The sequence below is a fragment of the Aythya ferina genome (genome assembly GCF_964211825.1).
Source record: "Aythya ferina genome assembly, chromosome: 1".
NCBI lineage: Eukaryota > Metazoa > Chordata > Aves > Anseriformes > Anatidae > Aythya > Aythya ferina.
Genome location: NC_140296.1, coordinates 79,557,600 through 79,696,419, shown reverse-complemented (window position 1 = coordinate 79,696,419; position 138,820 = coordinate 79,557,600). Strand labels below are relative to the sequence as shown.

At 39.6% G+C, this 138,820-nt stretch overlaps 3 protein-coding genes and 1 long non-coding RNA gene across 4 annotated transcripts; all 4 read left to right on the top strand.

The window, feature by feature from the left end:
- Positions 1–41,935: 41,935 nt before the first annotated feature.
- Positions 41,936–45,923, top strand: LOC311430295. The gene is made up of 3 exons (XR_014688676.1): positions 41,936–42,054; positions 43,756–43,995; positions 45,778–45,923. It is a non-coding gene; the product is annotated as an uncharacterized lncRNA (long non-coding RNA).
- Positions 45,924–59,086: 13,163 nt separating this feature from the next.
- VEGFD (vascular endothelial growth factor D) lies at positions 59,087–89,650 on the top strand. The gene is made up of 7 exons (XM_084510597.1): positions 59,087–59,757; positions 77,219–77,429; positions 81,103–81,293; positions 83,544–83,692; positions 84,471–84,568; positions 87,340–87,535; positions 88,990–89,650. Exons 1-7 carry the CDS (start codon positions 59,668–59,670, stop codon positions 89,114–89,116), a joined length of 1,062 nt encoding a protein of 353 aa, XP_084366723.1. The 5' UTR covers positions 59,087–59,667; the 3' UTR covers positions 89,117–89,650.
- An 11,302-nt stretch (positions 89,651–100,952) lies between these two features.
- PIGA (phosphatidylinositol glycan anchor biosynthesis class A) lies at positions 100,953–109,920 on the top strand. Its single transcript, XM_084521172.1, has 5 exons — positions 100,953–101,786; positions 102,370–102,502; positions 103,649–103,781; positions 105,301–105,507; positions 107,149–109,920. Exons 1-5 carry the CDS (start codon positions 101,078–101,080, stop codon positions 107,410–107,412), a joined length of 1,446 nt encoding a protein of 481 aa, XP_084377298.1. The 5' UTR covers positions 100,953–101,077; the 3' UTR covers positions 107,413–109,920.
- Positions 109,921–113,816: 3,896 nt separating this feature from the next.
- ASB11 (ankyrin repeat and SOCS box containing 11) lies at positions 113,817–127,904 on the top strand. Its single transcript, XM_084499308.1, has 7 exons — positions 113,817–114,028; positions 117,255–117,334; positions 120,644–120,751; positions 123,195–123,345; positions 123,565–123,699; positions 124,653–124,844; positions 125,882–127,904. Exons 1-7 carry the CDS (start codon positions 113,851–113,853, stop codon positions 126,004–126,006), a joined length of 969 nt encoding a protein of 322 aa, XP_084355434.1. The 5' UTR covers positions 113,817–113,850; the 3' UTR covers positions 126,007–127,904.
- Positions 127,905–138,820: the final 10,916 nt, after the last annotated feature.

The window sequence follows — 138,820 nt, the reverse complement described above, 5'->3', positions numbered from 1 at the left end:
GCATGTTAGCACTACTGGTAGGTCAGTTTAATGACAATCTTGCCATGATGTGTGACATCGGAAGGAGATATGAGCTGGGGTAGATAAAGGAGGAGTTGGGGCTGAAATCTTTCTATTGAAAAGATCTGATAGAAATGTCTGCTCTGATGCAGGGGGGAGGGAGAGCATCCACCCCAGTTTAGGGATTTTGTCAGTGTTAAAGTGTAGGCACTTATCCTGACTGAATGACTAAATAGTTCAAAGTTAGAAATTAGTTCAACATAGCTTAGACAAGCTCTTTGCAATGAAAATATTAGGTTTGACTTAAAAATCTTGTAATTCCTATTGTGGAGTAGTAATAACTCCTGCTTTTTGTAACGCTATGTTGGTCATCTTTCCTTATGCTGGGAAACGTTGGTCGTGTTTCCTTATGCTGGGAAATATCTGATATTCAAGTCTGACCCACAGAAGTTCATGGAAGTCACAGGGAGCCACAGGATATTGGAGGCCACAAAACAGTGAAATGCAATTTCAGCTACTTTCTTTTAAAGCTCTATTTGCAGATTATTTTTTCTGGAATTGCTGTTGTGTGGTCTTTACAACATTTTTTAGGTAACTGCTGCTTGAATTAATCTGAACAATTTCCTGAACGATGAGGACTGATAACATTGCTTATGTAAGGCAAGTCCAACCCAGGTTGGCTCTAACACTATGACCACTGAAAGCCCCAAGATTATCACCTGAAACTATACAGGGTAACTGTAGCCACATGGAGTGACTTGCTGTGGCTTAGAAAAAAACCCTAAGTACCTATATTACTATGAAACACAAAACTACCTCTGTTTTTGAAAAAGCTGTCCCATATCTGCACACCAAGAAATGAAAAGAAGCAAAAGGATTTCTCATATGTAATTTGGTTTAAATATTATAAGTTTATGTTCAGTAAACTGTACCTTGCTATACTTATTTGTAAGCAGTGTTAAAAATAATGTATTAAATATATAAAATATAATAAATAAATAGTAAACAGAGATTGATTAAACAAAAATATTTACAATAGTTATATTTTTTGTTTTCTTGATATGGGAAAAAGCACCCTTATTTCTGTAGTAATTACCTGAAAATAACAACCTGTTAAATGTAAGAATTCAGTAGCTCTGTATATGTCCCCGTAGTCAATGGATCACCTAGTAATCCAATACCATGAATTCCACTTTGCTGTCTGTGGACCTGTAGCAAGTCCATGACATAGTTCTAAGAATGCAATTAAAGTTTAAAGGTATATGTTGAACAAAACACTTGTAAGACCTGAAAAAGCCTATAAAGTTATTATATCCCTTGGTTTGTCTAAACAATAACAGTGTGTATTCAGCCTTACATTGCAGTATATGGAAGGCATTTCCTTATTGGAGTGCATTGGCTCTTTTTAAATAATAATAATAATAATAACAACAATAATAATATATATATATATTTCCAGATTCTGATTTCTCATTATAATTTGAAATAGAAAACAATTTCAAGCTCTAAACAGAAAGTCTTGGCAGCTATACAACTTCTTGCCCAGATTCACTGCACAATGCTCTTCTTTATGTTCACCAAAGACAAATTGCAATAGCTAAAATTATGCCAAATTAAACATTCAATATTTTTTTTTTTTAAACAAGAGTATGGCTGGAGAAATAAAATTTGTTTATGTTGTGCTGCCTTTTCCCTTTCCAGGCTGCCCCTCCTCTGTGAACAGACTCTTTTGTGCTGAGTTAGAACTCGCTTGCACTAACCACCCTGTCATGCTGAAGGAGGATGCTTCAGTGCAGAAAGTGCCCAGAGGGGTCAGTGCTGTGTACAAACGTCTGCTTACCTGGAGAGCTGCAAGGTGTGGCATCCTCCTGCTTTGGTGGATGGAGCTCATATCCTCCAACTGTGAAATCTGATTTCACTGTGGAAGAAGATAAAAAAGCTGTATGGAATTAGATGTAAAGTTTTGTTCTCTGTGGTTTGAAGAGATGGATTTGGGGATCCTTGTGTGTGTGTGTGTGTGTTTTTGTTGTTTTTTTTTTTTTTTTTCATGATGAAATTTGTGGTTTAAGTTCAAGATAGTTGCATTTGCACATGAGGGCACTTGCCTTTTCTGTGCTTTACATGGTGACAAACATAACAGGTTTGTTTCACCAACGTATTTTTAATCTTAGAAGCAACACTCTCTCAGAAAGAAGACTGCTGTCCTGAGACATTATAAGATGTTATAAGAACTGGACTCAGCAACGATCAAGCAAAAGGGGCCAGGATATACTGGAGTGATGTTCTCTAGCATTTTTTTTTTCTGTTTCCTTTCCTGGTGAAGTGTTTTGGAAGTGGTGGTCACTGACAAGCATTTTCTAATGGTAGGCTTTAATGCAGTATGCAAGCCACAGAGTACTCAGGCTCATCCATTGCTGCTGCTTTTTCTTGGTATTCTTTAACTTCAGAAGAGACGAGTGAACAGCTGGAAAACTAAGAGGCAAAGGAATAGCAATTGTGACAGGACAAGTTTGAAGAAAAAAATGGCTAAGCTACGTTGGCTGGGGAAACAGGCATGTTGGAAGTGTGGTTCCTGGCTCAGAAATGATGGCAAAGTGGAGTTCCTGACTCCCAGCCAAGTAGAAATGTGTCCTTTTCCCTGGATGAAGTAAGCAGACTTACTTGAAAGCTTAATAGTCAAGTAATTCTGTGTTTTTCCCAGGTTCTGGTTTCCAATCTTCTCTGACAGAATAGGACAGAAAACTGGCACAGGCTGCCCAGAGACACTGTGGGGGTCTCCTCATGGGAGATCTCCAAAAGCCTCCTGGACATGCAGCCTGCTCTGGGTGTCCCTGCTTGGGCAGGGCTTGGAGCAGGTGATCCCAGAGGGCCTTGCCAGCCTCAGCCTTGCTGTGAGTCTGTGATTCTGTGAACACGAACAGCCACTGCACGGAGTGCTGGGTCACTAAGGAACCTGGTGTCTGCACATGATGAGCTCTTCTTGTGCAGCCACTCCTCATCCCCACCACGGGGCAGCAGGCTTTGCAGGTTTACTACACAAAAAGTGGAAAAGCATGACTCCACTTCATAGAAATACTGGACCTTTTGCAGGTGTTCCATCCTGCAGGTTCAGAGGGAGTCCTTTCCTTCATTTCAAGTTAACTACTTCAGCTCAGTAAGCTGTTCATTCAAAGTGAGCAAGTAAACAACCAAGGGCTTGGAATAATACAAAATTTATTCCCTTCTTCCAAATAAAGTAGACGTAAAGGACTAAAACTACTAATTCTAAAACTTTAAAGAGTTGGGAAGACATACAAAAACAATCATCTCTAGTTAGTTATGAATTGTGTCAGCTTTGCTAGGGAAACATCAAGTTCTTATATTTGCATATTTCGATAAACTGAACTTTTTCTAATCCACCACACTTGAAATACATTCTAGTTAATTAAACTGGTTGAAAAACACTACCTTGGTGTTGACAACTTATGATTAAGGTGAGTTTAACACAAACAGTGAATAAAAAGCTGTCTATAGTGAGACAAGCAATTTAGTTTTATTAAGATAAGAATGTAAACATAAAAACAGAACAGAATTCAATTAACACATGATGCTATTTAAATATAGATATTTAAGATGCATCCTCTAGGCACTCATTTTAGTAAGTCATATTTAGGGTAAGGGATGGAGCTGTTTCCTTATCCTGGTGTAATGAAAACTGGTGAAGGAGACAACTGAAGTGCATATGGAAAATAGCCCCGAGTCTTAAGCTTTCTTGTCTTTTAATTTTAAAATTTAATTTAATATGGTAGTTTTATTATCCTTCATGTATCATTCACTTTTCAGTGAAAGTGAACTGTTTGGTCTTGTGTATTTTTCCTCACGTTACAGGACATGTAAAATATTTCCAATATTATATTTACTTTTTGTATGTTATGCAGCAGTCTAATTTCACTACATATAGCAAACATATCTGCCCTAACCAGGAGACCTCTTGTTCCCTGAATACTTTTGCTGCGTAGTTGAAAATTACTGAGGATCAGAACAATTTGTATGCAGGATATACAAACAAAGCTACTTTTGGGGAGGTATGTCACAATTGTCCATTATTAAAAGGGATATTAGTCAAGACTCAAGTCCCTTATAATATTATCACAGATGTATATTTAAACATACGCATTTCATTTATTTAGTATTAGTTATCTGTTTATAACCTAACAGGTGACTTGTATTAAATATAATATATTCACAGATTCACAGCGTGGCTGAGGCTGGCAGGGCCCTCTGGGCTCACCTGCTCCAAGCCCTGCCCAAGCAGGGACACCCAGCGCAGGCTGCCCAGGCCCATCTCCAGGTGGCTTTTGGAGATCTCCCATGAGGAGACCCCACAGCTCTCTGGGCAGCCTGTGCCAGGGCTCCTCACCTGCACAGCACAGAAGTGCTGCCTGGTGCTTAGAGGGAACCTTCTGTGGGCCTGTTTGTGCCCACTGTCTCTTGTCCTGGCACTGGGCAGCACTGAAAGGAGCCTGTGTTGTGGTTTCACCTGGCAGGCAGCTAAGCACCACACAGCCATTTGCTCCATCCCTCTCACCACCAGTGGGATGAGGGAGAAAATCAGGAAAAAAAAAAAGAAAGGTATAACTCATGGGCTGAGAAAAAGACAGCTTAGTAGGACATAAAAGGAATGGAAAATAATGGTAATAATTATGATAAAGGAATATACAAAACAAGTGATGCACAATGCAACTGCTCAGCACCCACTGACTGATGCACAGCCAGACCCTCGGGAGCTGCTGCCCCCCCTGGCCAACTTCCCCCCAGTTTTATTGTTCAGCATGATATTTGGGCCAGCTGTCCTGGCTGTGTCCTCCCCAGCTCCTGGGGCAGCCTCAGCCTCCTCACTGGCAGGGCAGTGTGAGGAGCTGAAAAGTCCTTGGCTCTGTATAAGTGCTTCTCTGAAACAAATAAAATGTCAGTGTGTTATCAGCATTATTCTCATCCTAAATCCAAAACACAGCACCATACCAGTTACTAGGAAGAAAATTAACTCTATCCCAGCTGAAACCAGGACAGCCTGCCTTCATCCTGCACCCTCTCTTCAGGTGTCTATAGACATAGATGAGATCCCCCCTGAGAATCCTCTTCTCCAGGTTGAACAGTCCCAGCTCTCTCCTCCTCTTTTCATAGGAAAGCTGCTACAGAGCCTTCATCATTTTCACAGCCCTTTGCTGGACTCTCCAGTATGTCCATGTCTCTCTTGCACTGGATCCAGTACTGCAGAGTACTCAAGGCAATGTTTTTTGGCCTGTAGTTCCCTGGGTCCTTCTTCCTGTCCCTCTTGAAGATAGGAGTGACATTTGCTTTCCTTCAGTTGTTGGGCACTTCTCCCAGTCACCATCACTGATCAATTTTTTGAGAGTAGCCTCTCAAATGACATCAGCTAGCTCCCTCAGCACTCATGGGTGCAGCCCATCAGGACCCATGGACTCTTGTGTGACCAGTTTGCTTCAGTAATTCCTGATCATCAAGGGTACATCTTCTTTACCTAATATTGTTCCATAGGATGACAAATAGTGTTTTTAATTGTTCATATGATGATGCAGATGTCATACTTGAACTATACTTTGAGTAGGACCCCCTGAAGGTCCCTTTCAAACTGGAGTATTCTGTGTCTGGTTTTGATTGTTGCTAATATTATGCAAACAGTACATCTCGCAGGAATAGGTGCAGAGTTCTCATAAACCTTGTGCACTGGTCACACACACCAGTGTGTGCACTGGTGCTTTGCAGATTTCAGAGCACGATTGGCATAAAGCTGTAGCTGAGGGCAAGACGTGGTTTACAGAACCTTTACTAGCATTGTGTCCCTTAAAGAAAGTCCTCTAGTAGATTAGTATGAATGCTACTTTATTGTTTAGGTGAGCTTGCTCTGTAAGTACGCATGCAGTTAGTATATGTAAAGAGGATAGTTTGTTAGCCCAGCAACATGTTTGTAGATAGCTGAGGCTTAGCAGTGATCACTTACCTAGACAAATAACACTAAAAATGTAAATTTTATACATTTGTAATATACGTATCAAGTATAAAATAATACAGATTATAGTTTATTTTTGCCAAGCAATCAAAAAGTGTCAGTCAGGTTCCAAATGACTGTGAGATTTAAAAAAAGGTATTTTGTAAGTCTTTTTTAGGCAATGGTGGTGGTTCACCTCTTCCTCACTTTTTTTTTTTTTTACCACAAGCTTGAAAGCTAGTTTTATCTTCAGTCAGAAGTGATTATTTTCACATGTATGCTTTATTTCAGTAGCTGAAGACTTAAGCAAATAGCTTGGCATTGTTTGTTCTACATAGTTCTTAAATAAGGTGTTTATGATAGGCCCATATACATGTGTAGCCACCAGCACTGGTTCTGCACCAAAATCAAAGAATGAAACTGTGCACTACCAAGAATAATATCAAGTCAAGTAGGGACTATTTGTACAAATAAGAGACACATTTTTTAAGTCTGTCGGATTTCTGGGATGAGGGTGCTAAGAGAACCTGCTCTGTCATTGCAAAGCTACTCTATCAGCTTTGAGAGGTCACAGAGATCAGAGGAAGGTCCCAGACAACAGGAAAAAGACAAGTATTATCTGTGTCTATAAAAAGAAAGAACCAGGAAGCTGTAGACCAGTCAGCAGACACTGTAAAAAAATGTCACATGTCCTCACAGAAACTATTTGCCTACATGTGAATAACTAACCTTACTGCCTCCTGTGGTAGAGTTTTAATGGAAGCAAGGGGCTGTTTGTGGTGGGGGGGCCCTTTGGGTGGAGGCAGGGAGACCTTTGGGTGCCAAAACTTGATGCATAGCAAGGTGTTTGACATAGTGCTTCCCAACAGCCTTGCTGATGATCTGGTAAGATATGGACAGGGCAGATGGACAACAAATTTGGTAGGAAGAGGGTTCAATAGAGTGCAAAGGGCTCAAAGTTGAACTTATAGAGCTGGTCACATGTAGAATTCCACTAGGGCTAATACAGAGTCTGATAGTATATTTTTTATATTAAGGTAACAGTCCAGGTGAAAAGATTGAATGTACCCTCAGCAAAGTGGTGTATGAAGCCAAACAAGAGGAAAGTAAATAAGTAAGAAGGAAGAATCACCACACAGTGAGATGTCAGCATACCTCAGGGCCAACAAGAATTGCATTATGTTCAACACAGACAGACATGAAGTGCTATGTGTGGGATAGAACAAGCCCAGGCAGCAGAACAGCCTGGGGGTGGACTGGCTGGGAAGCAGCTCCATGACCAGGGCCCTGGAGGTCCTGGTGGGCAGTGATGAACATGAACCAGCAGCAGACCCTGGCAGTGAGAGACATTGAGAACTGGAAGAGGACCACCAGGATGGTTAGAGTGTGGAAGAACTCGATGTACAAAGACTGAGGCGCTGGGTTTGTGGAGCCTAGGGAAGAAAAGGCTTGGTGGGAACTAGTCACATTCTTCAAATACTTACAAGGTATTTCTAGAGCAGATGGAGGCACACTTCACAGGCACGCACAATAAGAGGGCAAAAGGCAGCAGACAAATCACCCTGGGGAGTTCTGTCTGAATAGAAGGGAAAAATGCTTCACTGAGAAAACAGTTAAATATTGAAATAATGGAATCTGTTTTGCTGGAAATAATTGATACTCGATCTGACATACTTAGGGCTTTGGGTTACCTAATCTGAGGCCATCCTTTCCCTCAGGACAGTGAATGGAATAATCTCTGGATGTCCTTTTCAACTTCTGAAGAAGCCTGTGTTTTGAGCTCTCATCAGTCTGTCTTTGTCCGGATAGCCAGTAGATGGCATGGTTCAACAGTGGAAAAAAAAAGAAAAAAATGCAGTAAAATGTGTTTCTTCCTGGGATAAATTCACGACGATTTAGGAAAAAGGGTTTAATAAGAACCACTGCTACTTCAGGCAGAGGTCTTCAACATAGTAAGTAATAATAATAACAAAGTTTATTTTGTGTTTGCTTTTGTATTAAAGGTGTAGTTTCCAAACCAGGTAACACTAACCTGCTCCAATATGTTTTCCTGGAGTAAAGTAATTCTCATAGATTAATGATGGTCTCCCCTGGCTGTCCCTTTCTGTCTGAAAAAAAACATTGGCCTGCAAAGGAGCATTTTATAGGTGCTTTGCAGGTAGGCAGTCTCATGACCTCAAGTTCATATACAAACTTATTGGATGAATGGCAGACGTGGACCTTCCAACACAGCTAAGATATTAGAGTTCAGCCCCCAGAAGATGCATCGCCAGTCAGCAGCAAGGCCATGTTTAGCTGTTTACCATTTTAGCCTGTATACCATTCCTGGTGAGCATCTGAGTCCTTGGGGAACACAGTGTCAGGAGCAGGCTGCACTGTGCTTGTGACCACTTTTGTGTGAACAGAAGTGGTTGTTAGCTGTGATTAGGCTCTGTCTCATTCCACTGTTGATTTATTTTGCTGTTGGTGATACTGTACTCTGACACAAGCCTTGAATATATCAAAAGAGATATAAAATAAACTATTTCTGTTGTTGCAAAAGGCTTCTGGTTAGGTAATATTTGCATTGGTAAACATATACGGATGAGAAAGTGAGTAATTGTAATGTATTATGCTCAGGTATATCTGGCACAAGTGAATGTGCAGCTGAAAGGTTTTCCTCGTACGTGTGCATTACCTTAATCTTAGAGAGGAGCACAAGGAAATGAGAGGCTATGCAATATAAACAGTTTTTATAAGCTGATGGCTACCTGTACCTGACAGCTTTGTGATTACTGTCAGTTTAGAAATTTTAACTGAGTCCTTGAAGTAAAAGCTTACTTATCTTTTTAGTATTGGACTTAGCATTGAAATGCCATTTCTCTCCTAATTACACAACAAACATGTAGATCCAAACTGAATAGTTTGAAGATGCTTAATATGGTGTATTAGAAATACATTTTTATAAATGTTTGCAGGGACAAACTGAACTGACAGAATGGGGCATTTAACTGCTTGGTGATAGTGGGTGAATTTGATAAAACTTGTTTAAAATAGACTCAGAAGCAATATTCGCAGGACTTAGATCTAGTCCCAGAAGCCTTCCCTTACAGCAGAGAGGTGAGTGTCCATTATGAAGTGGAGAAGGAGAAAAAAACACCTTTCCTCAAGCAGTATTTTTTGCCAGATTTGGGAGAGGAATTTGAACCATAGCCCTTTGTTTCCAAGGGAATTTGTTTTGCTGTGGGCTGCAGGGGATTCAGGGTGGTTTGCTCTAGTCTTTGAAACTCTGAAATATTTACTGGATTAAGAGATGAAACCAAAACTTCCCCAAAGAACTCCTTAATCACCATCACAGTGTCAATCTCTTTCTCTGCAGTCAGTAGTTATCTACATATTTTTGGGTATTGGAACGAGTAGAAAAGGACAGATGTAGTGGGTCTCCACCCTTGCTTAGAGCAGGACACAAAACCTTTAGATCAAACTTTGGCTTACAGTGAAGCAGAGAAGAAAAAAAGAAAAGAAGAAAGAAAAAAAAAAAAAAAAAAAAAAAGGAAAAAAAAAAAAGAAGAAGAAAAAACTTGCATTCTCTGCAAGTGTGCTAAGATTGTGCTGTGGAAGACAGAAGAGGGATTTTGGGGCTGTTTCTCTGCATTTACAAGTTTAGTCTTGAATGTTATAAAAATGCCCACAATGGATGCTTAAACAGATTGTTTTCTTTTGAATGTTATTTTTTTCATCTTTGGATTAGAACAAATGAGTTTTTATTTCAATTTAGCCACAAAACCAGGGATCTTGAGTCTTGGAAACCAATATTTGTAGGGTGCTTATCGGCAAGATTAAATAGTTCATGTAGCAGTGCTGGTGTAATTAAGTTGCTGCTTGTTCTGTATCTCATTTGTTGCAGGGTAGTTTGGGGATCTTTGTGCCATAATCCACTGCACAGTGTTAAGTTGCCCTCAGTCATCTTAATCTCTTCCTTAGGTGTCACTCATGCTTTCACTTTGAAAAAAAAAAAACAAAACAAAACAACAAAACACACTACTCCCTTTCCTCTCAGTGTTGAGCACTTTCTGAAGTAGGCAGACAAGGTAGGGTTTCAAAATGTGGTCTGTCAAATGTATTGGTGGAAATCTACAGCCGTGGAGGTGGTGCAGCAGCCAGAAAAGAAGGCCAGAAAGAGACAGACAGAACATTTCAGCAGAGCTTCATCAGGCAATTGGGGTCTGTCAGGTCACTCGCAAGCATATGCTGAGCTATGGAGCTCTTTGCCCCAGGAGTGTTGGAATTTCAGGATGTATGTTTGTCCTCAGTCTGATAACGTGAGCACTCTGACACCAGCACCCAGTTGTGCAGAATAACATACAGTTATTTTCAGACTAATTCCCTTTCATATAAAAATGGTGCCATCAAATAACTCCCAGCATGAGGACATAAAAATAGGAGGGGAAATAGCATACATACTCAGAAATGTGATGCAATACACAGAAAACACACTCACTGTAGATACACAAACTTTTCCTGTGGTATAAGTGTCTATCCTTTCACCCTTGTGTAAAGATGTAAATGCATGTGCAAAGCAGTCACACTTTCTAGAAGAACTAAAATTGTCGTTTGTCCTTTCACTTACCTATGTTTTTAGATCTTTAAAATGTGTAAAATAACAAATTAGTTGACAAGCCTGGATGTTCTCCCTGTTTACTGAACAGGATCTTTGCATTTGAACTTAGAGAGGTTGGGATATTGGTATTATCTGTATAATAACCGCAATTATTATCTGTATAATAATTTGCAATAAATGATGGAACATTGACTTTTTCTAAGTAAAAATGTCCAAGGAACTCAGAGTTGTGTTGGAAGTCCTTAAATGCTAAACATTGTATAATGACAGAGGCAGGCTAACAGCTCTTTCTCCTAAAACTACAGTCAGTTTTATACAATTTAAGGAACTCTGTTATTGCTCTATAAAATGTACTGTCTTGTTACTTGGGTGATTCTGCTCTACTCCTTTATGAAACACCATTTCAAGAGTTTAAAAGCTTAGATTTCATTTCACTGTATTCATGTTTTTCCAGACTTTCTGTGCATGTTAGCAATCAAATTTTATCATTCTTGTTTACTTCTCTGGACTATGTCAATGTCCTTTCTCTATCATGGTGCCAAATATTTAGCAGAGGTTTATAAGTGTTTTAAAAGAACAAGATTTACTTCTGTCTTCTTGTTTATTTGTAGACATTTGTTGGTGTTGATGGTTTCATGAGTCTGCCTCACACCCAGATCCTCACTATGTGTTTGTATATTATATGGGGTTCAATTTTTGTGGCCTGTGCAGCTGATGTAGGAAGCAATTCTGCCACTAGGCTCAAACTCCAAATGAGGCTTGTTAGTTACAAACCCATATAAATCTGAGACCAAAAAAATGTGCTGAATCTCATGCAAATTAAAATTACAGGGTGCTGCGCATTGTTGTTGATGAGGTTTAAAAGAAAGTGCAACATCCCTCTAGCTGAACTTGAATTGTGTTTGTGAACTGAGACTGTGTTACATAATGGCTTTGTCTAACCAAAATTTTGTTTGCATTTGTAAAATCATCCTCTGAAAGGACTCCTGGAATATTCCGTGCTGCAGATGTTCCAATCAAAATGCTTCAATGCACAGAGTTAGTGCTTAAGATAATCAGGACCTTTATGGCATATTGTGTGCTGTAAATCTGAACCTGGAGGACACAGAACAGTGAAACTGTGAGTAGATATACTGAGCGAGGGGCCAACCATGAATGTTTCAGGCCTTGCATTCTTTGTACATGAGAGAGCTTTTGTTATCCAATAGGTCTACTTTATGAGAAGGGCTGCAGTGAGGTTAAATGTTAAATGTCAAGATTCAGAGATAAGAGCAAGAAAAATTCTGGAAAGGGTTGCTTGGGTTTATTTTTAACTAGCAGAAACTGTATTGGACTTTTGTGGTTTCTTCACAAGACCAGCTTATTAGTAAGTTTTCAAATTGCATTTCTTACAGAACAAAAATTGTAGCTCCTTGATACCTTTGTATCTGAAACGTAGAGATTTCACTTAAAAGGATTTTTTTTCCACTTTGGAGTTGAAATCAAGAGTCTTTGGAGACAGAAGCCTTCATTCTAGGTGTATCTAAATAATTTCTGATGCCAATGCCTCGTGGGAACACTGAAGGGAGGCAATAGCCTTGTTTGTAGCTACCAAGGACTTTGATAATAATTCCCAGAATCTGAAAGGTTTTATATTTTTCAGGAAATGGTTGTTTCAAATGGGGATTTTCTCAATGTATCAGGCTTTTAATTCAAGCAAGGGAACCCCAAGAAGGTGCAGAATGCAAGGCCAGAAACTGGATACCTCTCCTATACCTATCCCATCACCGAAGATCTGAATGCTAGTTTAGATCTTTGTAAAAGATCTTAGTTCTGTAGGCAACACGTCTGTTTACATGGCAGCTTAAAAGCAAAAATTATTTACATTCAAAATCTAGGTCAAGGTCTTGAATATGAACTACTGAAGGATGCCAAACTGGTTGTCAGCTTCCTACCTCCTGAAACAATGATGTGCCCAAACCTTTTATGTGTTTTCACAGCAGAGGCATAGCTCTGTCTTGGAAGAACTGAAGCCAGCTGTGCTGAGGCTGAAATGTGTCCAGAGCACATGGCTATGCAATACTAGCTAGAGCCCTGAATACTGGTGTAGCTTACTACTAGTTAAGAACAGTGTATGCACAGCTAGAAAGAGACTGATAAACACATTTTTGTGTTTATTTATCCTCCAATTACCACATAACTAGCTCCTGGTTAACTACAGGACAACTCAAACTCTCAGAAAACAGAAACAAGTCTGGCCAAAACAACTGGATGAAGTTCATGATTGTTGTGGAGATAAACACCATTTCCTTCTTCTGCATGCCTTTCTGCATACCTTTTTCTGCATGTCTCTCTTTTACAGGAAGAAAGCTGAGGTAAAGGAGTAAATTATCAAGGTCACTCAATGCTTTCTTCTTGGATGAGGCAGTTGGTTAGTGGTTTATCTACCAAAACAGCTTAAACTTCAAAATATGATTTAGGACCTCCCTCCCTCCCTCCCTCCCTCCCTCCCTCCCTCCCTCCCTCCCTCCCTCCCTCCCTCCCTCCCTCCCTCCCTCCCTCCCTCCCTCCCTCCCTCCCTCCCTCCCTCCCTCCCTCCCTCCCTCCCTCCCTTCCTTCCTTCCTTCCTTCCTTCCTTCCTTCCTTCCTTCCTTCCTTCCTTCCTTCCTTCCTTCCTTCCACAGTTTGTTTGTTCCATCTGGACATGGATAAAGCCAATGGCTTCTCTCTGAATTTTGTAATCTTTGGCTATATTGTGGGCATTTGTGTTAATGTATAGAGAAAAAAACTTCTGATTTTAGTTGCATTCATATTATACAGGCATTGGGAAGTTGATTTTGTAGGAAACATGGACAAACTGAGGGGGTTGGTCTGTTCTCCCACGTGCCTGGTGACAGTATGAGGGGGAATGGGCTAAAGTTGTGCCAGGGGAGCTTTAGGTTGGATGTTAGGAAGAACTTCTTTACCGAAAGGGTTGTTAGACATTGGAACGGGCTGCCCAGGGAAGTGGTGGAGTCACCATCCCTGGAGGTCTTTAAAAGACGTTTAGATGTAGAGCTTAGGGATATGGTTTAGTGGAGGACTGTTAGTGTTAGGTCAGAGGTTGGACTCGATGATCTTGAGGTCTCTTCCAACCTAGAAATTCTGTGATTCTGTGAAACCAACCCTGTGTCCTACTTTGTCAAATGCATATGGGAATGCTCTGTTGCAGGTGTTGAGCCTTACACTCATGAGGAAGATCAGGAAGTCATGAAATCAAGGCATTAGCAAATTACTAATTTCATGCAACTATTTTCCTTCTAGATGTGTTGAGTCATCGGGGTTCACATTAGCATATTTATCTTTCAAATAAAAAGTGCCTTTTTTTTGTTGTTGTTGTCATTTTAATATAATTAATATTATCTTGATTCCAGAGCAGAATGGCTACCAGAAAACAGCTAATATTGTGAAATTCTCATTAATGTGGCAAAAGCAACAGATACTGAGAGGGAGCAGATGTGCTGGGCCAAGGCCTGGGGAGTAGTTCTGGATAGCCAGAAGCCTGGCTGAAGCCAGCTGAGCTCTTGGGAGGCTGTTCCACAGCTTGTTTTCTTTGGAGACAAGAAGTTCTTGCCCTTTCCGTTCTCCTGGCTGCTCTTTCCTATTCCTGCAACCCTCTCAGTTGTGCTAGCATAATTGTTTGTGGTATGTGCTATAAACTCATTGATATGTGCTAAAAAGAATGAGCATTTTCATTATGCATACAGGGAATTGGGACGCATGGTCAGGGATAAGGAACTGAGAAAGGAGGAGATGGAAATGAGATGGGATCTTCAAGTGCCAGGACTGCCACAAAAGAAAACAAATAATGCAACTACACCCACTAAAGATTTAAAGATAGAAAGATTTTGGAGGGAACTGAAACAGACCTTTGTAGATAGTTGCTGCCTGCCTGTCTTTCTTTCTCCTTTAGGAAACATAGGGATTAAAGGGGTGGGCAAACTGGGAACTGAGGCACTGGACTGATAGAAAGCCAATTCTTCCAGGTGCTGGCCAACTTCATTGCTCGGGTTCAACTGCTGATTTAACTTACTCTTTTCAGTGAAAGTTTTGATTATTTTGAATTATCAACTTTGTTAAACTATTAGTTTGAAAGCATTTATGCTAGTAAGTCATTTTTAGCTGAGCTGCACGTTCACCTCTTCTGTCTTCAAGCGGTAGAGACATCCTGCTTCCAAACTTTGCTTGCTGACTTTAGTTCATCAGAGCAGTCTCTCTAATCCTGTCAGTTCCTTCTCTTTGCCTCCACCTTTCAAGGAAAATAATTTCAAAGGAGCATGAGTGTTAGACACATTTACTGGATTCCCCTATGTAAAAATAAATATAACAAAGTAGTCTCATTTCATTAGTAGCCTGAGCCCTGTGCTGTTTCTGTGTAGCAGTATGTGTGTCTGTAGGAGGGTGGGCCTGGGGGCAGTGACCTTTAGCTAGAAATGTCCCAGTGTGCCTTCATCCTTATCCTCAGGACAACAGCTTTTTTTTTTCTTTCCATTCCCCTGAGGAGAATCTGGTTTCAAATTATATTAAAAGACTTAAGGCTTTTTTTTTTTTTTTTTTTTTTTTTTTTTTCCCTAACATTGCCCCAAACAAATATGTTCCATTGGCAAAAACGCTCTTCATTCTTCGGTTACTGTTAAAGTGTTTTTTGTTCCCTCTTCTCCCCCTTTTTCAGTCTGGCAGAATCTCCTAGACTGAAAATGATGACCCAGTTAAATCTACAAATATTGATGTGGGCAGACCGCTCAGTATCCAAGTTGCTGGAGAGACTGTTATCTTATTTGTGTCAGATTTGGGTATTATGAAACAAATTTTGTATGTAAAACTTTCTTCAGCTATTTCTTGAGTGGTAAGCTCTCTTTTGAGGTAAAACTTTCATTCACTGCAGTTAATGGTAAAATTAAGAGCAAGTACTTTTTCTGGATGAAGAATTGACTCTATGTGATGAACTTTACATGGCACTTGTCTTAAAGATGGAAGATGCTTCACACATACTTCATTAACACGATTAAGTGATGATTAATACATCTGTAAATTGTTCTACTTGTACATTGCATTTTAAATTACCTGAGCACAGCCAGTAGCAATGCTGCTGTGGATAATAAGTTAGAGATAGTGCTTGCTTCTAACTGTTGGTTGACTTCACCTGTGCTTTATCTCAGCAGCATTTCATTTCAGCAAGAGATCCAGAGTCACCTAGATATAGTTGGCACGATACTTTCCTCTTTTCTGTACTTTGGTGGTTTTCATAATTAGATGAGAGGTCTCTCTGTCAATGGCAGCTCTTTGAAACTCACCTTAGCCAGATGAGGTAACCAGAAGGGTAACTGTATTACCTCTTCCCATAGCTCAAATATCTGGTGGTTGCTTTCTCTTGAATTTATACACATTATCTGTAGATTGATAGTTAGGTTTAGCAAAATCCAAGCTAGATATTTTAGAGGAATGTATAGAGGTGTATAGAGGCTGTATAGAGGTGGTGTAACACAGTCTAAGGCAGTTTTTACTGTTTTGGACCTTTTCAGAAGAAAACAGAATTAAAGGGTGAAATGTAATCTGTACAAAAGCACTCAGCATGTATTTATCCATACAACTTTTATTTTGTAGATCTCAGGTCTTGATACAACATAGTTTTGTAGCAATGTAACACTGCTGACTTTTTCTCCTTCTGAAGTTTAAGAGGCATAAAACTAAGTATGGCAGTATTTGTTTAAACTTCCTTTTTAAAAGAATAGTTCTTATTGTACTTTAAAAGAAATAATGAAGTGTAGATTTTAGTTAACTACTGATGATTAAGCCATCCAATGTCAAAGGAAGAATATATTAAATTATAGTGCCACAAATTTTAAGAGAAACAAGTTTTTTACAGAGAGGAGCAGACAAGGCACCCGAAGTTTACTGAATGAAGAAGTGGAAAATCAGTGGGGAAATGCTGCATTTGGATTACTAGGGTGGCATGGAATAAAGATGCAACACTGTGGATTATAATTCCTATCAGAAGTCATTAGTATTGAAAGTTTTAACTGGAAAATTATAATCACAGATTTTTGTTTTGAAATATTGTTAGGTCTTACTATGTAACTCCAGAAGTTTAAGGTGAATAACCGGGTTGTACCGAAAACAGTGGAAGGATTAAAAGAAAATCACCAGATTCTACGTAAAATAACAAATACCCTACAGAGATTTCATTTCACTTGATGCATAGTGCAGTGCAAACATCATAAACCACAAAAAAATCTAACTATAAAAAGCTAAAAATATTAGCAAAGCCCCTGTAATTGAGTTATACATTGAAGTAACTTCTTATATATCTAGAATAAATGTTAGAAATAACTCAGTTTGAAGCTCTTTGATGAAAAGGGGAGCTGGTTTTACTTTAACTTCATACATGAGTTGAGTTAGAATATTAATGCAGGTATAATTCTGGAGATGGATTAGCTGTCCTTAAAATTTGATTTTCAGCAATCTTTTTATGCAAACGGTGAAATAAAGTCATAACTTTATAAGATTCTGCCTCACTGTAGCATGTAAGGAGATCCATGGCTGCAAATCAATATAGATATTTTTGTTGAGGTGCTGATATTTTGTGCAGACATTCTGGATTTTTTTTTTTAATATTTCGAAATAGCTCCATAAATTCATGTAGCTCTGAATTTATTCTTGCGATACTGAGGTGAGCCCCTAACTTCCACAGCTGCAGTTTCCCATCACTTTCAGTGGAGTCAAAAGGGAGCAAAATTACTTCCATCTTAATTACTCGTTTAAAGACAAGTGCAACCTGTTTTCTTAAATAAATAAATAAATAAAATCTGTTATGTGTAGATATAATGGGCCTGGATGGGGGGAGATAGGGGTAATGTGGGTGCATAGACAACGAAGAGGCCCAAGAGATAGGTAATACAGAAGAACAACCCTTTACCGAAAGGGTTGTACTTTACCAAAAGGGTTGTACTTTACCGAAAGGGTTGTTAGGCATTGGAACAGGCTGCCCAGGGAAGTGGTGGAGTCACCATCCCTGGAAGTCTTTAAAAGACGTTTAGACGTAGAGCTTAGGGATATGGTTTAGTGGGGACTGTTAGCGTTAGTTCAGAGGTTGGACTCGATGATCTTGAGGTCTCTTCCAACCTAGAAATTCTGTGATTCTGTGATTCTGTGAAGAAACTAGGTGTGACAGGAAGGGGTGGCTAAAACACCTATCTGCCTGGTGCAGTGGACTTTGATGCAACAGATCAAGCCTCCTTCATGCAGAGGGAAGGAGGCTGCTGTTTGCTGCCTCCCTTTCATGGTAACTGTTGAAGTTGAATCTTTCATAATAACTGTTAAAGTTGAATACTTTTGTCACATCCTGATTTTAGGAAGCTTCCTTGGGGGGGAGGGGGGGCCAGGAACAGAAAATATAACAACACAGATATAGTTGGCAATCTTCAAAAACTGCTATATATTTATAAAGCAGCATGATTTCTGGAATGCTGACTACTAATTTATAACTGCTTAGGCTGTACTGAGGCTTCAGCTTGGAGTAGGGGGCAGAGGCTTTTTGGCAATAACTGTCTGTGAGTCCCTGTGTGGGACATCATATTTGATTGACTTTTTTAAAAAAATATTTTTTATTTTAGATGCCCACATACAGTGCTTTATATTTGACTTCTAGCCCTCTCTCTAGCCAGGTAGTTCAGCAGCTGGTTCACCCAGGCTTAATTTGCAGTTCTTTGAAAGACTCAAAGCAAGTATTATGGGCTGGTAGAAGTGGCCAAACCTGCACAAGATATCTGCAGATGTCTTGGCAGTGCTTTCCTCCATATGTTGTTGCAGGAAAAATTGACCGTGGCTTGTGCTGCTGTATTTCCACCTGGTTTCCTCATTGATGGCCATGTTAGTGAAATGTGTTTATTTGTGCTACCATCGTAGCAAAACCTGTGGTGTGCAGGTTCAAGATCTTAGCTTATTTCTTCTGCTCTTCTTTCTATCCTAGAAACAAAAGAAAACAAAAATGGAGAAGGCAGAAATGGTGGAAAGGTTCAGTAAAAATAAAAGTGAGGAAAGGAGAGGAATGAAGAAAACAACAAAAATATGTAGTTTTCACATCAGGTATAAAAACCACACAGCTCTTTTCTGTAGTGGAATGAAGTATTTTTCTTATTCAACTGCCTATTTTATTAAAGTGTGTATTTTTACTTTTAGTGTAAAGTTTTGGGGTTTGTGTTTATTTTAAATGTAGCTATCACTCATTGAATTAGTCTGTATCCCTTATTCTTCAAGGTAACTTATCTAGTAGATAGAGATTTTATGTTTTATGAAGATTCCTGTAGATACAAAAGTAAATTGAAGCCAAGCCATTTACAGCTAAGACAATCTTCACAGAAAGGAGTACTGGTATTTTAAGAGCTCCTTCTGCCTTCTTATATGTAGTGAGGAAGACTCTCCAGCACAGAATTACTACTTCTTTATTACTGCATCTCTTGGTTATTTTGCAACCAGCTGTTGAAGTCAGCCAAAATACTGTACTCTGTTTTCACAAAAGTAACATGTTCACATTCCAGATGAATTCTCAACATGCCATGCTTTACTGAGAATCTTCAGATTGGAGCTGCTTGAATCTCCACCAACAGCAAATGGTCATGCTTTCTTGATCTGCTAAAGCTGATTAACATTTTAGTGGCATTTTTCCATGCAACACTTCAACACAGGAAAATCAAAAGATAAATAGATATGAAATGTATTTTTTTTTCCTAACTTATCTTCAAATCAGATGAAAGCTTCAGCCATATCAGTTCATCCCATAAAATATAATTCTATTATTTATTTTTCTCTAACATGGTCTCTCCCGTTGAAGGAGCACAGAGTATTAATGATGCCCTTCATGCTGTATGTTTTCCATTTGTGTCATCCTTTACTTTGTCTTCTAGTCTTTTGCTTTGGGTCTTTCTTACTCTGGGAAATGTTTTGCTCTGCCTCTGTGGTCCTGGGTTCTAAAATTCAGTGTCTGACTTCTGATTTTTTTCATGTCATCTGTCAGCTTTTTCTTTTACTTTAGTGGACAAGATAGACAGGTCTTCATGAAGAGATGTCTTACTCAGAGAAACCAGAGCATGGCCTGCAAATCTGAATCAATGTGAGAAGTTCAGAGAAAATGGTGAGGACTCATCGCCATGAAATAAAAACAAAGCAATGCTTTGCAAACCCTGAAAGAATGGTGCAATCCCATACATCATTTCAGGAGAGATGCTGGGGGCAAAGGTAAATTCTTCAGAACACTAGGACAGTTGGTAAGTGTATGAAGTGAATTGTGTGCTGTGGAGCTTTATTTATCATACATCTGTAGACAAGTTCAAACATAGCTCTTTTCTCATCTTCCTTATACTTTAAGAGTCAAGATTCTCTGGATTTTAGAAATAAATTTTGAGGGTTGCAGATACACAGTAAATGTTCCATTTTGTCATTTCTAATTAGCAAGATATATTTCTTATAATGCCTCATTTTATTGCAATCATTCCTTCATAGGATACACAATAAATCATGTTTGTGGCACAGCTCTCCACTCAGAAGGAAAAAAGTATTATGTATATGTGCTGTTAGGGGAAGAAAATCATCAATGTTTCATTGTACAGGGCTTGTCTGTACAATTCTGACTTGCAAGAATATTTGAAATCCACTGTAGGTGTCTATCTGAGGACTAGCTGTCAGATTACAAATCCTTGAAAGTAATATTTTAAAACGGTTATCAGTGTTTCTTTGAAACAGCAACCCGTCCTGCTGGGGGCGGGTGCCCAATCTTGTTGGCAAAGGGTCCTTTGATATAGCTTTTTCAGGATGGGCTTCATAGTTTGTGGAAAGAATAGTAGGAACTACCAAGACAGGTGGGGTGAAAAAGGCTTTGTGCTGCCCTTGTTCCTAGAAAACTCATTCTTTCCACTCTGTAGCACTGATCCTGGAATGTTTGTGCTGTAGGAACTGAGTGCCAGAACAGCAAAGCTGGGCATTTGCCCATCCTGGGCCCTGGAGTGGCTGTGTTCCTCTGGCACTTAAAACCAAGCAAGAGGGAGAGAATGACAGCCTTTCGGTCTTGCTCCATGTGTGAGAGCTTATGGCACAAACCATTAGGAAGCCCAGAGGGAGGTGACCTCTTGTTGGTGCTGTAACAACAAAGGTTCTGGCCTGCTTGCATAGCTGTATGAAGAGAAGCATTGCGATCGATCTACTTTAAGACATGTTGCACTTTACACCTTCAACTTGACACGTGCATTTTTTGCCTTTGGTAAGCAAGCTGTTCTGAGGCTTGTAAAGATAGAATTGATCACCACAGTTTTTACACTAATGAATATCCAGATGTGTGTGACTTTATTTTTGATATTTTAGCATAAATAGCAGGGTAGCACACTGCTGCTTACAGAGTCAGAGAACAGTTCAGGTTGGAAGGCCCCACTGGAGACTGTTGAGACCAACCTGATGCTCAAAACATGGTCATGTACAGCAAACTGCTAGGGTTGTGTCCTGTGGGAGCGTTGAATAGCTCTGATGATGGAGACTCCAAAACATCCCAACAAAACCTGCTCCAGTGTTCTATCACCCTGACAGTAAAACATTTTTTGTTATGTTTAAACAGCGTTTCTTGCATTTCAGTTTGTGCCCATTGCTTCTTGTCCTGACACTGTATACCACTGAAAAGATGTTGGCTTGTCTTTACATGCTCTTGTCAGGTATTTGTACACATTGGTGTGATTCTGAACTTTAACTTCTCCAGGCTAAATGATTCTAGCTCTCTCAGCCTCTTCTATGTCAGATGCTCCAATCTCTTAATGACCTTTGTCACCTTTTTCTGGTCTCTCTCCAGTATGTGTCTCTGTCTTTTGTACCAGGGAGCCCAGAAGTAGACCCAGCACTCAGACATATCTCACCAGTGTTGAGTAGAGGGGACTGCGGGCAGTATTTTTTTTTAAATGCACAGCATTGTATGGGCTGCTGCAGGGAAAGTTAACATTCCAGCCAGACCCAGTACAAGTCCAAAGATACTGGGAGATGTCTGCCACAAGGGCACATTCAGCCTGGTGCCCACCAGGATCCCCACATCTTTCCATGCAAAGCTGCTTTCCCTCTGGGCAGTCCCCAGCATGTGCTGGTGCCTGGGGTTGTTTCTCCCCAGGTGCAGGACTTTCCCTTGTTGAACTTCATGAGGTTGCTGCCAGCCCATTTTTCCAGCCTGTCCAGGTCCTTCTGGACAGCAGCACCACCCTCTGGTGTCAAATACTCCTCTCATGCTTCTTTAGAAAGCATAAAGTTGTTCTATAGACAGTGTTAAGATATTAGTGGGGAAAAAAAGCATAAAACACATTTATTTCCAAAAGTCTGATCAAATAAGAACTTGTTTTGGAACATTTTTTATGGAGTGTAATATGAAATGGTAAAATTCAAATGTAAAAAATATTTTAAAAACAGTCATTTAAGTTCTCCCACATGTAATTTTCTATCCTAGCAATTGCATTTAATTTTATTTATTTACTTATTTTATTTATTTTGTAGCAAAGTGTGACTTGCTTTGTAAGGATGAAAGTTCAATGAAACTGTTTTGTTTTATGTTTTGCCTTCTTTACCTTCTCTTTCAGAACAATATAGAGATAATTCAATCTTTCTTGTCTTTGTGGCAAATAAGAGGTTTTGAACATGTATGAGATAAGCTGCTTATTTTAACTCTTAATTTTGGTATTACAATGTAAATTTTTATTAGGATTTGATTGCAAACAGATCTAGAAGTAAGTGGAAAAATGAGAGGGTTTCTCAGATACAAGGTTTGGATAAGAGCACCTTTGTCATCTACAGGAATGTGGCTTGTCAAATAAGACTGAGCTTTTGTCTGTGCTGTGAACCAGCAGGATGTTTTCATCACAGGAGGTTAGAAGGGGCAAACAAGCAGCACAGCATGCAAAGCAGGTTCCTGGTGCCCACACAGGGATCTGAGGAATCCATGTAGGTATCTGGGGAGCACACCCGCCTGCTCTCAGCTTAAGCCCCACCTCAGCCTTGGCATCCATCTCCTTCTTTCAACATGCCAGACAGCTCTGTAGCAAATCAAGAGCATGCAAACACCTCTGTCAGAAATGCATGCCGATTTGGTTGTCCCCAGCTCAATGGGAGTTCATCCCCTGTGCCCAGTCAAGGAATGGCTTTAGAGGAGAGAGCCTGCAGGGTTAGAAAGATCTGGGCAAAACAGACAATTGTGCATAATGAATATTCCCTCTAGTAAATCTCTTTGCTTTCCTCCTTTTGCACTGCAGCAAGTTGAAACTTCCTACGATAACTTTTGGTGCCCTAAACTACTGCCTAGATCTTACTGTTGTACTTCTGGTTCAGTGAGGATGAGTAAGAGGCACTAGACAGATAAACCATGTCTCCAGGATGCATCATTTTTGGTCAGAAAGCTTGTACTTTTGTACGTGTATTTTCCTACTTTTCCTGTAAAGCCTGTAGGGTTTTCTAGAAATTAGGTGAACTTCTCGGTATTGAGGGCAATTGATGGAAAAGGAAGCATTTCCCTCTCCTTTATGCATGTTTTTCAGAGAAGGTAAACTAACTGTCCAGGTGTTCTATTTTTCTTCACTGCATTTACAGAAAGTTAGGCAGCAAAACTTTTACACAAAGAGTATGCCAGATGTGTAGTTTTTAGGACACTCAAGGCAAGCTAACTGGATCTCACTGGAAACAATACTGTGCTGAAGGAAGAAAATTGTGGACATATAAGTAACAGGGTAACCTAACCATGTCTTCTAGCAAGTCTCTGCTTACAAGTGATTGATATAGAGGGCCAGGTCTACACAGTGGTTGCAGGATGTAGGTTTTTGTCCACAGGAGTTAAACCAGGTCAGGAACAGGGTAGCCTCCCTGTGCAGCACGATGCTATGCTTAGGTTCAGGTAAGCTATTTTTCACTGGGCTTATTTACCAGTATCCTTTTCTCTGTCTGTAAGGCATCTGGTCCCTTACTGGCTTACAATTGACTCACTTGCAGTAGGGACAGCATTCATTCATTGCTGACTGCATGAATGCACCCAGAGCTACGGAGCAACAGTACAGCATGTACAGAGGAACCATTTCCTAACTGCGGAAGTAGGGGATAATAGGTTCCATCTGGAGCTGAGGACAGACAAATGAAGAGAAGAAAAAGCATCAACAGTTTCAGGAATGTTTCGCTTTTTTTGGCTGTTCTAATTTTTCTGATAGGCAGATATGAACTAGTATGCTGGGGACTGTGGATCAAAAGGGATTCAATTTTTCTGCTACAAACTATAGTTTGGCACAGGAAATCTCTTCCTCTCCAAGCAGTCTGTGAGGTATAGTAAGAATGTGAACAACGCAAAAAAAAAAAAAAAAAAAAAAACAACCAAACAAAAAAACAGTAAAACAAACATCATCAACAAAAAACAGGCTTTTTCCATTGGACATGAAGAGTATTATGGGTGATGGAAGAGATTTTTGGAACAACTTTAAAGAAAGTGCTAGGAATCCCATCGGGAACATTCATCTTATGAATGAGGTGTCTCCCAGTCTGTGTTTTACAAGGTATTACTGTGTTGTTGTTGTTTTTGTTGTCGTTGTTTTGTTTTGCTTTGTTGTTTTTTTTTTTTTCCATTTATTCTTTCTGTAGACCTCTTTCTATCTGCTACTAGATGCTGTCTCAACAAGACAACTTTATTCTGAAGTCCAGTTGTTTCATACCAACTCAACAACATATCAGTGCAATCATTAAAAACAAACTTAAAATTACAGAACATTGCTTCAGAGCACAGAGCTTGTGCTATCCAATGATCTCCACCTGTAGTGAGGCTGGCCTTACCTAAGAAAAGACCTAAGAGCATCAATCTACAACTATAAAACAATGCAGCTAGAAGTCTCTTCATGTGCAGAAGAATTGCTAGATACAGAAGTACTTAAATTTTGTCTGAGAATTATATCCTGATTTTTTTTTCCTCAGTCCCAAATAGATTATTTACTTGACTGCAGCATATTGAGAAATATTAAGGATAATGAAAATAGACTTATCTCTGCTGCAAATGTGGAGGCATTTGTATCTGGTGCTGCAACAAGTATGAATTTGTAGTAAGGTCAAGCCATCAAAACAGCTGAAGCCAGAACAGATGTTTGAGAGATGCTGGAGTGGATGTTGGATTACTTCTAATTGAAAGAATTTGAAAGTTTCTCTTAAAACGTAATAAAAGATAGGCTTGGATTCATTCCAGGCTGTACTCATCATTGCCTTTTTCAGTGAAGAAAAATAGGCACTTCCAAGGCGTAGTGCAACCTTGATCACACTGAGAAGTATTTCTTTTTTGCCTAGATTTAAAGTTCTCTGGTTGAAGTTAGAAGGATTCTCATTTTAAAACCTCAGCTGGATACGTAACAAGTCTGTGACCTGCACATATGCAGGTCACATGAAATGCTGTGATTGATTTATTTTTTGATTTTTTTATTTTTTTGCAAAAATGATGCCTTTAGATATAATCAAGCTAGCTAGAGGAAGTATTTGATGTCTTCTGTTCTATGAGTAGGTAATTAGTGTGGATACTTTTAACTACATAAGACTTGACCAGAGAGAAACTAAAACATTTAGGAAGGACCAGGATTTTAGGAATGGACTAAGAACTGCTGCTCTAAGAACTGCTGCCAGTCCATACCTATACTTTTTCTGCAAGACAAGTTTTGCTGTTGCTGGCTTTGTGCTTACAAAAACACATTTGATGACACTCTTTCTGAAGCAACAATTTCACCAGAAGATGTATTGAATAGACTGGACAATATACTTGCTGCAGGGAGATGGTTATAACCACAACAATTGTTTGCCACATTTTTAACTGACACAAACTGTGAAAGTGTTTTTAAGTTCTAAAGATAGGTAAGAAAAACTAAAGAGAGAATTGTAATTGCCACAAAAGAGGATCTAAAGATTTTGATACCTTCATATGCATTAGGAAAGAAAGGTAGAGCTGAATAAGGAAAGGAAATTTGTAAAAAAATGTAAGAATGCTTTGGGAGACCTTGGAGCCTTGACTGTTTTACCTGTGTAATCATGGTACCAATCAACAAGTCCAGCAGTCTGGTGTTGCCAGAAGGCTGTGAATCAGAGCGCTCATAGTATCAGTAGCACCAGGAATCAATTTCAGTTTTCAATGATATAACCAAATATTTTTTTTCCCCCTAATGACATCTCCTCTCCTTAAAGGGGCAAAACCAACTAGCCAGACTTAAAATTCTAAGCAGTTAAATGTCTTCTAGAAAAGATGTAGGGAATACGTAAAGATCACCTCATTAGTGGAGGCAAGAGACAAATGGTAGCTAAAAAGGCGAGTTACAGGATTTGGATCTATAGCTACATTCAGAACACTGGGGAGATAGATGAGTGATTGCTTGCCAAAACCTATTTTTTTTGACAAAAGGGAAGTTCTAACTACTGGGAGTGTCCCTGAGTGAGGGCAGAAGCCTGGGAACTGACAAGCCACTGTGTTTAAATTACAATCTAATTTATGATGAATTTTAGCCTTTTGTTGTTGTTCTTTTTGTTTAAAGAGGATTGTTTAGGTACACCTTTTGGTTGTTGTTTAGTACCGTTAGCATCTCCCAAATGTCACACTAAATTGTAGATGACATTGGATTAGAAAAATATATTACAAAAGTGGGATTGCTATTAAACTGAATCCTGCATTTGAGACAGTCTCTATTATAAAACAGAAAGACACATCTTCTGTCTGATGTAGGATTTCCTGCTTTTTCTCTGAAGTACATAAAGCTTGTTGCTGCTTGAAAAAAATGATGTTGTCTAATTGGATAGACACTGGACCGACTGATTTAATAATTCTTTTTCCCTATGTCTCTATGCATTGTATAATTCCCACATACATCTATTTAAAATGATATCCAAAACAGTTCAAGGCAGAAGGTCTAAGTCCTTCTTTTGTGGGAATTTATACATGAGTATGTAATGCCTAGCATGTGGTGTTCCTGTTAGCAAACTCTTCTTTGCCAGACCACTGACACAGGAAAACAAAAAGCAGAGCTCATCTCAAATACAAAGCATACAGCAGTGCAAAACCCAGATGTCTGTCTTTCTTAAGCCTCTTTTTTTTCTTTTTTTTTTTTTTTCTGTATCCACTTCCACCATATTCCTTAGAGATAATTGATTGTATGTATCCAGTTATCTTGTAGATCCCCAACTGTTATTTGCAGCAGTTTCTCAGTAATGAAAATAGTGATGAGAACAATTTGACCAAGAGCATAAAGGGCCTTAAAAATTGATTTGATTTCTAAGACTGGAGATCTCTGACTGAAGACTCAGGTGCAAGCTTGTTCTTCAAATAGTTCTCAACATTTTCATGTCTTTTAAATCCTATGAATAACAGTGCCCAAGTTCATGTATTTGAAGCAGGCTTCACTTCTGTGGACTCTAATAATAAGATATTTGTACCTCTACATCAGCTGTGTCAGTGGGGTAGTTAATAACATCCTCTGCAGACTATTTTTCAAATTAAGCTTAGACTTCATCAGTCTTGGATTATTAAAAATACAAAATGAAAAACACAAGATTATTGCCTGTCTATTAGGCTAACAGGAGCAGGAAGTGTGGGATATACTGCTTCTTTTTTGCATGTCTTCCATGCCAAGGGATTTTTAATGTATAATTTGCATATTTTCACAGGATATCTGTTAAGAAATAATAAGATAATTCAGGCATATAACCCCACATAACACTTCCAGTACATGCACAACAGCAAGGTGTGTGACCCCAGATGCTGGTCTGGTATCTGGCCATACTGGTTCTCCTCACTGACTGACCCCTTCTACACACCTTTATGTCCAGTCCCTCTTTGTTCCTCCCCATACTCCTTCCCTAAATATTCCATATGTCTGGCATTGTCCCACATACACTGTTTGAATATCCCAGATCTGTATGTTCCTCTTGTTTCTATCTTCTTGGTGGTTGCAAAGTCTGGGTTGGCCTTTTCCAAATCTGTACCTCCAGTTTCTTAATAGCCCATCAATTACTGACATGAGACTTCTGGTCTTTGGCATTGTCTCTGTTATTCCTTGTTTACCAGGTTTGTGTCTCTATGTGTCCTCATTCATTGCTTTCCCCTATATGTATTATCGCCTTTTGTACTGACAACATCCTTGATCAGATCAGCTTCAGGAAGCAGACACTCTCACCTTCCAAATACCATTACAATTTATTTTCTGATCTTGTTCTCTTAGTCCCAGCATCTACAGATGTTTTAAGAACTTAAATTTCTGTTGGCAATATAGTTATTTGGAAGCTGGCCTTCAGGCAGATTCTTTAAAAACAAACAACCCCTTAGGCCACCCCCCCAGAAAGTTACAGTTTGCATACAAATGTTTCTCCTAAATTGTGTTATTGTGTTGAAAGAAAGTTACCTAATATGAAAACAAAACAACAACATCAAAGGACAGATTGCTGTATAACTATAATTTCAGCACCTGGAGCATTAAAAAGTTGAAAATGCTATGAGAGATAACAACACTGAAATGATACATCTCTTACTAGCAAATACTAATATTTCTTCCTTTGTTATGTACACAAAGACTCAATAGTTTTAGCACCATGCTTTTTCTCACAGTGCAGTCCACTTTCTGCCCCCAGTTCTTTTTCCTGCTGGGCACTCTGACCTGTAGTTCAAGAAATCTGAGGCCCAGAACTGAGGACAGCCTGCAGCAAAGGAAGCCACATGCATGAGGCTGGGCCACAAAGCCTTGTGGTTGTTGTCCCATCCAGAGACAGGATGTGCATGATAGTGCTGGTGCTGATGAATGTGGAAGGAAAGGAAACTGCAGGAACCAGTCTCCTTCACCTGCCTCCCCCTCCCTGCCCTCGGGGCCCTCAGCAGGACTCCTTCATCAAGGTGAAGGCAGGTGTCCCTGTTAGGTGACCTTTCTGCTTATGGAGCTCTTAATTGAATTGGTTATCTTGGGTACCACATTGTACTGTCAAGGGCTCTCTACTTTGCTGTTCCTATTACACATTTGTGCCATTCAGCACCATGGTTACCCTGTTTCCTTACCGTATGCATCAGTGTTTCAGAGTACTTCCTTTCCTCCGGATGTATGATCCTCCGTGACATAGTTTCACCAAGCTATTTTAATTTTCTTTTGATCAAAGGCTTTTTGCACTATTCCTTCCTTTTGACTGGTGGTTGTTCTTCCCAGTTTAGGAGCATCTAAAAATTGCATGAATTTGGTATCCCAGGTACTTTTCCTGATCCTAAATGCATACTTTAAATAAAAGCAGATTTACTCCGATCCCTAAGTTCTCTATTAGCTTTCTCCCCTAACCTCTGTACTTGGCTATTCATCACCCTCTGTTTATGCTCATGGAGTTTTTCAGTCTCCATGACTGTTTTTATGCTAGCTGGTTCACATTAATTTTGCAATTGAGACTGTAAGATGGAGAATGAAGGGTTTGCTGTAACACAAGCCTGGCATTTGCTGCATTCTCTTGATCCACTAATCTTGCATTTCTGACAGAAAGCAGTCATGAAGAAACAACGAACATAGCACTGGAGGACAGAGGTGCAGCTGAGTTCAAGATGTGCAGAATCAGGAACTCAGAGTAATACAGTAGAAACACTGTTCATAGCTGATGCTTCCACTTAATGCATCCAGAAGTGTTTTCCTTTTGCCATTTGTATAAATACATGTACTCTCTGTCAGTGTGAACTACTGCAAATATGCCAGAATAGCCAGTAGAGTCTGGGGTGATTTACGGTTCCCATTGCCAGATGGAGCAAGAATATGTTTACAGAAAGGGGAAGAAAATGATGTAATTGAATTTTCAAAGATCACAGATGGGTGTCGACTAGGATAAATCTGGACTTGATGCTGTATGAAAGGTTTTTGGAAAGATGGAAAGTGAAATTATTTCACCTGACTTTAAAGGTCTCAGCTGCCACTGGAAAAGATTTTTATTTTTATATTTTTGGTATTTAGATTTCCGCTTCATCTCGAGCTGAATCAGGCCTGCTGACCTCAGGAAGTATCTTAGATGCAGATGTCTGCTTTTGATCAAATGAAGCTACTTTCCGATGTTATTAGAGAGGAGGAGCTTTAGTAGCCTTTTTTTACCCTGTGCTGTGCCAGAACAGCAGAGAGGACAGGCAGGCTCTCAGCTCTTAGGGCTGATGTGTAACTTTCCACAGGTCACTTTCCACATTAGGTACTTCTTTTGGTGATATTACAGAAGTTGCTTCAAAGTGCTACCCAAACCCATTCATCCTGTCACATTTCACATGAGAGATGAACTACAGTCAAATGCCTCTTCCTGTGCTCATGAATGATGCATGGCCTGGAGGCGCTGCTGCTGCCACATCCTTCTTCACATCCGAGTGTCAGATAAGGCTGAAAACCTATCTTCCTACACTCTTTTGCAGGCCCTGACACAGAACTGGAGCTGCAGTTGCCCCTACTATGAACATAATTAAAAAATATTTCTCATGAGGATGGCACATAAGCTTGGGTAAACATAACCATTCCTAATTGATTTGTTGAACAGGACTAAAAAGAGTTTGAAGATGATATCATCACTAAGGAGAATACCATTGCCTTCTCCAACCCCTTCCCTTCTGAAGACTGTTGCCACTTCATGCCCTGTACATTTAACTGGTGAAGGGTACCTGATTTTTTTTTTTTAAAGCCAAACTTCTGATGCTGTTTTGTCCATCCACAACAAAATCCCACTGCTTTCTGACTGCTGTGCCAGTTTTTTTTTTTTTTTTTTTTTTTTTTTTTTTTGGGTCACAGAGAAATGAGAGAAATGTTCTGAAGGTTATAAATATGTGATAAATCAAGATAAGAGTCAACTATTTGTTTCCAAAATAATGTAGTCATCTTTTTTAGTACAAGTGTAATGGGAGACTTTCTTTGCCAGATGATAATTGTTGCTTTGACTCTTTATAAAAGTGCACGTGGCTTTTTGCATTTTTTCATCCTTGGTAAGGCCATTGCAATTTAAAATGTCAACTCAATGGAAGGACTGAATTGATGTTTATTAACTAGTCATCACTAGTTAATGACTCAAAATTGAACATCGCATTACCTCTGACATAAGCTCATTCCTGGCACCCTTGATGCATGAGAAAAGGCAGTCATAGACAGCTCCTTCATTTTCATCCATGTTTATCTGCTTTGCGGAGATACACAGCTCTTTGGCTTCATTGTCTTTATTACGAATAACTTTTACAGGGGAAAGAGAAGATGAATGCATACTGAAATGACAAGTCTACCACTAACATTGCAATCAGATGCCTTTCAGTTTTCCGTGGGTTCTCTTACATAAGAAATTTAAACACGAGCTTCTTATTGCTCTGCAGCTGTGATGCTTTCCTTATCTATGGGAAAAACATATAGGGTATGGGAACAGCTCAAGCCTCTTGATCATCTTTTTCAAACTGGCGGCACATTCACAGCTGTGATTGGGATCTTTTCTGCTGTGGCTGAGACTTCTGATTACCCAAAATGTTCTATTTTTTAAGTTACTTGAAACATTTTATGACCAAAGTGATAGAACATTAGTAGTCTTTTGCTATTATTTTAGCTGGATTTCTGCATAGAAATCTCAGACAGATTTCGGTGTTCATGTGTGAGAGGAGTTATATAAAAAACAAGAAAGTTCCTTGCTCTTTAAATAATTATCTAAATAATTCTTTTTAAAATATTTTAAACTTCTGGTTTTTATGATTTAATATCTTTTAAAAATATGTTATCAAATGCAAGCAAAACAGGCAAAAATAAACACTAACATGACTGATTGAGCCAGTGTAAATCTAAACTACTATTTATGAAAGAAAATACAAGCTCTGTGTTAGAGATACTTTAAGGGCAAAAGTAAATCCAGAAGCTAGGATACAAAGATAACATGATTTTTTTTTTTTTTGCCTTATATTTGCCTTATATCTTTGCTGTTACAGCCACAGCCTCCTTTATTTTTATTTTTTCCTTTTTTTTCCCAAGGTAGTGGTAGGGTACATTTTCTCTTTGTCTTTCATCAGGTGAAAGTACCTGTGTGCAGCTACAGTATGTTGAACACTTAGTGGCTGTCTTCTGTACCCTCTACTAGGTTGTTTGCTTTGACTTTGAGGAAGAGCACTGTGGCTGCCTACCTCTCTAGACAGCATCTAGCTTCATGTATTGCTTTATATAATAAAATAGAGAATAAGACCATTATTTTGTACCAAGCTCATTTATGGATGACCTTTCACTATTTTGTTCCACAGTCCCGTGGATGTTGATGAGTGGGGTACAAAAGAAAGTCCGAACCTGCACTACTGGATCTTAATTCAAGTGGTTGTTGAACAAAGGTTTTAGTGGTTGGCAGTTGTAGCTACAAACATAGCTACATTTCCAATGAGGATTTTACCATCTATGCTGGGACAGAGCACAAGAGAATCTGTAGCTAGATAAAAAAAAAAAAAAAAAAAAAAAAAAAAACAACAAAACTCAGACTTGTATCTGCTCATACTGCTCAGATTTCATGCCCTTGCTCCCTCTCTAAGACCAGATGCTGTTCTTAATGGGCGCCTTTGAACCAACGCAAGAAAAACAGCAGCTGCCCAGCCTACAAGTAGAGCATGAATTGTGGTATGGCCTTGATCATCTTTGACAAATGGCCATTGAAAGGTGGATATTTATACCCAGCCTCAGTTGTTAGTTTGTTCAGTGATCTTGCTATTAGTATTAAGGAATGAGTAAATGAGAGTAAATGAACATTTGGGCAGGATATGCATTTTTATTAGGTTAACTCATCCTTGGGGAAAGAAGGAAGGCTCTGATCAAAGCACTGCCTTATTGCAGAAATCTGACTGCAGGGATAGTTTCATTTGTTGAGGATTCGGTCTCTAGCATGCAGCAGAGTTGAATGATTTAAGAGACTGGCCCAAAGCAAAGGCAACACACAGGAAGGGGTTACCACTGCTGTGAAGTTTAATGGTTCTGAATTAAAAGCAGTTCATTTTAGAAGCAGGAAGTATATGACAGTGTTGACATTTACTGCCCTCTGGCAGGAACGTAGTAGGTCCATGTGGTAGGTTTGATTTTTTTTTTCTCTTTAACAAAAAAGAATTACTTTTTTTTTTTTTTTTTCCCTGTTACCATTTGTTTGTCACATATCTTCAGCCAGTAAATGGGGAAAGATGCTTAGAAAATATCATAAAATGGGGAAAATAAGGGACGTTCCACCAATTACTAGGTCTGTTTATAGATAAGGAAGTGTCTACCAACCCAGATACTTACTTGGAGGGCTGGACATAGAGCCCAGTCTTCCAGTTTGTTGTCCACAATGCTCTCTTCAAAACCACTCTTTTATTGCACTATCATTGCAGATTGCAGTTTTATAAAATATCCTCACACAAGCCTTCTTAAGATATATTCAGTCACACAGTGACAGTATACACGAATCAGGGCTTATGTTATTGTCAATAAAATTAACTGGGAAAATACAGTTGTCAGGTTTTCCCCATATTAGAATTCCTAAGGGTATAGAATACTTTAACGGAGAATCACGAGTGAAATTACGTTTATACTAAAGTCAGTAGTTATTTTGTCATCACCAGGTGAAGTAAGAAAATATTCTGTTTATGCTGTCTTCCAGAACCAGGTGATATTCAGATATAACTTGATTGTGTTATATCTAACTTGTCCAAATTTGGAAATAAAGTCATGGATCCTCATTATAAATAAGTTTCTGGCAATTCTTTGCCTGTACACAGAGGAGCATTTTCTACTTCTTTGGCATTGAACACTGTAACACTTCTGCACCCTGTAATTGGCAGGGAGTCTTGTTTGCTAAAAAAGGAATGAGGTAATCAAGAACTGAATAAACCAGCTGATTGCTCACCAGAACAGGCCTAGCAGGGAACGTAAAGAAGAAAAGCTTATAAGTCACTAGAACAAGTAAGTATATGAAAAATTATATAGTACATCTGGGATAGATAAGTCATTGCTATATAGGAAGCCCGTTCTGAGCTTCAGTTATCTGAAATTGTTCTGATACCAATGCATGAGCACATGGATTAAAAGGAACCCTACCTCTTCCAACTGTGACATTTTGCCTTTAGTACATCATCCAGGTTTTTCCCTCATGTGTTAAGGAGCATCTCTCTATGTGTGGAAGAGGCAACCCAGACTCCATCATTCACCATGGACTGGTAAGTGCCAGTCAGAGGCAGTGTTGTGTCAGGTCTACAATAATGCATTGTCTCTGTTCTAGGGGTGTTTCAGGAGGTCTGTAAAGAGAGACAGCATGGCAGAAGTGATACTAAGGTGTTAGGATTATGCTTCATGACTACCCAGCCTGCTTGTGAGACCCAGTTGTTCATGTACTCTTTGAATAGACATCCCCAATTCACTGATGGATTAGCTTAATAGCTCACAATAGTCATATTTGGAATTAGTAATATATACACATTGATGTTACTAAAGATTTCTTCTCCTCTCCTTTATAAATCATCTATTTTCAAGCACAATTAGAAGGATTCCTTTTGGGGGTTTTTGGATTTTTCTCTGTGTTCTTCTGTATTTCAGAAAGCACCACAGAACCTCTGGCTGTTTTTGAGATACTCATTTAATAAACTTAAATTAAAAAAAAAATGATAAAATGCACTGGTTTATTTTAATTGCATCTCCCTGCTATGAAGACTTCAGCAAACATACAAAAATATATTCTACTGTAGTAAAATAATGCAGAAAAAAAAGGGGAAGAAAATAATAAGAAAGTCGTCTTCTCTTTTCCAAGAAAACAGCTTTGCCCCAGTGCAAACAAGACCTCTCCAAGAATTTAACACATCTGCAGCATATGATGAAAACTAATTTTGGCATATTTGGGATACAAATCTCAGGAAAATGAAATATGCAGCATGTGGGAGCTTGTTATGAAGCTTGCTGGCACCAAGGACCTTCAGAAGACCTAAGTGTTGTAATAATTTTAACTCATATTGTGTTTTGTAGATTTCTCATAAAAGCTAGTGTTTATCTTCAGACGTGTAAATTGTAATGATATGGCCTTATAGCACCAGCACGAAATACAAAATCACGGATTAATTTTGCAGAAACAAACAAACAATTTCTTCATTAGCTTTATCTTTCTAAGCTGAGGGTTAACATGCCCTTTGTGTAAAATGTGTTGCAAAAATGATATCTAAAAGTGGCAAATATATAGAGAATCTTTCTATCTCTGCAAAGGAGTGGATGATGATTTTGAGCAAGATTATTTGTAACTTTTGTTAAAAATAATAGAAGTAATATAGCTTTAGGTTTGCTCACTGCACTTTTGAAGGTAGTCCTTCTCAGCTCCACTGCTTTTTAGTTACCTTACATTGCATAATAACATTAGCAGGTTATTTTTCCAAAACTGTTTTACCTATAATTTCACAAATAGTTCTATTTTCACTTCATAAATGTTCATGTGTTTATTTATATATATATGTATAGATGTGTATACTTATATATGTGTATATATATGTATATATACATAAAGAGAATCAGAAAAAATATTTTTGAAGATAGATTAATGATCTATCTTTAACTTTGGATATTTTACAATAAATCAAGCTCAGATTGATTAGGGATTGTCCAGTTAGTTTTACTGTGCATTTTTTTGTGTCAATAGCTAAAAGTAGTTATATGTATATACCACACATGATTAAAAAAAATACCGTTCTCTGTTTCTAGAGATTGCTTGGAAGAGATATTTTAGTCTCTCTTTGAATATGTTAATATGTGTGTGTACCCTAAAACTAAATGGTTGTGCTTTTTGCGCTTTAGATTTTTTGTCTTTGTCCTGTTAATACTGATCGCGTAACCTAATCTCAATAGTCACATAGTTTTTTGGACATCTTAGAAGGGAAAGCATGAGTTGATTTGGCATGGAGACTAACCTTTCACCCCTTGGGGTGGTCCTGTCAGGACATAAGAGAAGGCACTTAAGTGGATTAGTGTGTGGAAGCTTGCAATGATGGCTTTCTCTCTTCAATGATTTCCATGAGCGTCGCATTCTTATGGTTCTAGCAGCAATACAGCTCTGTGTAAGCAAAATACATCTATTTATGCTGTTTTCATACCTGCAGTCTGTTCTGGTGTCTTTTGAAACTAAGATTTTCTGCTGCATTCATATACTCAGTGCATAGCAACATCATATGAATGGGACTAACGAAGAGCAGTATCCTAATGGTGTTTAAAGCACTTATGGCCAATGAGCCGGCTATTTCCTGGCAGTTAATGACCATCTGGAGGAGGTCTTAATCCATCTGGTCGTTAACTGTCAGGAAATGATTGACTTGGAGGTCATTAGGACTCTTAAAATAAATAAATAAATATTTTTTTCCTTCTCAGTCTCTGCGCCATCATACCACTGGCTAGCAATCCTTAAACACTGTCTCCCATGAGCATTTTTTTTATTGATTATGAAGTTCTTAGCTGTCTGAAGTGTTTTCTGCACTTCTGCACTTCAAAGAATCAGACAAGTATGATCCCTACCTGAAAGTCTATAATCTAAGGTTACAATTTTGCATTTGTATCTACATAGGAATAATCCTGAACTTGTGAAATTCTGTTTAACTGAAGGGATTTCTACATACAAAGAGAAGTTTTGGTCTTTCACATACAACTAATAGACTGTGAGTGTGACAGAAATGATATCTGTTGAAAAAGAACTAAGCAGTAACCAATAGAAGAATGTTAGGGAAATAATGATTAAAATTATTTCATGTGTTAGGAGAAGTAAAATTGAATATGGATAGAACTATGAATTGTCCTGGCTATCTTTGTCTTCTCCCCACATTTCTTTCTTTTTCTGCTATATGTTTAAATATGTAAGAGTGCAACATTTTAAGTTTCATCTGTTTATTATGACAGATATGGAAGGAAAACTCCCCCATTTGTCTGTGCTGATCTTTGCCCTAAAGTAAGATGAAGCCATACTGTAAGCTCTCTAGGACCCATAAGGATGTGTTAGTTTGTTTGCTGTTGTTGTTGTTCATTTGAATTTGCATTTGCATTTATACAGGACATGGCATAATTGCATGTGGTTGATATGCGAGGAACCAGATGTTATGTTACTGCAAAGCTGCTTGACTGAAGTTGGGTCTGAAGCTTCAAATATCTAGGGAGAAAGCAAAGATGAATTAAAAAGATAGAATTGTTATGGAATGCTGTATCTATGTTGTGATTCATTGACACTGAGGGGAGGGGAGGGGAAAGGGGCGTAGGGGAAAAACTGGAAGGAGGAGATGTAGAACAGAAAAATAAATGTAGGTGAAGCGAGAGGTCAGGTAAAATAGAGTTAGTACTCCAATATGTGAATCAAAACAAAAGCACAGGTGATTATCAACACACTGTTTACTTAAAACAATAAGTATTCTAGAAGATTTGGTGACTAGATCCAGGCCTAAAGAAGCAGCTGTTAAAAGAATGGATCTGCTCAATACACTGCATCTATGTAAGCAAGAGTAGAGAAAATTTTGTCTGATTTCCACCCGAATTTCTCTTTGAATACTGAGTCTATATATTTGTGGAATTATTGATAACTGAATCTAATATGGTGTCTGGATGCAAATGACTAAGTTTATTGAGTCTGTCAGGAAGTAAGTAATACAGGAAAAAAAAAAGAATTGAGAGGAAGACATTCATTTTTTTTTATAATGTCATAAGACATGGTGTTGCAATTTATAATTAGGTCAAGAAATTAAACAGAATATGCTATATAAGTTAAAAATGGAGTAAGGTTAAAGAAAAAAATGTCTTTAAAATATGATGGTAAAATACTTATGGGTACATTTGAAGCCACATGTTGAAAAATTTATGACTGCTCTGGTATGCAAACCCCACTACATTTTATCATCTCTTTTTATTTCACTTTTTAAATTTTATTTTGATTCAGTTTGGCAATAAAATGGACATATTGAAAAAGGTTAGTAAATCAGTTCTGATATCCAGAAGAGGAATTTAGTGTGCTCATACTTGTGCTAGGAACTCCAGTGTTCCCTGTTGGAGCAGCTGTGATTTCAATAGGCTGCAGAGCTTACGTGTGGCAATGTCTTTCTTCTTATAATTAAGAACACCTTTACAAATAAAACCCAGGAAAGGAAGGAAAGAATGTTAGGGGTGATAAAATTAAAGACTTCTGAAAGGAAACTCTTTGAAGGGCATACAATATAGGTAATTCTTCATTTCAGAAAGGGAATTTTTATGTTTAGTCCAGTTCCAATATGTACATTTTCTGTATTGAGTGTGCTTCTGGTTACTATGTGAGACTGCTTGCTAAGGGCCCCTTCCTGAACTGGTTCGGTCCTTAGTTAGGGAATCATCTAGTGGAGGTGATAGCAATTGTATGAGTAAAATTATAAGAACAGAAAGAAGGAATATCAAAGAGTTTCAATTTTTAATCTCATTTAATGTTTACTTAGGAGTTAGACAGTTCATTCATTATCCACATGGGCCCAGGGTGCTCTGTGGGCTCCTGTGTTCCCTGGCAGATTCATCATTTTGGATCGGTGACTCAATACCAAGGCTGACCGAAGGGTTTACTAGTAGTGAAAATCCTGTTCACCATTCCTTTTCCAGAATAAAAGATCTGGGAAGTCTATGTGAGCCACAGGAGAAGGAAACATGACCCACTGCATGTAAGGAGACCGATGAAACTACAGCTTAGACTTTTGGTGGTTATGCTACAGAAGCTTTCACTCTTAAAAAGGTACACGTGCCTTTCTTTGATCCACAGTTAGAATTAAATCTTAGGGTGTATACTAAAATATGTTAACCAGCAAGCAGTTTAGATCTGACTAGGCAGGCTGCATGTGTGTTAAATAATACTCAAAATAGGCTATTTCTATTTTAAATATGACTGATGAAGGTATATTGATTTCATGATTGTAATGGAGAACAGAAATTAATAATATCACAAACTCTAGAAATTCTGTGTAAGAAAAAAAAAAAAAAAAAAAAAAAAACAAAACATGTCAGACTATTTCTCCTGACATTTTTTCAAGCCTGATATTTTTGAGTAATCTCTAACGCTTTTCTCCGCAGAGTGAGGAACTGTTCTGTATCCTATCTTGTCTTTGATGATGTTTGATGCCTTAATGTAAACGACCATTGTATGAACTGGAACAGGTTGCCCAGAGAGGTGATGGAGTCTCCATTCTTGAAGAAACTCAAAACCTGACTGGACTCAATTTACTTAATTCTTATTCAACAAGTATGAATAAAAAATGTACAGCTGCAAGGGCCTACAATAATTTATCCATAAGACACGTTTTGTTGGTTTGGTTTGGTAATTTCAAGTGCGTATCTTACTTCTGAAAGTTGCCACCACTTGGCCAGAGAACCCATGATATTCTGTCTCAGAACACAGAGTCTTTGTTGATAGTCTCTTGTAAATGTCCAGTGACCACTATGCAGTTCATTACACATTGAGATGCATTTGGTCTTTTTATGGATACTCAATTTGTCAAAGTAGCTGAATATTAAGTAATAGTAATATTAATAAGTAATTCTTATAAATAATAAGAATAAAATAAGTAGCTGAAATCAGCCCTCAGAGACCAGGAAAGATCATGTCTATGACCACGTGTTGTATTTGAATAGGCTCTGTTACCATGGAGGAAGAGGAAGAAAGTGTTTCTTCTTACTGTTGTCCAGATTTTTGTAGCCAGTTCAGTGTTAGTTTATGGTTGGTTCTACATGTGAACATCATGCAATACTGTGAAACTTCCTGTGGTCTTTAAGGAGTTCAGTGAGTAAAATACACTTAGTAATGACTTCATAATGACTTAGCCACATCTGAAATGCTTCATTAATTTTGAATAGCTTTTAGACCTTTTTAGGATTCCTGAAGAAGAAATGTGGTACTCTATTAAAATCAGTTAAACCTGTCACAAGGATTTTTTTTTTTTCTTTTGCTTTGTCTGTTAAATTCAGTTGGCCTGCCAAAAAGGACATGAGCTCAGCAGCAATTTTTCCAGGAATAATCCCTAAATTGTTCACTTTGAAAAGAAGAAGTTCCACTAAAATTGCAAGGTGATCTAATCCAACAGCAGAATTCCACTGACATGGTGGAAAATGTCTGCCAACATTTAAACCTGGGCAGTCTTCTGTTGACCTCTTAACCCTCTTCATTGCAGCTGAATGGCTTAACAATGTGACAGTCCCTCACAGGAACAAGCTGGGTGTCTTTTATTCTGTGGTAGAGAGATGAATCTAGGAGCACCTCAGGGCTGTTATACAATACTTCAGGAAGTTCCAAAGAATCTTCATTGCTTTTCTATTTGGGAGGACTGATGTATATTTTGGAAAACATATGTGTCTAACTTAAATGGACTTACACTCTCTTTTTATTTAGCTGGGTGGGGGGATTGGGGAGGAGGAAATGAAAGGATTTTCTAATGTATATTTGGAACTGCCTCTTAACTAGAAATACTTCCAAATAAGAGTAAGCCAAGTAAACACCCATTGGAAAAACTATTTTACTGCTTTGCTATTCCTAGTGGATATTTTCATTGGTTTTATTTATTCAAGTTCTGGTCACATCACTTGCATGGATGAGGTTTCATAGTTACTGTTGATTTCTAAAAGAACAACCAATGTGAGGTAACCCATTTACCACCAGCATTTGCCAATGATTATCAGGTCAAGGGTGATCACTCCTCTAGTTTGCCTGTTATCTATGAAGTCAAGTGTGGAATATCCCATGAAAAGTAATGGTGCTTAAAATTGTTTTTCTTCTATGTTTCCCTTAATTTACTTCACTATGTGAATGGTGACAGCAAAAAGTCATGTCTCTATACATGCTATCAATTTCTCTCCTGTTTCAAATTCCCTGTTGCTTTACTGAAAAGAGTTCATAGATACATAACTAGGTCAAGAATACAGAGAAAAATGATGTGCTGGAGCTGTTGAGCAGAAAGGAGATGCAACTGTTGTCCATGACCTTTGCCTTTTGTGAGAGACATTACATAGTTCTGCTCAGTGTACCCATCTGAAGGAAAAGAGACACCTCTGAAACATGCAGAGTGAGGAAATGTTCTAAATATTAACCTAAAACTTTTCTGTTGGCCAAATTTCCCATCTGTTTTATTTGTTTGCTTGTTTGTTTGTTTCATGTCTTGGCTTCCGGTTTTACTAGGAATCTTTCTTTCCCCATTTCCACATTATGTTTATGCAGCTGCCATTGTAGTTACTATTACCACAGCTGTAAATGTGAAATTCTTCTTCAACTATTATTTTGCTTATCTAGGATATTGGAGCATTCTTATGAGGAACAAAGGAAAGCAAAATGTTTTTGAACAATGGTCCTACACCTCCTCTTAGAATCCAGTTTGTATCACAGTAATATTCATTGGTATGTGTATTTTAGTGGGCACATGACAGTTAAGAGACTGTGCCTTCAAGCTCTTCTACATTCTTCCTAACTGACCCTTCCCTCTGCAAGAAGACATTCCTTTGTGCATACTGTATGCAGTGGAGTAGCTAACTTATACCTCTACAAATGTTTCATGTCTGATGTAAATAGAACTCTGTTTGTACCTTCTGATCTCTCTCTTTCTCACTAATATATTTTTCATTTAATTCTGTAATGGAACAATTTATGTCTGGAAAGCTCTTTAAAATACACTACATATGAACATTCACTCAAACTGTCATTGAGGAATGATATTTGTAGAATGTAACTAGTATATATATATATTCTTCTTCAATTAAATAGTATATTTTTAAAATTAATTTAGTGTCTTACCTGATCAGTATACCATGTTAAAAATAGCTTCCATGTATGTAAACAACATTTTTCTTCCCTACCTCTTCTTTAGCCACATGCAAACACAAAATGTGTAACTGAGATTCAGGATGGATGAAAAAAAGAGCTAAGGTTGTGCAGATGTCCAAAAGGTAAGAAGCTTAGTACTTTTTTGGGGAGTAGGAAAGTGGGAGAAGAAGAGGAAAGTACTGACCTGGGTGTGAGTCATAGCAGGGTGAAGAATTTCAACTTTATGGGGTGAGAAACACCTTATTTTTGCAATGTTCTTCACCCTCATTGTTTGGAAATGAATAAAAAAAGGCAGCTGTGCCAAATGCTACTTCAGGTACAGTGCAGCACAGTGCTTGATGGGAGCTGGATTCCTGTAGATGGGAACGGAATATCTTGATTTGTGTATTGGGTTTATGTGACAGGGTTTTGGTAGCAGCGGTGGCGCAGGGGTGGCCTCTGTGAGCAGCGCCCAGCAGCTGCCCCATGTCAAACCAGAGCCAGCTCCAGCCAGCTCCAAAAGGAACCTGCTGCTGGCCAGAGCTGAGCTAGGGAGCAATGTTGGGTGGGCCTCTGGGAGAGCAGATTGAAGGAAGGGAAAGAACGGCTGGACAACTCTGGGAGAGAGGAGTGAGAAAATGTTGAGAGAAGCAGCCCTGCAGCCCCCAAGGTGAGTGCAGCAGGAGGGCAGGAGGTGCTCCAGGCAGGCAGCAGCAGTTCCCTTGCGGCCTGTGGAGAGGCCCCTGTTGGAGCAGGCTGTCCCCCTGCAGCCCATGGGTCCCATATGGAGCAGATCTCCACGCTGAGGTTGCTCACAAACAATTACACAAGTGGAAATGCAAATTTCCTGCAAACAGGCATGGGGATTCTATTAGAGCTCTCTACTGAGGAAGACTGTATGAACTCCACTCTTACTGTCCCATGAGAGAGTGCTGCAGGTGGCTTAAAATCAGAGGGAAAATTTCATGCACAATTCTCACCAGAGAATTCACACAGGAGTGAATGGAAACAAAAAAAAAAAAAAAAAAGAGCACCACAGACCCATTAGAGACAACTTTTCAGGGATCTAGTTGCTTTAATTGCATGAGTGATTCATTTAAAACAGGCACATATAAGAGTTAAGCAGCTGGTCAGTGCCTGTACAGTCACAGAAAACAGATGTTTTTGCACGGTACAAGGCAGCTGAAGCAAGGCTGTGGGTTTGGAAGCAGTGCATTCCACATGGCTTGGAAAGAAGCCGGGGCCACATCCTGCAGCCTACATGTGCCTGATAGCTCCCCTCTTGGGAACAGGTCTCCACAGAGCATGTACTAGTTATGTCAGTCAAAGATTGCCCTCAGGATTAGTAGAATCTCAGCACCACATAATTCTTTCACATTTGTAGCACGTTTTTCCCTGCTAGCTGTATAAAAGGGAATTCTTTATTATCCACTACTGCGGTTTTGATTTGCATAAAAAAATTGATTTATTTGCCATATGAGATACAGTTGTTAGTTGCTTTCACATAAAAAGAGCAGATGAGGAACAAGATTATATCAAGCATTACAAGCGTGTAACACCATCAGTGACTCTTTTGCCTTTATGGGCACAGATCACAAATTACATATTAGAACAATAATAAAGATGGGAAGTGAATCACCCCAAATTATACATTATATGCATCATACAGGTGTATATGAATAGACTTGTAGTTCAGTGGTCAAGACCATATTCAATTACTGTAATCAGCTTACCAGATCTTGGCTTTGAATTGCTAGTGGAATGACTGGAGGTGGCCATAGCACATGAAGTAACAGGAACCTAGTGAGCAATTATGTTAAATTTATCAAATTTGCAACTGTCTTAAAAAGAAATTGAATCCTAATTGTTTGTTGTATTTGTATTCACAGCACAGTGTTTGTTTATTTGTTTATTTCATTTTGTCTAAATTTTTCCCTTTGTGTTTTATCACTCTTGCAGTACTTTCAGCATGTTTGTTGCTTTGATGGTGGATTTGGTGTATTGAAGAAGAGAAGCATTTAGCTTTCTGTTTGCCATGAGCACACTTCAGTGAACAATGTCCTGTAAATCTAGTTCCAGCATTTGAGAGTTTTTAAAAATATTTTTAAAACCTAAAAGAGCTGAAAATGCTCCCATATAAAAATATATATATAGATGATGAAAAGACTTCCCTACATCTTCACAGACAAAATATCATAGTGTTTAGTTGAATGGTGATGATGTAAAATTGCAAATGACAAAAACATAGATACAAGCAAAACCAAATAAGGCTGAGTTATTTTTATTGCTTAAGGTGAGAGAAATGCAAAACAATTAACCAGTCCCTTGCAAGACAAATATGTGTAATCTTTTCAGTTTTCATAATCAACAGGGTTGTTCATCTGACAAAGAAGTTGGAAAATTTTTCTTAACCTGAAGTGCCTTTCTAAGAACAAATCCTTCAGGAGGATGCAGCATTGTTCTCTGTGGTAATACCATCTCTGGAAATCTGAACTGACTTAACACTTTTCAGTCATTCTGGAGAACTGTATCAGCCAACAGTACTGAGCCAAAACTAACAGTCTGTAATTTGGTTTGAGGAGCACATTGGCATCCAAAATCAATTTGCAAGGTAAGAACAGAAGAATCAATTTGCAAGGTTAGAACTGGTGTAAACAGATGTTCATAAAGGAAGGATTGGGTGAGGGATTTGGAGTCTAGTGTTACTTAGGAATCAAACCATGATTTGGGAGCTAATAGTGGGTGGAAATAAGTTATTTTGAAAGGGTCATAGGGGTTTTCCAAAATTATGTATTTCTAGAATTAAAAGTATGGAGAAAAAGATAAAAGAAAATTACCAAGGTATACTCTTCATTATATATATATATATATATATATGTATGTATGTATGTATATATGTACATATATACATAAAAGCATAAAAAAATAGGGACTTGGGAGGCATAGAATACAAGAGATGACATTTTAAACAAGAGATGGTGTTTTAAGAACTTCAGAGCTTGTGTTCTTTACCTCCATATCCCAACGTCAGAGCTGTTCACCAGGGATTGAAATGATTCCTTGTACACAGCACATGGAGGGAATGCAGGAAATGTGGTCAGTGTAATGTAGGGATTCCGATCAGCTGATTTAATGCAGATTTAATTCTGATACAGTAGTAGCCCTGAAAAAGAAAAGGTGGTGTTTGTTAGCTTGTTAGTAGTTAGTGAATGTTTACATATTATAGACATATGAATGTTTCTCACTCTCATACTTATTGAAAAACTGACACATCAGAAATCCTCTTAGTGCAAAGTTAGAATTTTGATAGCAATATTAATCTGGCTGCATTAAAGGGTAAAGCATAGTTCAATGTGCAAAGGACACACCACATTTCAGAATTTGATTAATAATTAAAAAGAAGTTCCTTCTAACACCCCTTAACATTAGAAAACATATACCAGTTGTGGAGTTTTGGCATATAACAGATATGTGTGTAAGATCCAGTATAATATCTCCAGTGAGATTACTATACATCTCAAATAGCAAGCCACAGCTTCTATTAAATGTAATCACTTCTCCCAGCGGTACAGCAGCATAGTTCAATACAGAACAAAATCGTTTTCTCAGTTTAAAGTAATCCCCACCATAGCCTGCATGGTTAAATTGTGACTGGGAAACAAGGGGAAATAACGATGGAGGTTAAGCTTCTAAAGATGAAAGCAATATGTTTTGCCAAAAGAAAGAGATCAAATCAAACAGGGAGTAAAATGATCTACAGGGAAATCCTTTGCTAGAGGTTAATGCTACATGATAGATCTCAGAAGAGACAGACATGGGTGGAAATTCTTGGAAAACAAGGGTGCATTAAGTTAGCTATATTGAAACTATATCAACAGGAGACCAGCCTCATGGTGTTGTAAGCATTTCATAAAGGAAGGTATCACCATAGGTGGGAAAAAATGTGCTCCTAACAGAGAAACTCAAGCAAGCTCTGGCACTAATACAATGGAATCTCTGTGAGGGAAGTGATAAAGTGCATAGAATTGCGGTGATTATATTTTACAGCCAGGAAAGGAAACTGATAAATATCTACTATGGGGAGAAACAGGGTAGATACATGTATATGCATTTTTACCCCAAGGAGAGTTACATGGAATTTTAGTATTTAATAAATAAATAAATAAATAAATAAAAACAGGGTTACTGAAAGTTATTTAAGAAACAGACAACATCAGAAACCTGCAGAAAATTTTGGAAGACCTTGTTTCACCTTTGGGGAAAGGAGGACATGAGGCTGAAATATTTTTATTCAGATGAAGCAACAAATCCAGATGGGATACTTTGTGAATTCTGTAAGAAGTGATAAGTGATCTTTTAGGTTATGTGGCAAAATAATTTAAAATGTTTCCAGGAAGCCGACATTTTCCAGACAGACAGTATAAGAGGAGAAGAAAAAATGCTTCTGGAAAACACCCTGATTCTACTACATGGCTATACATCTGAAGAAGATGCTTACAACGCTTGAGCTGGTCCTCCTAAAGTCACTTCAGAGTCAGTGGAGGGAAGTAAGTGGAGAGCACAGTCCTCATTTTAAAGGATGTGCATGTACTTGGTCAGGTAAATAGCATCCTGAAACTTTCTGTTTCTCTCCATTATAAAGGGAGTTCAGAGTGGCAAAACTGGATATAAGTCTACATACTTGTTTGTAGAAGTCTAAAGTTAGATGAAATGAACCCAGCCAAAGCTACCAATAATTCCCTTTGACACAGCTTGATTGGGCTCAGTGCAAGGAGTTTCAGAGGTTAAACTAGACTTCACAGGTGCACAAACACAAATATGCACAAAGATGAGAAGAAATAGCATATACAGAGCTGTCTGATAGGGCCTACATGCACACACAAATATATACAGCACTGAGTTTGAGGGAGGTGCTGGACTCTGCCGAAGAAGCTGGTCATTGTCAAAAAATATCTTGCTCAGTGCAAGCAAGTCATAAGATAGCATTAATAATTCCCTAAGTCTGTCACAAATGTCTCATTTGTGTCTGTAGTGTTGGGAATTAGGAAAAAGGACACCTCTGCAAATCTCTAACTACCCATAACTCAGATGGCAGCTGTACCCAAAGGTAACCAGTTAACCAGTAAGTTAACCAGAAGGTTACCAGTAACCAAAGAGGCCACCTATGCCTGGGCGTCTCAGTGTCCAAGCCTGTGAAACAAGTCAACCCACTCCAGTGCTGACCTCTCGGTAATTTTTTTTAAAACTCTGTACACTAACCTTGATTTTCGCATCTCACTGTATGTCAGTGCTGAAACCCTCTATTCATACCAAATGTGATGGTGGGTATGTTGGTAACTCTCTGTATTGAACGCTCCACAGAGCTTCTGTTCAGCTCTCCAAACATGACTTTCTGGCAAAAGATGAGATGACAAGATTTGCAAATATGTAAGATGCTGCTCTTAATAAAAATAACACTCTCTTTGTGGCTGAGCAGAAAAATGTGTCGGTGGATTGACAGCTCACTGCTTTCATTTCCTCTTCAGCCTCAGAACATTGTTGATACTGTTGAGTTTTAAACACAAATGTGCACAGAACAGGTTTATATCAAGAGATTATTATTTACATGCTCCAAGTCATCTATCAGATCTGTTTTACCACATGCTGGAGCTGATTTTGGACCCACCGCTCTACACCCTTTCATCTCAGCGGATGCCCCTGCCTGCACACTGTTGCAGGACCACCCCTGGTGAGCAACCTGATGGAGAAAAGCTATGCCCTAGCAAGCAGCTTTCCAGCCAAATGGCTTCAGCAGTGTGTTGCAGCATCCCACTGTTTTGCTATTTGACAAAAATCAGTCTCTTGCAGGTGGTGATTTCAGCTGTAAATTGTGACTAACTATGTGGTTTTCACAGCCTGCTGTGGAGACCATCACTGATGTAGATCGCCATGCTGTAAGCTTTCTGATACCCCAGAGGGTGGAAATCAGATCAGGGTGGAGAATTCCTGGCTCATTTCTGACTTGTTTGAGAACAGGGATGATCTTCTGCCCATTTTGGTGCTGCAGTTTCCTCCTGGGGATATACCCACCAGCATACAGTGAGGCAGCATGTGGCCATGGCAAGGATATCTGAGGTCCTGTTTCATACCTACAAATGCATGAAAGAAAACAATATCTTCAGGAAAACTTTGGTTATCTATGCACTAGATGAATAACCAGGGTGATTCAAACACAGGGACATTTTTATATGTATTTATATTTTTTCCCTATTAGTGTATTTAATCCTAAATCCCTTGCTAAGAGACATAGGACAATCTATAAGTCTGGTCAGTACTTCCAACCAAGAAGCAGTCATCAGAATTTTAATACATATGCTATTGTTTAATTGGTTTGGTCTGTATGCCTCAAAATGTTGGGAATTACTGCTTAATCCTCAGCCTTGGAGGGAAGTAGACCCAATGGGAACTAACCAATAATTGTCATACTGTATGAAAATACACTTATAAATGAAAGCCAGTCTTTCCAGGTAGCTATCTGCGTGCTTTTGCTGATGTTTAGATGTTGTAATTTAACCACATATTTACATGTAGAACAGCTATTTTCAGTAGAGACCCTTATGAACTGTAGTGTTAGCATTCTTGGCACAGGTTAAGCAATGGAAAATATTTCTTATCTGATTTGGCTGTATCTATAAGTGAAAGACACGTAGAATGTCTTTCAAAACATTTTTGATTTACAAATAATAATCAAATTCATAATGTATCAGAAAAAAATTGCCTGTGAACATTTCTGTAATTGTCTTTGATGCTACTGTGCGAGTCTTTTGTACGTACTTTATATATGAATAGTAACATATTTTACATGTATTATCTGAAAAAAATATGAAAATTATGAAAAAATATTTTCATAATTTATGACTCAGTTCCTATAATTTTTTTATATTTAGAAGTCTGTTTTCTTCAAAGATCCTGATGATGCTAAACAAAAACCAGAACTTCATCACATAATGTATTGACTGATGGTAACTGTTCACTCTGAGAGCAATGTAGCTCTGCCCTAACAATGTAGCTCTGCCCTAATAATTGCAGCCTGAAGGACATTTCTTGATAAAACTGAGATGAGAGTTGTTTACATTGTTGCCGTAAGCCATAACTGTGGGCTCATCACCATCCAAGCATCTTCTTGCAACCTTTAATATATACATTTATAAACATGCTCTCCGAATTTTTGGAACAAAAGTTTCCTAAATATTCCTGAATTGTTGTGCTTTTACTAATTGCTTATTGTTTTCTTAATTTTCATGATACATATCAATCTCTCAACCTCCTCATTTTGAAGTCAGCACTGGAAAGGGGGCCTTCCCATGTACATCAGCAGGAACAGATTAATTCTGTCTGATCATTTCTTTTAAATCTCTTTTGAAAATTTCAAAATTTAAGTAGCCAGAATAAAGTTATTCTTGTTCCCCAAATAGAATAATAGGAGAACAACAATAGGCCTGCAGTTACACTTATCAAGCTAATTGATCTCCAGAAGAGTTTGCCTTGTGTATTGCCTACTTTTCCAGTCTTGGGGATCATCTGGTGAGACGATAGTCTCTCTTAGGAAAAGCAAAGATGTGACCCTAACTCACTTCAATGTCTTGATGAATCTACATCATGTTGGTATCCTCTCATTCCCTTTCTGTATCATCTGCTCTTGTGCTGTGTCCTGCTTTCTCTTGAGTGCCCTCTATTGTATTTGGAACAATGGTGGGTGGGGTGGTATGCATGCCAAATAAATATTCTTAACATGGAGTCCAGCTTGGAAGAAAGATTCATAAGTAATTATCTGTTGAAATGCATTTACTGTATTTGCTTTGGTCCCTCAGTGTCAGAAAACAACTAAAATCCGTAGTCATGGTTGATTGCATCATAGGTCATAGAAAATGTCAGTCTGCACAAAACATTCTTAATTACATACATTTTCTAAGTTTCTGGTAGTCACTTGGACTATCTGTGTAATGTTGATAGGACCTCTCCCTGAATCCAAGAAACTCTATGCCCAGATTGCTTCAGACCAACACATCAGACTAATATTTTTGAGCATTTGGCTGAAACCAAGCCCTATAGTAGTTGGCCAGGCACCTTGTCTGAGCTCCACTTGATGTTCTTGTGCTTTTAAATCATAATTAACAATCATTTTAATGATTTTTTTCAACATCATTAACCTTAATGACTTACTTATTAGATCATAATTATGTATATGGCATAAGGTGGGCCATGGTAGGAAGACACTTGTGCATGTTTGAAGAAGCAAAGCCTTCTTGGAGATGCCGTAAAGCTCTGGGTGAAGGGAACCAGAGAATCCTTTGCTACAGTCTTGTTCACTGATGAAGAGATCTCTGAAATGAACTATTGCCAGAACCACGCCTGTGTGTTGTCTTGAAGTAGGCTAACCAGAGTGATCTAAAACAGGCCCAGGGAGCAAAGCAATCATGAACCAGGGAAGAGCAGAGGTCCCATACAGTCTCTTTACTATCTCTCTTTTATATTTAACAATCTTATTCCTCAAGAACATTCCATCAAACATACAGCATCAGAAGAGCAAGACCTGAATATTTAGGTACAGAAAGAAGATAATGTATTTTTATTTTTTTCCATGTTTTTAATCTTGTCTTTTTTTTTTTTTTTTTTAAATTTTCAGTGACATGTATCTAGCCTGCTACAGGAGTGACAGATTCCTGGAAGATTTTAGATTTTTTAGGTTTAATTTCTTTTGGACTTATGTTCACCACCCCCCCCACACACACCTTTTCATAAGTAAGCACTATTTCAGAATCTAAATTGTGTTCACTTTTTATATTATAAATGTGCCTATCAAATTTCTTCACTGCATTTAAAGATTAACCTAGCAGTTTATGTGAATTTAAGATTATCTCATCATTTTGCTTGTCTCTTGTCTTTTCCTTTTTCTTTTCCTTTTTTTTTTTTTTTTCTTTTAAAGAACATAAAATTGCTTTCCAACTCCCTGACAGCCCTCCTAAGCCTAGACAATTTTGTTATTAACTGCCTTGCCAAAAGACTGTGCTAGAGACTTAAGTTCAAAGTGTATTCATCAAATGCCACCAACAAAGTATTTCTCAAAAGGATGAGGAGGTCTGAATTTAACATTCAGAGCTGTTGTGACATTGTAAAATACTCTTTGTAAAATCTCATGTTTTGTATGGCCAAGTGAACTCATCTACTCCAGAACACAATGACTGGTAGCTGATACATCAGGCTTTTTATGTTATCTGAACACAGCTGCAGAATCTTACACTTGGTAGCAGACCAGGGTAACAGCAGGCAGGGGGTTGATCCTAAAAAAAAAAAAAAAAAAGTGCGTGTATGTTAAATTAGGTCTGAAAACAGGAGACAAAAAGGTGAAATAAAGTTGACACACTCTCTGTGCCTCTTCAGGATTCTTCCCATCCTTTGAGAAGCCTTGATGGTACCTGGTCTTCTGAATCCTGATGTCAATAATGGGAAATTAAAGATAAATAGATCATTTCATGTAGGTCACTGACCAGATGATGATAGGTATGAAGTGTTCATTTGACTATGGTTTAAAAGGCGGATTGAGCTTGAGTAGAGTTTTTTGGGTATAAAACTCTAAAACTCTTCACAAAAGCCACATGGCAGGCCATCTTTTATTGCACTTTCAATAAGAAATGGAAGGTGAGATTAAAAAACTATTTTTATATCAGTATACATTATTGATAGCAATAGGAAGTAATAAAGACAGGAAGCATGTTTTTTTATTTTATTTTATTTTTTTTTTTTGGAAAAGGGTAGAAGTACATTTGTGTTTTAAGTGTGAAAAAAATCATCCTGTTAGAGCCAGAGATGAACTTTATAATATATACACTTCAAGTATACATTTACTTCTCTAAACATCCTCAAGAGAGAGATCATTAATTCTTTGCTGCTGACATCAGGGAGCTGACTTATCCTTTTATTGGCCTAGTGTTTGTGAATATTAAAGGAGTTAAACCAAAAGTAAATAATAAACATTTCATCCCCAAACTTTAAGTTGCACCAGATGGACTTTATTTTCAGATTACCGAGTGTGACTGTAAAGTGTCCTCAAATGGATTTGAATCCTGATATTAACTTGTGGGGGATCTGCTGTCATTGCAAACCACTATGTGCATGTTCTCAGGGTGCAAGGTCAGTTACGATGATGTTTGTACTTGTTCTCAGACCATCTATTATATATGTTCATATTACTTCAAGGATGTTTTTTCAGGGTGTTACAAAGTAGGCAGGGAAATCACTTGTAGAAAATAAATGAATATCCCTTCTATTGGCACCTACTTGCTGTCATACCTCCCACAAACTAATTTCATTTTGTTTAGGACTTGTAGCAAAATTTGCTCCTTCTGAACCTCCATCCTTCTACTTCTCTGTATGTTCTCTCTCATCTGTTAGTTGCTCTTATTTGTGAAAATGGCTGTATTAGGAGTGGGGTCTTAATTTGATAGAAATGCTGGGTGAAAATAGTTGTTCTGCTGTATTTTTACTGCTAAAAGATCTTAGAAAAAACTGCTTTGTTTTTGATGAAGACAGGGAGAGGCAGAGAGGGGAAATTAGGCAGCATTAAGCTATTTGTTTTTATGGCTTGGCATCTTTTAAGACTTCTCTGAGTTTCTTGCTGGCCTAGAGAGGCAGGAATGTTGTCATGGTATACTCTGGCCATACCTAGTGGGTCAAGAGTTTGGGACTTGTGCACAGAAAATGTTCTCAAGGGGTTGTTTCTGCTTATTCCAAGGAATCATCTCCTTGACTGGACAACAGAATTAGGCAAGTGCTTGAATTTGAGGTATTTTACATTACTTTTGACTAAGAATGTTTCTTTTTGACTGGATAAAATTAAGATGTCCAGAAAAAAAGGACAATGACTAATTTATGCTATAGGTAAATATGATCAGTTGGGAAACCACTTTTTTTTTTTTTCCTGTGGCCTTATTATGATAGATTAAGCCATGACTTCAGTTCCACTGACTATTTATTTTGGCAGTCTAGCCTGTTGTCTGAAATGCAAAGATGAAATTAATCTTGAATTTCCTTCTTTTCTCACAAAGCCTGCTTACCTCAAAGAAGTGTCATGATGAGTTGGGTGGAGCTCTCCAGGAGTACTTGAAGGTTATTTTTTGGTAAGGCCACTTCAGAAAATAACTTTGTATGAATTCGGCTTCAACTGACAAGGTCTGTAACATGTATTTCTTCTGCAGTCTCTAACAATGTAACAGTCACTAGATTAAATTAGCATTTTCACATCTAATTGATGTATTATAATGAAACCGTGGTCATAAAAAGGATGTGTCAGTCTTCATGATGTCTTGTAGATGCTCTGCTGCCACCATCTAGCTTGCAGCCACTTCAGTTTTATTGTTATAGGACTCTACTGTGCTGAATGAGCAAATGGAAAGTTTTAAAGTACAGGCTGCATTGTTTCTGTTTCATGTGGAAATATCTAACATTTTGTTCTGACTGAAGAGTCAGCTGATGCTACCTTGTACTCAGCCGCACTACAGAGTTTCTCCTGGTGTGCAGGAGGAGCAGATAAGGTTCTTTCACTTACTCAAGACAATTCCCAGAATTTGAAAGGTTAAAGATGTTGATGTCATCTGTAGTCACATCTTTCTCTTGAGAAACTCTAGGCTTGATATGCATAATACAACAAATGTCTATTCAGTTATACAAGTTGGTGCAAGCTGTGCATACCCTTAAGACCGAGGATGATTTAGCAAGAGTGATGTGCATACTGGAGAAAATGACTGTTGTTACCATTTTCTTCAATGTAAGCACACAAGATTTCACCTATTTTTGCTCACAATCCAGACAGAATTAATCCGTCTAGATACTCGTGTTTTGCAGTTATACCTCCCTTGGCTATTGCTTCAGATTAAAGGTAGATATTGAACTATTGACTTTGAATTCATCCTCTTGGTATATGCCTCCTTCATTGACTTTCTGAGCATTTTAAGGCACCTGAGTCAAAAAGTTAGGGATCCTCTGATGTACTCAAACACCAGCCAGTGAGCATTTCACAGTCAATTTGGAGTCACATCCCCTGTTATGATAGGTGTGAAGGATGGCTTTTGCTCCCTGGTCAGACCTCTACCTCTTCTTCCCCTCTCCCCTCACTCCTTCCTCTTTCTTTTCTTTTCCTTTCTTCTCCTTAACCTTGAGAACTCTTTTTTTTTTTTTTTTTTTTTTTTTTTTTACCTTCCTGTTTAGCTTGCCTCACTCTTTTATAAAAAAAATAGTGAGGACTTAGAATATGTCACAAGAGAAATCGGGGGTTGTGAGTGCTATTGTAATTAAAGTCTGATTATTGTTCCAGTTGTGCCCTCATTAAGAGTTATGTAAATACAGATGGAGGTGAAGACAAGCCAAGCTCCCATTGTTGTAGATACTGGATTGTAGGAATTCAGAGAAAAATTAGGTTCTCTGGAATAGGGACAATGTAGTTTAGGTTCCTTAGAAGTTTGAGTTACACAAACAGACACCAAGGAAACAGCGATTTCTTCATACTTTGGCTAGGTAAAGCTGTCATTCATCACAGCAGCCATGCCCACTATGAAGTTAGAAATATGAACTAGAAAAGGGTGGCAAGGCAGCCGTGCCCTTTGCGAGTCTGGGGTAGAGCCTTTCAAAGACAGAGCAGCGTAAAGGTGTGTTCATCACTGAGAAGCTCAGCCCCAAATGTTTGTGGTTTTCATCTGCCCGGTGTTGACATCTATCCTGCTGCAGCACGCAGTTAACAGTAGAGTCCCTCCTCCGAGCTAGGCCTCTGTGCAGCGTGGTGGAGAACCGAACCCATGGATATTGTGGTTCACCTATGTTAAATCTGAGAGTGTGTCTGCCCTTCAGCCACGGGTGTGTTTGTAGCTTGTGCAGGCATTCCCTAGAGACCTTTAGTCTAGCTAGATTGGCTATCGATAGCGGTTTAGCCACCTCAGCCTGGAGCGCAGTGGATGCCCAACGCCTAGTTATGTGGCCCACTTTTCAGGCAGGTTTTTCAGCCTGCACTGAGCTCCAGGCTCACAGCAGCAAGGAGACGATGAGGCTGTCTATCTGAAGGGTAGCTAAAGAGTAACCTCACAAGGTGCCACAGCCACCTGGCTGGTATGTGGGGCTGGTCCTGGGGCTGCCTGGTGTGCACTGTCCCATCACCGCATTAGCACAACTTCAGCAGCAGCAAGACATGAATCTGGCTATTAGATTTTGCTTGCGTTTCTAAATTAATTCTATAAATCCAGTTTAGCATTTAGTGTGATGTCCTGAACACTCTCATATTTGGCAGAAATTTCTAATTCCAGTAGCTGTTATATTAACCTTTGCATTATTTAAACATATTTTAAATAACTACTTAACAATTTATAATAAATTTAGTAATTTTACTAAGTCAGCGGCCTCAAATTGCTGTATCGAGTGTTATATTAAATATAAGTAAGATTCTTGTTTGCAATATTTGAGATAATTGACCCATTTTTTCTTTTTCTATGTAATATTCAAGAAAACAAAAGTTCCTCTGTGTGAGGATTTTTTAGAGGGAATGTACAGATCTGCTCATAGAATCATCTTACAAATACTTACTTAATGACCTTCACTGGGAATTATATTAATTCCATGAACATTACTCCATGCTGAGACTTGAAGCTGTGCAGAGTTCTCAAGCGCAAAGTATCTAATAGAAGAATACAATATTTGAAGTAAAGGCAATGAATTGCCTTTATTGATCTCCAATTTAATTTATGCTATCTGAGAGTGATTGATTAAATTAGAGTTAATTTAGGACATATCGTCACAAATACTATGTTATCTGAGTATTCTTATTGATTCATGGTTTACTCTTGTGGTAAAAGGTCAGAAGTACCTTTTTTTTGTGTGTGTTTTGCTGCATTTCTCTCAGTGAAGATATTTTTGGAGGTGTTTCCCTAGTAGTTTTGCCTGGCAAATAGTGACACAGGTCTGGACCTATCTGCAGGTATGTTATTTTCAGATAACAAAAAGAATTTATTTTATCAGATGAAAGAATTTCAGCTTAAAGAATATGGGTTGTACAGTATAGCCAATAAATTCTTCTGTTCTTTGGGTATGCAAGCATGCAATACATTTATAAGGTATTTATTTATTTATTTATTTATTTATTTATTTTTTGTCTAAAGCCTAAATATAGAACCTGCTATGCAACTCAATAAAAAGTCCTGGTAAGTAAGCTGTACTTGGTCTGCATATTCTATCTTACAAATTAGAGGAAAGTATCAGTAAAATATGATTAGTCTGTTTCTAGGTATATATACCTTATTATTTATTTATTTTTTTTATGTTCTCTTCCACCAAAAAAATTTATGACAATCAGTGAATTGGGGTTTCTGTGGAATGTATGTGAAACTGTTACTTTGGAATTAAGTCTCATATGCTTGCTTACAATAATATTGAATAAATAATATATAATGTTTATAGATAGAGATTTAAACTTGTTTTCATAAGTATTGTTCATTCATTTGAGACTTCAGCATTGATCAATATTTGAAATAGATTAAACCAAATATTTTAAGTTTTTCCTGCAAAGAGCTTACTGGTTGCCATAGTATGAAACAACTGCTAAGTCAGAAGTGATAAAGTAGGAAGATAAAGTCTCATTTCATTTAACAGAATTTAACTTTGTTGGTGTCAATGGAGCTGGATATTCAGCCACCAAAGTGCAGTAATGCAAATAGTCATGCAAAATTTATTGAAGTACTTCATTCTACAGTGTTAGCTTTAAAAAAATGCAGAGCAGAGCCATGCACAGAACTAAGCAGGTAGATTTGCAATAGCAAAAGGAAATAAAAACAAAAGCTAGTAGTGCTAGTAGTGTTAATTTGTGTTTAGATAGTAAAAGAAAACATAGGTCATAGTCCTAGGAGGCATCCGGTTGGACAGCAGGTTTGTTCACTGCTCTTGCAGGCAACCTGCAGTGTAATCTCAAGATACTTTAAGTTAGCATTAGAGAACTATTTACATTGTTATCAGTGCAGCAGCAGGCAGGAAAAATTGTTAGAAATGTGTGTGAAGAGTAGGCTTGAGGTAATGCTGGAGAGAGCCCTTATTCACATCCCACATTGGAGAGGAGAGACAAGAGGAATAGGGGAAGGGATAGGGACTGTGGAGCAAATGGTGAAAGGAAGCTGTTCCCAAAAGTCCATCATCAGAGTTGCTCTGCTGTCCTAGTAACTGTTTTCTCTTGCTTTGTCTGTGCTTTCGCTAACAGCTTTGAGCTAGATTTGAAGTCCATGGCAGTTAGCAAAAGGTGTTTTTCTTCCTTTGCAAGTCTTTGTGTCTGAGCCCTGAGGGAGAGATTAAGTATTGTGTATCTTCTGCCTGCAGCATCTAACTTGCTCTTTTAAATGGATTTGATTCAGTGCCAGAGGTTCAGTTCAGTATTCCTGCCAAAAAGCCCACTGAAGCCAGAGCTGGGCAGACAGATGTGATGAACATTTTGCTTCCAGAAAGACATAATTTTGGTCTTTCTAAATGTTTTTGTGATTCAGAATTGAATTTGGTTAATAGCAGTGACGAACTAAAACACAAACAAAACATTATTGAGGTGTTTCCCGCCAGTGTTTCCAAAACAAACAGCCTTGATTTTCTAGTGCTAGTTTGTTAATAGTCCCTGAAGTAGGTTTTGTGGGTCCCACAAGGGCGGAAAGGCCATTGCCATTCTCACCGTGAGGCTGAGACTGTGAGAACCCTTGGGTTTGTGTCTCTTCCCATTTTGATTTAAATCTGAGAGCTGAGCTGCGCTCTCATTCTCAGACATGTGTTTTCCTTACTAGTTTGCAGATCATATCACCACAAGGCCTTTTCACTCTCCATCCCTCCAAGCCCTTTCACCTCCTATAAGCAGTTAAACACCCACTGGGATGCAGGAGGAATTCCACAGCTAGTGTTCAAGACCTTCCGTGCTGCTGCTGGGTTGTCCCTTGCTTCTGCCACCTTACAAAGTGAAGCGGAGTAGTGATGTTGTGTGAGGGCACCAGCCAGAAGCAGCCTGACTAGCAGCTGGAAGGAAAGCTTGCTCCAGTTACCTGGTCTGGCTGAAGAAAAGGTGAAATTTTGTGCCAGCCCTTCCAGGGGAACAGAGAAGCTCATCTGTAAACCATTCTGGAGACAGGCTGTGTAAGTAATACTTCGGTGACCAGGCTTTAGGGCACAAAGGATGTATTGCTTCTTGCCTGTGTTGTGAATCAGGGTCTGTGTTCAATTAATGATCCCCATAAATGAGAGAAGTTTGTAGGCAGATACCCCCTCCAGATAACTCTCTATTGACCTGTAGTTATTATCATGCAGTCCTTTCCTTGTAGTGACTATTTTGGGCTTGGTCCCTTGAGCTGAAGTAGCGTGCTCAAGGCTAAGGAGCATTCATTTTGTTCCACAAGGTTTCAGTTCCTGCAAGCAGATGGCTATCAGCATCAGAAGGGAAATGGGGAAACTAAATGAGGTCAGAGTGACCGTACATAAGCAAGAGATAACATGCTCCTTTGAAATGATGAATGAAATAGTTGATGTCTTTCAATGGCAGACTACAGCATTGATGCAGAACATCCCCGGTGGTGTGGGGCTGGTGAAACTGCATGAACACAGCCAGCAGTGTGGTGGGGGGCAAGATGGAAGGGGGAGAAGGAGGTATGCAGAGCAGAGGACCTTTCTCACATAGCTCAGAGAATGAAACTCATGCTGTCCTTACACGAACCACTGCAGGGTAGGTGGGGGAAGAAGCCACCAGCTAGAAAAAAGGGAGAATAAATTGCTTTCACAAAACAAATGGTGAAAGACAACAGTTAAAATTATTCAGTCACATATGTGTTTTTAAAACGTGATGGCACAGTTAACTGGCAACAACTGGAGAAAACAGATTCAAATAATTTTCTCTATCATATCCATTTGTGATGAACTCTTAGGAAAAAATTATGCAACCTTACTGATAGCAACAGAAATGTGGCTTATATTTAAAAGAGCTACTTCTTGGAAGTCAAAGGTAGGAAAGCAGTGCTGTGAAATATTAGCTACCAGACTGTTTTATGGTAACAACTGTAGCTCTGCAAACCCTAAGCTGTGTGAGAGTGGAGCTATTCTCCTGAATATTAAATATTACTTGAGTACAGCAATGAAGACTTAACATGTGTAATTATCAGAGCCTTTGTCTATGTTATAAATTTAAATGCTTGCTATCCATTTTGGCTTTAAACTGTGGAAAAGTGCAGAGAAAATTCAAGATCTTTTTATCTTGGGGCAGAAAGAGAGATTCTATTTTGCTGAAAAAGAAAAAAAAAGAAAAAGAAAAAGATTTATTCCTTTTATATCTGTTGCTTCCTGAACTTTCATTAAAAAAAAAAAAAAATAAAAAAAAAATCCTGTGTGTTTTTAAATATAATTTTAAACTTTCCTTTTTAAAATCTATCCAGAAAACCTTATGCTACATAAAAGAAAATGGTCTTTCTTTCTCTTTTCCTTTCTCTCCCTCTTTTTTTAAAAAAAAAAAAAAAAAGAAAAAACTTAAAATCTGTGTGCTGTGTAAGAAACGTGTGCTGAAGTTTCATGTTTCAGGTAATCTTCTTTAAAATAATGGGAGTCTAGATTGCATCAGTTAGTTTAAAAACTGCTATGCTATTGGTAGGGACAAAATGGGATTAGAGCCAAAATTTGACTGTGTTACTGCCAAAGTCTGTATCAGATTTAAGACACATGCTTCTGCAAGCTTCCATGAAGGTTGTGAAAAAAGTTTTAATACAGAGTTGGATTACAGCTCTCTAGCTCAAAACATTGGCCATTACACTACCATCTGAAAAGGCTGCTGTAAGACGGAGCACAGAATAGAGCAGATTTCTGCAGTTTTCTGGACCACAGATGGATTTTGAATACCTCTTTGTGCCTTGATGGAAGATATATTAACTTCATTAACTGGAATCCAAACCTGATCACTTGTGAGAGTGTGTGTGTATACGTACAGATAGAAATCTATTTAAATCCTTATCATGATTTTCTTTCAAGTGCATGTAAAATCTGCTCTAAGAAATTACATTGTCTAGGTGAATTGTTCAAAATAATTGTTTAGAAGAGTAAAGAGCTAGATATTTGCTCTTGCATTTTGGAATCTTCTGTGAGTTTATGACAGAAAAACTGGAATCTTTTCTTGTCTGCATTGGTGATACAGAAATGCATTTCAAAAGAGACGCCTCTAGCTGTATGACAACGATTGCATAGTAACCTGTGGATTTTAAACATCAGAATGTACAAACCGTGGGCAACTGTGAATATTTTCATAGTTTCTTTTCTGCATTTGCTGCAAGGATCTGAGTATGAGAATGGATCTGTGAAGGTAGGTGATCTCTATTTATTGACATGGTTAATAATCCACATTGCCAGAATTATATAAATTTCATGTGCAAGTTGGTGAGCTTCTTGCTGTTTTGGTGTTTGTTTGTTTGTTTTTTTTTTTTGCTTTGTTTTGTCTGTTTTGTTTTGTTGTGTGTGCTTTTGTGTGTGTGTGCGTGTGTGTGATTGTTCAGCCATAGAAGAAAGAGAATCTATATAGAAGTTAAATACATATAAATTGTTTATTAGTTTATTTTTACTAGCTGTTATTAATTAATTTTAATATACTTTGTTCTTTTATTAAACTTTTAGTATCAGTCATGCAAGGCAAAAGGAAAATACAAAACAAAGCAGAAGTCAGAGCACTTGGGATGCTTTTTAAATGCACTTTTTTTATTTCATGTATTTATGATTTCAGAAGTAAGAACACTGGTGTTGAAAATTTTCCTCTAAAAACACTTGTTCATCAGTTGCTTACTTGTTTGCCAGAAATCTGAGAAATATTTTTCTTTTGTTTTACTAAGAAATGTTGTCCAAGACTTTAAAATAAGCAGCAAATAGTAATAATAGGGCACATTGCCTGAAATTCAAACTTTATTCTGAATGCAATGCATGCAAGAAAATTTAAGCTGAAGTTTCACCTTGAGAGTATGATTTTTTTTTGTCTAACTTTCTGAGAAAATGTGAGAACAGCCAGGACAATCATTTAGAAAAATCAGAACAAAAGCTGGAACAAGATTCTGCATGTGTAGTGTGTCCAAAAATGATTAATTCAGTGTGTGGTCCAGAACAAATTATTTGTTTCTCACTGACAGAGCAAAACAAGCTAATAGGTTTGTTTTCACTTCAGAAAACCTCCTGCTTGCAAGAGATGACCACACACTACTCTGTGAACTGCACTTCATGTTGACCTGAGGTTTAGAAAAGAAAGGCTAAATTATGTACTTAATTGCAGATTTCTGTTGCCAGCACAAGAAGTTAGCAGTGGTGAGCAATGTGTTTTCAGGATGACTAATGCTTAAAGCCTTTGCCTGCTCACCATTCACAAGCTTTTAATTTACAACCTTAGCTATCAAAACTTGGAAGACATGAAGACCAGTGCAATAATTCTCATATACATTGCCTTCATTCTTATATACATTGCACTGCATGACGAGTCACTGTTTACTCACATGTAGGAATCTCTTTACTTAAATCGGAAAGCATTTTCTAATATAGCATACTAACCACTGTATAATTGGCAATGATGATAACTCTTCCCTCACGTGGAACACAAGTTTATTCAGCGTATTAGCAAATCACTAGTTAGTTAAGAGCCTTTTAATTAAATTTTGAAACCATATCCATTTTGCCCAGCATACATACAAGAGCTCTTCTTGCTCATTTAAACTGGTTTATAGTTTATTGACTGTGATGACATTGCCTAGCAAGTATATGCATATTTGTAATTGTTTTCATTGTAATTTGGCTACCACTCTCAAGGAGCCAGACTAGATGCTGGGTATTCTATTTAATAAAAATAACTGTTAGTTTCCAAGACTATCATGAAGGTATTATGTAGATCACACTAAAAAGGACTATGTTTCACGTGCATTGGCTGCTGATTACCAAAAGGAAAAGACTGTGTTTTTTGTTTGTTTGTTTGTTTGTTTGTGTTTGTTTGTTTTCTTGCTTGTTCTGCCCCTTTCTGATAGATTTTTTGGCTAAGCTGTTAATTATTTTTATTTTAATGTTTGACATAGTGTATTAGGTTTCTGGGTTGTTTTAGCATTTATGGCATGTGGGCTTTTGTGCATGTGTGTGGGGTATATTATAGTGCTTTGTTGTACACAGGGTTATCTGTATTCTTACCAACTGCACCTCAGATTTTACTTGCAGAACACAGAAGTAATGTATTGTAGTCACCTATCATATCTTATTTTAAAAAAGTTCTGTAAGATCAACAGTAATATTGCCGGGATAAAAAACACAAGGTCAGGATGTAGGTGTTAATCACAATTAATGAGACACAGAAAGCCTCCCCTCCTCTATCGTTGTTATAGCAGACCAGGTAACTAAGCTCAACCCAGGACACTTGAAGTTTTAAACCTGTTGATGGACTAAACTATCAGGTGGTGTCAGAGTGGTATCACGTGATAGAGTTTCAGGGGGTTAAGCATTTAAATACTCTCTTTTCCCCTGCCACAGTGACCCTCAATAATGCTGTGAAGGTTAAAAGCTTATTTACAAGTTGCTGTAACTCAGGGAGTATCTCTGCTGTGCTTGACTTTTCCTAGCCCTTCAGAAACACCATACTCTTCTGGATACAGGACTCTCTTTTATTTCCCACGTGTACACCAAGCCCATTAATTCCCTGTCTGCCAGACCCCAGTTCTTCCCTCCTGTCTCCATTTTTGTTCTGTTCCAGTCCAGCATCAGTGGATCCCCAGCCCGTATTCCTGGACCTCCCTGGCTTAGGGTTGGTTTCCCTACCAGGATCCCTTTTGCCATCTCCTTGTGTTACCTTCCTTCCCACTCACCTACTTTTGGGCTGGGATAGCCTCCTCCTTCCTCTGACCCTCAGAAGGTCAGTCTCAGTTTCTCAGTGAGGAGTCTCAGTGCCCTACTGATCCTGTCCCGACTGATCATGGTTCCCCTCTTCCCTAGCTTCTAGCTTTGTTTTCATGGTCAGAACTTCTTGCCTTTCCATTTTCCTGACCCCAGTTTCTAGTTTTGGTCTCCCCTGATGCTCTCAGGCTAGGTATTGCACTTTTTTGCTAATGTTCCTCTTCCCTCTCCACTTTAAATCCGACATCTTCCTTTCCCATGTTGCCCAACCCCTGAAGGAACCTAAAGGAGATGAATGGTGTTGTCCCAGCTCTCAGGTCTGTGGGCTGCTCCTGTGCTGGTCTGCATCCTTGTCCTGCTCAGCTCCAGGCTGGTGTGTGGTCAGCATGAGCCCCATCTGCAGAGTTTAGCTGCTAACCCCTGGCAAGTCTCTGCTGAGCATCCGTGAGCTGCTGCTGTTACATCTGGGTGGATATTTACAGAGAGAGCAGGAGGCACATCTGTGCCAACAAAGCTTCCTCGGGTGTCAAAAGTTTACATTTGTCATCCACCACAAGGAAATGCTGGACATTTACAAAGACAAAATTGCCAGAAAAGGTTTTTGCACAGATGCAGAAGGAGCTTCGTCCTTAACTGCGAGCAAACCATTTTGACCAGACAACAAATCATAGGATCATAAAATCACAGAGTGGTTTGGGTTGGAAGGGACCATACAGATCATCTAATTCCAACCCTTCTGCCATGGGCAGGGACACTTTTCACTAAGTCAAAAAGTTATTAAAATCATTTAGAAGCAGACATCTGGCACGGAAAGTTTCAGCTTGAACACTGAATATCTGGTGATGTTATAACCAACTGGAAAGAGTCTCATGACAGGAAGCAGTAGGCAGCTTAGTCTGGGGCAGGGCAATCATGTAGGTATCAGACACAACTCCTCAGCTGAGCTCATGTCAACATTGGCAGTAATCCCTCTATTTCACACTCCAGTTATTTGATTCAGGTTGCCAGTCTGACAGACTAAATCCTTAGTGAACAATTACATTTCCACATGGGTTTCCTGATGCCTAAGCATTAATTTTTTTCATCATGAAATGCTTAAAAATGCCTTGTTGAAGTGTTATCCTGCCAGTCTCTTACATTATGAAACCCCTCAGCTAAAGCACCACAAACTTAACTGTCACTTTTCCTGTTTCTCCCCCACAAACACATTTTTCCTCTCCCATACAGCAATGACAGACATAGACTACTTTTTTTTTTTTTTTTTTTTTTTTTTTTTCCAGAATTTTAAAATTAGGTAGAAAGAGGTATGTCCTATATTCATCAGAGCCAAGAAGACTTTTGCCAGGAAAAGCCCCAGTGGTCTGTCAGACCTACTTCTGTCTTCCAGCACTAGAACTGTCTCTCTGATGAGGCCACAGAGTCCTGATCGCTGAGGGGGTGAGTCTCAGTGCTCCCTGCGCTGTTCTGCCCTTTATGTTATTTATTATGGGGAAGGCAAGAGAAAGTAATGCCCAAGTTACAACAAACTCAGAGCTTTCTCTTTTTGCAGAGGTTTTCTCCCTGTGACAGAAGGGAGAAATGAACTCTTTTGGTTCATTAGAGAGAATCCCATGGCTGATAGGCCTGAGGAATATCATCGAACTTGATGAAATCTGGTCTGAAGATAGAGGGGGTAGATATTCTCAGCCCTGGAGCCAGCTGCTCTCTGCTACGTGCACACCTTTTCTACAGCTAATAGCCTTTTTTTTTTTTTTTTTTTATCTCCGCACCAAATATTGATACAGGCTTAAGTAGCCATTTCTGTTCTGAAGGATCTTAGATTCAACAATCTCATGTTGCCACTGGGAGATGGACAGAGGCAGAAGCCAGTTGTTGGTCCTTGTCCACTGCCCTGCTCTGCTGAAGGCGAGAGCAAAACTGCAGTTCCCCATAAACCTTAGTGGAGACGCCTTGCCCTTGGGCAGGCATGGAGATACTGGAGAGCCACCGTGAGCTGAAGGAATCGGGAAGCTCTGCATCTCTTCCTTCCTGGAGCCACCTGCAGTCTGTCTGTGCAACCAAAACAGAGCTCTGCAACAAAACCTGAGCAAGTCTTAGCCAAGCAGGGAGTAAGCTTTTGTCTGATTATCACTGATGCTGTTTTTCAGATAGCCATGCAGCTAAATGTTATGCAGCACTCTAATAACAGCTTGCAAGTGTTGCTCACTTTCCAGAAAAGATATATGCTAACAGTTTGTCTGTCTCATAGATTCTCTTCCTCAAAGGCAACTCCTGGAAGTACAGTCAGCTGCTCAGGAGCTAGGAAAAACTCAATCAGGATTGTTGGAAGCAATTTCTCTCTTTAAGCTAGACTTTTCATCCTTACATCCAGCTTCCTTTCAAAGTTAACAAACTCTTTGAAATACTGATTATGAAATTGTGGTTTTCATATATTTTCTTGTTATCACTGCTGCTCTTGATTCTCTGTGATTACAATCTCTGATAGGCATGATGAGCCAAGAACATGTGGAAATGTACTTGCAGCATTCCTGCAGAAACGTTTGCCTGTGCTTTTCCTTCAGGACTGGGAAACTATCAGGGAGGTTTTTAGGAAAGCCAATTTGTTCTGACTTATCTGCTACTGACTTAAGAAGCTACAGTGAAGGATAAGACAACAACCCCGTATATTGCCATGCCATGTGGCATCCATCCTTGGCTCTTATCAGTTGGGAAAGGAAATTACAAGCACACTGCTGCTTTATCCAGAGCAGCTCTCACTCATGAGAAAAATCCTTCCCAGCTGCTGCTCCAGTCTAGTCCATCTCAGCTGGGATTGTAATGTCTGTGTATAGAGCAGAGTGCTGAAAAATCCACCAGGCTGTTTACATTAATCAGATGCAGCATTTGAGAAATTCATTCCATTATTCAGCGGTTTGAAATGAAGACAGCACTAGTTAAACTTTGACATCAGTCATAGCTCACATCTGGAGCTCTGTAAAGTCCAGGGGAGGCAGGAAGGCAGGTTCAGAGGGCTGTGGAGAACCTTCTGTTAATTAATGATCACAGAGCAATCAGGGCAAGCAATCAACTCAGGCTCAGCGAGTGTTGCTTGTCTGAGGGCAGTTTGCTGTGGCTTGCTTGTGCTTTCTCCCCCACAGGGATTTATTTGCCTTGTTTCTAACCACTGATGTGGTGGTATTGATGCAGCTCCCACAGGAGGCAAACAGGGCTAGGAGAGGAATAACCTGCTTGAAAAAGGGAAAAAATAGTGCATAATCTATCTTGTAAGGTCTCTGCTGGTGTGGCTGCAAGTTTTGTTCTGGTCAGTACTGTCCCTACTCAGATCTGAGTAAGGTTTGCTGGTGTCTTATCTCCTGTCTGCCTGCCTGGGAAAATTAAGTAAGGTACTGTTGTTGTAGGTGATAACTCACTTATTCCCATTCATTAAAAATCTTGTACAGTACTTTTTATCATTATCACTGATAAAAATGATTGGGGTCGGTGTTTCTCTTAGACCTTTCTCACAGGGCAAGTAAGTCCAGTTACAAAACCAGCCATTACTGTTTCCTGGGTTTGACTTTGAGATGTAGTCCCAAACTGACGGCACTGCTGGGGTAAAAAGTGTCCTGAGTTATTTTGCTGCAAGGAGGTAAACATGATATGATACTTTTCCTAAATAAACCCTTATATGTCCCAGTATGTGCCAGTCCCTTATAAAACTCCACACCTCATCCCTATTTCCCCAGCACATTTTACAAATCTTAATAATTCTTGTTGAGAGTTGGGGAACAAGGACAAAATTCTATGGGCCCCCATGACAGCTGCAGAGTCCCCATTTGGCCATGGGAAGACCAAGCAGAATTTGTTCTTTTATTGAATATCTTTGTAAAAGAGCTATATTTGTGTTTCTACATCAGTGAATAGTAGAACTATTGAGAATGGTACTTCAGTTTGCTCACATTAAGAAAAAATAACTTTGTGAAGGATATCTGCATGTTTGTTTTCTTTTTACCCCAGATCTGACCTAAAGGGTATGACCATTCAGCAAGTGGCAGAACGCCACCTAGGCTTCTTACCATTTTGGCAGAATGGCACTTAGAAAAACTGGGACAAATGTTTGAACACATAGAATTTGGTGATCCAGTGTGGGCACTGCATGGGTTTGGAAAGGGGTGATTACTTTGCTTATTATCAGGTCAGGATGGCTTTGCCAGAACCACATTATTTAGACCAGAAGCATGCTGAGTGAGTTTTGAGAACTCATTGTCACTATAGTGCAGTCACTATTTGCATGCAGTGGGGAAAGGAATCATATCTGAGTCGTGTTAAATTACAAGACAGTTGCATCATGTTGATGTATCATATGTCACATTGCACACAGTGAATGTGCCATACAAACAGGCAAAACTTTTCACTTTAATTAGCAATGTGACTCAGAAACCATGTTAGGATACTTTCCTCAACTGCTAGGGAAATATTACTTAAGAAAAATTACAATTCCAGGAAAATGTGTGCATGTGATTGGGGTAACATAAGTTCACTCAGTACTGGCAGTGGCTCTGCTTTGTGAAGTGACATTTGGAAATCCGGCCGTACAATTGGCTAGTCATACTTCCAAAACATTTGTTGAAGTGTCTTGGGGCAAACCCAGAAACCAATGAAATCACTAACTGAAAGAACCTTCAACACATTAAAAATATTTTCAAATATTAAAAGAATATATAGTCATCTGATTTCATCCAATTCTCTGTTACTGAGACATTTCAAAATCACTGTCCAAACCCCAGTGATTTCCAATGAAAAATATCAAAAAAAAAGTGACTACAGTCTGGACACATTCTTTGTAAACACCTGCAATATGCTATTTTTGACATGTGTACTGTGTCACAGTGTTAGACAAGCACCTAGGATTGCATATGATGAAGTAAGAGCTTATGTAATGTCTCTAGCTGTGCTCTGTGGTGAGCATTGTGTCTGCCTGAACACACTGCAGCTATGCCAGAGGATACAACCAAGAGCAGAAGTAGAGCTTGAGAAAACATACTGTAGGATTCCCATAGCTATCAGTAGCATTTGGGATATACCAGGCAGTTACCACCCTGGGCATTTATGACAATCCCTATCTGTCCTTTCACTGACCAGGCAAATACACTTTGCATGATTACCACAGGAGGGGCCTAAAGGCAAAGTCTCAACGTAGATAACCAGGCTTGAAAAGGAAGAAACTCCACACCACAGTAGACCTATTTCTTTTTTCCATCTCTCCATCTTGTTTTTCCATCACTACCAACAAGACGAGGCATAGTGAGTGCTGTTATCTTCAAAAGCATACTTTAGCTGCTGTGAGTTTCCCATGACAGCCAAAAGACCTGGCTGTGGGAAGGAAGATTTGTTTGATGAGAGTTCTAGTTGATTCTAAAAATATTTACTGGCTGGAAAAAAAAGAAAAAAAAAAAAAAAGAAAAAAGAAAAAAAAAAAAACCACAACAAAACAAAACAAAAAACACATCACAACACCCATTTTAATAAAAAAGATCTATATGGCCAAAAGAGAAATATTGTGAGAAATATTCTAATACATTATCAGTTTCTGATTGTTTAGACACATAAAAGAAATGAAATAATCTGAGATTCATGGTTTCACTTCCAAGTCATGTAACATTCTGCTGTTTTCACTTCTTTGCTTTGAGTATTTAGTTTCATTCAAACCAAATGTTCAGAGTAGAACAACCAAAATGTCTCATGTCTGAGGATTTTGATAATGTAATCACACTACTAAAGTGAAAGAAGTCTGATTTGTTTGCTGTAGCACCAGAAAAGATATATTCTAATTGAAAAGGCCATTCAAAATATAAAACAGCTGTTCTCCTGAAGACGCAGGGTAGCTGATATGATTCACTTGTGAAAGCATATCATCCTCAGCTAAATTATAAGCTGTTTATCACCACCTTGACTACTAATCTTAGGAAATGGGTAATTAAGTCTCCTGTTTTCACTGGGCGTGAGGCTGGAGCCTGGAGGAGAGGAGTCTGGAGGGAACTTTTTAACATGCTGAACAGCAATGTTGGAGCAGTCCAGAAGTTGCTTCTCCAGTTTTGGGTCTTGTCCAAATGATGTGCTGACAAAGTTTTATCAAAAGAGACCTTCAAACATCATTTCTTTATCAGTGAGAAATATGACTCAGATGAATGTTTCCATCAGTCCCCTTCTCCCTGATAAAACACCAGATAAAAAAAATCAGTTTTACCACTTTATGTTCCTCCCAAAATCACATATAATGTAACTGTCAGTCCTTCTTTCTGTGCTCTGGCCATTTGCTGCTGCTCTTCTTACAGGACAGGGTGCTATGCAGTTTCTCTTTCAGCAGCATGGACACACTAGACGTTGTGGGATGACTGGATTGATCACATGGTCACCCTTTCTTGAGAGGAAGTATGGTCAAGACAAGTACTCTAACTCTGGGGGCAGACAGCAGAGAGGTCTCTCTTAGGCTTTGGATGGGGGAAGCAAAACTCTTGTTCTTCTGACTGCTTTCCAAACTTTGAGCTCTAGCTGCGCAAGCAGGCACTGGTGAGGGTAGAGAGGTGACCTTCAGGCTTTCCACCCAGAGGACAATTTTCTGCTCTTTGAGCAAAGCAGGAGTAGCTGTCTGGGCAATGCAGCTAGAAGCTGCATTTTTGACACATTAATATTTTTGCTTGTGTGAGTTATGTGGAGTCACTCTCTGATGCAGTTGCAGAAAATGAAACTTTTTTTTTTGTGTAGAAAAATGCTACTTTTTTTTTTTTTTTTTTTTTTTTTTGTGCAGAAAAAAGTTGCCCCAGTACCTGGGGGAGTTCTCAAGCCCACCCCCCCAGACAACTTTTTTGACTATCATATAACTACATGTATGTCCGATGCAATTGTAGGGTTTCTCAACTGTAACACAGTCCCTAGTAATTTTGTATTTGGGGAAAGACTTGGTCATTTCCAACCTCTTAAAAAGAAATTCTGTCCAGTTGCATGTTTTTTTGCAATCTACTCGGACAATATAGTTGTAGTCTTTCAATACAATTTCCTCTGAAGAAAGAACTTTTAAAAAATGTGAAAGCTAGAAGTCAGCCTCACTGGACCACCACTTGACTTTACCATATGCTGCATGTCCTTCCAGATTGTTGATGCTGTAACTGGAATGGCAGCCCAGGTGAGTGTCCAGTCTGAATAAGTCTGAGAGAGCTTGATATTTTTTCCTGAGTATTAGAACAGATTTAAGTTTTTGTTTCAGCCTCCATCTGAAGGTGGAATGAAGTACTGAAAGACCCTGAAGCTTCATCCATGTTTCTGATAAAGACAGAAGAGCCTGTAAATGTCAGTGAGAAATTCCATGAGAATCTTATTGGTTTTAGGGAAGAATATAAGTAGGAAGTCAAAATATCTCATTGTTTTGTCTCTATGAGGTCACATTCATTATAACTAAAAATAGCTTCTTTGTGCACTAATAGAAAATATAGATAATCATAGATATAGGCACACAGATGTTCATGAGCCCAGAGGGGCAGAGGGGATACTGTCAGGGATGGTATTACATAGATAAAAAGTTCATAGCTGACAGAGAATCAAAGTTCTGATTTTAGAGGAGTTGTTGAAAACAAATTATTATTATTTTTTCTCCTCAGAAATGAAATACAACGGTGATGATAAAATTAGTGCAAGCTATTATGTGTCAGACTTGGTAAAGTTAAACTCCCCATGCTATATGTTTAAAAGCTGAGGCAGTTACTTCTTGGTAAGGCTGTAAATTACTCCTGCAAATCTGATGCTTTCAAGCTGCAGAAAAGTTTCACAATTTTATTGTCTGTTATGCAACACCCAAGAATACAAGATGCTGTAAAATTGACAATATTTGTTATGATAAAACTTGACAGTGGTTGGACCCCCTGCTATCTCAAAATCACGGCCTATGACTCTAAGCATTATTTTCTGTGTTTTCTTGGTAATCTCTTTGGATAAATGCCTTCCTCTGTTTTCTCTTTTCTTCTACTTTGGTTGTAGTCACCAGGTTAGGGATCGTCTCTTTATTTTGTGTTCATACCCAAAACCACAACAATGCTAGAAATAGTTACTAAAAATGATGCAAATCATCAAAAGGAGTTTCTCTTACTGCAGAGATTATATGGAAGCTTGTCAATTTCATCAGCTCAAATGATGACTTCAGGCACCATCTTTGTGTAGGAGCTGGGCTGTTTTCCTGCCAAGAGAGAGCAAGGCTTTTCCACAAGAACTCGCTTTCAGTGTAGAGATGCCTTGGTCAGATCGGCTAACAGCCTGCACTATGAACCACAATATGGCTTTGAGGCAAGGCATGAAGTCCTCCACCCAGGCTACTGGCAGTCCTTGTCTTTAGCCAGTCCCAGCTCCTTTAGGCCTTAGTGCAGTTGCATGATCTGGTTGCATGAAGTCTTTGAGCTACTTGTAGCTGCTACTGCTGCATCAAGCACATGGCACTCGCATAAAGCTCCAAAATGTTCTCATTTCCTGCCAGTACTCTTTGTCAATGTCCAAGTGCCCTCACTTTGTGATGAAACCTCCCCCACTAAATTGGTTAATTTTGAAAGATTTAGTTTGAACTTAGCTTAAACCTGCTTGGCAATGTCTGTAATACAATGACATTAAGAGAATCATAACTCTTTGTTATGCAGCTAAAATCTGCTTTGTTTGGCAAGATAAAGTTCTTACCTTCTTTTTATTGTTTAACTGCTGAGAAGATGGACCATAAAACAGTGCAAGGTTATTGAAAGGTTCCTTAATCATTTGTCCTGGCTCCAGACATAGTGATAATGTTGAAGCTTTCCATTGGTATTTGTGCAGCGCTTGCCACAATATTATCTGTGACCCTAAATCAGAAAAAAAATATGTTCTCTTTCAGAAGAGCTGTTACACATATATAGCTTTGAGCAGAGGTTCGTGTCCCACTGTGGATAAGGACTGCCTGGGCTGGGGCTAAAAGAAAGTGGTTTAGACATCTGTGTAAGCTTTGGGGATGTCTTCCTTGAGTCTGTGAGTGTGACCGAGTGTAGAGTGAAATGCAAGCAGGACTTTCTTTACAGTGTGCAATATATGGATTTTGATAAACCTTTATTTTTGCCTTGTCATACATGCAGAATATTATTGACTATGCATCTATTTTCTTAAATAAAAAAAATTATAGTTACTGAACTTGAAAATAATTAATTCGAGGTCCTAGGCATATGTTTGTGGTCCTTGAGTAAATTTAGGACTTCAGTGGGCCTTTCTTTCACTATTGCATTCTACACGTCTTTCCTCTGTTCAAATTACCTCCAGAAGATCCTGAATGGGCCAAATACAGCACTAATACAAAGATCATCTGTGGCATATTTGAAGGAGTGAAATGTAAAAATGTATTGTGTTCTGCTGGCTCACTCAGACATCAGTTTGAAATATGTAGGGTACTTTTTCCTTAAGCAAGAAACCTAGGAGCTTGTCAAGCATGAAGAAAAGGTACGAACTGTTGAGTGGCAACACCTGATAGGAGCTTGACAATACTAACTCTCAAGAAGGGGCAAAGTTTGAGTAGTGCAGACTAACTGTGAAATTCTGCATCTGTACAACATGACACACAAGACAAATGTTTGATTATTATAAGTCAACAGGGTAATGAACTCTGATTTAAACCATCTTCCAAGGTAGGAAAGGCCACTGAATGTACCACTGCTCTTTCTCTTGTTTCTTTCCAATGCTAACTGCTTTTAGAGTTCCCTGGCATCTGAGATTGCTAGGAAGAAGATAGATAGTCCATTATGGTTTCTTTTGGAAAGACAGAAGTTGTAATTATCCAAAAATCACAATGCTAACCCACGTTATCATTTCCTGATGTCAATGATATTGCTCGTAGTCCAAACGCAGGCAAATAGATATTCCTCTTTGAACTGAAGAAAGTTTTGGAACATACGGGAGGTTCCTGTCATGAAAAACAGAAAAATTTATTTGAGTACAAATCAGATTTTTATCTTTGGGCATGGAATTCATTGTGATGCTTTGAAAAATTGTATTAAAAGTAGCAACAAGATGAAGAGATAAGAATGAACTACTTAAATCTACTATACTACTTGTACTTTGTTTTGTTATTTGTTATTGATGAGTTCTAAGAAAACATTTATTGTAGGCAATAGCATTATGTACTTGGTTTACTATGGGGTATACATTTATGGGTAGTGAAAGTTTGTGACATTTTGAGATATCCAGTGATATGTTTCCAAAGATTATATATATATATATATATATTTTTTTTTTTCTTTTTGGGATCATGTAAAGAACATTGTCCTGGCCCTTTTTCAATAGCTCCTCTGTTTTCTTTCTCTCTCAAACCGTAATGGAAATTTTAAGCTTTTGGGGGCCAGAGATCATCATTTTTCCAACTATGTGAGCAATGCTAAGTGCAGTGAAGTCCCATTCCACAGATAGATTGCAACCATCACAACCAGCCACCACAATGGTGAAAGCTCATCCCACCTAACCACTAAAATCTTTGGTGACTTAAGAGAAAGGGAGTGAGGGCATGGCAGGGAGAAAAAATGGATGTCTCTATACCAAGAGGCTGACCAGCTCAGCCTGAGTTAGATCTCATTAGACTCTCACCTGACCCATCGCTTAAGAGTGTGGAGAAAAAAGGGGAAAATAAACATAAAAGCACAGTGTGTTCCAAGCAGTACAAGATGATGAAAGCAGAATGGAGAATGTTGCAGGTAGACAAGAACCGAGGAGGGCAGAGGTAGTGCAGGTAACACCATGACAGGGGAAGGAACCTGGAACAAAGGACTATCATTATCAGAGAAAGCCTAAAAAAGGGAGGAAGGGATCTCTGAAAAGTTTGAAATAGCACATGCAGGTGACTGCAGTTAGGAGAAGCAGATAGAAAGTGCCTCTGCTCCTCTTGCGTGTTCTGGGGATCTGGACCTTCCAAAAATATCAGTGGAGATTTGACCTCTTTGCATGCTGTCCACTCATTATCACTGTGAGAAGGAAAAAAAGTCTTTGATCATCACATGAAGGGTAGGTTTGGAATGTCATCAAACCTAACACCTTTATCCAATTTCACATTTTGAAACATTTATTCATCTTTCAGTGCAAAGCTGCACTCTTCCAAGTGGAGCTTTTCAGCCGGCCGGAGTATGTTTGTCTGTAACGAAACAGGGCTTGAATTCAAACTGTTGTACATGAAAGAAGTGTCCACATCTGTGTGGCATTAGCAGTCATATGGTATGTCATCTGTGATATTGCCTGAGACCATAAAAGTTTTTATGTTTTCAGATGATGCTATCCTTTTCAAAACACACTAAATACAAATGTATGCTTGAGAAAGATTTTGTGACCACACACTATTCAGTGCTGCTGTGCCATAACAAGAGAGTGCCCCAGCTGAGGCCATAATCCTGCTGGTGGGGCTGCTGCATCTTCCATGTGTTTTCATTTATATATATATATCTTTTTCCTTCTATAAGCTTTTAGTTTTGAATGCTTTTAAGTTGTGGATATCCACCTCTACAGTCAAACTGTATAAAGATGAGAGACTCCGTTCTAGATTATGAACAGTCTGTCCATGCTCTAGCAAGTGTTTAAAAGAACATCTTATTGAGTGTATTGTAAAAATCCCAGTGAAGACAAAACAAATGTGTAAGGCAGTATTAATTGTTCCTGTTTCAGCACCTAGTCAGATCAGAAGAAAATGAGATGTTTGTCTTCAAATGTTTTATATCCCAGAAAGCTTCAGTGGGATTCGTTTAACCAAAGATCCACAACACAAATGACTTTTGTGATCTAGTGAGCCATCCCTGGAGGTCTTTAAAAGACGTTTAGATGTAGAGCTTAGGGATATGGTTTAGTGGGGACTGTTAGCGTTAGGTTAGAGGTTGGACTTGATGATCTTGAGGTCTCTTCCAACCTAGAAATTCTGTGATTCTGTGATTCACTTACTGGGCAGCTAGCAGAATTTCAATGTGATTTCAAATGCCTCATGCTCTGCAAGTGTCTATTTCTCTACCTTGTCTGTAGAGGGAGCTGAGAGTGACAAAATAGATGTCCACAGTGTAAAAATCTACAATTATTTGGGATTCAGCCCTCTCCAAATATCTATTAATGCCTTCTGCTTACTGTCATGCCTAGTGTCAGTAGTGCTCAGAGGGAGAGACAGCACTTTATCTCAGTGCTGTTGTTGATATGGGAAATGGCATCAGGAAATTTTGTATTGGATTCCTGGGAAGAAGTTAAAAAATCAGCTGCAAAATCTGTTCCCTCCAGGAAGTCAAATATAAGAAGAAAGAACATGCTTATCCTGACATTGTTCTGGGAGGCAACTGGCTATCCCATTAAATGAAGAGCTTGTGTATCTGTTGGGAAATGTGAAGACAGTAAAGGCAGATGATTCACTTCAGGGTTGAATAACCCTGGCACAGAGAAGTGATAACTCAGTTCCAAGGGCTCTGTGTGAGTTTTGGATAATCACAGTGTAGTTAATTAGGTTTAACTTCTAATGACTGTAAAGGGAATTCTGTAATGTGCACTGCTCTTCCCATTTCCTTTGACTGCACTTCTCCAATATCCAGTATAAGAGAAAGAGTAAAAGAAGAGAAGGAACAACCTGCATACATAGTCAGGCTTTGTCAATACCACTATAGTGCATCAATATCAGAGGTACACTTTTGTAATTATCACAATTCAAAATCCATTTGATATGCTTTTTTATTTTTGTACAAAATTGAATTCTATTAATACACTTTTTTTTCCCATTTCTATACAATATTAATTTTTCAGGCATAAAGTCAGTTAATTTCCACATCAATGAATTTGTATAGCTTTAAAAATACACAGATACTTTAAGCAGTACAAATTTTTGCTTTAGATAAGCACAGAGATCTTTTCTGTACCATGAGGCATGCATACTTTTTGTGTATTTTTTGACCTTAAGATTAAAATTAGTTTTCTCCTATAATAACACTTGATATTTAAGTGAAAGAAGTGGAAATGCAAGTCCCAACTATTGACTTCTACAAGAAATGCAGAGATGTGTCTTTTCATTTACAGAATAGCATCATATAATTTTACTGGTTCTCTGTAATTTCATTCTAGTTTAAAGGTCTTGGATGCTGATCTAGCTTGGACATCTTTCTTTCTTTTCTTTCTTTTCTTTCTTTGTTTCCTTCCTTTCTTTTTTTCTTTCTTTCTTTCTTTCTTTAAAGACAAAAAAAAATGTTAATGCTTAATACATTTCATTTTTAACATATTTGGTCCCATTACCACACCACCCCTGGTCTCGTACTCACTGTTTTGCAGGGTCAAGGAGACAGTATGTGTATGAGAGTGAATATAAGCTGCGGTTCTTTGAAAAAATAACTCTTGACATATTGACCTCAAGCTGAATTTGAGCTTTCCTAGATCAGCAAAATTCTGGGTAGCTTGTTTGTAAAACTGTCTTGCAGTTAAGTTACTGGTGCTAATTTTTCACATTCCTTTTGACTTATTTGTCCATAAGTATTGAGATGGGCTTTCCAGTTTTCACCACAGATGAAATGTATGAGAAATGATACACCTATGAAAAGCAGCCATCTCTTTCATCATAATAAAACATGGCAGCATGCTAGAGCACGGTACAATGTTCCATATGGGCATAAAAGAAGAGTAAATAACTTATTCTGGTTAACTACTTAGGGAATTTTAGGTCAGTGGAAGGTAATTATGCAAAAATGAACTTGGCCAGTGTGTACAAGCTAACATCTGTATCATTGCAAAATAAATGCCACAGATGTTTTAATAACGAACAACAGATGTGGTCAATGCCTAGGTTTCAGATCTCATCTAAAAATCTTTCTCTCGTAGGTGATTCCTCACTCCTTCCCTAGGCTTATGCAGAACACTATCCTGCTGCTGGCTGCCTAATCACCAGCTCCCATCTTTCAGCTTTGCCTTTAGGATGTGGTGTATTATTTATAAGAGCTGGCGGTACAGCCCCTTATCTGCTGGTCAGAAAGCACAGCCGACTGCATTACTGGAGAACACAGCTGAGCACCAGCCCAGCAGAGTACAGCCATTTACAAAGATAACCTTTCACTTGGGTTGGAGGCAGTAGTTTTTAGCAGACCTGGTGAGTCAGTGGAAATAAATATGCAGTGTCTTGGTAAAGGCACACAGATGTCAGAAAGCAGCAGCCAAAGAAACCAGTATTGTTGTGGTATGCCATGTACTACTAAGTTTCTATTAAAAAGGTATATTTTAAGTGAGTAATGACTTTATACTAACAGTGTAGGCCTTTGTAGGGAGTGTTATCCCATGGAAGTGGAGGGCTGTCATGTATTGCTGCACAGCCACAGCACAGAGGCTTGATGTGAGGCTACCTTGGCAGACTTGGGCATGACCTAGATGGCAGTCATGGTGGGAAACAGCAGATGCACCCTGCACTTTGCAGCACGTTGAACATCGTGTTTGCCCACTGTGTGGGTTGGCCCTCATACTTAGGGCATCTCCTGGCTATATCACCTACTTTTGCAGTGATGTCTCCTGACTGACACCAGAGTTTTTGCACCCAAGGTGGCTCTCTGCAAAGGTGCCTGAATTGTTCTTGCAAGCTGAACTCATTCACATGCCATGTTCCCTGGGGAGCAGGGACACGGGGACTGCAGCCTGAATTGGTTGATCAGCTCTGCTGGCTGTGATGGAAACGGTGAGGAAAGGGGTATCTCACCTTCCCAATTTATAAGGGCACAAATCCTGCAGATCCGTCTGACATCAGGCACCATTAAAAACAGGGACATTCCCATGTGCTCCTGTTTTCCCAGGTATTCTCAGCTGTTCTCATCAATATGCTGCCTCTGGTGCAAGTGTTGTGTGTGCTGTGTTTGGGACATGCAGTAAATGCACTGGCTTTCTGACTTCCCCCTTTTTCCTTCCAGAGGACATCTCTGTCAGCACTGGAGCGGTCAGAGCAGCAGATCAGGAGGGCATCCAGCCTGGAAGAGCTGCTTCGAATCACTCATTCTGAGGACTGGAAGCTGTGGAAATGCAGGCTAAAACTCAAAAGTCTGGCCAATTTAGACTCCCGCTCTGCATCGCATCGCTCCACCAGATTTGCTGCTGCTTTCTATGACATCGATACACTGAAAGGTGGGTGCAGGTTTGGAGTCTGGCTGCAGCTTCAGGACCATCTTATGCAGTAATGGATTTTAAGTGCCAGGGGTTTCCTAGAATACACCTGGACTGGAAACAGCAGGGCATTCACGGAAAATGACTCTGTACGAAAAAATGTCAGGCAACAGCCTGAGTATGTCTCCCTCATTTATGGGCAAATCAGACTTACTGTACTGTGTACCATTCGAGGGAAAGATGTATTATGTATGAATTTGTCACTCCACAAAAAGAGGGGAAGTAAACATGCATAGAGTGGGCTGGAGTGATGGGCTGAGGGGCCTGCCAGCAGCATCTTGCCAGATCCTGGAATTTGCTTGCAGGCAAAAACAAACGAGTTTTACAACAGGCATCACAATCCCTTTCTTTATTAGGTGTGTTTTGATATAAGGCACTGCACATCATCAGTGGTGTCTGAGTGGGAACTGCAGGAAGGAGGTATTGCCCTAATCTTCTCTCTCTATTTGAGGAAATCTCTCTGGAGAGAAGAAGTAAGCTTTGAAACTGCCAGCCAGCACCTGAGTGAAGGGAATCACAAATCTGTTCCCCCACATGGAGCAAAAATGAATACTGTTCCCTGTAGGTGAAAGACTCAAGGGCCATTTTATGTTCATTGATGTAAAATAAAAGATCAAGTACTACGCTTCAGTCATGGAGATGGATTTCCTACAGCAAAGCTACACTATAGGCTAACCAAGTACAGATCAAGCTATTCTTTTTTGTTCAGTCTTTACCCTGAAGTGACATGACCATATCACTTTCCTTTGGGGAAATAGGATATTGCTGATCCTGTTCCAGCACTGCTTTTACAATAACCACAGCCACATTTGCACGCAATTGCTGTCGCTTTTATATCTATTGCTTCTACATTTCAACTAAATTATGACTGAGCAAAGGCCTCAATTTAGTTCTCTGAGCCATGGAACAGAAATGCAGAGATGAATGCCAGTCAGAAAAGGGTTTTTATGTGACAGGCATGGCTTTAAACATCTCATAAAAATTTTGTAGAGACAAACAAAACAAAAGCAAGCTAACAACAACAAAAATACACAAATCAAACCAAACAAACCCCAGCATCCAATACAGATTGGAAGAACAACTAAGGGGACTTTAATTAATGTTTGCATGTTTTGTTTTGCACATCTTTACAAGCCTATACAGAAACATTAGTTTCTGTATGTATATCAAATGAAGTTCATGTAGCTGTTATTAGAAGTAGTACCCAGGGTCAAATGCTGTATTTCTCTATTCACTATAGCTCATTGAGTGAACCTCTGTATTTATGAAAAAAATAAATGTTCCTTTTGTCAATACACTGAAACAACAGAGGATGTTGTCAAACGGTACTGAGGCAATGTAGGCTTTTTGCAATAGGCATTTTGAATGGCAGAAAAATGTAGCTCTTCAGGTAATGAAGTCAGATACCTATAGTTGTACAGATGTAATATTCTCATAACCACTTGTCACAGCTGTTAGTTCACTTCCTTCTTTCCCTTTGAATATCTAACTTTAGACACAGGTATGTCCGCTTTCTCAAACAAAGCCCAGTCACTGAAATTTAAGTTAAAAAAAGCCTTTTGGGTCATCTTCTCCATTTTTCCATCCAAAGTGGAATTATCCCAGAACAGAAATGACTTTGTTCTAACATCTTAATATGTTCAAGGTATTAAAGCTCCTTTTAAAAAACTGAGCCTATAAACATGTATTTCTTTCCCACACCCTTTCCAGTCAGTAAGCACTGTCCCTTTTGCCAAGAGCATCTGTTTTGTTTTAGTAAAGTGCTATGATGAGAAGGCTGGGTGAAGTCTATTCACAGCTTCACAGTTAGACCATCTTCCACTGCACCCCACACTCCAATGGTGCAACTTGAAGACTTTGTTCCTCCTTTCTAGAGCTTTAACAATGAAGTCACTGAAAGCACCCCTCACCCTGTCCCACCACAACCTGCCCAGAGCAGCTCAGTTCACCTACAACAGCAGCACTTTCAAGCTTGGGTGTATATCATCGGAGCCAGATTTTGCAGCAAATGCCCTGTGCTTGCTCAGGGGAGATCACAGCGACCACAGTGCTTCACAACAAAGCATGACACCCACTTCTTTGACCAGCCCTTCCTGAAGCAGCCCTTCTATTTAAAATAAATAAATACATACATAATGTGATTACTAAAGGGAAGATATGTGCAGATGGAAAGGTCATCACTGCTCACTCTCACTGAAGTAACATCTGAAGTGGTTACATGCATGTACTTTAGTAAGTTTGGCAAACACTTTATTTTCTATTTTAAGGCTTAGGATTAGATTGCTGCTTTGATAGTCTCAACTACTCTAGAAAATTCTATTGATTTTAGTGATTCTTTCCTTAATTTATGCTACAGGAAGTAAAATCAGAATCCAGACCCTAAACTGTTATAGTTTGTACTTTTTGAATGAGTGGAAAGTAGAGTGAATCAGCCCTGAGGAAGAGCTTTGCAGAAATAAACAAACTGATTTAGATATACAGAGTCAGTTAAAGAAAATATAAATAAATGAAAGGAAAGTCAGGTAGGAAAGAGTGAAATAAAGGCTTATCTGAAGACAAAGTATAGCAATTAGATTAAAAGTCTTCCAGAAAAAAAAAATAATAAAAAATTAGAAATGCCCTATAAATGTACATACTGCTGGCACAATAGCAGGGAGATGGACTGCACTGGGAGAGCAATTTTCTTAATATTGTAGAAGTTGCTTTTCACCTTTCATAAGCCTGCTGGAGGGGGGCAGACAGGAAAAATGTTTTCAGTATTTTAAGGACTTAAAGCACAAGCACTGATGACTCTCGAGTAATTCCATAACATGAATCAGATAAGCAAAAGCAGAAAAAAAAAAAAAAAAAAGCAGGGCCACCTCTAAGAAGACCTGAGATGGTATTATGTAAATGTTACTATTTTCTCTCTGTGCTTCAGCCAGTGAATGCATTATTCCTTCTCACAGTCAGGGTTTGACAGATACGTCTGAAATAAATTACTAGTCTATACCAACTGAGTATTTGAAAGATGCCACGTTGTTTTGAATAGATAAAAGACGCTTGAATTCATATTCCTGTTATTCCAACTTAAAACCCCAGAGGGTATTTAGGTGTGAGAGTGTTTGTCTTGGATTTCATTCAGCAGCTTGGAAACAGCTCGCTGGCTGACATCCAGTGGGAGTACTAATACCCTCTGACCAGAATCTGTTAATCATTAATGTGCTTTTCCAGTCAGGCCCAGGCTCTATGCGCCCAAATTGGGGTACACGTGGTGACAGGCTAGGGTGGCAACATGAAAATGACCCCGCAGGAGAGAAGAAAGGGTTGGGGCCTGCCTGACCAGACGTGCTTTGGGGAGCTGATCCTCTTTCAGCAGAGATCGATGTGCCCTACTTAACCCATGGACATGAACGGAGATTTTGGTCATCCCTGTTGAAAACCAAAGGCAGATAAATGTAGCGACCTCTTTGCCAGGGCAGCTGCTGTAAGTTACTGGGATAATTTTGTACTCCGCCTCTCTCTGGTCCTTAAATTAATCCAAGTAAGTGCAGATGGCCTGCCAGCACTTCATTTTTATTTGTGTAATGTTTTTGCCTCACTAATCAGAGGTTTACTTTGCCATGATTGCTCATAAAAATGGTGTTCTCTCCAGTCATAGATGAGGAATGGCAAAAGACTCAGTGTGTGCCAAGGGAAACCTGTGTGGAGGTTGCCAAAGAGCTTGGTACGACAACCAACAAATTCTTCAAGCCTCCCTGTGTGAACGTGTTCAGATGTGGAGGCTGCTGCAATGAGGAGAGTCTGAGCTGCATGAACACAAGTACAACTTACGTGTCAAAAACGGTAAATGAGCCTATTTACATGCATTCCCTTTGCCCTGGCTCTCAAAGAAGGGAGGGGAAAAAGGATGTTTGGTTTCTGAAATCCTGTTATGAAAGATCTGTCTACTCTGTCATAACAAACAGAAGAATTGACTTTTTTATCCATGTGGAGTAAACACAGGCATGTGCAATGACATTTTACACTCATGTCATATTATTACAAATGTTTATATATGTGTAGAGATGGAAAATCAGACCCTGAGAAAGTGACTGTAGGCTCACATGACATTACGGGATATAATGCTTCTCTAACGTATTGTTACTTGGACCTGGGACCTCTTGAGAGCATTGGCTCGTGGGAAAACTCTCCACCAAAGGACTGAGAAAATCTGGGGCATTTTGTAGTGTGGGACCAGGAGTTTGAGAGCTGCATTCTCAAAATTGCCATTAATGCCACAAGGATGGTTAATAGTTATTGAGGTACAGCTTTGTGAGCCTTAAAAAGAGACATTTGCAGCAGAAGATATCAACTGCTCATTGCATGCTTCATTCAAGCTTGAATGCTTCAGGATCTGAATGTCCCAAATCACAAGTTACTTTGGAAAAGGATTAAACCTGCACCCAGTTATTGCTTAGGTGCAAAAAGCAACAAATATGTGAATTTTAATGACTGGTGCCAAAAAGTGAGCATAGAGTATCTAGAGCTTCTTTCAGTAGACTCCCTCTAGCATCTATGTACAGAGGTATCTTGCTCCAGTTGGCAAATGAGCACAGCTCCAACTTCAGTACTTTCAGTCAGTGCTTTGTTTGAAACCATCTGTATCCATACCTACAAAATGAACACAAGGGACAGGTCCTCCTAGATTAATCTTCATTTTGGGCACCCCTACTTATCAGACCTTTTGTACTTATATTAATATATTAAACTCTAGTTACCAAATAGGTTTTTATTTAAGACAGAACAAAGACTAAGGGCAGTTGTTTTAAAAACAAAATTGAAGTTCTTACAGGAAAGCATTTGAAGGTCAGCAGGCCTGATTCACTTCCATATTGTTTCAGGTTTTTTGTAATGCAATTCCTTTGTGTCTGGGTACACTGGATCTGTCCTTCTTGCGTCAATGTTCATTAATTGCTTTCATTCCACACCAGACAGAGAAAGCACTTATGAGCTGTTGGCTATACACAAAAGACATCTGATCAGCTCAGGGAGCTAGGTCACGCTAAAAAGTATTTACTTATTTATGTGTTTTTGGAGCAGCAGTTCATAAGTTTGTTGAAAAGCTGCAATTCTGCAGAGTGTAACATTCCTTTAGTGCCCTTCAAAATAACCATTCCCTCAAAAGCCCCCAGCTAAATTCCAGTCCTGGACACACTACCAGCAGACCAGACTTCTCTAAAATCTATGAAATTACTCCCATAAAAGTAAGAGTACATTTTTTTTCCTTGCATAAAATATCCACTGAAGGATATTCCTGCCACTTGAAGTTAGAGACTATGACACCTACATTTAAATATCTAAACAGGTTTAGAACTATTTCTCAGCCACTGAATCTGCATGCAGCACTAACCTGGCATGCTGATAAGTATTTTATTCCTTACTTTCCACTTGAAAAAAGCTGGCCTGTTGGGTCAGAGAGGGTGTGGGTCACTTCAATGACTCCTACATGGAGCTGCCCAGAGAACCAGAGCTTCTACAAGGCTACCCAGAGATTGCTGTGTGGTTCCTTAGTCTCCTACTACAGTCAACAAAGAATGATTCTCTGAGGAACCCAACTAAAGTGGACTGAACTGTCTTTTATTTACTCCTGTTTCCTCTGTCTCTGAGAAGTCTGTGGAGCTTAAGTTAGGGACCTAAAGGTGCAAGCTGTGAGTACCTTAGTAATGCTAAATGTTTCTATGAGTGGCTGAGATTCAACTGATGATATAATTGAGAACAAAGTTCCCAATGCCTGTGTCTTTTCCATCTTCTGTTAGCAATCCAGAAGAGGCATTTGAGTGCATTTGCAAAGATTTTGGGGTGATCTTGGGTATTTAGTAGCTGGTTATATGACTCTGAGATGACCATTTTGGCAAGTTTTTACAGTGATAGGCATTGTTTGCCTTTCACTTCAAAACCCTCAGTGCCCACCTGCTCATTCATCCCTATGGTAACTATTGCTAGAAAAGAGCAATGGTGAGGCAAATGGTGGCAAAAGCTAAGAAGTTTTGATTTGATATAGTAATTGCATAATGGAAACTGGAAAAAAAAATAATGTTTATTTCACCTACCTAGCTCTTTGAGATCTCAGTTCCCTTGACAAGTGTTCCAGAGCCTGTGCCAATCAAAATTGCCAATCATACTGGCTGTAAATGTTTATCAAATACCCAGCGTCATCAGTACACCATCATACGAAGATCTGTCCAGTACCCAGAAGAAGATGGGTAAGTTGCCTCATTTACAAGTGACTACCTATGTTGTGTGGTTCAATGTATGAAAATTATTTTGTTCTGATTTGGTTATTATAATGGTGCCTTCGTTTTCTGTTATCCCAAAAGATTTTATTTTTTCAACATGACATGAGCAGTTCTGCTCACACATTACTTAGCCAGGGCACATGAGAGTACTGAGATCAACCTAAAGCACTCTGCTGTACCTCATGTTACCTTGGGTCAGAATCTATGCAAACCATGGATTTTAAATTTTGTAATCAGTCCTGGTTTGCATCTGTCTGGCTCAGTGTCTGGAGAAAAGCGATCTCACATCTCACTCCAAAGTATGGCATAGCAGCTGTAGTCCTGATGGGAACTGGCTACATTAACTCAACAGACACTCTGGAAACACAACTACAGGGTCATTTAAAGTTAGCTCAGAAGTCCCTGTCTAGCCCTGCATGTAGGCTTGACCCTGAAAGTGCCCTTCAGCTAGACTTCTGGGCTGGGGGATAGGTGACATATCAGCAAAGCCACTTCTAGCCATCACTCAGCCTGCTGGCTGCTCTGAATCCTCTTCTTAGGCAGACCCTGAAGAACTTTAGCCTTCTTCCAGTTTGTGAGCTTCGCTCCCAGATCCAAGTACCTGAAAGTCAGGCTGGTCCCTCTGAGTCTGAAAAAAGTTCATTATAGATCATTAAGCATAGGTTCATTTTGCCAAATGACTCTGATGCTGCTCTTGATATTATTTTTAATTATTTTTAATTTCCTTTTTTTTTTTTTTTCCTAGTTGTCCCTTTGCCAACAAACTTTGCCATAATGGATGGATCTGGGATAGTGACAAATGTGAATGTGTTGTAGATGTACAGCATCCCAACAGACGGGAAGGTAAAGATAAAATTACCAATGGATACATATATTTACTATGTCCAAGCTGCTCGTGTTTCATTTTGGTTATGTTCCATTTCCTGTTGTGAGAGGTACAGTTTTAATTCTACATCCTTAGTTGGGCCTGGCTTATGGTGCAAAAACACCTGAAAATAAACATTCGTATATGCTTATCCCCATCTCATGTTTTTTCCATGGACATTTTACTCCATCTATATTAGAAAGCTAAATAAGAACCAGGAATGTATTAAAAAGAGTTAACAAAGTAGGCACCTTTGATTAGTTTTTATTTTATTTTATTTTACATTGCCCTTAGGTTGCATTATGTACATTAGGGAAAGCTTTTTAACTGTAGAAAAAAAAAATATCTCCTGGAATATGTTGCTTGGGGAAGATGTTGAATCTTCATCATGGGAAATTCTTGAGAATAGCTGTAACAGGAATAAGAAATAAGATGGATAAAATCAGTCCTTCCTATCAGCTGTAGTCAGTGTAGAAGATTATAATCTTTGAAAGTATTAGACTATCTTTTAGGTAGTCTAATAAGGTATTTAGGAGGCTTATGGAAGAAAATGGGAGAGGGTAAAATGAAGACAGGCAGAGGGAGCTGGGATTGTTCAGCCTCTGAACAATCCCCAGGCTCTGGGGGAAGGCTCTGGGGAGACCTTATAGCAGCCTTCCAGTACCTAAAGGGGACCTACAGGAATTCTGGAGAGGGACTCTTTGTCAGGCATAGGACAAGACGTAATGGCTTTAAACTAAAAGAGGGAAGATTAAGATTAGATGTTAGAAGGAAACTCTTCACTCAGAGTGCGGTGAGGCACTGGCCCGGGTTGCCCAGAGAAGCTGTGGGTGCCCCATCCCTGTTCAAAGCCAGGTTGGGTGGGGCTTTGGGCAACCTGGTCTGGTGGGAACTGTCCCTGCCCATGGAAGGGGGCTGGAACTGAGTGATCTTTAAAGTCCCTTCCAGCCTAAACCATTCTGTGATTCTATGATTCTATAAACCTATGAAAGTAAGTACAAGTGTCCAGTACTTCCTTTCTCCTCAGCTTTTCATGGAAAACTTTGTCAAATATATTTGCAGGAAATATTCTGTGGGGAAACTGTGTAAGTCTAAATATACCCACTAGCAGTAAACATTAAGAATAAAGTTAAATCTTCCCCAAGCCCTATGTAATTCTTTTTTAAAGAAACTGTTTTTCTTAGGAAATTGTAAATAGTTGAAGTAAAATTGTGACAGCAGTAGAGCAGTTGGACATGGAAGCCCTGACTCTCTGTTTTAACCTATGCAAGCAGAAGAGCAAATCCAGCAAGGCAATGATAAAAGCGAGACAGCAAGCAAGTTAAAGTAAAACTAAATAATTTCTTAAGTTATTCTGTTGATTACAATGTCCTAAGGTTAATAGATTGGTTGCATATCTTTTTCTATAGGATCTATTCTCATTCTGGATCAGATCATTTGACCATCAAGTTATGTAGTTAAACTCATGTTAGTCTTTTCACTCAAGAAGGGATTAGTGCTCCATATTTCAGAGTATGTCCAAAGGACTATGAATAGACAAAGTCCTCTTCACTCTTGGCCTTTTGTAAGGTCAGCATGGAGATCAGAATTTGTGGCTTGTTGAATTATAGCTTTTGTTGACATAAACTCAATATTTCCTCAGATAAAATATAACTCTCTGAAGCACGTTGTGCTTGGCTGTGGCTAGGACAAAATAACTTAAACTCTGTCTTTGATGTTAAAACAGTGAGACTGAAACACTCATACACGCCAAGCTTTATCACCCCAAGGATGTGGTTTGTTTTCCAAGAATTTGGGGCAGATTCTTTCCTCTCTTCAAATAGGACTTGGTTTTTATTTTTTTGGATATTGATTTTTCAGCATTAAGTAAGTAATGATGAAGGTTTCTTTCAAGTAACGTACAGGCCTGTTCTGGTCAGTAAGAGCAGAGCTCAGGTTGCAGAGGTCACGGATACAGGTTACATTCCACATTCCCTAGGTTAAATCCAATAGCTAATTGTAAAATTACAGGAAATTACCTTTCCAGTGACACATTATATGCCATGACCTTTAACCAGGGATGTGCTGCCAGTGTTTTAATGTGGCTTTCAGAAAATATGTTACTCTTTTTTCTAGGATTAGCCTCATATTGTACTCCAGATGTATATTTTGAGGGAAGATAGATGAGGTATTGGAGTGTTCCCTTGGCTGGGGTTTTGTTTCTGAAACAAAGTATTTTCTCCTGTCTTTAACTGACAAGTGTACATATGTTGCTTATTGAAGTGCTAGAATGGCTTGCATCATGCTAGACATAATATTATTTTTGCAAAAATTTCCAGAGTGTATGGATAGTAAGATACATTGAGCAGTGAAGGTTCTAATTTGTGTGGATATGCAACTTTGGTATGGGCATTCACTAAATCCTTTCTAAGATTTTTCTTTTTAAAACCTGCAGTGCAGTAAAGGTTTGTTCCAAAACCTAACATTTGGCACTTCTGATATACAGCCCCAAAATAAAGTACTTTTATGCAGGGTTCAACCCACAAGAAATAACAGTATCAGAGTTAGCGAAACAATTGGCTCACTCCTCCCTTGAAAAACTTGAGAAGACCTTTTCTGCCCTGTAAATTGCAGCAGAAATTATAAAGACTAAAATAAATCGAAGAGTACACAACTGAGTCCTACTGATTGCAATGAAAGAGCCAGTGTCTTCCAGAGCAGGATTTAGCTCTGAAAAGCCTAACACTAAATGTTTTTTGAACTATTGCAGGACTCCCTCCTCTTGCTGAACTGGCTATGTGTGGACAACATATGGAATTTGATGAAGAAAATTGTGAATGCATCTGTAGACAGAAGTGTCCCACAGACTTCTTTCAAAGTAAAGAGAACTGCAGCTGCTATTTGTGTAGGGAGAGCCAGGAAAGCTGTGCTCAGAAACACAAGATATTTCATGCTGAAACCTGCAGGTAAGTGCTCCTTGTCATTCAGTGCCTATACTGAATTAGCTTGCATAGATGCTGGAGGTGCAAGTGCTGAATTAGCCAGGAGTGCCACCCAGGATGAAATACCTTGCTGCAATTATGAAGATAATAATAATAATAATAATATAGTCTTTACAATACTCACATCATAGAAGAGTCTAAGGTTTATTTAATTGACATGTTTTGAGAAATCTGGACAAGGATGTTATTCAGCTACCTAGGTTTATTATTTTTTCCCTCTTCTTAGGGGAATGAATTCTAAAACTATGCTACACTTGAAATTACTGTGTTACAAAGGGGATTTACTGTGAGACACTGAATCTTGCACTTCCAGTGAGTCAGAACCCAGCCTGTGTTCTCTGTGACAGCCAAATGCTTTCTCATGAACTTCTAGGGACAAAGGTACCCTAAATTAACATCCACACCATGCAGCTCATTCCCTATTAAATTTGTCCTCAGAGCAAATGATTTGCTAGAGCTAATGAAATTTTGTACACGTGGAAAGCCATGCAATCAGGTCTGATTCCTGTAAGAACTGGGAAAATTGTTTTGGGGCTATTGCACTCCATGCATTTTCCAAATCTTTTTGTGTAACTAGTTTTGAGGTTTCTTTTGGCAAAACTTAAATGGAAAATATGCTTTTAAAATACTCCCTTTTTTTTTTTTTCTTTACCTTATTTTTAAAAATTTCCTTCTCAGAGAACCCTGGTCACACGTAGAGAACCAAGAGCATGCAAGAACTCAGTCTGAAAGCCTGTATGGACAGTCAGAATCCAGTTTCCCTGGGTACCTTATCAGAACTGCAGTTCACTGCATGCTCACCTATAGGGCCCATTCTCATAGACCTCTTAGGTTCATTCATAGAGAGGAATCTGTGGAAAAAGTAACATTTGCATCTTTAGACTCAGTTTTGAAAATATGGACAAGCATAAAATAGATGGCAACAAATATACAAATAGCTAAAAGAATCAGCAGAGCTGAAAGTGAGCATCAGAGACTTGGTCATTTATGTGTTGCAGGTGTGAGAAGGTATCAATGCAATCATTTGTTTTCATGAGTGTAGCTCCTAGAAATGACTGTGATATGGACACAGGACTTTGCCAGCCTTTTATACCCGGTAGTCTTGGAGGACCAAAGCTGAAGCATCAAGTAAGCTAAGGTACTTCATAAAATTTGAGGGCGGCACTATCCAGGATCTCACTGCTTGCAAGAAATGAAAGAGTTACTTAGGCTGACTGTGGATGAATGGACAGCAAGAAGACATTGCTGCAGACAAGAACTGCCAGGCAGCAAAGTCTTTTCTCCCTCTATTGTAGGGTGTCCGCACTTTCTCAAACATCTCCTACATGTCCGATGATGAAAAAGTTGGGAAAAGTGACAAAGAATTATCATATTAAAATGCTCCTCTCTTTTTTGCTTTCTTCTCCTTCATTAAACAGCTGTGAGGACAAATGTCCATCCCAACCCAGAACATGCCCCACTGCAAAACCAACGTGCGCCAGGCATTGTCGTTGTCCGAAGGAGAAGAGAGGTTCTCATGGGTCTCAAAGCAAAGAAAATCCCTGACTGAATTTCCTCAATTCTGCAAAAATCCACTGCTTCGCAACGTAGCTGTCACTGACTTTCGAACAGTAGTAAACACAAACATCTTCCACATTAACAGCAGAAGAATGAATCCAGTCTGCATTTATTTATTTATCACTAACTGCAGGTCAGTCCTCTGGGACACTGATAATTGTTCTGTAAGAGGTAAAAACAACTGATGAATTTCTGTCTGTGTGGAAGAAAGAGCAGAAAGAGCCAGTTCAATGTTATGCTATGGAAGATGAAGCTGGTATTGGTAATACAGTCGCAGTCACCAGCCAGTCTTTCAAAAATTGAGACTAGATAATCTTAGCCTCTGAATCCTTAGCTAACGCAACTCTAGGGTGAAATTTTCTTCAGAAATTCAGTGTACAGGATTTGGCTTCTAATAGGGTCAGCACTGAGTTATTTGATCTACTGTCCAGCTTTGATTATCATTTTGAGTTTATTGTACAACTACTGTCAGATGTGCCATATTTAAGTGTATATAAGAAAATAAATACATCAGTTATTCAAGTGGTTTTGATTTTTTCCCTGTTATGCTAAAACTCTGCCAAACAAAAAGAAAATAAGCAAAAACCCAAAGCCACCTCAAGCACAGCCTTATGTTTGTCCCACTGGGACTGGCTCCTGCCCAACCCCAGGTCGAAACAAGGTCACTTGGTCCAATAATTTCAGTATGGAAGAATAATTTTTCCCACGTCTGCTTGACAGCCATGTGTGATTTATTTATTTGTTCCTGTGTGCTAATCTCCTTAAGGGGATAACAGCCACACTAGTACTAACTGTTCAGTGATTTTCTAAGGGAAACGATAATTTTGCTTTTAACTTACCATGCCATGAAAATATGTCCTTTGCACTGAAATTGTTTTCACCAGTGTGAGGCCTGAATAACAGTGTTTTAACCAAATCAAGTACAAGGACAACATTATTTTCTGAGCCACTGAAGTCTGGTCTGAGTCATTCTAGAGAAAATATTGTAAGCAGCAATCTTGAACTGGAAATGATGGTCTTGATGACTGAATCATTTTTTCCGCTTTGCTGAACTCTCCAATTCTATACTGCATTGTGAGTGGAGGGAACAGAGGAAATGAAACAACTGCAATGGAGATGGAAAGGTCGACACAATGTGTGGAATAGAAAATAGCTTTTTGATGTGCATCTCAGAGGGTTATTTTATTTATTTTTATCGTATTTTTATAGGGAAAAGTAGATTTCTTTAAAATAAAATCAGAACTCAATCCTATAAGAATCCTTTAAGTTGCCTCCTCATCTACACTGGGCTCCCCTGCCGCGGGGTTTCCTGCACAGCACAGGCATATGCAACTGGCCTGCCACATGAACAAGGACCAGAACAGGACCCCAGTGCAAAATAAGGTGAGCCAGACGGGCAGTAAAAGCAGCACACCCTTATACTTCCCTCACTTTTCTGAGAGGCTCTAAATTCAGACTTATATTCATGGTGGGTGAAGTCTCTGAGCTATGTGAAGGTCCTTAAAAGAAACGAACCTTCCCATCACTTTTCACCTCACCTGTAGTCAGGGGTCTCCCAACCTTGTGGTAGAATTAATGTCGTCTACACCATTAGCACATTCCTCAGAAAGCAAAGGAGCTGCAGAGGCACGGTGCTCTGCAAGCCCAGGCACCTCACACTGAACCAGACACTTAACTCATGGCACTAGTGGCATATGAAGTAACAATACACCTTTGCCTGAAACTATACGTAAGTGTTTGTACAGCTGAATTCTTCTTCAGTGTCAAGAAAGTTAACGTATATTCCTTTACTATAACCACATCGCCCATGGGCAGTTATTTATAGTGTCATTTAACAGTGCAACAACTGGAAAATGAATGGTTTTCCACAAGTTGGATCTGACTGGAGACCTGCTAGGCTCATGAATAAATAATTCCTGAAGTCAGTAGAGCTGTACTGACATAAAAAGGCAGGATGAGAAGATGCCCTCTGGGTTTGCAGAGGTCTGACTTTGAGTGACATGTGGAAAGAGTTTAAGCTTTTGCATTTCCTAGCTTGTCTTACATTGAGATTTAGCAGTTGGAGTCCTGTATTAATTATGTCTCAGCCTTGTCAATGCTGATCTGTAGAGGCTTCCTCAGCTTTCCACCCTGACAGGGGTAGAAATTCATTTTAATTTTTAAAAAAAGAAAAAAACAAACACAGAATTGCTCCAACCTGAGAGACAAATAAGTCTGCTCCAACTCCAGAAGGCTCTTAGATAAAGCAATCACTAAGGAGCTGAAAACCATGTTTGAAAGCTTTTCTTGGTGAGGCAGAGAGGGATTTGGTCATAAGCCATCCAACCCCCAGGAGAGTGCAAAAGCCATTTGGATACTGAGGCTGGAAAGGTCCCATCACTGACCACTGCTGCGAACCCTGCTCTGAGGTTTTCGCACCTTCCTAGACCACAGTAAGACAGACTTGTGCCTGGAGGTCCCACTTGGGATTGCAGATCCCAGTGGGAAGGAGAGAGATGTTGCTGCATCCATAGGCTTCATTCAGCCTAAGCCACAGAGTGATTTTAACCCTTAACCTCAAAATTTTGTGATAAACTATTTTGGATGACTTTGTGAAATGCTTAGGTAAATATTTTTGGTAGAAACTTGTAAAAATGAGAGAAAATGTGTTCAGAATTTGCAGAAGGCTTACAAATGTGAGTCTTTGATCAAATAGGATTGTCTGGCACACAAAGTTAAGACCCAAACATTTGCAGGATAGGAGAATGGGGATGAGTGTCTGTGTGTGCGTGTGCATACATGCACCCTAATCACACCCCACCTCTTTCCCTCCTGGTGCAGCACAGCACCTCACGCAAGTCTTCCTCTTCCACGAACCCATTCATCTGTCAGCCAGCTGCCTCTGGCGCTCCAGGACGCAAAATGAGGCCAAGACGAGCACACACACTGTGCCAGGGCTGGCAGGGGAAGGGGATGCTTCTTGCTGGTGTCCCATTGCCAAAGACACCACACAGCACCACCAGGACAGCACTACAGCCTTCCCCTGCAGCTCTGTAGGATGGATGCAACTCCTCTCACTTCACCTAACCTAGGGTACAGTGCTGGGTGGCAAAGCAGAGGTACCCAAAGGCTCTGAATTAGCCAGACTCACACTTTGAACATGAAAATACCTTTCTCTAACCCTACACATTAATGGTTCGGAGTGTGAGCATTGGCCATTCTTCCCCTCCCATTGGCTTCTGCATAAAGGACTAAGAAAGGCACTTCCATCTTCTGAAGCCTTCAGTCACGTACTTTTTGGACTGTGCCAGTGCACTACTGTGTTGGCAGCACAGGGATCTTGCAGCTTATTTCTATTACAATAAATTTCCATCCTGGCAGATCCCCAGCTGTAAGACTCTGTGCCAGTCTCTGCATTGCTGTGTGCTGCACTTTTCCGTCCTGCTCTCCTGTATGATGAGAAAATAACCAAAGCTAGAGCACGTACTGGCTATTTATAGCACTCACCCAAGCACTACGTGGAAAAGCTCAAGAGTTTAAGCATAATGTTGTGAACGCCAGTGCCGCATGATGATCATCATTGTCACAGCCCAAAGAAGATCCGGATGTTGCTAATACCGTGGCACAGGCTGCAAATCCTTTGCATGGAAAACTATGACTAAAAGGAGGCTCTGGGTGGAGACGGAAACAAAAACAGATAATTAGAATTTGATGAGGACTTGTAAGAATTTATAGTGTTATTTGATTTGAGAAATTCTGGAGTCGATCCATTTCAAAATATTCAATAAACTTGGGAATAGAAATGCTTTCTGTTATCTTTCACATCAATACATCAGAATTTAATAACAGTGATTTAATAAAACAATTCAGGAGACTTAAATGGGGTATGTAAAATTCATGGCAGATCTGGCTTTTGACTGATGTCATTAGCTTTTAACCTATGACTAAATGACCTTCTCAGAGGGAAGGTTATTGAACAGAGGAACGTAGTGTTTGAAGTTTGAAATGCCTTTTATTACTGCGTTCAGCATGACTTGCTTTTTAAACATATGGACATGATTTACAGGTTTCATAGCCAGAATAATAATGCTAAAATTTCCTGTTATGGTGTGTCTCAATTTTTATATAATGAGGGATGTCTTTAATCCAACATTTGGATTATGGCCTCTACATATCCATCTCTATAATAGGAATGACACTACTTAAATAATAACTGTTAATTCTGAAAAAAATGTGCAGGTAGTTTCTAAAAAATATCACTTTTTATGTCTAGCTAGCTTTCAAACCTGCATGTGCTTTTTTGGGGGAGGGGGCAGGAAAAAGACTGAATGAGCAATATATTCCCATTGCATTTGAAAGAGTCAGGAAATCTTTATCTACTTGTTAAGACTGTACTTGACTTCCAGAAGGACAGAGGTGACACTGAAGAAACTCGAGTGAATCCTGAATGCATTGCTGCCATTTACTTCAGAAGCTGTCGTATGTCACGTACTGTGACACTGCTTATAGCACGCATTATTCATGGAAAGCTTGACAGACCATACATAAATCCTGTCATACTCATATACATTGCAAGCATATACATCCATATGTAACCTTTGGGAATCAGGTCCAGCTGACTCTTAAGTTTCTTTCCTGTTTTCCAGCCATTCTTCCCCACATGGGTGCCCTTACTCATCATGTGGCTCTCTAGCACGTCCCCTGTCTGCACATTTTGTCAGAAAAAAAAAAAAAAAATATGTTTTTTGCTTTCAAGTGCAACAGTAAGCCTGGAGTTATGTTATTTAAATCAATCGTTACTTTGCTTTACAGTAGTGTAAAGAAAGGAAAAGGAAATCCAGAAAACAAAATAAAACAACAGTAGTGGAAGCTCCTTCAGCTGCCATTTCTATTTATATTTTGTAAATAACTGATAAATGTTTTTCAACTTCAAAATATGGAAGGAGCTGTCACCTTCTAATTTGGGACTCATGGAATGAATAAGCCTTTGTGGAAGTACGAGGTGGTTACCAGGACAAGTGAATCTGTGTTCTCATTTATTACACTCTACATTAAAAAACAAACAAGTCAGGGGTTATAAATGGTGTACTGCCATTTGTTTAATTTCTGTCAGACTCCTACATCAGCAGTTACTCAAAACTTCAATAAAAAATTTTCACTCCAGGAGGGAGAAAGTCTGTTTTAAATTAACTTAAAAGGAAACTGCTCCTTTAGCCAATAAAGCAAAATGAGTACATAAAAAGATGCTGTCAGGGCTTGGTCTATATTTTGACTTCTATGCCATTAACACCCTTCTTGGTTTTCACTTTTATCATACTTTACGATACCATTCAATTTGAAAGGTCCTCCCAGGTTCACAGCATTGAGGATTCATGACTTAGTGTGAACTATTTCATATCTTAAACATCAAAAGCTACCTTTGGCACATTTATGGCTGAATAATCAACGACTTTATTCTAGTCTGCATTAGTATATGCTATATATTTTAAACCATAACGATTGTATCAAAAATGTCAGCTTATTGAGTATAATTACAAAGTAAGAGGCAAGAAGGTAACAAAGAAGGAAGCATTTCCTCTGGTCTTCTGCCCCACTTGTTTTGCAAAGTGGTATTTTTAACTGGTGAGGACTGTACTGGTGGCATGTACCTTAATTTCACAGGTTCAGCCGAAACTGATGCAAGATAACCAGACTAACCCATCACACTGTCAGGTGACTCAATGGTAAAGTATTTATCCAGAACTTTCCCTTGACCCCTGATCTGGCTGTCTAAGCACATTCATGTGCCTCCTTTGTTCTTCTTTCTTGCTCGGGAAAGCTTTTCTTACTCCCTATGAATGGGCTAACTGTTCAGATTTGTGTTTCAATTCTCAAACGTGGTTGCATAGCTGTTATTTAGCTTCACTGTTGAGAATAAAACAAACAATACAAGTCACAAAACACAAGGAAAGGCTCAACATTTCACAAGAACTATGTAACACTTCTTATCAATACTGCCTCCATAATAAACTGCAATATTTTCCTGTAACTCAATTACAAAGGCATATTACGAAAAATCCTTTAAAATCGTCTGGTCTCTCTCTGCTCTGGTGTTTTCCCATGTATACTATTTTAAAACCATCCACAAATCACCCCTAAAGATTTCATAGCTAATAATTGCTTACCCTCTCTACCTGTTCCCTGGAGGGCTATCACCTTATCACCTCGCTGTGCTCCACGGTAATTAAACTATACTCACAGCAATGTTTCCAACCTGCAGAAAGCCTGAAGCCTGTGGCTTCCATTTCAAACCTCAAAAAGAGTTTGTGAGCCTGAAAGCATCTGTAAAAAACAAAAACAAAACCCAAACAGTTAGAGTTTTGCACACTCTAACAGTCAAATAAAAATTACTGCTTCCTCTAGAGACTTTGCCTTGTTTTTATCTTTATATATTCAAGGCTACACTACTGCTATGAACTTAAAGAAACACTTGTTTGGATGGATTTTAAAGTACATGTAAAATGAATTATGCTTGCTTTACAGTTTAAGGCCAGATACAAACTATTGAAATACTGGATTTTTTATTTTTATTTTTAAATAAGAAACTCATTTTTCTTTTAATTCAAACTGTGTAGAAAGCAGAGGCCAGCATTACAATAACGGGTACCACAAACATAAAGAACAGTACTGACAACGTTCTGGAGCTTATGTATGGTGGGAGCATTAGTAGTAGGATATAAAACATACCAGGTGAAGGTTCTGCAGCTTTGTACAGAGAATATTTTGCATCCCCACCAGGACCAAGATTTTACGTTTCCAATAGCTCCATCTGCTGTTGTCACTGCACTTTTTTTTTTTTTTTTTTTCTTTCCTCCACTAAGTCCTTAGGGTTGTTTAATTCTCAATAAAACCTATTTTGCTAGCATTTTAATATTTGAACCATCTGAGAGTTCTGGCACTTCATCTTGTATCGACTCTTTGGCAATAAATTTCCAAGATTTTTTAACGAATTTGTCAAGTCCTGTCTTAAATGTACAAACAGAAGTGTAAGACAGGCCTTCTCTTCTACCACAGATGATGTGCAAACGCTAAAGCACAGAAATGGCCTCGAGGCTGCAGAAATGGAAATTCAGACCTGCAATTAAATAGACTGTAAACTGTAGCAAAACTAATAAAAAAAATAAATAAAATAGTAAAGCCAAGTCTAGTCCAGTCAACAGACTGTGGCTTCATAACAATTGATACCAGATCTGCCTGTTACTGTATCATATGTGATCCACATCAGATACTGGCACATGACTGCATTTCTGTCACGTTAGTCAGATTACTTGTCAGAGAGCTGATGCCGCTTGTATGCTGGCTGTAGGACAGATATCCATTAGGTCTGCCAGTACAAAGCTAACCCACATTTCTGACCGATATGAGCTGTCAGGGAGAGCCCAGTCATCACTCTGTATTGTTTGCCCAGGAATTTTTTCTGTCCCATGTGGGGAGCCACGAAGTGGGATCACTGGCTCTGCTGAATAGGCAGAAGACTGCCAGCAGCCCAGATCTGCTTCCAGGGACTGCTCCTGCTGGGCACAGGGAAGGGCTTTTAGACCTGGCACTCACCAAAATGATCCCTGAATGTAATCATAGAAGCAAGAAAGTTGGAAGAGACCTGCAAGGTCCAACCACCACCCTACTACCAATGTCTCCCACTAAACCATGTCCCTAAGCACCATGTCCAACCTTTCTTTGAATACCCCCAGGGATGGTTATGCCACCACTTCCCTGGTCAACTTGTTCCAGTGCCTGACTGCTCTTTCTGAGAAGAAATGTCTTCTAATTTCTAACCTAAATCTCCCCTGGTGCAACTTGAGGTCATTCCCTCTAGTCCTATAACCAGTTACCTGCGAGAAGAGGCTGACCACCAGCTTCTCCACTCTTCCCGAAGCCTGTAGTGCTGCATGGGGTTGTTGTGACCCAACACTTAGCCATGTTGAACCTCATCCCACTGGCCTCTGCCCATCAACCCATCCTGTCCAGGTCCCTCTGCAGGGCCTTCCTACCCTCCAGCAGATTGACACTTCCCCCTATCTTGGAGACATCTGCAAAAGGACTGAGGGTGCACTCAATTCCCTTATCCAAGTAATCAGTAAATATATTAAAGAAAATGGGCCCCAAAATTGACCCCTGGAGAACACCACTGGTGTGGTGAAGGATTTAAAGAGGATAATCCACAGCAAACGTTGTGCACTGTGAGCTAGTCTTGTGCTGGTGAGGACAGAGACATGACCTGTGTGTGAGCTCAGGAGATCACAAACCACTCCTTGGTATATGCACACTGATGGCTCCAAAGCCTGCTGGCTCTTCTGTCTCGTCACCATCCTGATTTGAGCGGTAAGCAGACCTGGGATCTTGGCTGGGTGAAAGCTGAATTGAACAGAGGGCAACTGAGATATCAAGACCTTGGGACGTGCCTTAGGAGCACAGGGTAGATACAGATGTGAGACCTGACAGACATAGAGCGGCTGATCAACTTCTCACATCTATTAGCAAATTCACCTGTCTTAGATATTGTGCTTGGAAGGGAGACATACCAGTAAAACGCAAAAAATCTTACTGCTCTATGAGCAGAGAACCATTTCTTGTGGCATTTATTTTCCAGGACCACAATTGTTCCCTCACCATAGTATCAGGATGGGGAGCAGTGCAGTTCTTTTGTGAACTACTTTGTGGACAACCAATTATCTGTTCTTGCCAACTACTAACATTTTGAAATAATAAACTGCATGCTTTAGACATATTCCTATAAACGAATGTGTTAAGTTAACACACCAACTTATTACACACAGCAAAAGCACTCCACCAAGCCGATATTTTGTGCTCAAGATATTCAATAGATGCAACGTTGTACATCAGGCTGGGGCTGTGACAAACTCAGCGTGAGAGTGGGCTGAGAGGGAGATAATTTAGCGTGGTACCTGTTGAAAAAGTTCTGTGTTTTCAGGAGCACTGAAGCGATCTCCTTGAGGCAAGGTGACATCTGCTACCAGAACAATGCCACAAGAGTCTCTTTAAGCCTCCTCCATCATCTCTTTCCTTTAACTCAATTCATAAGGGTGCTTTAGGGAGCATTCAAGGACCAGGCTTGAAAGCAGTAATTACTCTGCTATCATTGTTTTTTACTGTCTACTGTTACCATCTTTACTCCCTACTTTACATATTCCACAGTCTTATTCTGACCTTGTATGTACTTTTAATGACGGAGTGAATGCATCGAGTTTAGGCATTTAGGAAAGAACGAAACCTGAATTCCTCTTCAGCTGCTGGTCCCTTTATAGCAGCTCAACCTCAGATCAGGGCAGGACAGATTCTGAATATGCCCAAGATTAATGACAATTTTCTGAATATACAACACAGCAACCCAGCTGGGGAAAAGCGTGTGGTACCCCAATCTCATGAAACAGTTGTGGATAGAAAATTTAGCAGTATTTTTGCCAACTTTGCAGTAGCAAGGATGTCTTTCCTTTCCTGGAACAACTACAGGTTTTTCCAGGCTCACAGGTAGACAAAATTTTCAGGATAGTTTGAATATGACAAGGGAAGGAACTTGCTGGTACAGGGTGACAGAATTGGACTGAAGACATGACACTAAACATAACTAGACACGTTTAACGTAGAACATGGATGTCTGAACATCAAAGTTAACATGCAAAGTCAAATGCAGGAAAGCTTCACTGTAATACTTTTCCTGACCTCCTCCAGAAAGACATTCCAGAGTTTATGGCCAGCTGCTGAGAAAGCACTCCAAAGTTCAGATAAGCAGAGGGCCAAAAAAAATCATAGCCGTCCCATGGCATAAGAAGAGGTTTCTAAGATGAAGTGGGTGTATCCTGCGGAAGGTTTTGTAGGTCACTGAGAGTATTTTGGATTTGCACAATGGTTAATATTGGCTTATGGGCTATGTCAAACTTTACTTCTTTTTTTTGATGAGAGGCTGCTATGTTGTACACTGATTACGATTCATCTCTTAAGTTTGCATACCAAGAATTACAGTTTCTCTACAGAGTGTTCACGGTATTTATTAGCAACAGCTAGTCTAAAAAGAAAAGGAAAAAAAAAAAAAAAAAGGAAAAAAAACTTTCCAGATAGTTAAAAAAAAAAAAAAGTTTTGTTTTTCAGACAGCTAGAGTTGCAGTGAGTACTACAGCTTGATTCTTCAGGGCAGCCTGCCCTTGAAGCAGGTTACTACTGTAATTTACCAGGGATCACCTCCCAGGGTGCTGCAGCTGAGTACCTCCAAGTACTTTTCGCCTTTTCCTGGCACTACTTTGTGTTTTCCTAGATTTCATTTAAGACAACTGTTTCACATCCAGGCTCCAGGTTCTGCTGAGAACTAGGACCCCAATGGCTTCCTGGTACTCTGGCTCTTCTTTCACAGCATGGTGTCACAAAATTCAGGTTCTTGCCAGGCGTTCCACCCAGGAGGAGCCCTTGATGACAGGTGCAGATGTACCAATACCCGTCTCACCTTTCTCAACGCGGCAGAAAACCTCAATGAGCAACAGTTTTCTTATTCAGCACAATAAAGTCTTTCAGCTCTTTCAGTCCCTGAGTAAAGTGCCTGATTTCTTCCTCGTACCTTCTTCGGATTGGCACCTCCGATCTTTGTCCAGGCTTTAAGGCAAGCTGGAATCCAACCAGCACCGTAGCCTTGGTCAGCTCATACCACCACTCATGCATAGGATATTTGCACAGGAGTGATGATAGAACCGAATTGGACAAAATTCGCATCAGAAATGCTGGCGAGGAGAAGCAGCTGCCAAGCATAATTGTAGGAGCATAGAGGAAAGACATGAACAACCAAAGCTTGGTGTGATAACATCAGTTCTTGGCAGCCAGCAGTGGACAAGGCAGTGCCGGGGGTGAGAACTGCTGATTTCAAAGCTGGTTGAGAAGACCAGAGAGGCACAGCCGAGCGGTGCCAGCTCCCTGAGACAGAGCACATCTCACACTACCCTGCTGCACTTCCCAAACTCCAAACCCCTGGGCTGTTTGTAAAAATGCTGGGTTTTATTTCCAGTTACAGAGAAACAAAACTTGCAGCAAGAGGCTGGAGAACGTTGTGTGAGCTCCCGCTGTGACTGACAAGACCCCAAAGTAAATCAGGAGACTTACTACTTATTAACTTTTATTTATTCATTATTTAATGATATATATTATTTTTATATTTGTATAAAATATATTTTTATAATTATTTTTATTTTAATATTACTATTTAATAAAATACATGATAATATATTATTACTTTATTTATTTTGAATTTTGTGAGACCCCACCGTGACTGACAGAACCCAAAAGTAAATCAGGAGGCGTGTTTATTATGATTGCTTATTAACTTATTATTTTTATACCGTTTATTTTTATTATTTACTCATTTGTTATTTTATCAGGAGACCTCCACCCGGGGATGGGTGACAGCACTCGTCGCCTGAGGCGTGCAGGTCACTTCATTTGTCCCCGCAGCATGGACGAGGCACTTGGTGCACTGCCCTCCCCAGCCACAACCCAGAGTGGGGCGGGGCAGGGAGAGGAAGGGGAACCCCCACAACACCGCCTAATGACCGCCTCCCTCCCTCCCTTTCTCCCTCCCGCCGTCCCGAGGCCGCTCTGATTGGCCGCTCTGATTGGCCGCTCCTTTTCCCGCGTGACCCGGCGCCGGGCGCCGATTGGCCGAAGCGGGCCGGAGGGGCGGGCCGGCCGCGCGGTTACCGTGGCGACCGCGGCCGTACCCGGAAACGGGAGGGCGGCGGGGGAGCTCCCGGGGCGGCCCCGGTGGGCGGCCGGTACGGGCGCGCGCGCGCGCTCGTTCCCCTCCCCGCCCCGCCCCGCCCCGCGCCGCCCCGCCCCTCCTGCAGGGTGCCGCCCTCTTAAAGGGCCCGCGTCAGGCATGGCGGGGCCGGGCGGGCCCGACGGGGCGGTAGTGGCGGTGGCGGCCGTTCCGTGATGGCGCCTCGGCGCTCCGCCGGCGGCAGCGGTGCCGAGATGGCGGCCGGGGGCCGTGCGGCGCGGGGCGCGGCGGCGGCGGCGGCGCAGAGCGTGTGCATGGTGTCGGACTTCTTCTACCCCAACATGGGCGGCGTGGAGAGCCACATCTACCAGCTGTCGCAGTGCCTGATCGAGCGCGGCCACAAGGTGCTGGTGGTCACCCACGCCTACGGCGGGCGGCGGGGCGTGCGCTACCTGAGCAACGGGCTGAAGGTGTACTACCTGCCGCTGCGCGTCATGTACAACCAGTCGACGGCCACCACCCTGTTCCACAGCCTGCCCCTGCTGCGCTGCATCTTCCTGCGCGAGCGGGTGAGCGTGGTCCACGCGCATAGCTCCTTCTCGGCCATGGCGCACGACGCCCTCTTCCACGCCAAGACCATGGGGCTGCGGACGGTGTTCACCGACCACTCGCTCTTCGGCTTCGCCGACGTCAGCTCGGTGCTGACCAACAAGCTGCTGACCGTCTCGCTCTGCGACACCAACCACATCATCTGCGTCTCCTACACCAGCAAGGAGAACACGGTGCTGCGGGCGGCCCTGGACCCGCGCATCGTCTCCGTCATCCCCAACGCCGTGGACCCCACCGACTTCACCCCGGACCCCTCCCGGAGGGATGACGGGACCGTCACCATCGTCGTGGTCAGCAGGCTCGTGTACAGGAAAGGTAATGGGGCCTAAAACGCAAGTTTACCCTCGTTATCGTTTCCTATAGGCCGTGGTAAGAAAGGTCTTGGATATAATTACCAGGTAGATGGGATTTATGGCATGGGTTGAAGTGGGTTTCACTACTTCGTGAGCTGACAGGGTTGGGCATTTGTGTCAGTGCATTCAAGAAGAAGGAAACTACACCTTAGTTCGCACCTGTTGGATTTAGAGGCCCGTTTCTTTTCCAGCATTGCAGGTGCTGGAGTTTGTAAAGTGAAAGGTTTGGCTTATCTGGAGGATATGGTCTATGATCTATGTACCCTGATCTATGTATTCTACTAAAGACATTTCAATTGTTTTTTTTAATCAACCATCATCAATTTAAGTCATTGTTCATCATATTTGTCTCCTAATAGATCACATATTGTTTTTTGTTTGTTTGCTTGCTTTCTTTTTTCTTGTTAAGAGCTTTATGTTCAGCAGTACAACTGTTCAAGAGACTTTTCCCATCCGGAGTAGCACTAACACAGTAGGCCGCATCATGATAACTTCTAAAATCAAATACTTGTTTATACACCTTGTCCTAAATTTTCTCCTCTTAGGTATAGATTTGCTTAGTGGTATAATTCCTGAGCTCTGTCAGAAGTATCCAGAGTTGCATTTCTTAGTTGGAGGAGAAGGACCAAAACGAATCGTACTGGAAGAAGTCCGGGAAAGATACCAGCTACATGACAGGTTTGTTCTAAGCATGTTTATGATCCTTCACTGTATTTTAAGGGTGGGAAAGACAACAGCAATACCCTAACACCCTCGCTCACTGCCTCACCCTCCAAAAAAACAACAAACAAACCCCAAAATCCTGAGGCTGGAGAAGATGAGAACTATTGAGTGAAAGCACAGCAGGTAGACCAAACACCAACTGAGCACTTGCAGAGTTGGACTATGATCCTGCAAGTTGGCCCTGTATGAACTTTCACATGAGTCAGAGAAAATCTGAATTAGACATTGATTTATTGTTTCTCTGAAATGACAATGTTCAAATCACTTCTGCTGGATTACCGTATGGTACGAGGTGTTAGCGAGTTTGTGTCACTGCTGCTTTTAAGGATAACTGCTAATAGTTTTGGAAGTTTCATTCTTGTTGACATCTCTCTGCTTTGCTTCATTTTACTTTTTCATTTCAATGTGGTACTCTTCAGGGCAGGACTTAAACAGTACCTGTTCTTGTAGGTAAAGGTGTTCCTTGGTGCTACTGTGTCACCAAAATGTTTCCATAATGCATATGTATGTATATTTTTTTGAGTCTTTGTTGTTCCTCAGAAGCCGTTTTATACAGGAAGCAAAAGGTTCTTAATTTTCCATTTCCTGTTGCCTGTTCTGTACTTCAGTCGGTGATTCCTCCTTCTGTGACTCCCTGGTATGAAAGATCAATTTTTTATTTGTATTTTTTCTTTAGTGTTCTTTGTTCTTCTTCCTTCATCCTGTTCTGGTTTCCCACCATCTCTTCAAAAGAATAGGTCCTGATCACTGATACCCTAATTATTTTTTTTTGCCGGTGGACTCTGAGATTGATCACACCTCACACTGAAAATTCAGATAATACATCTAAGCAGAGAAAGAGTGATAACTCTTAATTATTAACTGCATGAAGCTGTGTTCTCTTCCAGAAATAGCAAGCTCGGTAGCAGTGTTTTTAAGATGGTTACCACATTAAAGCAATTGCTGGTCAAAATTTAGAGAAAACAGAACAAAGGTGTCTATGCTACTTCTCTCTATATAAATAAGCGTGTACTACTGGAACTCATTTTTTAGTATATGCGTAACATATGGCATTTTTACAGTATAAACCTAGTGTTTCTCTTATATTTTTCTTATATGCAGGGTGCGTCTCCTAGGAGCCTTGGAACACCAGGATGTTAGAAATGTTCTAGTCCAGGGGCATATTTTTCTCAACACTTCCCTCACTGAAGCCTTTTGTATGGCAATTGTGGAAGCAGCAAGCTGTGGCCTACAGGTAAAAAAATAAAATAAAAAGAGAGATCTTAACTATCTAGACTGCATTTTAAACAAGCTTCATGATTAAATAATATGTGCTTGTAACATTTTATTTCATTTCATCCAAAGCTCTGTCTCTATAAAGGTGAGCAAATATCGCCCACATTTATAGATAACCTGGAAAGTAAGACAGAATGGTTTATCGAAACTGCTTAAGCTCTCAGGAGAAACTTGAACAGAGATGGGAATACATGTAGATCTGCTAATTCTTAGATCTCTGAACAAACCAGACTGCCTCTCCAGAGTGCTGTTTTGTATGTACTCCTCTCCAGAATATAGAGTGCTTGGTGTTCATGAAGGCTTACTTTGATGCTGCCTAATGAGGAGTTGCATGGGTGACTTTGGTCAGTCAGACATATTGAATTACCAGACTAAGCCATTGTTTGACACCCATTTTCTTCTTGAACCAATTTCTGACATACATTTTATTTATTTTTAACTGAATGCAAGGATTCAAGGTAGAAGAGGGTTAGAGAGAGAAAGAAGACACTAGAGTAATCACATTAAGAGTTCTTTCTGGCTAATATTCAGCTCAATTTGCAGAGCGACAGCTAAAAGCAAAAAGAAATCAACAGCCATAAAGAACAGAGATTCTCACATTTAAATCTAAAGAAACTTTTATTTTTGAAAGACAGTACTGATGCTGTCTTTCAACAATTAGATACTGATCTAATTGATATTGTTATCAGTATCTAATTAATATGGTCAATGATGGGGATAGGGGAGAGAATTTGGGGTGAAACCAGGACACTTATAAACAAGAAGTATAGAAAACGTGAGGGGCTTTATTCCACTCCAACATTTTCTCAGGGTAGTTACTACGTATTTGTGGCATTCATTTTCCAGTCATTTGTTTTCTTCTCTAGGGGTGCCAAAATTCTGTGGTTTTCCTACTGTTGCCTGCTGTTTAGAGATGATTAAAGAATACAAATCTTAGTAGTTTCTGGTTTCCCTTTAAAAACAGTAATTACTGAACTTCTGAAGAAATTCTTTTAAGTGTTCAGTATCTTACAAATCATAAACCGAAGGTGATGTGGTAAAATTATCTCCTCCAAGTATAGGTAATGGTTTTCATGAGGAACTATGGAGAGAAGATCCAAAATCTAATTACACAGATCTAGCTGTGTATTGTGACAAACATCTTTAGGAAAGATGTCTCATTAAACACGCACTAGGCCAATCCTTCTGTCTTATGCTACCAAAGAGTCACTCTGAACATCGTTAAAAGTATTCTGCTGTGTGAGGTCCTTTCTAGGGCCTGGACCTTCCATTCACATATGCAGGTAAAACTCCCCAAGCTTCCTAGCAGTCTTTGCCTTCATGGCAAGCAGTCATTGGATTTGTGTTGTTTTTTTCCCCCCTCCTCTCTCTTCAACTTCAATGCTGCATCTAAACAATCTAAACAGTGTAATAACAATATCATCACTGGACTTTATTGCTATGCAATATATGTAGTATTTCTTTTGTTTCTTTCAAAGGTTGTGAGTACAAAAGTTGGTGGCATTCCTGAGGTGCTTCCAGAAAATCTCATTATTTTATGTGAACCCTCTGTGAAATCATTGTGTGATGGTCTAGAAAAGGCTATTGCCCAGCTCAGATCGGGAACACTACCATCTCCAGAAGCTGTTCATAATAAAGTAAAGACATTTTATACGTGGAGGGATGTAGCAGAGAGAACTGAAAAAGTATGTATAGCCACTTTTTTTTTTAATTCTCTTCAAGTACATTTCTGAAAAGTGATTTCTTTGAAACTTTACTGTGTGTGTTCTTTTTGTAATTCTTCAGTTTAACTTCTGAATATTTTCTATCAAATACATGGTTTAAAAAGGTTCACAAAATACTTCCTTTTCCTAACTACTTCCCGTTTTTGTTGTTGTTTTTCCCCTATTTGTATTTTTTTCTGTAACATAAGTACTGGTAAGTATTCTGAAGAACAGCCTAGACCTTTAGTTACATTTCTACTCATATTTTTTTCTCCCCAGAGTCTTCACAATAAGTAGCTCTTCTGGCATAGCTGGAAAACATGCTGCATAAGATGTATGAAAATATAGAGTTCATGACACAGTTTTGTCTGTGGCATGCTAATGAGTGGTTTAAAATGATGCGAGGTAGCGTAATGCCAGCAGACATAGCTGAATATACATGAGCGCTATGGATGTAATGAAAATAAATTATCATGCTTTTGAAATCATATTTCAGAATTAGAACTGTGCTTTGGTGTGAAAACTCTGTCATTAGCGAGGAATATTAACTGCAATAATTTATTAACTCCTGTGGAGATGTGTCACTTTTGACTTCAGCCCCTATGTTTTAGACAAGAGAGTAGTTGAAACAGATACATCTTAATTACATTGTACTGTTACTCAGATACATATCTCTCCTACTAGTCTACTTGAAGAAGCGTCATACACAACCAGTTTATCTGATCTTTTTCAAGTATTGTCAGTACAATTCATCTTATGATTTTTTTTTAACCTGCAAACAATATTTCAGGTGCAAAGTTTTTGTAGAAGTTAGCCTAGGTTTCAGTTTCTTTTATTGCCCTTCCCTAAGAAATTAAACCAAACTCTGTGAAGGGAAATGTTAGCGTAACTGGGAGAAGGACACATAGAACTTAAGTTGCACAAAGGAGTGTTGTTGGTTAGCTCATTGCTGATGTATTTGTAGGATGACGTCTGTTATGTTCTCAAGGACAAAACTCTTTTGAATGATTTAAGTCTTGAGTCACATATAGTAGTTTTCTGTTCTATGAAACACTAGACCAGTGGTTGTAGTTAATATGTATGTTGTCACTAATACCATGTATTTGCTTTCCATATTAATTGAATTTTATCATACTAGTGTTTCTTTAAATAAAAATCAGAATCCTATTCTGATTTGCTTGACTGTCCAAATACAGATATTGGAAGATTGCCCACCCAGCTACGTGTTCATCCATCTTTGTGTTGAAAATCTCGTAACTGCGTGTTCAGACTCTGTGCTTGACTGGTGTGTCTAAGAGATTAGAATCCATCCCATTAATTCAAAAAACTCTGTAACATTAGATTAGAGGCAAATTACGCTGTCTTTCTATCTAGTGAAATATTCTCAAGGGCTGTCATAAAATAGAAGATTTCTTTTCATTTTTCTCCTTAACCATTGCATAAATTTAAATTTCTGGAATGCTCATAAATCATTTTAAACTTGCAAAGCTTTTTGGTGTAACATTTGTCACATCTGGTTGTTAGGAATAGATACTGTATTTTGCACACTGACAACAAAGCTTGATTTTTGAGGTAGAAGCGACATCACTCTTAAGATTTCACTCTCTCTTTTCTCCTTTTTAGGTATATGAGAGGGTTGCAGGTGAAAAGGTTTTGCCCATGAATGAGCGACTTGACAGACTAATATCTCACTGTGGCCCAGTGACTGGGTATATTTTTGCTCTTCTTGCTGTTCTGAACTTCCTCTTCTTGGTGTTTCTGAGATGGATGACTCCAGATTCCATTATTGATGTTGCAATAGATGCCACAGGTCCTAAAGGTGCATGGACTAAACAGTATTTTTCTGGGAAAAAAGGAAGAGTTAAAGAAGAACCTCCGATCTCCTAAAATCCTCCAATGGAGAGAAAAAATGCATCAGTTCCTAAAGGTTTTAAAGCTTGCTGGTAGAGACATTACTTTTCAAATGCTACAGTTTCTTTCTGAAGTTCTTTGAAAGAAACTTGGTTAAATGTGCTACCTCAATTTAGGATTATGTTTTAATTTAGTTTGGGATTCTTACAAGTATATGGACATCTCTTTTGCACTTAAAGCTGGGGGGAGAACGTGGATTTTTACATGTGTCAAGAGCCTTTGAGACAAAAATATTAGATTTTTCTCTATAACTTGAATAGTACAGACAGTGAGTGTAAACTTTTGTGATATTTGGAAAAGCAAAACACAAGAATTACACTAGTTTACAGTAATCCCTGTCAATTCCTGATATTTACTGTGATTTTTGGGACCTATTTAAAAAAAATTAAATACTGAACAAAACATACCTTTTTTTTCCTACGATGAAAATTACACTTGAAGGTAGTCATACTAAGAAATTCCACAGTAATAATTAATTTACTGTAAATTCATTATTAACATGGAAATTTCAGAGACTTAGTTCCAGCAGTTGTGTCCCAGTGACAATGTTTTGCGTGCACAGCAAAATTATTTTGAAGTTTGTCCCTAATGAAAATTAGATCATTCTGTTGCCAAATCAAAACTCCATAAAGAGCTTCTGATATCTTCATCACAAGTATCCTGCTAACTAACATATGAAAGTGAGGTAAAGCTTATGTCTTTTTTTTTTTTTTTTTTTTTTTTTAAGTACATAGGTGGCTTTTGTAAAAATACATAGTTGAAGGAATGATATTACTTAGATTAAGATGATAACAATTAGCCTTCAGAATCAGCTCAGGCCTGAAAACACCTCCAACAGACTATGCCAAAGTATGAAGTAACGTGTGTTTGCGTGCGTGTGTGTATCTGAATGAGAGAGAGAGAGAAATTTATGAAGGGCTTAACAAGCCTCAACAAGCACCACCATATTCTCTCTGGTGTTTTTGTTTTGTTTTTCTCCCTTCTCCTCTTGTTCCCCTGCTTTTGACGTAAATGGCATTTCAGTCTCTCTCTGGGAGGGACAGTGTTTAGTGTGCATGATTTCACCTAGACCACACCAGAGACACTGTCAGACAGGTCCTGCAACTTAAATCTGGGGAAGGCATCCCTTAAATGGAAGTAACCAATAGATATGCTTTTCTTGAGGGGAAAACAAAAAGTTCCTTGCATCTGGTAAGTACATCAGTAAGTAATTTATGGTTGGAACAGGCAGCAGAATGTACAAATGTGAGAGGAGGCAAACTTCTCTTGTTTACTTCATACAACCCTCAAACTACTCCCTGCCTAATGCACTGGGTTAATTTCCCTTTCAAGCATCACTGAAGACTGAAAGTCTTATGATTCAATGACCCTGAGTATTATGTATTGTTGGCCAACGTATTAATATTTAACCTGTGCAATATGAAAATACTGTTTTCAAACCCTTGAAGGGTAGTATTTGAATCACAGCTTCTGTCAATATCGTCTTGTTTCTGTAGAGATACTTACTCTAATTTATGACATTTGATAATTTCATTGAACGTATTTTCATGAAACATGGAAAGGTAATGCAAAATACATGTCATATACAAAATATTTTCTTTTGATAGAATTTTTAGCATTTGTTACGTAAAGTACAATATGCATTGTCTTACAACTCGAATCACTGAAACTTCATTAAAAAGTTGAGGTTAACTAAAATGGTGCCCCACGTTGTTGATAATGGGTGGAATTAAGGTAATATTTTACTTTTTTAAAAGTTACTTTTTTATAGCAACATTCTAGTTTATAACAATTTTTAAAAAATGCTAATTACCATTCCAGGGAAATGCTGTATTATTTTTTTACTCACATTTTGTTGTTTCTGGTTTATTTCTTTGTTTCCCACAGCTACAAACACAGATTTAACCATGATGATCTATTCAAAATGCTTCTGTTTTTTTTTTCTTTTTTTTTTTTTTCTCTTTTGTGGAATATTGGGTACTTATGAATAACACAGAAAAACCTTGTTTTAGTTTTGTATAATTTACAGTTCATCAAAATGTTTATTTCCTTTTCAATATAAAATGGGTATTTTTCATTAATATGTGGGAACATACAATTAAAAAGTACAGAAGTACACTCCATACTGCTGCTTTCCATCACTGGTGGTTGGGCTTATTCTGATAAAGGTGATGATTAAAAAAATGTTTTACACAGAGAAAAATGTAATCCATAACTGGTTTAACTATGAAAATACTGTTTTTCAAGTAATACAACTTACATTGTGCATAACTCTTGCAGGACTGATTCACTTGCCTACCTTGTGCAGTAGAATAAAGGATGATGTCACTGTCACTCAGTCATTTACAACTTTAAAAAGCAGCAGTGGGGGAAATGGAAAAGTTTAAATAAATAAAGTAATGACAATAACAACAAACTGAGCAGAGATGAGTATATTTTAGGAATATATGTTTAGAAGGAAATAAAAATTTAACAAATCTAAAATGTTTTGGTTGTGCTTGTAGGAATGTTTGATTGGGAAATACTAAGGAAATGTTTCCAAATCGATGATGATACTGAGTAACATCTTGCATAGAGCAAAGCCTCCTGTGTGGAGGAGGAGGGAACACCCAAATCCTGTCTATACAGAAGCTTCCTTGCTGCCTTTCATAGAAGGGACCGGGTAGTGCGCTCAGGAATGTTTTGAACTGCTTTATTTCAGTGATGGAAATCTTGCATTGGTTGGTAATGAAATTGTATCCTACAGGTACAAGGAGAAATTGTGTTTCCAATGCATTATACACAGACACTGTGAATTAAGGTATAGACATCATGTTGATAATGGAAAACTGTATGTTAAATCAGAACAGGTACCCAGTGAAGTATGAATGTAAGATTCACTTTATAAACTGTTTTAGAGGATCTGGATAGATCTGTAAGATCATAACTGCACTGTAATGTACTTATCTTTTGTGATCTATATTTTATGCATCTTTAAAAAACAAACAAACAAAACCACAACTTATTTTTCCCCTTTTGATATTTAGTTTGCTTTGCTAGTCCTTTTAATCACATCTACTTCAGTTTATAAAAAAATAAGTGTAAAATTGCATCATTTTGATGCTCCAGATAAATACAGACTTACTTTATTACTTACTGTAAACAGATACAAGAACAATTGATCTCAAAATAAAATGGTTTTACAAACATTTTTTAAAAATAAAATACTTCTTTGAAATATTTTTAATATATTGCTTGATTTGCTATCGTTAAACTGCTCTTAGCATACTTGCTGTGTATCTTTCATGACACTCAGTAATACACTGATTTGTATAGGTTTTTAATTACTCTAGCACTGCCATAGTCACTTGGGTGAAAGGGATGTATTTATTGTTAAAGGAATACAACTAAAGGCAAGATGCAGTTATGCACCTGAGTCTATTGTTGTACTGGAATTATGGATTTTTCCTGTAAAGAGAGAGGTTGGATTTTCAGGTTCTGAGTTGTTTCAACACTGGCATAACTCTGGAGATGATGTTTGTGTGGGATTCATTGAACTTTGCTGTTTATCAGCTGGTCATCTAGTACATGCTAGTTATTTAAGCTTGCCTAACCAGAAGTGATGGAGGGAATGCATCTAGAGGGTGAGTCATCCTGCGCTAGCTTAGGTGTTGGAGACAGACAGAAGGAAATTAATTACCAGCTGGAATTCCTTGTTTTCCTACTCGGATAGTAGAAAGAGTTTAGATAACCGGAATTTGTGGTGCAATGGGCTACGGTTAGGTGAGATGAATCCTACACCTACCTGCTTGTTTGAGAGCAAGCAGTGAGTCACTAAATAAATCCCTTTCAGAAAGCAGCAGTGTTGTAACTGTGCTGATCTAAGGATGCAGTGAGGCAAGGCTAGCATGGGAGGCAATATCATTTATTAGATCAAACTGATAGAAAAAATAGCTAGGCTCTCTAGAACATATTCTTGTTCTGATCTCTTCTGTTAAAACATTCATTTTTTTTCAATTATCTTTAGTTGAAAATATTTGATAGTCAAACTCTCAACTGAATACATTAGAGATACAATGCAATAATTCAAAGACTGCCAAGCATAGGAGTAGACTAACTCCTCTTTAATTCTTCATTGAGAGGAGGTTCCCTCTGATCTTTATTCTCTTGCCAAATTCTTCAGGTCACATCTGACATATTTTTTTACTCTTGGCTAAACTGAAGGTGATCCATAATAAAAATGAGTTTTCTTCTAAACTTGGACTGTCTTTTCTTTTGTGCTTATTCCTTGCAGACTTCTAAAGTAAGGCTATACAAAAAATAACTTCCCAGTTCTTCAGAGGATCTAGCTAACCTACTATTTATTCACCATGTCATGAGAGTTTTACTGAAGGATTAACATATACTCTGGATATTTTGATATGACAGTTTGGTAATCACTGTGGCTGAAAGCTATTCATGGAGTGGTTTAGGCATCCTGCCAAAGTTCTCAATAAGGCATATTTTTTCTACCATGTGCTGACTTGCTCAGTCCAGCCCTGTAGCCTATTGGTAGGTTGCACAATCCATCCCATTCAAAACACAACTGTGACAAAGCAGTGAGGGAGGTGATGTTCCTGTTTCTGTGTTGTGCTCTTCCATTGTGTTACACCTCTTCTCCTGCCTATGTTCTGTTGCTCCACCCTCTTTTAGTTTTAGAAATGCCACGTGTTTCTGGGTGATCACACCAGCTCTTGCCATTGCTTGCCTGACTACCACCTTCACCAGAATTAATACTTCCCACCACGCTTTTTAGCTGTCTTCTTAACAGTGACTCTAAATTCAGTGCAGGCATTTTCCTGGTGCTCTTATGCACTGTAAACGGATTAAGAGATTACATGAGTTTTTCTCAGATGACTCTATTGTCCAACTAAAATCTTTACCAAGATTCCAACTTGGGATATTCTATGATTGTCCCATATTTTTCTAGGGTTAACCGATAATTCTTTCCCTCTTTCTTTTGGGGGTCACCTTTGCTAACTTCTCTTTTTTTATGTCTCAGTTGAGCAAACTTAACTGTGTTGGGTAATGTAAGGAACTTAGTTCCTTAGCTGCGCTTGTCTTGCCATGTAATCAGTATATTCAGCTGTCTTGTCATGTTGCAAGTGTGATTAAAGTGACCAAAACTTGGTGATTTTCCTATTTTGGATTCATATGTATTATGGTTTCTACCAGTATATATTACTGTGGAAGGAAATGTTCACTTAATATGTATGTTTTGGTAAAAGCGTGGTATTTTAGTTTAATTCATAATTTCAGAAAAATGGTTTCACTTGAGAAAAAAAAAAAAAAAAAAAAAGAAGCAACAACACAAAACTTGTAGGATATTTACTACAAAACAAACTGCATCTTCAATGTCCAGGGTAATCATTTGCTGTAAAATTTACTTTTGCATATCCACTGACTCCTTGGGATGTCCCACTTTTTCCTTTGACAGTTATGTAAGCCAAAGGGTAGAAGAACCTGGGCGCAAGGAGGAGATATGAAGAAAAACTCTCCTGCTGTACTTACGGAAAAACAGCAATAAAGAAATGTTTAAATGGAAAGGAAATGGGGTGTTCTACAGACATTCACATAATTACATGCAGAAAAAATACTCTGTACTCTGGAAGCCATGTGTTTTCAGAAAGAAAAAAGGGAGTTAAAGAAAGGGTGCATCTTCTTTAGTTTCGAATATTACATCTAGGATTCAGTGACGGATAATGTAAAAATATTTCCGTTCTTTCAAAACAGTCAGATGCTGATTGCAAGGGATATTAATGGTCACCATTCTTCATCCCTGAGTGACAGAAAATATCAGTGTGTTATCATGTGTTTCTGATTACACACTTTCAATATATTTTTCCCCTCATAGAGTAACTTTGACTTCTTAGCCCTTTCTTTGAAAATACACCGGTTTATTTCAGATTCTTTCATGATAATGCTTTTCTTTGATATGCATGCCTTTGTTCTGTATCTGAGTACTAGCAAGGCCTGTTATCAAGATGGGAAAGACAGAAAAGTATTCTTCTCGTGGTATCTGTGAACCATTTCTGCAACTTTGCATATATAGTCTTTGTAAATTCAACCACAGTATCAAAGAATATATATAATGCGGATGTATAGGCTTTCAGGTGGTATGGCGAACTTCTGTCTGAAAACGTCTTAGAAATCCATACTCAGGTGACTTTGCAAAAGAATTATTTGTTTGTATCCTATATGGCATGAGATTTTCAGATTATTTTATACTTGGTATTGTTATTTGATATCAAATAGCCATACTGAATAAAAACAAATGTATTTTTGGTAACTGAGGAACAGCAAGTTCTGGAGGGTTTAAAATAGATGACATACGATACCAATAATAGCCCGGTGCAGCTTAGCAGACCTGAGAAACTATTCAAAGGACAAACCAAAATGGAGGGCAGTTCTATACTCCATGCTTTCACTAACATTTATTTTGCCATTTTTGCTTTGTTTTGCTTCAAGCTTTTAATTAAGATTTCCTTGGCTCTGCTGACCCATTTCTATATTGTTAAAGGCAACAGAAAAGAGGCTGCCAGGATAGCAGAAGAGATCTATGGAATAGTCCCAGGTAAAGTAAAAATGCTGGCACTCTAACATTTAGATGTGTATTTGCTACAAATATGTTGCTTAGGATTTAAAATATCAATTTGCCATGAAACGAGGAGTCTGTTGCTAAATGCATAGGGTGAATGTCTTAAGCTGAAGTGCCTTCCAGTTCTGATGTCTTTGCATTGTCAGTATGTGTTGGCATGCTTTAGGTGTGCAAAATATGAGACTCTAACAGTTACCCTGCTAGAATGAGGACGACATTTGCTCAAGGCACTACAGTCGATAAAAAGATTGTTCTAGGAAGCAAGGCATTCGTTAGTGGGGGTTACAGACAGATCTACTAGCTTTACTGCTAGAGACTACAGGGACAAAATTTAGCATGTTGATATTCTGAAAGGAGATACTAGGGGGATATAATTAATGACTTCATGAATCCAAGCCCAAAATCCCTGTTTTAAGTCAGACCATAAAAATGAATACGGCTAAAATTATTCTGAAAAAAATAATGGCACAAGAATCTATTTTATTTGCTAGGCTATTTCATAGGTCGTTTCACTTTTTTTTGGTTAATTTTCTTCCAAGTAATTTTGAAATTACTCCACCGCATTACTGCCATAATAATGTATAGACAGGCATTTGCGTGTCCGGAATTCCAGTAATTAAAATGACACAATAATTTAATTTTACTACTAATGAGAACATATTTTCCTGCCTGAAGATTTGTATCAGCATTGTAACATCACAGACCTTTACATGACTCAGTCGTTGGACACTAGCTTCAAGATGAACTGTGCTACCACGAACAGGCACATGAAAATGAGTGGGTCTGTTTGTGGTGTGAGATAGCCACCCGAAGCAAAGATATTAAGATCTATTCATAAGAAAAATGGTAGAAAAGCATTCCTTACAGATCATTTATATACAGGAATTTCTGTCTCAGGGTTATTAACTTATTTGCTATTCTCTAGAATATGATTCCAATTATTTATTGCTGTCACTTCTTCTGAAATGCCTTCATGCAGTTGTAGACTAAGGCATGACAAACAGCAGTTGTTCCTTCCTACAGGTTTTTATCGAAGTGTCTTTGAAATTTAGCAGACTACAACATATTTTTATCTGCAAGTTGCCATTTGCAAAAAGCCATTAAGGATAATCTTTCAAAATATAAGATCATGTGATGCTGTTGCTGGGGCTCTAGATTGGATTACAGGCAGAGTTTCACAGCCTCTTCTCTTTGCAGTGAAGTAGAGCAGAAGCAGGGCTTCCTAAACTTAACTGTAGAAGTCTAGAAAAGACACGGTGACTTCCAACATGTCACTCACAGCTGTGAAGGGAAGATGTGCCCCGTATGGGAACTATATTTGCCACACATTTCAGGGAGGTAGGTTGCTGTGGCTAGCATGGAAGTATGCAGCAGCATGTATTTTCTTGGTGAGGCATGTGTGTGCATACACACGCATTTACAATGCATGTGAAATGTGTTTCCACATACTATACGATATGACTAGGAGTTTAATTAAGACACTGTAGCTCCATTATCTCAGTTACCTCTGAACTCTGCTGCTGGATACAACCCATAATTTTTGTCCCTTGCAATGTTACCAGTCTTCTAACTTTCTGAACTGAGCTTGCCTGTTTCACTTGTCAGCATGAGGTCGGGTTTTTTGGATGTTTTCAGGCAAACCTCTCTCCAACCCTGCCTGGTTCCTGTTTCCATCATTTTGCCTGGCAAGTCCTACTTGATCCTGAAGAAACTGGTTGCATAGCATGCTGACTGGTCCTTCCATGCCAGCTTCGTTCCCTAGGAGCCCAGAAACAGCTCCTTACATAAATAGAGACAAAAATAAAAACACTATTTAAAATCGTAACACCATGAGGTGAATTGCATCCCACCTCTAGAGTAATGAACGCACACTGCAAGGAGGCCAAGGGCTGCTGAAAACCTGGCAAAGCCAGAGAGTAATTCTGGCTTTAAACCAGAGAGTGGAACAGATCCTTTAGGTCCATCTCTTCTCCTGCAGCTGTGTGGCAGTCACTGGCATACAGGCACGACGGTCCCTGCGTATTTCTGGGCTCTGTCACTTCTGCCTTGGCCAGTGAATTTGCCACGTGCACCAGGGTGCCCTTTGTTGGTTGGGTTTCTTGGGTATTGCAGTGAGAGCTTGAAAAAAGCTCTACCATGGCCAAGGCTAAAAAAACCTGCCAAGTCCTTGGCCTGAAGTCCCCAGGGATGTTTCTGAGCTTCTCATTGAGATCTCTCTGCTTCAGGTTACACCCAAAATGGAGATGAATCACCTTTTCCTTTCTCTCTGGTGTGCTGCATTGCTGAAAATATTAAACAGGATATGGGTTTCAAGTACTATGCTTGTAGGGTTACACTACACCAGAGTGTGAATGCAAACATTGATATTGCTTCCATCCTCTGGCAGTGTAAATGCACTTGCTCCACTTGAGTTACGTTTAATATAGGCAAGTTGGCTGTAAGTGTAGGTAGTAGCTAGGCTAAGGATTTTTTGTTTTGTGGCACTTGAATAGACTAAGATAAGGAAAAGAGCAAGCTAGCTTGCATGAAGGAGTCTGCACAGTTCAAGAACTCAAAATGATTAAGGAAGAGAAGTGAAACCTCAGGCAGGATTTATTTTTTTATGTCTGTTCTGAAACCTTCCAGTGAGGAGGAGGATGAAACGTGATACTTGCTAGTCAGAGCTGGAGGAAGTTATTTATGAAATTGTTGGTTTGGGAAATAAAACTGCCAGGGTCATGCTAGAATTCGTTTGATGGACACAGTGTCCCAGTGTCTCCCTCCTATGAGACTCTAAGTGAAAGGAAGCCAGAATATGGGTCATTTGTGACAAAAGCTCTCTAGAAGAGACAGAGGCTTGTTATTTTTGTTTATTTTTTATTTTTTATTTTTTTTTCCAATATGAGAACTGCAGGGCTCTAAAGTCCCTGGGTGAGTCCCAACAGCACTAAAGTCATAGTCTTTGCCGAAGGGTGTTTTTTAGCTGTTTTTAAAAGTTCTGCCAACAAGCTTGTGTTTAGGTCCCTTAATGAGTGGTCTGCTTTACTCTGGAGTGCTGAGCCTCAGCTGCTCAGCTGAGATCAATTTATCAACAGTTTCACTGCTGACACTGCATTGATTTTCGAGCCCGGTCTGCATTTACATGCAGTTGCATTTCCCTCATCCTCCCAGGATCTCCTTTTGTTCTGTACCTGAATTAACCCTTACGATTTTGCTGTTCTAGGCAGCTGGGCAGACAGATCTCCTCTGCATGATGCTGCCTTCCAAGGACGCCTCCTGTCTTTGAAAACCTTGATTGCACAGGTAAAAGCCTACAGGTAAAGACAAGGTTGGGAAGCAGCCTGATTTCTTTTGAATTATATCTGCAAGTCAGTGAGCTGGTAGTAGACTGCAGCAGTGCCTAAGAAATACAGTCATATAAGTAATATATCCACATGCACGCCTTTGGGCATATGTTGGTTTGCTGAGACAAGACACTGAGTACAAGCCCAGGACAAAGACTGCTACTGCTTGTAGCTTGCTGTGTAATAAACAATGATCCTCGGGCTCTTTTTCAGTGATAAACAGTGCAGACTGGGCTTGAATAGAATAGGAACAATATATATGTTAGATATTTGGAGAAAAAAAAAGTAGAAAGTTGTAAGAGTATGTCTTACTTCATAAAACAGCAAGCATGGTGTTCCTAGAGAGCTGGCAGCCCGAAACCCTTTATTCGAACTGTAACCAAGAGTTCAGGCGAAAGAAAGAGGGGGAAAGGATATATATTAGAAATGAAAATAGGTGTGAAAATGGACAACAGTAAAGGGAAAGCTATCCTCCTTATCTTTCTTTAAACCCAGATCCTCAATCTGGCACAATTGAGTAATCTCCTCCCCACAAATCATGGTCAATAATTTTCATCCACGATAGCTGTATGGAGAACAAGGTGAGGCTGCATCTCAAATGGGCAATATCCTCAAGGAGTGGAGCTGCAGGGGCAAATGCCTCTTCTCCAGATATTTATCAAGGCACGGCTGCAGCCAAATGAGGTTGGTGCCTAACCAGCAGTTAGGGCACATCACTGAGGGCATTGCCCAAATGCCCCTTGAGCACTGACGGGCACGGGGCAGCACCCAGCTCCCCAGGAAGCCTGTTGCAGTGTGTGCCCACCCTCACGGCACAGAAACGTTTCCCGATGCCCAGCCTGAACTCCCTGGTGCAGCTCTGTGCCGTGCCCATGCCTGGCCATCGGGCCCCAGGAGTGGAGGCCAGCGCCTCCCCCTGCGCTTCCCCTCCTCAGGAGGCTGCAGAGAGCAGTGAGGGTGCCTCTGGGCCTCCTCTCCTCCAGGCTGGGCAGCCCAAGTGTCCTCAGCCTCCCCTCACAGCACATGCCTTCCAGCCCTGCTGCCAGCTCTGCTGTCCTCCTCTGGGCACTTTCAGGGACCTCAGCAGCCTTTCTGTGCTGTGGAGCCCAGAACTGCACACAGTGCTCAGGGTGAGGCCTCACCAACACTGAATGCAACAGGAGAATCACCTCCTTTGACCAGCTGGCTGTGCTGTGTGTAATGCACCCCAAAAAGCAGTTTGCCCTCTGGCTGCCAGGGCACACTGCTGGCTGGTGCTGAGCCTGCTGCCACCAGCACCCCCAGGGCCCTTTCTGCCGAGCTGCTCCCCAGCCACCTGGCTTCCAGCCTGTGCCTGTATCTGGATTTGCTCTGTCCCAGGGGCAGAACCCAGCATTTCTCTCCGTTGAAGAGGTCCCTTCTGACCCCCTCTATCTCCACCTGCATTGACTTTACACCATCTATCAGCGGGAGGCACCCAGTGTTGTAGTTAAACAGTGGATGCCCCAGTTGTTCACTGGTTGTGGTTACACATGGGAGAAGCACCTGGTGTGGCTATACATTACTTAGTTAATCTACCCTTTCTCCTTCTGCTGAGAACATTAATTTCAGGAGTGAAGGATGAGGGTCCTTGCTGATGAAAATAGATCGAGGTAGCAATGTCTGTGGAGAGTGAAACGGAGATGATTCAGAGCAGTTTGATAAATGTAAGGGCAAAGCTCTTCATGGAACAGTATAACCATTGCTCATCGCTTCCCAGGTAGTTATGCCATTAGCCTGAAATGAAATATGGAGCTATACTTTAGGGTATGGGGCACTCAGATGTCTCTGCCTTGGGACCAAATTCTTCTGAAATCTGGGACAGTTTTTTGCTTCCCAGGGGATGCCTTGATATAAGGGGCTGTTTGTGCCTGTGTGGAGATGGGTCACTGAGGTTTTAAAGGAGCTCAAGGACTCACCAATGCCAGCTCCAGCACCTGAAGAAGCATCTTATTTTGCAAATATACTGGGAAGAATGTAAAATCATATGAACACAAAGCTTAACATCAGTGGTATTTGGGAAACAGCTGTTGTAAGATGTGTAACTTGATTGCCATTTAGTAACTGAGGGGACTGCTATTTTGTCCAAGATATCAGTTCTTATTTTTTCATTTGCAATTAATGAATTTAATTTGTTAAATTTATATATGAATAATGAAAATGAATAGCTCTCTTCTTACCAGGCGCCTCTAGAAGACATTATTCTTGAAGGAATATACTGATCAGTAAATATGAAACATCTATACAATGTGAAAATGGAATAACCTCAACATTTTTTCAAGATTTTATCTGTTCCCCTGGAATTGTTGTAACGTGAAGGAAATTTGTGCCAGTTTTTAGCCACAACCAGCCTTTGCGTTAATAACATTTTCACATGGCTGAAAAATGATTCGTTTTATATCATAGAATTTCTATCCTAAAGTAATTACAGGGGCTGTTTTTAATGTTCATTGCACCAGGTTTGGTGGCTTTTACAGTGTAACGTTGCTGGCTTGTATTTCTCTCTACTGAAAGCATTACTGCTGGATACAAGCAGTGCATTGCTGCCATCTTGTGAGCTGCCTGACTTACAGCACGTTGGGCAGAAGGAGGAATAGTGCTGCATAATACAAGATGTCAAGTGTGAAATGAAGCTGCTCCTAGGCCTGTTCTCACACATGGCTGTGAAATCTTACTTACGAGGATATTTAGGTGTATTTTGGGGACAGCACATATGGCAATTTCTTTCTCCCCAGTGAATATATCTGGTGTCTGTTTTTGTGGGAATAGATGTAAGAACTGTCACTTGGAGAAATGCCTGTAATGAGGCGTGTGTAATTCACAGTTCTTTTCTTCCAGCGTAAAACTTCTGGGTGGTCAGATAAGAGGATATGATCTGTGGGTGAGATTTATCTACTTTACTACACCTGAGTGGACCACATTTGGCACCCCGTATAATCAGTGGATGCATTTTCAGGATGCAATTCATTCAATCTGCAGCTACTTCAGGATGAGATGAATCACATCATGAGTGTCTGCTTTCCCCACGGATGGAGCCAAAAGGGTCCAACCAAGCTGCTGGACCACCACCATTAGCAGCTACCCTTTCTGGTGACAACCACAAACAGCAATAATGTGACCCGTGTGCATCCCTACCCATGTACCTCGTGGTGTGGTGCTCTCCATCCAGCATCCAACCACCACTGGTGCCCTGGGGTTGCTACCTGGCCCGGCAGGTCCTTCCCCTCAGGCCCCACGCTCTGCCTTGCAGGGTTTCAATGTGAACCTGGTGACGACAGATCGAGTCTCGGCTCTCCACGAAGCCTGCCTGGGTGGCCATGTGGCCTGTGCAAAGCTGCTGCTGGAGAATGGTGCTCAGGTGAGCCTCAGGGCTGGTGGAGGTCTGGGGAAAATGGCTTATCTTCTTTTTTTTTTTTTTTTTTTTTTTTCTCTGTAATGATAATTGGATTGCCTCCAGTCTTCCACGGAGTAGTTTGGGAGTCTCATGTAAGTAAAAACAGATGTGCTTAAATCAATGTCACACTTTGTCTGTTAATAAAATACCATTTTGTCCAGCTGGAACTAGGGTAGAATACACGTTAAAAATGGAGATACAGGAATAGGATTAGATATATGAGAACATATTTCATTTGACTGAGTTACAAGCTTTTCAAGCACAATTTACATGGCAAGAAACTGTGAAACACCAGAACAGGCAATCAAACCATCCCTTGCAGAAGAAAATCCATTTATTAACTTCCCACACTGTGCCATATTTCAGTTCCTTTGAAAGATGGGGGAAAAATAAAATAAAATTCTGTGCAGTTTTGGTATAGAAATGATTTTTTTTTTTTTTTTTTTTTGTAATTTAGAGGATCACGTCTGAACTACCTGTTGCTTACTTAAGAAAACAGCCTGCTCGTGATATAATATATAGTCCCAGAGTTTTTTTGTTTATTTGTTTTCTTTCCCCTCCCTCTCTGTTCATAAATAAAACCAGCAAGCTGTTGTCTGACTTCTGGGAGAAAATGTTCTGTTTTGCTGCTCACCTTTATTGCTGTACCCTATTTTGTTGTTGTTGTTTTAAAGAAACCATTTATTCCACAACAGCTGTTTTATCCATCTTTCCTCTTTTACCAGTTAAACCAATGCCCAGTGGAGAGGGAATCCAAAGACGTATTTTCCCTTCTTTGGCTATCTCCTTGCTTACCCTTGCTATCAGCTTGCTTGAATCTCTGGCCCCTCTGTAAAACGATGCCAATGGACCTCCAGTGCCCCAGCAGCTCTAGTCAGACCTGCCCATGAGAGTTTGGGGAGTGCTGCGTTGCAGCAAGAGACCTGTCTGAAATATGGATACTCCAAAATACATCCATTCCTTTCCTTCTGTTGTTTTTGAAGCTGTTTAGGACGGGGGATTGCTTAGCTTGACAGCGAGCAAGGGAATGGGATCTGCAGTGATAGTACTGTTGAAACAGTCTCAGCAAGAGCCCTGCCATTTCAGGAAGATTGAGCTTCATTTTGGGGCTCCAGGATCTGAGCAGACAGACAGATGTTCACATGCTGTAGTGCCTGGCCTCTCCCCACACACTGGAGGAGCCACCAAAGGGTAGGAGCTGCCTCCTGTGCTGCTGCAGCAACCCTAGGAGGAGTGTGACCTCCCACCAGCTGCTGTGCTCTTGGGGTTTGCAGGAAATGGCCAGGGATGAAGCACTGAAAGGGGCAAGGATGGGCCTGTGACTGTGTGAAACACACCTTGTAAGAAAAAGGTTTAACTTGTAAGGTGTCGTATACAATTCAGTTGGGCAAATGAACAAGGACAACTAGTAAGAAAGGTATCAACTGCCTATGGTCCACTGCTGAATTATCTAGATAACTCAATAGTTTTTTAAATATCTCTGCCTTTCTCCACTTCACAGGCAAAATATCTTACTAATTGAATTGTGCAAACTGAGTATTTCTCCCCTGGTTATTCCACCCTATCGTGAAGCTGCTCGTGTTTGGTTGGTAGCAGACTTCAGCTTCGTTGGTGGCCCAGGACTTCTCCAGCTCTTTCTCTCCTTTTTCCTCTTCTCGCTGATTTGGAAACCACACAAACTGCCATGAGCTTTCACAATTCATTGTACTTTCTCAGTTTGCCACAAAATTAAAAGCATGCAGGTTCACTGCATAAATTGCCTCAGAGGGCCTGCTAGGCAGCCAAACCTGGCAGCTACAGTGGTGTGCACGGCACAGCCTGGGCACTGTGCTCTCCCGGTGGAGAATGACGGATGGTGGCTCTTGCCAGCTATCTATGTCAGAGGTCAAGGACAGAAATTCTTTCTGTCTTACACATAAATATACACACTCACATGAACACAAACCCTTTTGGCCTCCTATTCTCTTTGGGATTAAGACTATGTTTTCATGAATATGTCTTCTGTTGGAAATGTATTTTCAGGTGAAAGTATTAAACATGGACTACATTTTCATTTAAAAAGCAAAGTTAGCTGAGTGTATAATATGTGTTAGTGCAAAATAGATGGTTATAACAATACTCAGGTTCTCCATATAAGAAAGAAATAGTCTGCGTTTTCTGAGCAATTCCCAGCAGGCAGTATTGCTGCCTTACGGCACTAGCTGTCTGTGAGAGAGGGCAGAGCTCAAAGCAAAATGTTATATGTGCAGTCCCATAATGAATGACTCTGAAAATTGCAAACAAAATCAATTTTGAAATTAAAGAAGGCAAGCATCTTGTTCTGGTGCATTTTTGTTGAGCATATGACGCACACTCCAAGGGCGTTCCTCCTATATCGGATTATTCTGAGCGTGTCCTGCTGTTTCAGGTCAATGCAGCCACCATTGATGGGATCACTCCTCTGTTTAATGCCTGCTGCAGTGGCAGCGTGGCTTGTGTCAACATGCTGCTTGAATTTGGAGCCAAGCCACAGCTCGGGAGCCACCTTGCTTCACCCATTCACGAGGCAGTCAAGAGAGGTAATGTTCAGGGTGGGAGTGAAGGCAATAGCAACTCAATGTATTCTCTTCCCCTTTGCCCTCAAAAAAAACAAAAACAAACAAACAAACAAAAAAACAGTCTACAGCATGAATAAATATGCTTGGGTTATTCCCATCTCTTCTGCCTCATTGATTGTATCTGGGTGTATTCTGCTCTGCACCACTGAAATTAAGTGATGGCTCTTTTTCACCACACAGGTCACCGAGAGTGCATGGAGGTCCTTTTGGCCCACAAGGTTGACATTGACCAAGAAGACCTGCAGCATGGGACCCCTCTCTATGTGGCTTGCACGTACCAGAGGACGGACTGTGTCAAGAAGCTGCTGGAGCTTGGTATGCTTGCAGATAGGGGCTGGGAGAGAGATGGGGTGGTGTGAGCCAACACAGCTTATCACCCTGGGTTTCCTCTCCAACACAAACATTACAGAAATTTCTGCAAGAGATGTTTGGACAGTCTGAATCTGTGAGACGACTGAAATTTCACCTGTATTCAGGAAGAATTTAGGATTTCCTTGCTGGAAAATTATAGTTACAGAGACCTACCTGAGACCATCTGAATATGAAAGTAAAATAGAGTTTGTTTTCTAGAATGATGTCAGGAGGCATAGAAAGTATTGGCCAATATTGAGGACCAAAATCAAGTCTTCTGAGTATGAAAAAATTAACTGCCCTGAGAAGCATTGACTTCATCTGCTTCTTGGCTGATGTTGAAGATAGTAGTAAAGATGGTGGAAAGTAAAATCCCTGTAGGGCCAGGCACATTTTAAGAGCTACAGTACACTTTTGCTGTCAGTGTACATTTGCTGATTGACACCTGCTGGAAGCATGACCGTGCTGTGAATGGCAAAACCTAGGGCATGCATTTTGTTTGCTGTACTCCCAAAATTATTCCATTCAGATACCTAAAAGTTTTTTCCTCCCTTGCCTCTCCCTCACCCATCTTCCCATAACTAAATTAACATAACCTGTGTTAGATTGTGTGATATTAACAAATTTGCACAGCAGGTGATAGCTTTTGATAATCTACTGGGTTGAAATTCTAAGAATTTCAATGGTTGCTCAGCCCTACCTGCTGCAGACAGGACTCTGGCTCAGTAGACATTTATAAAGCAGGTATTTGATCTGATGAGTTTTGGACTGGCAGTACTTAGAGAAATTAGGAAGGGCTGGCTGCCACTGATGCCCTTCAATTGTTGAAGCTACTGGTGGAAGCCAACCTCTATGATGCAGGGTAAGAAGGCTCCTGCCTCCTCTCAGTGCCAACCACACACTCTTGCTTTCCCAAGGAGCCAACGTGAATGCAGGGAAGCGATTAGACTCCCCTCTCCATGCAGCAGCAAGGAAATCCAGCGTGGAGATAGTCGTCTTGCTGGCAGACTATGGTGCTAACCTGAAAGGCAGAAATGCAGATTTCAAATGTGCCCTGGACCTTGCTGTACCCAACAGCAAAATAGAGCAGGCGCTCCTACTTCGGGAAGGTAAAGGTTTCCTTTCTTCTTCTTCTTCTTCTTCTTCTTCTCTCTCTCTCTCTCTCTCTCTTTTATTTTAATAGAACAGTATTTATTTCTTTTACCTAAGTTTTCTACTGATTTCAAGATTGTAGCACAGGCCTACTACGCAGAAATAAGCAATCTCTGCTTTGTTGCTACATCTGCTGCACAATAGTAGTTTTAGTAAGTAAAGTGGTTGGTTATTCTGTGTTTTTCTTTCCAATGTATGGAAGGAAAATTATTTTTATTTACCAATCCAGACTCTAAGGACTGAGGATTGAAAACTGCTGGGAGAGTGTATTTATTGATATCATCACAGCTATTTTAGTAGCGCCATCTTGTGTTCAGTCAAGCACTCTGACTCAACATCCAGCTTCCTGAAGAAAAAGGTGCAATGAATGAATGTTTGTGGGGCTGCTGTCCAAGCCCAAACCTGCAAGCAAGTGCAGGAAAACTGCAAGTAAGCTGCAGTGCCCTTTGCACTCTCTACAATGTTTCTATTTATCTTCCCAGTCTACTGAAAGCAACTTCTGAGCAAAAATGAATCTAGCTCCTCTTGTGCCATTTTCACCTGTGCCACATATAGCCAAAACTTGGTGCATCCAATAGTAATATTCCCAGGACATGGACATGCTGGATTAATTCCCCTCCATAACCTTCATTTTTCCAAGCTTGCTCATGCCCTCTTAGTTGGCCCGTGTTCCCCAGGCTCTGCCTTCCCAGACACAGCTAGACACAGACACAATGCAGACACCTATATGGCATTTTCAGTATTAGCTCAAGAAAAGGTCCAGAAAAAAAACTAGCTATGCACACAGAAAAAGGTTCTTAGTGTTCATAGGTTTAAAGTTGCTGAAGCAGTTTAGACAAAATAAGTCAATAATGTGTGTAGATCTCTTTAACATCAACAAGTTGTTGTGTAGTGCTTGATCTAATTTTCAAATCTTGCTGCTCTTTGTTGCCTTTTGACTTATACTGGGGGCAGGGGAGCTTGTTCTTGCTTTTATTTTATTATATTTTTCTAGGTCCTGCCAGCTTGGCCCAGCTGTGCCGGTTGTGTATCAGAAAACATCTGGGTCGGTCGTGCTTATATGCAGTCCCTAAGCTGCACCTGCCTGAGCCACTTGAGAACTTTCTTCTATACCGATAAGTTTGTGACTATATTTACACTGGAAAAGAAAGAGGAACAAATGGTTGTTTACTCCAAAATATTATATCAAAGGAAAAAAAAAATCAAAGACATCATTTACTGTCTACTCTGGGTACCAAACACTGCTGCTGAATGTGTAAATTGAAGCCAATGGAAAACACCTTTTCACAGACACTGAATGTTATTATGGATTTAGTTCCCCCACAGTTTATTAACAAATGCACTTATTGCAGTTTGAGAAATAATATGTGAACAGCTCGTTTGACATGTGTTTCTAAATGTACATGCAGACATCCACCCAGCCACAGACATATGCAAAGATTTCCCCTGCATTTAGTGTTATCTAATTATTATGGTTTTTTTTTTTTTTTTTTGTATGTTTGTTTGTTTTTCCTGTAATATCTATGCAGCTTCATCCTCTTTTTCCTCCAATCTCACCGTCAAAATCAATGTAGTGGCTGTTATTCTTCCACTAGAGTGGGAATGAAAACCTTCAGCACTTAATGTCAAATGTATTTATATACTTGGCATCTTTTGTCCTCTCTGACTTTGCTTTCTGTCACCTCTTTCCTGTGTACTAGTGGAGTTGTAGTGACTTCCAGCAGGCTCCATCTGTCCAGCTGCCGCATGTCCCATCACCCTGGGCCCAGCTGTCCTCAGTGCTCACACATCTTTTCCTTCAAGGTGAGAGTGACATTACCAAGTCATGTGCAGGGGCTTGGAGTAAACCCACAAAACTATTTGTAAGTCTGAAAAAAACCTTTGTCTCTTCTAAAAAAAATTATTCTAAGCTATCTTACCTGAGATCAGTCTCTGTTAGTTATACAAATATTTTTTCTTAGCTTAGAATGAAGGCAGAACTGCAGGTGGTTTCTTAGGCACAGTAGGCCAGCTTTCGATGCCTGTCCTTTGCAAAGTTTAAAGAAAACCAAAGGAATGATTTGCTTCTCTCCTTTTTGGCTTTGAATGCTCTGACATTTCTCGAGATAAGTCCTCAGACTGCAGAACAATAGAGAAGCAGGGTCCCTAAGGATGGCTGTTCATCACTCAAATGTTCTCCTTGTTTGTTATTGTCCACCAGGAGAAGAAGTTGGCAAACTCGTCTGCTCCCTCATTACTTACTCTGGAGTCTTTCATCACATCACTGGGAAAAGGGTATTTTAAACAGCAGTTCTGACCACTGTGTTTAAATATTGTCAGGGTTTGTAGCTTGGACACAGCAGAGCTGAAACTGCAGACTTTGGGGTGAGATACTTGGGATCCAGCGACTGGTGCAATGCCTGAGGGGTTCTGTAAAGGTTTATCTTTCCTGTGGAGGTTGTTCTGAGGGCAGAAATGTTTCAGCACACCTGAGTTTTGGTGAAATGAAATGCGCAATGGTGTTTCACCAGCTTTATCAAAATAGGACATAAAGGTTAAAGGAGAATCTGCCTACGCATAGCTCAGCTATGTGTTGAGCCAAGAGGTCCATAATTTTTCAGGCTATGAGATGTGGCGGTTTTATTATGAGCTATGCATGCTAGTACCAGTTTTCACTGCCTGTACATGAAGTCAGGGGAAACGAGCCTGCAGGAGATGGTGTAGGGGACTGGTTTCCAGCAGGCGCTGAGCTGCTGTCCCAGCTCCAGCAGCATCAGCCCCTGGTCCGGTGCTTATCCCATAATTTCACCATGACAGTTTCCCTCTTGAGACAGAGGACTAACCTTTCCTGTACTTTCTCACGAATCATTCAGCACAAGTAAGACAAATTGTGCTCCCAGCAGTTCATGAGACTATACCTGCAGTGTTATAACTGAAAATGAATGTAGTCTTCAGCCTGTGAAGTAGCCTGTGTTTGCACGTATTGAATGCTATCTGACAGCAAGAACTATTGCCCATAAAGTCTTCTGTGACATGAATGACCTTGTGTAGTACAGCATATCATGAATCTCAGAGATTTGAACTCTAAATTCTCAAGAGCCTCTGAAAATCAAATGCTATCAAGAAAGAAATGTCTATATTAATTTAATGTCAGCAAATCTCTCTCTGTCTTATCTTTACTGCCAGCTCACCTGCTCTGTTTATAAGGCGGCAGTCAGAATACCATCTGCTATCCAAATAGAGAGACAGAGCCTCAGCTGTGTGGGTTGTCAGGCTTGTATTGCAATCAAGGAGCGAAGACAATTTATGGGATCTATTTCAGAATGTGTAATACCGAATTGATTTCCTACTGCGATCATCAATGAAAACAGTATTTCACTTGCATAGGATTTTAAATTGAAAAAATGTATCTTCATTAAGGAAACGCAAAGCCCATTCAGCGTCTCGGAGAGGTTTATGTTATGAAGTAGCAGAAGCTGCCCTATTTTATTGCTGATATTAGCTTTCCATCAAAACATCACCTCACCTTTGCATCCTTCCAGAGACATCATTCTTCCTGAAATTCCATATATCAGATATTCCGGGGGAACAGAACTTTAATAAATCAGGAGAGAAGTTTAGAAGTCTTGATGTTAAGCAATTTCATTGGAAACTTTACCTAGACTTTCTTGTTCTTATCACAAGTGTGGTTCAGACTAAAACTACACATTTAATTTTCATTGGCTATACTTTGTGTTGTAGCAATGCACATAAATATTACCATGGAAGCAGTTGGAGGTTTTGTTTGTTTGTTTGTTTGTTTGTTTGTTTTTGTTTTTGTTTTTTCCAAATACGCCATCTCATGTGAGGATAGGGAAACACTGGTTTAATTTACTAGAAGATTACTGAACCTTGTTGGTGATTTTTCCAAATGAGTTGGGAAAACATCTGTCAGGTGTAGATACAGCTTCTCTTTCCTCGGCAGAAGATGGCTGACTACCCTCACAAGGTCTCTTTTGTTTAAAATGGGTGACATCTTCCATGCCACTCTATGATCATTGACAGAAACCAGTTATTTGGGAGAAATACGTCTTTCCTGGGAATGTAGACATTTTTTCTGTGTTGCAATGTCCATTGCTATTCCACATGCATATGATTTTACCCCCAATGACTGCCAGTACTATCTGCTTCAGTGAAGCATATCTCAACAGGAATTATTACATAATATCTTGGCTAGAGGAAAATAGTTTTTTGCAAACCACAAGCATTTGGTCATTCTATGTCCGGACTCTGACTTGCAGCTTTGCAGCATGAGCTTGGGGTATGAATGCTCAGCAGCCATGAAGTCCTTATTCCCGAGTGTATTTTGCAGAAATGTCTTGAAAAGGTTACTCATGAGCTACTCATGAGCAGTATTAACCCCAAGAATTTCCTTTTGTTTTTCTCAGTCTGTTGGACCACTTTTCAGTTTTATTATCCATACATTATGAGTGAGCAAGTATGGACTCAGAAATGCTGATGACGTGTACCTCTCAAACTGATCAGATGGTGGCTTCAAGCTGTCACTCATTACTTAGTATGCCTGTCATTGGTGGTGATCCAAAGCAAAACAGAGTTAACTGGGCTTTGTATCAGCCCTGAAGGCTCTAAAATAAGCCTTCATATCTATGTTCTTTCTAGAAAAAGATGCATCTCCATGACTCCAAATATCTTTACAGTCTGGACACTCACTGTATTTTTTCACATACTACCAAGCTCTTGTTCATAAGCATATCTTTCCTCATCAGCTTCCTCCTGGATTCATGTCTTTCTCCTCTGCCTGTAAGAAAACATTTTTTAATTTCTTCCTTGAGCAACACGCCTCTTCAACAGCAGACATTTTAGTGAGGGTCAACCTGTCTCTTTGTCAGATGTGTTATTTCTCCCACTCACCAAGCTGCTGTCTTTGGGTTCCCCACTCCAGCCCTGCACATCTCAGCCCTCCCTTGCTCTGGAGATGGCACTGGTGTTTGGAGAGACATCACACCCGTGGCACATTGCTCTTCAGCTGTCATGTCCCTGTGGGAACATGACTGCACAGGCCACCCTCTTTAAGCAGAGCTGGAGCACATCATTTTGCCATGCTGGGTGTTGTCTGGACTAACTCCTGACATGGCACCACTATTTGCTTGCTTGCTGGCTGCACATAACTGTTTTTCACCATGTCTGGTCACAGCAACAAACAATCTGCGGATGTTTGCAGTTTGCACTGGCTTGTAAAGGTGATTGTGGGGATGCTCTTCTTGTTCCCCACCTTGTTGATATCTCAGCACCTTGGCCCAAGACCTGGTTCCAGGTTGTCTTGTAGATTGAGAGCACTTTTTTCCAGAGCTTCATCTGCAAGCATCTGGCTAATGAGCCACCTCCTAAGGGACATATGGCAGTGAAAGTAAATAGACCAACACATTCTGAAAGGGTTTAATAAACATTGTTTATCATGGTTGGCAGGAAAATAAATATTACATTATAATTTGGTCCATAAAAGATACATATCCTGGTCTTCTGACCAAACCTGGTGTTCAAGCAGCTTCCAGAAAGTCTTCTCTGAGTCTCAACTCTCCATAACAGTTGTGCCAGTCTCTGGTTTTCTGTCTGTCCAACTGAATCTCCCACTCTCAAAGTGAAATTAAAAAGGGAGGAAAATGTTAAGCTGCTGCAATTGTTGGCCACCCCATAGGAGCTGAAACTCCCCACATATGTCTTGAGGTGCAGACACCCCACCTGCCTGAACACATGCAAGACTCAGAGGTTGTCTGTCCTTCCCTCCTCTTGTGATGGGAAGTGCTTGTGCCCCTTTAGATGGCGGTACCAGGGGCTCATCTCCTTCCAGCCTTGCCTTTCACCAGGGAACTGCAGCCTGGTCAACATCCACCTCATGGTATGTAGTCTTCTGTTTGATGCTGATGCGAGACATTAATGTTGTGCCAACCATGTCCAAATCCTTGTGAAGGCTGTCCAGCACATTCCCATCCCAAATCTCACCTGTCTCTTCCAGCACAACTCTGCTGTTGGCACTTAACAACCCTCCAGTCCTCACTGGGTGAAAAACATTGGTGGTGTGTCCCAGCAGGGCATTAGGGCAAGGCTGGATATTTGGCCTGATATGAATGAAAATGAAACACATTCACTGACTCTTTGCTGAAAGATTTGTGTACTGACAGTTTATGATGCCTTTGTATATTTTTTTCTGGAAATTAACTTTTTTTTGCACAAGCCAATTGCTCCTCATTGTGATTTTTTTTTTTTTTTAATTTTCTGCAAGAGATGTATACTATGTTAGCGTCAAATACAGAGTATTCCAAACAGACTTTCTGTCTAATCTGTTTCTTGAAAATCTCTTTATCCTTGAAATTCATACCATTTGCAGAAACTACTGATATGCATTGCAAACAAAGGGAAAACTACACCCATTTTGGAATTGAAAACTGTTCAATAAAAGGTATCAGGAATTGTGGAAGAAAACATAATTTACATATTTGGCTGAGAATATCATCTGGAAGGTGGGAGAGATGCATTAGCAGAATGTATTATTCTAACATTTTGTTTAATAAGTCAGTCAAATCAACACATTAGACAGCAAGCCATTGCAACTAATATATATATGTATGCATATATTTACCAAGTGTGGGAGATTCCTTTTTCTTCTTATTTTTCAGTTGATTAGACTTAAGTGTACAGAACTTTCTATCATGGCAATTTGAGCAAAACTATTGCATTGTAAATGTCAAAACTCAGCACATAGTCAATGTAACAATTTTTGTCATTACACTCCTAGTTGGTGACATTACCTTCTGCAAATATAGGTTTCCAGAATCACAAACGCATACCTGGCTCTCATTCAAACACAAAACTGAGGTCTGAGAAATATAATTAAGTTCAAGCTATGTTAATAAATAAATAAATAAATAAATAAGGTATAAAAACATGGAATATCCCAAGTTGGAAGGGACCCACAAGGATCATCAAATTCAGCTCCTGGATTGAATGTTTTTAGCTGTAAGATGTAACAGACTCTATGCCGACTTGGAATAGGGGAAAAATGAGTCTCCCAAGCCAGTCTTTGAGGGCAAGAGAGGGTATAAACAGCATTTAAACACGTTTTCCTGAAATACTCTAGTGGACTAATGTACAGGGCTCTCTAGTTTCATCTTTTCTCCCAGATGTAGGGATTCAGCGGAAAATATCTGAAGACACAGACAGAGAAGAAGTATTCCACCCTGTATTGCCTTTTCAGGCCTGGAGGCCATGGCTATTTCATCTGAACTCCTCTGCAATGTAAGCTGCAGAACCTCACCCAGTAATTGCAATAACCCAGACCATGCTCTGGGCTACAGTGTGCTTTACGAAACCTGTAGGCACAGCAAGCTTCCCTGCCTCCCAGGGAGCTGTGCTGCTGCTGCTGCCACCCTGGGCCAGGGGAGGATGAGGATGAGGATGAGGATGGGAGGCTGCCTCCTCGTTCACATGCGTTTACTCTTGCCCAGAGCTGGAGCTGCTGGCACAGTTGTGTAAGGCAGTGCTGGAGGTGCTGCATGGACAAAGCCAGATGATTTCATGTTTCACATTCTGATAACCCAAACCTTTAGAAAAGAAGAGGACACATTAGGTGAGTAATGACAAAAACTGTCATACCGAGTGTTGTTTTGGGGCATTTGGTGGGTGAATTTTGCTGCATCCTGACTTTATTCAGACATATGTTACCTGGGACTTGCTGGCAGTACATTTTTTGTAGTGGGTGGTTCATTTTTCTGCCAGGTCTAGCTGCTGGTTATAAAGTTTAATGTGCTGTAACAACATAGAAATTAGACAGGATGGGAAGGAAGGGAGATTTAGAGATTTCCAGAGAAAACTTGTTCTAACATTTGTTTTATGGTCTACAAGTCTTTGTGAGTAAAATGTTTGTTTGTTTGTTTTCCCCTAGTAAGAGAAGAATTAAAGGCTCACCAGGCCTTATGACTTACTCATTTTGTGTTGCCTGTGTCATGCTCCACCAACTTCACAGGCATTAATCCCACTTTTTTTTTTTTCTTTTTTTTTCTTTTTTTTTTTTTTCCCCCCTAGGATGGTGAGGAATATGCATTTTGCTTTGTATTTGGAAAGCGGTAATGTATGAACTTACTAAGTCCCAGAGGAAGTTAGTTTACAGCTAGTATGCTAAACTTTGTCATTTTTTGCATTTTTCTTGCACCAGATGCTGATTAAGTATCTTGTCCCAAGGAAATAAATGGGTATAGGTGGTGACAGTGGCCCAATTTACTTGAAGAAAGCTGTAGCAATGTCCATGATGACATTAGCTCTTCATAGCAGGGTTTTCAACAGTGGAAATGCAACATACTTCTTCATATTTAAGGAATTAATCAAAAAAATAATGACTATTTATGCCAACTGGGAGCAAAGTACTAGATGAAGAATATTAGTAGCAGGGTTACACTGTCTGAGGACAGGGCACATGATGTGGACATGGAACAGGAAACAACTAAAAAGTTCAGCATTTTACAGCATTTTCAAATATTAAATCATGGTACAGCTGTTCCAAAATATGTTTAAATTCATATGCCCACATGGACCGTTGGGAATTGCTGTTGTTTAAAGATCATCTTCAAACAGAGCTGCTACTGTTCCCTGTTCATGCTGTCTCCACCATAATGTAAGCTGAAATACTTTAAGGACACTGCCCAGAGGCACATTCTTTGCTTACTGTTTGTATCTCATTATCTTGCAGGGAGATGCTTGCATTTAACTGTTTCAAAAGGTTAGCTCCTGCTGCCTGTAGCCTGAGGTGTGTGTAAAGACACTTTGACTTTGTCCCAGGAGCTTCATGCCTTCCATCACTGAGCACTTGTCAAAGTCCAATCAACCCCAAATATCCAAGCTGGCTCCTAATTAACGAGTAGGATAATTTAGATTTGCTGTTTGTGCTTTCAGTGTCACTACAGATATACAGCAAGGCATATATATGTGACATGCGGTCCTGAATAACTACAGTTACCGAGAAACATATTTTGGGGTCAGGGTATGCCAAAGTTTCAGTGAAAAGTTTCCACTGAAATAACATCAACTAGTAATGCCAGCTTGTTTCCAAAAGCAGCTTCCCATGGGCTGTTGGCTTAGATAGGACAAGAAATTCCACTCTGAGCCTAGTGGTGTTTTTTATTTCTATTTATTTTCTTTATTTTTCTTTTTTTTTTTTCCCTAGAAATTCATGTTTTCCAGTTCTGCCCCTGAAACTGTGTCCTACCACACAACATGGTGGCAGGCTTGGCACCACAGCTGCTCTGCGCGGTGTCCACGGGGACCCCAGTTTGTCTGACATTTATTAAAGCATTTGTGCTGAAATGACTTGTTTTGTGCAGAATTTTTCCCTGTCTACTACTCAGCCATTTTACATGGATGAGAAATACCTAGGCTTTTCTTGCTTGCAGCAGCTTGGGAACAAATATATTTTTGCTACTGACCATGAAGTCACATTAGCTCTAGCAAACTTTGTTATCAGGAGAAACTGCAAGGTGAGGAGTGAAGAGGTACTCTAGATCTTATGATGTCTGCCCCAGTGCTGTTACAAGGAGAGAGGAAGAGAAAACAAAATTTGGGTGTAACATGCCCTAACATGCCCACCTTTTCAAAACGGAGAATGATCCGGACAACTCTTTTGTGCTCTGCAGCTGAAAACCTCCAGGTCTGCTCTGAAGATGCTGAGTGCACGGAGATCTGTCACAGGTAAGTGGCCTGAGGGAATGCAGAAGGTCTGCAGATGGGTCTGGCCTCTGCCACCCCCCTGCATCATGTCTTGTCACCAGGATGAGATCTGGTGCGTACTTTTTCTGTCCTGCCACCAGCCAAAGGGCTGGCAGGGTCCTGGGGAGGTTCAGTCATCCCTGCTCATGGACACAGGGGACAATTCCTGGTCTTTATGCTTCAATTTGGGCTAAGCCTTGCAACCAGTATGTCAGTTTCCAGAGGTAATTTCCATTCTGTCACAGTATCAGACGTTCAGGTAAGTGGCCAAGCTGGATGGGCAGTAACTAGGAAATGCCTGCACACTCATCACTGTACTCAGATCATAGTCCTTTAGGAAGGAATACTCTTATTTCTACAGTATCAGCTTTGTGAATCTGCACTCACTATCTGTCAGAGGATTTGCAGCCTCATGGAAAACAAAAGTGAAGCTGTGTTTGGGGACAGCAAAGGAAACATCTACCAAAGCACACTACTGTTGTGCTTATTACAGTCCCAGGTTTGCATTTGTATCTTTCAAGGCAGAGAATATGGATAGCTGCTAATCTAATCAGCTAACCTGTCAGTGCCAAGGCATGTGAATTTCTTCTGACTGAAGACAGTGATGGGAACAGTTCAGATCCCAAGGGTTTGACTTAGGCTATTCCACAAACCCTCCTTTTCCACAGCACCATATGCTGTCTTCCAGGAGAGGTGCAGGGAGACAAGTGTGGTGTTTGGGAGAGTTTAATCATTTCACACACCTTAGTAATTTGCTAGTAACTTTTGCCAAAAGAAAATGACAGCACCTGCTACGTGAGTGAGATGCTAGAGGGAACAGAACCACATAAAATGTCCACGGACATTTTTCTCCTGTGCTGTCATTTTCCAAGCAGTTAAGCTGGCAGCATAGCTCTCTGCAGGCCTTTTTTGGAGGCCAACTGACGTCCGAGTTCAGGACATGCATTAAAGTATCACAGGATTTTTTATTTATTTATTTATTTATTTATTTATTTATTTATTTATTTATTTTTGCGTGCAAGTTCATGAATTGTGTTTTTCAGTAGTAATAAGATGTTGGTCACTTCGGGATGCCATGGAGAAGTCCTGAGAGGTCGTGTGTGTGAGAACATTTGGGGCATGCTGGCTTTTCCCACCATGGGCAGAAGCGTGGGGACATATGTCACTTAAGGGAAATTTCTAGAGGTAACCTCTAACAAGGTCCGTAAAGCCACCTGTGATTGTGGGTGGAAGAGCTTATTGCCATGTAATGTGCAATATGGGCAGTGAACATTTAACCCCAGTGAGGCTGGGGAAGAGAAGCACTAGAGCAGAGGTGCTCTCAGTTAAAATCTGAGTGCCCTGAATCAGATACCTCCAACCCATAAGCTCCTGTCACTTTCTCATTGGCCTTTTTGTTAGTCCTCAGCTTTTACTGCTATTACATCCTGGTACAGCATAAATAGTGGGAAGAGAGAGCAACTGGGTGGAGATATAGAAAGTCACTTGGTTTGGTAAGACTAACCATGGGCCTTTGGGCCTGGAAAGACAAGATGTTGGGTGGTAGTGAACTGGGGAATATGCCTAGGCAGGTCTGAATGGGGCCTGGCATCAAGCACTGCTGTACAAGACCACCTTAGCTGGCTCCTGTGGCAGTGAGCTTGCTTGTAACTCTTCTGGGTTTTCTCCAGTATAGTCATCTGCTAGTTTAATCAGCAGGAGTGGTAGAAAACTCTTTTTTTTTTTTTTTTTAATGGAAATTGTTCAACAATTGTTGGGACAAAACTAATGTCTCTTTGGGAATGATTTTACTTTCTTCAGGAATGGTTATGTGTCACTGGAAAGTTTGGGAACCCAACAGATTTACCACCACCACCACCAAATCCCACAGTTGTTTTTTTTTTTTTTTTTTTTTTTTTCAAAATTAATAAAGAGAGTTTAGAAAAGAAGAGAGAGAAAATGAGATACACTCAATACCTGGATTTGGACCTCACTTAAATTTGGTATTGCATAAAACCACGTTACAGTTTATCAAATTCTAGGAGACTGTGGTAAAAACAAACAAACAAACAAATAATAAAAAAACCACCACCACCATAGCTCTTAAGTACTAGGTTGAGGTTTTTGCTTTAATTGCACCTACCATCTGCTTACTGGTGTGTACTTGTTACGTGATATCATTTCATCATATTAGAAACATGGTGGTGTTGATAAACTGTGATTATAACCCACAAGACAAGCCAAAAAAAAGTGCTTGGAATCATGGTGATTTGAAAAGAAAAAAGTTTCAGGGTTTGAATTCTTTTTGCATGGTCTGTAGTGCAGAAGTTTTAAAGCCAGTTCAGAAAACAGTGCCAAGATTTATTTCACAGCATAAAAATAAATAAATAAATAAAAATAAATTATGCAGGCGTTCACTGAGAGATGTTTGGCACAAGAAGATGAAAAATGGAGTGTTACTGCTCACCTCTCCATTGGGAAGATGCTCTAATCCCCTCTTTGCCACAAAGAAAATACAAGAAACTCGTGTGCAAACTCATGCTAAGTTTGTCCTGCTCCCTAGGAAATTGTGGTACTTCTGTGCATCTGCAATGTGTTAACACACAAAAGGTGCTATTGACACTAAGACGTGTTTACTATTTTTCTCCGAGTTTGTTGGCTTTCATTTAGATGGTGATTTGTGAGACTCTTGTTGAGTAAAACTGCCAACCTACATAAAAGAAGCAAACATTCCTTGCAGAAGTCTATTTGGTCTGCAATCAATCTGATGGCAAATTTCTGTGAGAGTGAGAGGAAGGGAACATGGAAATTTTGCATACTCAGAACAACAGTAAGAGAAGGAAAGCCTCTGGACTCCATTTGAGGAAAGGAAAGTAGGGTTACAAGAACCGGAGAATATTATGAATTTCTTCAAGGATGGATCTCTTCACTCTGTGTCCACTCAGAGATTGCACAGCAGCTTTGCAGAGAACACGCAGGTAATGCTGAAGATGGCACTGGTGATTTAGTACTCTTGAGAAGAAGCTCTGGCAGATTTAACTGCTGTGGTTTAAAAAAGGACTGTCCCAAATGTTTGCCTTGCTCATCAGCTGGAAATTATTGCCTTGGAGGAGAGGCAGCAGAATATGATATATATTGGTGTCTCTGGGCTCAAGTTTAAATGCTGGAATAGAAAACTGTTTTAATTGGGTGTTGAGCTACCATAATGGACTATATACAGGCAGCTGAGGTCTCAATTTGTAGACAGTGCTTCCATCTGGAAGGAATGGAAAAGGTCATGGAAAACCCCTGCTGAAAATGGGCAACAGGGCAGGCAGAAACAGATTAGGCCACTGCAGCTAAATCTGCCAGACCTGTTTGTCAAAATCCTCCTCCCTGAGGTGCAGATATCCCAAAGTCAAGGTCTGGGGACTCAGGCATGGGACAGCTCTGCTGAGCTGTTGCAGCAGAGGTTGTATGGTACAAAGGGCACAGCAGTGCTGATGTGCAGTCAGAATTGGGTCATTTGGCTGTGAATTTAGTGATGCTTATAAAATGGATTTCAGCTGATTCTGTGCACACATCTACACCTCAGCTTGTTGTTTAGACTCAGTGAAGGCAGGCTTTCTGGGCTCAGTCCATGCCCTCTCAAAGGAGAGATCTAACCTATGCCAGATGAATCACGATCTCAAAATGCATATTTCTCTTCATTAGCTCTAAAGTAAACCTAGTGATGTCTGGCTTGGATTCTGAAGTTAAATTGAAAAAAATCTCATGTTTTGTGTCTAATTTTCCAAATATTTTCTGTAATTCTGTGGTTTGTATCCTTAGAAACCAAAACTGAATTTGTATACCAATACAGATTTAGCAGCAGTCTATTTCACTGTTGCAGCAAATATTTTCTCTAACAATACAAAAAAGAAAAAAAGAAAAAAAAAAGCATTATACTTGCCCAGAATAGTAAATAATTAGTCTTTTTTTCAATGAATAATTAATATGCACAGTTTAAAAACTGATTATCAAGTAGGACAAAAGATCAAGATAGAAGAATATTTCACTGAACTGCTAACAACAATTTACATCTTTGCAAGAGAAAAAAACAAAAGTGATTCAGTTTATGAGACATTCTGTAAACAGAAAAAGTAATATTGAATGTCATAGTCTCAGCTTTACAGTGCACTTTTATCCATGCAGGATGGTTGCATTTGAATAATGATGAAGTGATTTCTGTAGCTAGCTTTGT

What these genes read in the sequence shown, in the direction of transcription:
- VEGFD (XM_084510597.1), top strand. Translation starts at nt 59,668, where the DNA reads ATGTACAAACCGTGGGCAACTGTGAATATTTTCATAGTTTCTTTTCTG. An exon ending in CAACTTACGTGTCAAAAACG is followed by an intron (nt 81,294 to 83,543) that starts GTAAATGAGCCT and finishes TCACCTACCTAG; the next exon opens with CTCTTTGAGATCTCAGTTCC. An exon ending in TTTCATGCTGAAACCTGCAG is followed by an intron (nt 87,536 to 88,989) that starts GTAAGTGCTCCT and finishes TTCATTAAACAG; the next exon opens with CTGTGAGGACAAATGTCCAT.
- ASB11 (XM_084499308.1), top strand. Translation starts at nt 113,851, where the DNA reads ATGGAGGGCAGTTCTATACTCCATGCTTTCACTAACATTTATTTTGCC. An exon ending in TGCTGGAGAATGGTGCTCAG is followed by an intron (nt 120,752 to 123,194) that starts GTGAGCCTCAGG and finishes CTGCTGTTTCAG; the next exon opens with GTCAATGCAGCCACCATTGA. An exon ending in CAAGAAGCTGCTGGAGCTTG is followed by an intron (nt 123,700 to 124,652) that starts GTATGCTTGCAG and finishes TGCTTTCCCAAG; the next exon opens with GAGCCAACGTGAATGCAGGG.
- PIGA (XM_084521172.1), top strand. Translation starts at nt 101,078, where the DNA reads ATGGCGCCTCGGCGCTCCGCCGGCGGCAGCGGTGCCGAGATGGCGGCC. An exon ending in CAGGCTCGTGTACAGGAAAG is followed by an intron (nt 101,787 to 102,369) that starts GTAATGGGGCCT and finishes TTCTCCTCTTAG; the next exon opens with GTATAGATTTGCTTAGTGGT. An exon ending in CAGCAAGCTGTGGCCTACAG is followed by an intron (nt 103,782 to 105,300) that starts GTAAAAAAATAA and finishes TTTCTTTCAAAG; the next exon opens with GTTGTGAGTACAAAAGTTGG.